Genomic DNA, 144179 nt, shown 5'->3' with positions numbered 1-144179 from the left:
ACGAGGATATATTTATTAATACATAGAATATGCATATAAACCTAACAGATCTTATCGAGAGGGTTATCAGAATACAAAAGATATATATTCATTCAGTTACAAAGTGTTACACATATCAAGAGGACATACGTTCAGTATATCATTCATTAAGACCGTTTCGTAACAACTTCTACACCGTTGGTTACAACTTCTACATTAGATACTCAAAACAAGTACATAACTCTTAGGAATTAAATTGATATCAACTGGTTGGGATAACAATTGAATTCTCGAGCTGTAATGCAGTGAAGTTGAATACTCATCCAATTTCTGGGGATTCAGATCTCCTGCGGGCTCAAAGAAACAGTTGCAGGCTGTTGCTGTCCAATCCGCGCTCTCTGGCTGTGCTGTGCGGTTTGCGACGGTGCGCTGCTGATGCTCACTGTTGGCTTTAACTAGCAAAGTTTGTGCACAGGAGAAAAGATGACTGTGGGTCCCAGCAAGTCAGGAAGAGGACCGGTTCGTTCCTGATGAAGAGCTAGTTCTGAATAGTGGTTCAGCTGTCCACAGTTCCGACCTGTTCACGAGGCCTGCTGCTGGTTACCCTCTGGCAACCTCCACTCTAGACTCTTAGAACAAAGGAAAGTTCTGGCACTCGGACACACTGGCCGTTCCGTGGTTGTCCGGGCTGAGTCTCAGGATGGTCAGGAGGCGCGCTGCGAGAATGTCCTGCCCTTGGGAGCCTTCTGCTCCTGGGCTGTCCTGCCCTGGAATTCTCCTTTGAATTCCCTTTAGAAAAGTCCACAGAAGTCTCACTGAATCTCTTCTGAATCTCCAGGCCTGTGTTGCCTGTTTTTACCTGGAGGAACTTCAGCTCGTTGATTGGCTGAAAGTTCCATGGGCATCAGAGTCCCACATGGGTTACTCAGCCCTACCAGTCCCTGATTGGTTGATCAAGGTGAGATATGAGTCACTTAGTCCTGACACTTAGTAATGCAGTCCAGATGTCCATCTGGCACTCCCTAGACAGATAGGCGCCAATGGATGACCATTGATCATGATAGCCAGACTTAGCTAAGTGCTTCCCCCTTTGGGAGCTGTCCTAGGAAACCTTAAATCACCCTGCACTAATGGTCTCTCTGTGGCTGCACCACAGAGATGAACAGAGAAATGGGGCCTCATTTGGGAAGCTCAGAAACACTTAATTCTGCCTTATTATTAAGCCTCGCCGCTACAAAATGTTTAGGAAGAAAGTGAAATACTGGTGTGTATTTTTTTTAAACTACCAATACCAGCCATATACAGTTTACATAATATGTTTATCTTTCTAAATTAATATTGTTTATGACCTTCAGACATCTTATGCTCCTCTTCTTTTTATGCTCAGTTACTAAAATTTCCCTTTAGCTGTAAAATTCCATATAAATATTAAATACTAAGCGGATTAAAACATGCACAGTAAAGAGATTAAATGATTAAATCATTTTGCTAACAACCAATGCACTACGAGTGCCCCTGCCAGTCATTTTGGCCAGCCAAATCAGTAACTAACTGATGATGGTGAACTGTGGGTAATTTTGCATGGTACGGGGTTGTAACATGCATTTTGAATGGCTACATCTGTAGGTAATTATGTAATTTAACCTGTGAAATATCAAGTCTTGTGAAAACCAATAAAAAAACAAGACATGAACCAATATGTCCTATTTTTCAAAAGGACAAAGTCTTCATGCCACAGGCAGATTGGAGCAGCACCAAAAGTGGTCTCTGCAGCAGTGGGAGCAAGTCCTCTTTAGAGATGAGATTGTGTTTAAATCCAAGTGTGACAGTCTGTGACAGTCTGAGAAGAAATGTCAAATTGCTAAAGAGACCCACTTGAATTGATTGATGGATACTTGACTGCATGTTGTTGCAATGATCAAACTCTTCATAACTTGTATAAGTGCAGTATATGGTGACTATGGACTGCTTCATCAAAAAAATAATCCAACATAATTTAAGATCTAGACCCTTCCTTCTTGAAATCTAGTGTTAGCAAATTTTGTCCTTATGAATGGTAACATATAAAAGTAAGCAAAGATCCAGGCACCAAAATGTAATCTTACTGTATATATACTGTACTTTACTCTAAGGTATCTTGAACATCTGTCAATGAAACACATTTGAGAAAAACAGTGGCAAACAGCGTTTTGGTTATCATCGTATGATAGTATAGGGCCCTGCCAGTGCTGATTGCTTAGCTTCATTAAGCATCTGAGAGATAAATATTTTAACTATATTTTTCATTTCTACAAACACAATTAGATGATGCATTCAAATATAATGAGTTCATAGAAAATATACTGTTTATTAACATTTATAAACTGATATGATTTATGCAAACTTCAAATGCTACTGAATGAATAGTGATTGTAAATATTATTTGACGTAAATATAGTTTGTTTTCATCTCATCATTATGAAGACTACTCATGTGGCTGAAAATTACAATTATTTCATTTTATTTTCTTTTTGCTTAACTTGTTATATCCTTAATTACATGTGCTTAGGGTGATTAATTTCCTCAAAAGGCCCCTTAACTAAGAAGTAGTGGCCTGTTCTAGCTATGTACTACCATCATCAATTAAAAAATTAATCAGACTTTTAATTTATAAGTATATTTGTGGCTCCCATTACAAGGCAACTGTAAATTAATGAATAACCTTGTCTACAATAGTTTGCAACCTGGTTTGAAATATACAGACATGTCTATCCACTGTTATGTATAGATGTTCCAAGTCTGTAGGAGTAAGAGGGCAAGGGTACAAGGTGCAGGAGTCAAGGCACGAATTTCTGACAACTTTTCTTAAGGCATTATAGTGTAATAACAACATTATTGCCTGTATCATAATCATATTTAATTTTTTTTTTTTTTTTCAAATGATAGTGTGCATACACAATCTCAGATGATAGAGCAACAGGGAGCTCTGAAGAAGTCAAATACAGTATATTAAAGTACGTTTTGTACATGTAACAAAGTCAGGATGTCACAGTCGTCATCCCTCCTCAAGAGGGTGCTCCGACCATTTTGTATTTTAGTTTCATCATTACGTGCACCTGTTTCCTATTTTCCTCCTCACTACTTAAGTTTGGCGTCTCTGGGCTTCAGGGCTCGGTATTGGAAGATGGACACCACAAGGCTTGCCTATCCCACGGGCTTGCGGGTCGCCCGAGGGCAGGTCTTATTCCCCGGCGTCTTGACCATCTGGGTCTGGGGCTCGGAGCACCCAGCTCCATTATGATTTTACTTCTGTGTTCCTGATTCCTCATCCCTGTTCCTGTGTCTTTGTTTATATGGATCTCCCGGCAACGGACTTTTGGACTGCTACCTGGTTTCCCGTTCTGGATTGCTTTGGACTTGTTTGTGACACGGATGTCGGAAGGGACGAACCATAGAATGGCAGGAGAGCGGAAAAAGACCCAATGTGTAGCAACGGGATGGGGTTTAGCCCGGGCTCAGCTGTTCAGGAAATGCCATATAGAAACCAATGCCCTCAGGCCACAGACGTGGGGCGACCTGGTGCTTGGTGGGTCTCAGGACATCCGAACCTCAATGCTGAGCGAAGAGAAAAGCGTGACCCGGAAATATATAGCCCCAGGCAGAGACACACCGGAAGGACAAGTAAAGCACAGGAAACTAGGGACAGGACAGAGGAGGAGCACCCTCTAGCTGTAGAGGGCGTGACAGTTTGCCTGCACCATGCCCCCCGAGCACCAGAACACTGCCATCACGCCCCCCTGTCAGTCATCCTGTCCTGATCCTGTCGTGTTTCCCTGTTGCCGTTCTCCAGTCTCTTCCAGATTTTGCCATCTGCATAGGGTCCTAAATACGCACTACACGGGAGTCAGAACTGGCTCCCGTTACACAGGACATGTTTACTGTAAGTACTCCATTGGTTAAGGAAAAGGGGGAAATGGAATTGCTTAGAAACTAAAATGAAATACCATTTTCATTTACCATACCAAAAGAAATAAGCAATTCACCATTGAAAATCTATCTAATTTTCTGTGACAAAATACCCTTAGAGAACATCTAAGTATTTTAACAATTTTATCTACAAAATACAAAGAATTTCCATTATGTTCTCTGAAATGGAAATGATGAACAAAAATGAACAAAAGTGGGATCTGCATAAAATAACAAGGTGTTTTTCTCTAGTAGAAAATCAAACCTGATTGCTTTGTTGTCAAAACATACATTACATTTACAAGCTGTGAATCAGAATTCCAGATGCATTTTTGATGTTTAGTAGGCACACTGCACATATAAATATTTAGCCCAAGGAAGAAAGTTATTTTCATCATCAGAAACCAGAGCTTATAGCCTATTTGTGTTGTAACATTTCTATTGCTTTGTTCTTTTATAGTTACTTTTTCACTATGCACCATTATGTAGACGTTTGTGAAGCATATCCTGCCATGAAGATTGTGGATTCTGAGCTCATCCTTAATGAATTTAAGCTGCTGATGGTAAAAAGAAGACAAAAACGTGAAAAAACTCCATACAAAAAAGACACAAATCTTCCTGTTCATGCTTAAATTTAGAAAGTGCTATTTTAACTGGATAAAACTTATGAACAATTATCTTTAACCATCTCTTTAACCTTATTTGTAATAAACAAAATCAAATCAAATCAAAGTTTATTTATCAAATGCACAACAATACAGCATGCAGCAGTAGTTGCTGGCAATGAAATGTCTTTTCTGCAAGCTCACAAAAATCACAAGCATCACAAAAATCACAAAAATTAAGGTTACGAAAATAAGGTTACATGATAATAGATAATAATGTAATAGAAATTGAATAAAACTCATTTTGAATAGAGCTGCTATGTGTCCATGGTGTATGCAATATATTATGTCCAAGTAAGCTAAGCAGGTGTGAGCCTGGTCAGTACCTGGATGGGAGACCTCCTGGAAAAAACTAAGGTTGCTGCTGGAAGAGGTGTTAGTGGGGCCAGCAGGGGGCGCTTACCCTGCGGTCCAGGTGGGTCCTAATGCCCCAGTATAGTGACGGGGACACTATACTGTAAACAGGTGCCATCCTTCAGATGAGACATAAAACCGAGGTCCTGACTCTCTGTGGTCATTAAAAATCCCAGGGCATTTCTTGAAAAGAGTAGGGGTGTAATCCCGGCATCCTGGCCAAAATTCCCATTGGCCCTTCCCAATCATGGCCTCCTAATAATCCCCATCTATGAATTGGCTTCATTACGCTGCTCTCCTCCCCGCTGATAGCTGGTGTGTGGTGGGTCGTTCTAGCGCACTATGGCTGCTGTCACATCATCCAGGTGGATGCTGCACATTGGTAATGGTGGACGGGAGTCCCCATTACCTGTAAAGCACTTTGAGTGGAATATCCAGAAAAGTGCTATATAAGTGTGAGCAATTATTATTATCATTATAATTAAGTAGTGCAGTATGCTGAATACAATGGAAACTGTATGTCCATGTAGCCATTACGGGTGATTTGCTAAAGGAGCTGCAGGTTGGCTTTTTAGCAGTCTTATTGCCTGGAGGTAGAAGCTGTTCTGTAATCTGTTGGACTTTGACTGAATGCTTCGGTACCGTTTACCAGACGGTAGGAGAAAAAACAGTTTGTGATTGGGATGACTGGGGTCCTTGTGAATGGACCTGGCCTTCTTAAGACATCTAGCTGAGTAGATATCCTGGATGTTTGGTAGCTCACAGCCGGTAATGAGCTGCGCTGACTTCACCACCCTCTGCAGTACTTTGCGATCCCAGGTGGAGCAGCTCCAATACCAGGCAGTGATGCAACCAGACAGGATGCTCTCAATAGTGCACCTATAGAAGTTGGTCTGGATATGTGACGGCATGCCAAACGTCTTTAGCCTACGGAGAAATAATAGGCACTGCCGTGCTGTTTTGACCACGGTGTTGGTGTGGTGGGTCCAGGTTAAGTCCTCTGAGATGTTAACTCCCAGGAACTTAAAACTGCTGACCTTCTCCACTGCAGTCTCATTGATATAGATAGGTGTGTGATCTTCTCCCTGGTGTTTCCTATAGTCCACAATCATCTCCTTAGTCTTACTGATGTTCAGAGAGAGGTTGTTCTCCTGGCACCATGCTGCCAGGGTTTCAACCTCCTCCCTGTATTCAGTCTCTTCACCATCTGTGATCAGGCCGATGACTGTTGTATCGTCCGCAAACTTAATGATGGAGTTTGAGTTATGCCTGGCGACACAATCATGGGTAAATAAGGAGTAGAGGACAGGGCTAAGCACACAGCCTTGGGGGGCTCCAGTGTTTAGAGTCAGGGTAGAGGATATGTTGGTGCCCACCCTCACCACCTGTGGACGTTCCGTCAAGAAGTCCAGGATCCAATTACAGAGGGAGGTGTTCAGTCCCAGGTCCTGGAGCTTGATGACAAGTTTTGAAGGCACTATGGCTGAGCTGTAATCAACAAACAGCATTCTCACATATGTTCATTTCTTATCCAGGTGTGAGAGGGCAGTATGGAGGGCAGTGGCAATAGCATCTTCTGTTGACCTGTTCTGGCAATACTCAAATTGCAGTGGGTCTAGGGTGTCAGGCAGTGAGGAGGTGATTTATGCATTGACCAACCGCTCAAAGCACTTCATGATACCTGATGTGAGTGCAACAGGGTGGTAGTCATTCAGGCAGCTGACTCTGGGTTTCTTAGGAACAGGGACAATGGTGGTTTTCTTAAAGCAGGAAGGAACTATAGACTGAGCTAGAGAGAGATTGAATATGTCCGAGAAGACGTCTGCCAGATGGTCTGCGCATGCCTTCAGAACACGGCCAGGGATAGCATCAGGGCCAGGAGCCTTGCATGGATTGGTCTTTTAATAAACTTACACAAATCCGCTCTGGATATGATCAGTGGGTTTCCATCTTGGATTTCTGGAATCTTCCTGACTGGATCTGCGTTACCGACCTCAAACCGAGCATAGAATGAATTTAGCTCATCAGGAAGAGAATACAACATCTATCAGGAGTTGTCCAAACTAATTTCCAAATTATTTTTTTAAATATTGCATTCCAAGAAGATAAACAATTCCTTATGTGTGGGTTTTCTTTCTTATCCTCTTCCACACCATCCAAGAATAAATAAATTATAAAATCATAAAGGAAATCAGTCCTCCTGTATAAAATAAAAATCAGCACTCATTTTTCACAAAACCAAAAAATCACTTTTTACAACACTTCAAATACCTCTGGTATTAATAGAAAAAATAAAAAAAGACATACACAAAAGCAAATAACTCTAAGATTATCTAATTTAATGAGCTTTTCAAGAACCTGTACTACAGCATTCCAAACCAACACTAAATAAACACTTGCATTTGCTGCTATAATAAATATAATCAAACATAATCATTAACTGAGCAGTCACTGGGAGCGAATCACCTTCCCATCTACAAAGGCCCTCGCTCCCACAAAGTAGGCTGCCGCGGCACAATTGTACATTATTTGTACATTAAAAGAGGTGACGTCACTTATGCACTATGTTCGATATACCGAACATAGTTACATATACAGTACAGTATATATCGTATGTCAAGTACATATATATTTGACGTATATGCGTGAGATTTCAATATTTGTGATTTTGAGTTTAGGATTAGCCCCTAATGCGTGAGGAGTTTTGGGTATAGGTTTTGCAACCCAGTACTGACCACGAGCCTTGCTAAGTCCCACTTGATTAAATATTGATCTATCCACTGGAATATATAATAGTAGTAACAACTATTCGGTTCAGCGCTTTGTAAGAAGATCTCAGAAACTAATATTGTATTCCTTTCACAATATTGTAATATTGTGTACAGAACACAAACGCAGCAGATAATATTTCACACCAGACACCATTTAATGTAACACCAGTTCGTCGTCCACCGACAGTGACGTAGTGTTACAGGAAGAAGATTTCGCCAGCAGGCTTTTTGATATTTTTAATTATGGAGAAACCACGTGTGTCAGCCTTTGCAGTTTATCGTACTGTAAGTACAGAGACTGCGTCGAAGAAACGGGTATGTGATATATTTTATTCCACGGCTTAAAAGATAAAAATATTTTTAAATGTAAGTTTTTCTAGGTTGTTGCTGCAACAAAGTAGTGATTTCCGGAAGCATGCTTTCTGAACTTTAATCGAACTTCGTTATTTTCAGTGGGTGTTTTTTAGAATATTTTTTAAACAGTGTTGTTAAATTTAAGAATTTCAATTTTGCCTTTGCAAAATGAGTAACTTCTATCAGATCCTTTCAGAACATATTTGGTTTGCAGTAATGCAGTTGTTCTCCCCCCAAAAAAGAAATACGTGACTTCAAAAGCTCTTTGTCCGCTATTTATATTGTTCTGCATTTGCCAACTGAAAGTGCAAAGAAAAAAATATAAACAGAGCTTCCGCATATACGCTACGAACTGCTGTATTTATACATTATAAATTATATGCATTAAATATAATATTTATGAAAAGTGAATTTATTTTTTCTTCGATGCTCGATTCAGAGCAGTCTAAGTCAGACATGTGAAAAAGAGGTAGGAGACTATAATGGAAAACATCTAAAACTCGGGCACGTCTTCCTAACAATATAGTGATCATAATGCAACCATTCACTATTGTCACAACACGTTATGTCCAACAGTTAAAGTTTACAGTACAAATGAATGTGTTTAAATGCCTTTGGAGAAATGATTGTACTGTTTGCTCTGTTACTATATTTTTGTTGCCTTTATATTCCCCATCTTATCAAAATGAGGACATTGATGCGTCTCCTAAATCCCTTTCATAAACTGCTGCTGATCCGTTTCTTTCGTCTTGTAATTGTGTGCATTGTTGCTACCTTAAAGTAATACGTTTACCCTTGTTTAAAAAGGGTGTCACAAACACTGTATAAGCAATAAAGGAGATAAAAGAAAACAATAAATTATTCAAAACTGCATTGCAACCTGACAACGTTATATAGGACACTGAAAAGTAATACATTTACTTTTACATAGGCACTTGTGTAGAAAATTGCAGGAAGTTGAGGTTGCCTTTTTGCAGAAAGTATATTGCTGGCCGTGGAAGAGTTTTGGAAAAAGATATAGTTAATCTTCTGAATTTATACAGTGTCATACAGTGACAGGTTTGTACCTAGATATGAGACTTTGTTTACAGATTAATGGCAAATTCTCCGACCCAAAAAAAATCTTCACCTGTTTTCTAATACTATTTATATACAGATTTTGCTTTTTGAGACATGTGAATGCAACATACTGGGGTTGGAAACCATGGAGCTGGGATATATTAGGATGACTTCTTGAGTGGCTCAATGGGTAAAGGGATTTGCCCAAGCACATATTGGCATGGAAGTAAGGAATTTGCTTCTCCTTCAGTGGGTGCTGAAAGTCAGTTAGGGGGCTGTGTATGGCTTAATGTTGTGTGGGTCAGAGGAAGCTGCTTACATTTGCCCTTTCTCCCCTGTGAACAGTCCTGTGGTATATAATAACTGCAAACTAAGATGTGAAAAACACTCAAAGCTGTTCCAAATTAAGTGGGCATAAGAGGGCTTCAGTGACTGTCAGACTTTCTTTCTTCTATAGAACATTCAATTTATGGGTGGTATTTTCAGACATCAAAATATAACTTTGATTTAGAATTTGAGTCAGAATTTATCACCATCTCGTCCTTTTCTGTTTACAAATGTGGCATTTTCTGATTGATACCTGTTTAAGTAGGGAGTCTGGGTTGACGGCCATCTTCATCACTTCTGCCACTTCCCAGTGTAATAGGCACACCTTGTGAAAAATTTTTTAGGCATCTAAAGGTCTCCTCTCATTCATTGCCTTTCATACGATCTTATTATCAAGCTTTTTATTATGGGTGGTGCACCAGATATGCTCATGTGTTTTGGCTTCTATGACAATGTTATAAAATAGTAGGTAACCAATGGTCATTATAAAACAGGATAGTCAGGCTGTGGATTATTCCATAGTTTGAAAAGTTTAGCTGCTCTAAAGCTCACTTTCCTTTAATGGTCTGTGTTTTCAGGTCAAAGAAAAGAAGAAAGAAAATGGAATCCATCGTTTTAAAAAGAGCAAGAAATCAAAGGGGAAGCAGAGCAGCTTGAACTTAAATGGAAGGCTTTTGAAGGAATGTTTGATCAGACCAGGGCTTGTACAGTACAAAGCAAAGTTTGGAAATCATGGAGAAGCCAAGCAAGAGTGTACCAGTGGCATTCAGCAGGGGTCAGAAGGCTGCATGGAAGGGGAAAGTTTGAAGATAGCTAAGGATAAGCAGGCTGTAGTGTCTGAACAAGTAAGTACTAAGTTGTTGGCCACGTACTGCAAAAATCCATGTTAGATTGAATAATTGTTTGTTATAGTGGAAATTGGGGCTGCAAAAATATTGCGCCCAACCCTCTTCCCATTTCCTCCTATCCCTGAAGCATGGATTATTCCTTTCCCATTCTTGCATGGAGAGCATAATCTTTGTATCCACTTTCTCCCACCCATGCCAAAGATTTGGAACACAAACTTGGTATACGTTTGTAGCCTTGAAGCTTGGGTATATGTTCCAAGACTTTACTGACATCTGTCTTGCCTCTGCTGTGGATTTCACCCCCATCCCAGTGGAAAGCTTTAATGAACCATGAACTGCTATGCAAATATCTTTTTTGGTGTTTTTAGATGGAGTGTACAAACCAGAGGACTTTGGTGGGCCCTTTGCTTGAGACTTTATTGGCAGAACTGGGAAAGATTCGTAACAGCAGGGAGAGAGCTGGCAAACTCTTTGAGTGGCTTGTGCATCCCATTTCACCTAAAAAATTCTTCAGGTACACAATCGTTTGAACAGTGACTTCTGTTGTTTTAGTTCACACTAAAATCATTACAGTATTTTCCATTAAACTGGTGCAGTAATAACAATAAGAATAAGAAGAAGTATAAGAATAATAATGTGTATGTGGGCATAATGCTTTAGACAAGCCCTTAAATATCTGGCTATGCATGTTTTTTGTCAGGCATCCATTAGTACATCATATTGAGCATCTGTAAATCCCACTGTGTCCCATTACTTATGACATGATTTATTTTTCTTTGCCTTAGCGAAATCTGGGAAAAGAAGCCAGCAGTAATCAGGAGACACAACCCAGACTACTATAAGGGATTGTTTTCTACACTAGAGTTTGACAGGATTTTGAGAGATGTAAGTTGTTAACTATAAATATTTACTACTGAATGATGAGTCTTTTTGAATCTTATTAAATAGGACCAAGCAAAAAAACTTTGATTTACTGGTTGGCCAAATGAATATGTTCAAAGCAGTATTAGATGGTTATTTTTTTGTGTTAGCACTGCCTATCACAATCACTGTTGTTCTTGTGTAGTAGACATTATAGTATTTATTTAACAATGAAGTCTGTACTGAGTTTGCCAGAAATTCTGTAAAATTTGAAGTTGTTTAAATAATTTATTCCATGTATTCGTACTATAAATATGCATTCTTACTCTTTGATTAGTTTATTTTAAATTTATTTTAAATCCTACCACTTGCTTGAATGATGAAATGATCATTAAAAGTAAGGGGGTGTGGTATCAGAAGTATTGTTTACTGACCCGTATGTCTGAGGGCTATGGCATGATATTCATGGCATGACTTTAGATATCATTTATAATACTTCAGATGTTTTTAAAGATTTAAAATGTTGGATGTTTCGGGATCTGCAGTGAGTTAATTTGGAAGTGTTGGCTATGTATCATATTAATGTGAGTGAACATTTTTTCATTATTTGTGGTTGAGCAGGATAATGTCCAGTTTGGTGAGAACCTAGATGTCACAAGCTACAGAAATGGAAAAAGAGAGACCCACAATCCACAAGGGAGGGCACTGCCTTTCGCTGTTTGGGACTTCTACAAGGTATAGACTTTGATTCTTTTTATATATGCTTTATGTTTATATATGCATAACTTCATAACTGGGAAATAAAACCTTATCAGCAAAATTTACTCACATTATCATCACACTCATCTTCAGGCTGCATTTGCATAAGGTAATATTGCCATTTGGGGTTGTAGTTTTGGCTGTGACAGTATTCTGTTTGCATTTTAATGCCCAGTGTGTAAGAAAATCTTAAGCTGGTCACAGAGAGCTTTGTATTCTGTCTTTCAGTTCTGTAAATCAGCAATATTTACTTCTGGTTCTGGATGGCTGCAGTACCATAATCCAAACTGACATTATAGATAAATTAAGTGAACAGTTGATTCAAATAAAATCATTAGGAGTCCAAAGTGGAATAAAAAAACAGAAAATATGGTGGCCGTCCAGGACCAAGAATGCACATCATTGATTTAAATAATCTTAAACACAGATTATTGTTATGTATTTGATTTACTGAAAATGCTGTTTTAACTGTTTGAAGACTATAAAGACTTCTCACACATAAGGAATTTTATCAGAGAAGCTAACAGTTGAGGTTTGCAGCCCTGCAGTTGTTTTCTTGATGCCTGTAACCCTCTTCCCAAATCTGAAATGTCATGCTTTTGAAACTAGAAAAATAGTTTATTTACTATAATATAGGTCTATTAAAGTGCCTCTCTATGAACCATTCTAAGTGATAGTCATCTAACATTATGAACCAGTGTGGGAGATCCTTGCTTGTTGCAGCAAAGCTCACATACATAAATTCACATATTAATAATAATAATAAGGAAATTCTACAGAAAATTTTTAGAATGGTGAATACGAACTAACACTATGCCTTCATACAGATCTGGGATGAAAAGGTAGTGATTTATCTGAATTTCAAAGATGTCATGACTGTGACAATGAAGATAATAATTCCTTACACTTATGTAGCTCTTTTCTGAACACTCCACTCAAAGCACTTTACAGGTAATGGGGACTCCACCACCACCAATGTGCAGCATCCACCTGGATAATGTGACAGCAGCCGTAGTGCACACAGTACACTCACCATAAATCAGCTATCAGTGAGAAGGAGAACAGAGTGATGAAGCCAATTCATAGATGGGGATTATTAGGAAGCCGTGATTGGTAAAAGCCAGTGCCTGGGTAATCCCCTACCCTTTTTCAGAAATGCCCTGGGATTTTCAATGACCACAGAGAGTCAGGACCTCGGTTTTAAGTCCCATCCAAATGACGGTGCCTTTTTACAGTATAGTGTCCCCATCACTATACTGGGGCATTAGGATCCCAAAAAATTGTAGGGTGAGCGCCCCATTCTGGCCCCACTAACACCAGCAACCTTAGTTTTTCCAGAGGTCTCCCATCTAGGTACTGACCAGGCACACCTGCTTAGCTTCAGTGGTTTATTAGTTGTGAGTTGCAGGGTGATATGGGTGCTGGACAAATAACTTCAAACCTTTACATAAATAACTCCAAACTCTGTTTGAAACTAATGTCATAATGTTTTCTGGCTTTATTTTCATTTTTTAACACAAAACAATAAAACAAAACAAATCTCAATAATAACATTTTCTTTAAATAATAAAAACAATAAAGCTTCAAAGCATATGGCTTCTATCACTGCTCCACTACTCTGACAACTAAACTGATTACTTCTATAAACTTGTTCCCCAGGTTCTTTCTTTATTTTTTTTCTGTTCTTCACCACATATTCTAGCTGATTAGTGTTGAGATTCTCACTAGCTGCCTTGATGTAGCAGATCTGCTCTTTATAATGAATATGTTGTCCTGTTTTACAGCTGCAATAAATTATTCATTGCTAAATTAAAACTTCCAATATGAAAATTTAGTTCTGTTACCCTACAATTACTGAAAATCAGGTTAGTGCCACCTCTGAGGCTCTGACAAATGAGGTAGCACTACTTTTTTCTTAGCTTCATATAGCTGATATGCTTCACAATATGTTACAGTATGTTACCAACGTAACTACTGTACTGTATAAATGAGCTACCACAGATATTGTCCAGTGTGATTTGCTAGCTATTTTTGGAAAACATTGAAAATGTAAATTCAATTTTTGAACACTCGTTTTGTTATGCTTTACTATAATGTTAAAAATGAGGGGCTAAGAAAATGGTGAAAATCAGAAATTGACCAAGCAGTTTAGTCAATAAGTAAAATAATTAATCATCACTCCCAACTTGTAAGTGATTTCTCTAGAACAGTGGTTCTCAAACTTTTTGGACCAAGTACCACCCCTGATCAAACCAAAGCATCCAAGTACCACCTACAAGTCATCTTCTCATAGGAACCCCAGAAATTCTCATTGACGAACATGAGCGCGCGTGAGCGCACACACTCACATACACTAATAATAAATATTATAATAAACTTTATTTGATATAGCGCCTTTAAAGGTGGCTTCTTAAGGCGCTTTACAGAAAAAAACAGGAACAACAACAATAAAAAATAAACAATAAAAAAGCACAATTTCAGTGAGAGGGGTGAGCCTGTTTAGTTGAGCAAAGCAGATGTGAATTCATTTTTTGAGCATTGATACAATTCACAACAGAGTCTTAACAGATTTTAAATCGTCAGGCATTTTCTTGACGGCAAAGGTCTCGCGGTGGATCATTGCTCTAGCACCGTCTGTACAAACTCCAACGCATTTTATTCAGTCGATGCCATTCTCTTCGATAAATTCATTCAGAAGCTGAAATATGTGCTCTCCTGTAGTTCCTGTTGGTAGCAGCTTACAGAACAGAAAGCTTGCATTTTTCCCCGTTTCCGTTTCAGGAGTCCGTCTCAGAAGTTAAAAGACTTTTTTATTTCATGCACATGGGAGCGAAACACAGAGACACTCCTTGTATTTTTCTCAAATTAACCTAGAACAGTTCTTAAATATTTTTCTGTCATCTATCACGCTTTCCTGTGCTCACAAGATTGCCAGCTTTTCTAGCACACATTTCTATGCATTCCTGTGCTTACAACATTGGCATTGTTCCAAAATCATGCACATTCTCCTACCTCCCTATTTGCTGGAGATAACTTTTTTAAATACAATTAGTCACGCATTCTTATACAATGGTATAGAATTACATTGTAGCTCTTGTGTCCACTAAAATATTAGCGCGCGCTAATCATAGTACGTAGGCTGCGTATTCGACACATATTAAAATAGAAATTTATGAAAACCCATCCTGATTTTTCAGTGCACACAACAAAGTTCCAGGATCATATGGCGTACCAGCTGGTGGTGGTACGCGAATCATAGTTTGTGAACCACTGCTCTAGAATATACCGAGAGGCTGGTATAATTAGAGGCACATGAATTCTTTATTCTGTGGCACAACTGTGGTGAAAAAAGTAATAATCCAGGCACACTACGTTAAACAAATATTATTATTATTATTATTTGTTTAATTGCTGATGATGGCAATACAAACACTACAATACACACAACAAAACATACCACACACAAGTTATTCAATGTATTTACAGACAAGGCATTTCATAGGCCTAACATTCTAATCACTCCAAAAAAAAAACAGACTTCTACTAAGATTAAACTTTAAAATATTGCAAGTAAAAGATAAGCTGCCTTCTATATAAATGCAATCAGTTAAATCTCTCTTTCTGCACCCCGGATGCCACAAAATAAATGGGAGCCTTTCCCCCTATCCTACCCTAAGCAGGAAAGACATCTCTGAGGTTTCTTTTATCCAGGTCCCTAAAAACACAGTATAGCAAACTCTCTCTAACAAGGTTAATTACTTAGCTAGTCAGGTTTGTTTGAATGATCATGAAGTAGGGGCTCTCGCCTGGTGCAAGCTTCAAGTTCCAACTCCTCCAGACTCCTCTCTTCACTCTGCCAGGTATCACAAACTTTATCTAAACTGTAAGAGATACTTCCTAGTCACATAAAGCTGTAACAATATATACAGGCTGATTACATGCAAGCTGTCTAGCTTACCTGAATTAACATTAGGTAGGCCAAGATTAGTGCTAATCAGGGCCTGTGAAACTACTGCATAGGGTCCAATTTAGTTTCTTTAATTCACATATTCTCATCCATGACTGAAAAGTCAATATCAGCCTGCACTGTCTGGTCTGTTTATGCCCAGATGCCTACATAGACATTAAGATCAAATTAAACTTTTGCAGTGGTAATAGAGCACAAAATACAGTCTGGAGTACAAGTCTGTTTTTCAAGGTTTGTGTTTTGGCAGAACTCTCTTGCAATCTTACTGAAGAAGTTCTTTATATTCACAAAGCTTTTAATAGAGCTTTCTGGATAACGAATGGAGAAGGTTCCTTGTTACAAAATAAATTGGTCTTGGCAGCTGCCCCATACTTAACATGGAAAAAAATGCTTACAGTTCTGTAATGTCTGTGAAATCATGCCTGTAGTGCCTTTGGCCTCTTGTGCTAGTATTATATTTGCCTATCACATTTCTTAAAAGCACACCCTCTGATATCAGAACCATAATAGTTGTCGTACATTTTTGGTGTTGATTTCTAACCTGGCCACTTGTTTTTTAAGCTATTTTAATCAGCTTTATTTCAAACCCAAGGCACACATAATGTAATGGCAGGACAAGATCAAGTGTTTTACTATTAAGCATTCTTTAATCAAAGGTGATTGAATTTTTTTTAATTTATTTATACTTAAATTAAATGGGCCCCTTAAGACTAAGACATTTTTTTGAAGATGTGCTTGACAAGTGCATTAATTAATAAAGATGAAACTTGAAGGGTAATGGCTTCTATTTTAAAATATTATACAAAGTAATTAACTTGCAATATTTTTGTGCACTGACGGTATTAGGCTCTTATGTGTCAATAAATAAAAAGAGTCCATTTAATCTAGGATGTAACAGGATTGCTGCAGTTCTGTTCTTCTCTTGTTACAGAATGGCTGCTCTCTGCGCATGTTGAACCCACAGGCCTTTTCTGCCACCATGTGGAATGTGCTGTCCATTCTCCAGGAACAGTTTGGGAGCATGGCTGGAGCCAATGTGTATGTGTGTAACTCGCTTAAGTACAGTAAGAATACTTTGATTTTAAAAATGCCCATATCTACAGCTTGTGGCGCTCATTGGAGGTTCAAAAGAGTTCCAAAGTGTCCTGAAAAACATGCAATACAGGGAAAAAAGCAATGGTCTGTTAATGTATGCAGTACTATAACAGCAAGTGAAAGAAGTCGATGCCTGTATTGTAATGCTAGCTTACTGAAACAACTTATACCAACTCTATTATAATATTATGAGAGGGTCTTCTGCACAGCAGTATCTATGGCAGCTGGGACAAATGTGATTTGTCAGTGGGTTGCAGGACTGCAGTGCACTTGTACATCTTTATAGATTGTAAATTTATTTAAACAACTGCATATACAAATTCCTTTTTATGCATGGTATGAGTCTAATTGGAAATGACCAATGTGATCATTATTGTTTTGCTTTGGTAATGCGTATTTTCCCATGCGTGCTTGTATTTATATGTTTAGATACTTGACTCCTGCGGGCACCCAGGGATTTGCCCCTCACTATGATGACATTGAGGCCTTTGTGGTTCAGCTAGAAGGGAAGAAGCACTGGAGGGTTTATAATCCAAGGTGAGAGAGGCCACACACAACTTTTTAATTAAAGGAATGCCATGAAGTCGTGTCTGGATTCCCAAGTGGCTTTCTGCAGACTTTCCGACCCTGCAGACCCTGAGGCAATGATCAAAAACATTTTTGCATGCAAATCTGTACTGTGTGAGCAGAGGTTTTCTGTGGGTATTACAATTAATGTATTTTTTTTAGAATTGAGTCTCTTAAGGGCTAGTTATTGCAGTTTTTTGCTTGGCATAACAAATTGGGGAAAACAATATAGATCCTTGAGACAGATTGGCAAATGGCATGTTATGGATGATGAGCATATTTAATGAGTTGTTACTGATTTTCTGCTTGAGACAGACTTCTTCAAATCAATATGCATAACACTGAAGATGTTATAATGGATTTTTTAAAACTTTTTTTCTCATCTGGTTTACTGAGTGATCAGTAAATACATGTATTAACTGAAGACAGTCCTTAGATACAGCTATCAAAACTTTTCTAGAGAAGTTTTCCATCACAGAATCTACTTAAATATTTTCTCTTATGCAGTGCATTTTCACATTAAATGCTTCAGCAAACCCCTGTAAAATAATATATAATATTTTAATTATTTTAACACAATGTCTCTAATTTTGTTTGTAAGAAATAATAGAGTGGTTTATAAAGGTAATAGTCTCTTGTGTCATCAGAAACACCCTTTATGTTTCAGTCCTCAAAGAGCTGGCAGAATTGTGAATTGGGGATCTTCAGACTGCATTGTCACTTAAGCCAGCTGTCTGTGTGCCCTCATTTTTAACCGATGTTACCTAAATGTTACTGATAAATGACAGTCATACTCCATTTTGAAATAGCTAGTATACCCACTGGCACACAGCAGTACATTTAATAATATAACATATATAATACAAATTTTAACACATATAATTTCATATATGTTATATATAAATATATAGTTATATTTATATATAACTATAATTAATAGAAATTGCTATATTTAAAGATATTTGGCATTATATTGAAGCATTTTTAGCATGAGTATATTAATGAGTTTTTTATCTTGAAAGCTTCACAGAAATTGTGATTTTAGTATTACTGTAATGATATTGAAGTCACAGTACAAAAAGTCATGAAAATTGCATCTTTATATCTAAACATTGGATAGCATTGTTTCACATATTATTTCCATAGCCAATAACTATAATTGCTTGTTAATTTTGTTACATACTGTACCTTCTCCTTATGCTTTTGGGTACATCCAAGTTTGTAATTAGTTTTTTGTTTTCACCATAAATTTTAATTTGAGATTAATTTTTGGAAAAAATTAACAAGGGCTTTAAATTAATAAAATCTCTATCCATTGTATAACTAATATATGCATTGATTTGTAATAATGTAGGTTAATAATTACAAACTGAGATAAATTGGTTTCTTTAATCAAGAGTCTTTCATTGAGAATTTTAAAACATAACTCCATAAAGGGTTTGTTTAATTAAAGGTGAACTGCAATGCAATTTTATATATCTGGGATAGAAAGAATCAGCATTGATGAGTGCATTTCGAATCACTATAAAAGTAAAATGTACATAGTAACCTGTAAAACCTCCGATTTACATCACAAAATAGATTAAACTTTCAGGTATGCTCCACGCCATATTCTGCGTTTTAGAATGAGGCAACAAAACTTTTGGTGACGCAATGCGGCATTATTAAATCTAAAGAAACACTCTTGTGAATACATCTCTTTTAATCCAATAAAAATAGTGCTCTTTTTTATAAAAAATAGTGATTTTGAGACAGATTTGCCAACAAATACTACTTGTTAACTCTGCATGCAGACCATTTTGGAACATACTGTATCTGTGGTGAAATGTCTGCTGCACAACCTGTATTTATTCAATCGTACATCTCATTAAATTAGTCATGACAGTGACTAGTGAGCAGGAAGGGGCCACATCACATCGCAGTTCATGCGAACTCTCACTCTCACCCATGGTGAGACCAGGCTTTTACGACAACATGGTGACTTACATTACTTTCACAAAGTTCACAATTTTGTGCTTAATTTATTTTGTTACCGAGATTGAATACTGTAACTGGTCTGTGAAATTGGGACTGCAGTTCCCTTTTAAAGATGCTTTATATGACAAAACCTTTAATATTTCCTGTTGAAATATAATATAATTGCTATAAATGGCACAGATAGATAAATAAACCATCTTTGATGATTTTTAAAAGATAACTTACTAATGTACTAACAGTAATGAAACAGCCCAGTTACTTTAAACCACTACCACAATATTTCAACATACAGGTTCAGATCTACAGATGCAGCTATTCAAAATGCACGGTACAAACCCGCGGTATGGTAAACTACCCACAAGCCACCGCAGGGCACCGCGGTAAGTGATTGGCTGGCCAAAATGACCGACAGGGGCACTATTGGTGCATTGGTTGGTAGTGAAAAGATTTAATCATTTAATCTCTTTACTGTGCACATTTTAATCCGCTTAGTATTGAATATTTATAGGGAATTTTATCACTAAAGGGAAATTTTAGTAGCTGAGCATAAAAAGAAGAGGAGCATAACGCATCTGAAGGTCATAAATGATATTAATTTAGGAACATAAACATTACTGTATGTAAACTGTACTGTGTATGGCTGGTCTTGGTAGTTTAAAGAAAAAATACACACCAGTCTTCCATTTCTCCCTAAACATTTTAAGCATGAAAGTTTTATGAAACGGTACCCAAATATGCGATTGCTGTATAGAATTAATTTTAATTTAAAAAAATTATTTAACACGAAAATTAAGATGTTTACATCTTCCGCCTGAGAACAGTCACCCGTTGCTACCCAACGCAGAAACACAGCCACTAACCAGCAAAGAGAGGACATTAGCTAGCCAATATAATAAAGAAATAAATGATTATTTTGTTTATTTCTTTTGCACATTTATTTGAACATTTCCATCGATTGTACAAGCACTTGGAAACTGTCCAATCCCTAGTTCATCAGGTGTTTTCTTTTACGCTGCGGGCATTCTCCCGGTCTGGCGCCGGTCTGTGTCTTCTAGGATATAATGCCAGAGATTTTTTGTTAAATTTGGGTTTCCAATAACGCCGCAGCAAACTCTTGTTTTTATGTCCACTATAACAGACAATCTCCTTTGCTTTTAACCGAGCGTTTAATAATTTCCTAAAATGAAAATGATTTACTTTATTTCCTTCACGGGATCAATAAAAGTATCTATCATCTATCTAAACTATGGGACAGAATTCTGGGGTCTCCCTATACCAGAGATTACGGTAGGGCTTCAGAATGGTGATTGGCTGACACCATCTGACACCCCTCTGATTAGAGAAAAAAGACATGCTGGTCTGCTATACATAGTATACCAGGAAGAGGATTTCTTTCTATTCGAAACGTATATTTTAAAACTTTAATTAAGAAGTAAAAACCTTACAGCGTACACAGATTTCTTAACTGATCAGGAGGAAGAAAAATCACCCGTGTTTCGTGCATAAAAAGTGGTTATTAACTATCGAAACCTGTTTTATTTATTTTATTTTTATTTAGATTAAGAGTTCCCGTCACCCCCATTCCCATTTAAATCACAAACCCGTGTTTAATTAAATGTCTTTTAACGTAAATCGTTATCTTTGTCTTATGCATAATAATGTTCACCACTCTGTCCAGCAAATTAATAATAAACTTTATTTTATATAGCGTTTTAAATGAATAAGTAATTAGATTGCTCATAAACCTAATCACTTATTCTACATAAACACAGCATAATTGCTCTCTGAAAATGCTTTTTCTTTTTATTTAGGCTCAGATTTCAACTATAGATCGTATTATTAATAACCATAATAACGACCAACCAACAAAAACAACCATATAAACATAATACCAACTAAAAACATAGATAACAACCACAATACAAAATCAAATATATCAAACCATTAAACTCTCTCAAATTCCTCCAATTATCATAATCCCGCCCCTTATGCAAAACCAAACCCTCCTCCCATCCCAGTTTATCCTCTTTATCATAAACAAAATCCACCTCAATTTTCAACATAAAGCATTACACAAAATCAATACCTCAACACTCCATACTCAACAATGATAATTCACAAACAGCCAGAACATGTAACTCCACATTCCCAAATAGACCTCATTTCAATGCCCCGCCCCTTATGCAAAACCAACATCCCTCCCCTGTTCTCTCTCTCCGCTGGCGTTTGTAATCGTTTTTATTTTTAAATAAATTTTAGCAAAGTCATGTATTTTAAAAATCTTAAGATTTCTATATTTATGTCTTTATTTAGTGGTTTCATTAGTGACAAAGGCTAAACTTTCTTGGAAAAATGTCTTTTATGTAAACCATGTTTGCTATTAATTCATTTAGGGCTAGAATATGTTCACTGTCTTCCAATGAAAGAAGGGTTCCTTTCGCCGTAGTCGGGTTGACATTAGAAGCTTGCCACGCCCGGACTGTTACACCAACGCATTAGCATGTTAAAGCGATTTCATCGAGGAACCTAGCTTTCTTAACTAGTAAGTACTGTACTTACTGGGTTTTTGAGGGGGGGAGGTGTCTTTCGCTGGAAATCTCGCCCCCTTCCACTTTGAAAATACCTGTGAAACCGGTTTAATTCGTCACAGCCAGCACTCCCGCAGAGAGGGGGGTTGTACTTGCAGTGTATCGGTATACAGTAGATGGGAAGCCAGAGCCGACCGCTACGCCGCCCACGTGTTATGCTCTTCGTTAATGTCTAAGCCGGAACACATCATTTTGTATTTCTTAAAAAAAAATCGTTTGCCCAGCCTAACAGTATTGTTGTTATTGTTTTTATCTGGTAAAGCACTTTGAGGAGCCACCTTTAAAGGCGCCATATACAATAAAGTTCATTATTATTACTATTGTTAATTTGCTGGACAGAGAGGTGAACATTATTATGCAGAAGACAAAGATAGCGATTTATGTTGCATTGTGCATTGTGCTGCTGTAATACAGTTTTAAATAATTAAAAGTCTAAACAGTATCAGCTTTATTTATGGGTTTTAAATAAAGGCGATTTAAACGCGATTTAAATCAATATAAATGTTTATATTTTAACTCATAGGTGACTATTCATTGTTATTAAAATGACTTAAATTCAATCATGTTGTGATATTTAGAAATATTAATTTGTTTGGTGTGAGTGAAGTTTTATTTAATCTCTGAGCAAGGGAAACGTTTTATTTTTTCAAAGAACTGTTTGTTAAAAAAAAAGTCATGGCTCCAGCTGGTTTCGAACACGCAACGTGTGATGTAGGAGTCAGGAACCTAACCCACAGCGCCACTGGCAAGGTCACGTGAGGAGTGTTGAAAAAGCCCTACAAACATTATCAACAGACATCGTACAGCGTGTACTATTCTTGTGTTGCGGTACATGAATATAATTATATCGTTATTAATTTCTTTAGATACGCGATTCCATATTATATTTCCTTTTAATCAAATTCTAAAAGTATGCTTGTTGACTCCGGTATCACGTTAGTTAAAGACTTCGATGCTTAAAATGTTTAGGGAGAAATGGAATACTGGTGTGTATTTTTTCTTTAAAGTACCGAGACCAGCCATATACTGTATGTTTATGTTCCAAAATGAATATCGTTTATGGCCTTCACACGCGTTACAGTATGCTCCTATTCTTTTTATGCTCAGCTACTAAGATTTCCCTTCAGTGGTAAAATTCCATATAAATATTCAATACTTAAACGGGCACAGTTAAGACATTAAATATACATATACATACTGTATACAGTACAGTTTGCATACAGTAATATGTTTATGTTCCTAAATCAATATATTTTATGAGCATGTGAAAGGCATGGTGAATCGGAGATTCTCAAAAATTACTGTACTTTGCATGATTGGAAACAAATGCGTGATTGCGAAATGCTGTGGTGTTACTTTTACAAAGACGGTCAATGAAAAAAAGAATGTGGACCAGGGCAATACTTTGAGTTTACAGCTTGTCCAAGGTCATTCATTATTAATACTATTAGTAATATCTTCGTTAAAGACTTTGATGGCGACAGCTCAAACATGAGAGGTTGAGCTTTATTAGCTCCACCTTGCGGAAATTCCGGATACTATTATTTTGCTTGCGGTACTATAGGAGAATTTACGGTAACTCGCGGTACACTGCGTAAAGCGCACCGCAAAATAATGCAGTATCGCCCGCTTGTTTTGAATGGCTGCATCTGTAAGTAGAAGACTTACAACATAAGAATGGTTCGCCATGAGAGAAGGCTCATTTGAAGTTGTGTTCATCTGCATCTTAAAGTATACCAGAGTATGAGCCTTAACTGCTGTTCTCTTTAAAAACTACAATAAGAAAAAAAATCTTTCTGAAAAAGATTAACCAGCATCACTCGGAAGCAGTCTACTCCTGCTGTTACCATGAGCTCCATTTGCAACCATGTTAACCATAGTTACACCCATACCTCTTTTTACAAATGTAATTTGTTCCCAGAGACCCTTTTGTATAGAAGCCTTATTCATAAATAGAAAATAACTATTTCCATTATTTGTCATGGGGAAAAATTATGATATGTTCCTGATCCCAAAAATGTCACCCCTACTTTTACTTTTTTCACAAGAAACAATAATAACTAACATTCATGTTGTTTTTTAGTAATAAAAAAAAAATAAAAAATACCTAGTTAGACATCAGTAACAGTAACCACTTCATTTGCTTTTTGTGTAATTAGACACACTTCATTTTCTTAACACCTTTGGGTTTTATGAGAACTTAGGGCGCACACAGCAAACGCATGAAGCAAAATGCAGTGAATTGTATCGCTGTCCCCTGCTCCCGCCTCTAATCCCTCCTCCCTCCCAGCCTTTGTTCTCCCACTACATTACCTTTGCCTACTGCCTTGTCTCTCTCACACCTGAAGAAGGCTCTACAGCCGAAACGTTGTGTTTTCTCTCTTCTTTTTTTCAGCATGGAATAAACCTATTACTTGTTCCATTAAATTTTAATTTGTCAAGTATATGCCATTGAAAAGAAAACAGAAAGCCTAAAATGGAGTACTGTGGTATGCCACTGCTTACATCAGCACAGTCATAGAAACAGTCAGAGGTTATGTTTCTCGATATGCTATCTCTTGTATGTTTGCTTTCTTTAGATTGTCTACCAATTTGATGACTAACTCTGAGGAAGTGGAAAACAAGCAAAAATAATACATGGAAGAATAAAACTAAAAAATGTAGCTATTGATTCTAATATTGTTGTTTTCTAATATTATTGCAGCAGCAGGTTTTGTCATTGCTTTCCGTTCCATTTTTCCTATAGTATTTCGCCTTAAGTGGCTATGTTGTTAACTTGTCAAACATAATTTCCCAGTCCAAAGTTCCAAGTGCTGGAATGTAGCAGCACTAAGTGATATGAGAATGTGCCACCTTTTTTGTAGCACCCCTTTGTGATTGTTTTCCCACCATCTTTCTAGACCTTTTTATTTAAATACAAACGAAAAGATAATAACTGTAATAATTATTACCACAAACATGCAATAGAGTAACTTATTTCTGATGTTAATTATGTCTGTGCACCGTTTTGGGAGGTGCCCAAAATTGTCTTAATGGGGTCATGCTAAGGAAGAGGCTGGAAGGCTCTATAAAGTTTGATGCTAGTTAGATTTTCTTATACTTAGTTTTTTTCTCAGCCTTCAATGCATCTAATACTTTCTTTCCTATAATTTAGAAACCATGAACTGAATGTTTTTTTTTACTTATAGGCAGTAGATGTACTGCCTGGCAATACTGCATAGTGTGAAGCCACTGGGCTTGACCACTTTAGAGCAAGTAACAGTTGTGTCTGTGACACCTGATGCACCCTTCACAGTCTGTTGGAGGAACTTTCTCTTTTAACCAAACTTACACGCACTCTCCTCCAACAGTGGTGCTGTTATATGGCCTCCTCGTCGGGGTAACTAGAACATGAGGCATCCCTTACTGTTTTCTGAGCTTTTGGCTCGTAGACTCTCATGCTCAAGAGTCTCTTTCTCATACACACCTCAGTCCTTTCAATTCATTTCAATTTCAAGCTTTATTGTCCCCTAGGGGAAACACAATGACATTACACATTATCAAAAGGAAAGAGAATACAGCGGTGTTACAGGAGAAAGAAACAATAGACAAGGTGGTTACTTTGCATTGTTTAAGAGTGTGATTGCAGTGGGGATGAAATATTTCCTGAGTCTGTTGGTTTTACACCTGGGGGCAGAGAGACGTCTCCCAGATGGGAGAAGTGTGAATTCACAATGGAGGGGGTGAGACACACACTCCCTGATGCTTTTGGCTTTCTTAGTCACCTTCTGTTTGTAAAGGATGCTTAAGTTGATTTGATTATTCCCGATTATTTTGCCACTTATATTTATTAATTTACCCAGCCTATTACAGTTACAGGTACTTATGTTGCCAAACCAACAAGTGAAGCAGTATGTTAAGACACTTTCAATAAATGATTTGTAGAAATGGAAAGAATAGTTTAATCCACCTTAAAGTACCTGAGTTTTCTAAGAAAGAAGAGTCTGTTGGCCTTTTTTATAGATCGTGTCACAACATTTGTCCCATTTTAGGTTATTGTCAATGACCAGTCCCAAGTACTTATAGTCGTCGACAATTTCAACAGGCTGACTATCAATTATAGTGGGTTGAGGGGGTGTGGTATTTTTCCTAAAATCAATAACCAGTTCCTTTGTTTTTGAAACATTTAACTTTAGGGACAACTTGTTGCACCAGTTAGTAAAATCATTTAGAATGGGCCCATGATGGTATTCTGTGTTCTTTAATAAACTGACCACAGCTGTGTCATCAGCAAACTTAATGAGGTGTATATCGGTGTGTTTGCTTATGCAATCATTGGTGTACAAAATGTACAGCAGAGGGGACAAGACACAGGCCTGTGGTGATCCAGTTGAAGTATAGCCTTTTAGTTAGGAAGTCCAGCACCCATCTTATCAAGTTCTCATTCAGATTGAAGCTGTTAAGGCCACAAGGCTTGGCAGTTTTAGGTACAGGAATAATGATAGATTTCTTCCACAGAGAGGGAATGATCTGTGAGTTTAAGGACATCTGGAAGAGAATACTAAAAATATTACAAAGCTGATCTGCACAAGATTGTAGGACCCTACCACCCACATTGTCTGGACTTGCACTTTGCCTAATATTGATTTTCCTAAAAAGTCTACATACCTCTGCGGTGTCAATATTAAAGAAAACCTCTCCAGATACAGGGTGAAAAGCACTATGAGCTGAGGTGGTTGTAGATTTTAACTCAAAGCAGGTATAAAACACATTCAGATCATTGGCCAGCTGTTGTCCATCCATACCATTTAACAGAGTTATAGTGCTGCCACTACGCTTCTGAGGGATATTGGCCATGCTTTTAATGCCCTGCCATGCCATCCTGGTGTCACCTGTTGTCATGGTGTTCTCTGTTTTTACCCTGTACTGATCCTTAGCTTTCCTGATCTCCCCTTTCACCTCTCTCTGCACTTCCTTCCTGAGCTGGGTGTCCTCTTGAGAAAAAGCTTGTTTCTTTTTTAGGAGGACATGATTAAGGCTTTTTGTTACCCAGAGTTTGTTATTGGGAAAAGCCTTAAAGCTTTTGGTAGGGATGGTAGAGTCGACGCAGAAAGAAATATAATCTGATACCACAACAGAAAGTTTGTGAATGTCCGCTGATGTGTTTTTAAACACTTCCCATTGTGTGCAGTCAAAACAATCCCGAAGCCGTTCAGTGCTCTCTGCCTTTTATTGTTTTTGTCTCCGGTTTGATCCTCTTGAACAGCGCCTGGTAGATCGGCCTGAGAAGCACAGTGTTGCCCAGTGGAGGTCTTGTGAGGGACAAGTAGGCATTAGGGACTGTCCCATAACAACGATCGATTATTTTATTCAACCGCGTGGGGCAGGTCACGTATTGGTAATACGTTGAAAGACTGTTATTTAGTGTGCAGCTGTTAAAGTCTCCTAAAATAAATTTAGGAGCATCTGGGGATATAGTGTCCAGTTTCTGGGTAGCATCGAAAATTATATTGGAAGCCTCTACCGCATTTGCTTTAGGGTGGATATAGACGAGGTTATAAAAAGCTGCGGAAATTCTCGAGGGAGATAGAAGGGGAGCAGAGAAACACTGAGCAGTTCAATGTCAGGCGTGCACACACTCTCACGGACAGTGATTTTCTTACACCAGCGGTTGTTTATCATAAGCAGACCCTTCCGCCGTAATGTTTACCTGTGCTTTCAGGATCTCTGTCCAGCCGGTGTAGAGAAAACCCCTCGGGCTTCACAACATCGTCTTCCACGGTCTCATCCAGCCAAGTTTCCATAAAAGCTAGAATAGAGGCATCCCGAAACTCGTGCAGGAACTGCACGCTGGCATGCAGTTCATCTAGGTTGCTCCTCAGTGAACGCACGTTCGACAGAATGATGGTGGGCAGCGGGAGCTTATTCCTCCTCCGCCAGAGCCTCTGTCGCAGTCCTCCCCTCCTGCCGTGCTTGTTCTTAGTTTTCTGATTAAAGTTAGTGTTTTTTGTAGAACACAGAATGTCTTGCGGAAGATTGGCAAACAATGTGTCCGAGAATTGGAAATCTTTGTAACTTAAAGTTAAAAGGAATTCTCGGCTATATTTCAATGATGCCAGCATCACGCCCGCCCCAGCCATGGACAGGTAGAGCCAGGTAATCTGTAGAAAACAGCACCAGCAAAGCAAATACCTTCATGAGTTTCATCATATCGGTCCTGATCATCCAGAACATAAACGGTTGTCGGCGAGAAAAGATGTAAGTAATAAAACATAGAAACATGAAAATAAAATAAGAAAAAAAAGTAGAACATAAAAATTCAAACTAATAAAATGCTAAAAAGTCAGGAAAAGCAGGAGAGGACAAAGACGCCAGTCGCTACAGAGCAGCGCCCATTTCATGACCTCTTCTGAGAGCATCTCAAGGTTAATTCAGATCGCTGAGGCTTACACTTGTGGATAACTGGGCTCAAGGAACCTCACTTTTCATTCAAATATGCTAGGCCCTTTCAGGAAGTAGCAGGGAAGACCCTCTACTTGGTTATTCCTGTTTGGCCGGAACCGCTCTGCTGCCTTCATTAACTTACAAGCAGGCTGACATGGCAGTGACCAAGGCTGCAACTCATTGTATGTCTTCCCTGAACCTCCATGTCTCTATCTCAGTCTAGGATCAGTCTATACTTGTTATACCACCCACCCCTACTTGGAAGAGTAAACTGAACCTCTATAAACCTTGATAGTAACCATTGTAAAGTTTACCTTGGTGTATATATATATGTATGTTGTGGGTTAATTATTGTCAGTCAGCAGTACAGAAACCCACCATATAAGATCACTTTAAGAGCACAGAGAGAAAAACAAAAAGAATAGAGAGAAGAGAGGAACTGGAAGTTACTCATGATCATCCAAATAAAACCTGACTGAGCTAAGTATCTGAACCTTGCTAGGGAGAGCTTTCTGTTCTGTTTTTAGGGAAATTGGGTTTCCTAGGTAAAAGATACCTCGGTTAGAAATGTCTTTCCTACTTGTGGGTGCATTTCTAGAATAGCGAGAAAGGCTCCCATTTATTTTGTGGCATCTGGGGTGCAGAAAGAGATATTTAACTGCAGGTTGCATTGCATTTAATTAGAAGACAGCTTATCTATTATTTAGCCTCTGTAGGCATTAAGAGTTAGTAAAGTACCTTGCTCAAGGTAAAACAGCAGTGTCTGTGCCCAGTTATGAGGCCAGAGACCCATCCACTTTGCTACTCTACTTGGCAGCATCCAAGATGGGGGCTTTCAAAAATATGACCCTGATCTTTTTTAAAGAAAATCTGAGATTGTGAAGCATGGGACTGCTGAAGTATTAGTCCAGCTGTGAATGAATGATACATAAGTGAAAATCTCATATCCAAATTTTCTCTCTTTTTACAGGACTGAAAATGAAGTCCTTCCTCAAGTCTCCAGTCGTAAGTATGAATTTAAGAATGTTATTTTGTATAAAAGCATCTTTATAGTTTCCTTTTATGTGATGGGGGTCATGAGAAGATAATGTAAAGATTCTGATTTATCTGCAGAAGAATGTTATGAATTCAGTCATACACTGTAGCTTGGACTAAGAAACATCTACTGTGTGAGCTTGTTAGCCTGATGTGTATGCAGTTACCATTATACTGTTCGGAACTCAGTCTACCAAAGATTAAGATTTTATTTTTTGAAGTATTGTAGAATCTGTAAAAGATGTGGCAATGCTTGTCCATTAATGGATATATCCATACAAGAAATATGACATGTAAGTAAAAGCTGTAGTTGTTTTGTGATACACACGAATCTACTGAGCATTGCCCTTTTCCTGTGCAAATTCATTTTTCTTTTTAGAACTGGATATAAGACCACACAATACACTTTGAAACATGATGGCTTTCTTGACAAAGTTAATTTCAAAATATTGTTGTGGCTTATTGTTGTACAGCTTCAAATTTTCGATGGCATCCTAACAAATTTGGTTCAGATGTCATTCAAGGTTCAGATGGTTCAGATGTCATTCCAAGGACGATTCTTCAATTAAATAAAATTTCATCTATCCCTATGGTTTTTAACCGTGGAGTCAGAGTCCCAATTATGAGGTTCTCAGAAACAGTTATGAAGGATAGAAAAAAATAAGAATAATTTCTGTACTTTGTTCACCTTGAAAACAAAATACAGAAAATGTGATGTTGAAAAATGCTATATATTATGACTATAATGGCGTAGTTTCCATATATAATCAAAATTTACTTTTTATTGTGAATAATTTAAATTATTTAATTTGAATTGTAACTACTGTGAAAAATCTCAATACTTATGACTGTTATTCTTTTAAGCCAACTTTAGTCAGAATGAAATTGGTAAGCCAATCTTGGAAGTGGTGCTAGAGGCAGGGGACTTGCTCTATTTCCCCCGAGGGTTCATTCATCAAGGGGACTGCCTGCCCAGTGCTCACTCCCTCCATATCACTATATCCTCCTACCAGAGAAGCAGCTGGGGAGACCTCATGGAGAAGGCAAGTTTACTTTTCCTTCTGTCCATTTTCAGTAACTACTGCATCCATGTTTATTGTTCTGGAAACCATACCCTGGCAGGCTCCAGAACTACACTGCAGGATGTCATCCTGCATTATCAGTCCATTGCAGGGCACATACATGCTTGCATATAGTGGGAAGATGTCAGTTAACCTAGAGTACATGCTTTTGGGTGGTGGAAGGAAATTGGACCACTTAGTAAAACATCATGCAAACATCATGTTGGAGATGTCCCAGAACTAGGTAAAAAACAGGGTCAAGTGTTCTAAGGCATTTTTCAGTTTGAAAGACAATTTTAACTTCATTATAAAATGCATTCCATGAATAACTGATCTTTTTCATCCTATTGTCAAGTCAGTTCTTTTTATTTTTTATTTTATACTTTTAGGTACTTTTAGTCAATTTAGGTATGGGTGAGTGTGGGAGATCTTAACTAGGGAGGTGATTACAGCAAATTGTAATTTATTGAGACAAATTTCTAACTAGCAAGGTTTATTCAGGCTGATTTTTTGTTTTTTTGTTTATTTCTTGTATGTTTTTGTTTAAGCTATCTGCATCATATCTGTGTCCATTAACATCAAAAACAATTTAAAAAGTATGAAGTAGTTTTGCAATGTTGCTTTAAAAATCTGCTTTTACCCTTTTTTGTTTTAAACTTATAATGTACTTTAGAACATGTAGTGGTTGCCTGATGTTGAAAGTGTAAAAATAATTGAAACAAAGGTGTTCCAAAAAACTTTGTTTTAAAAAGACACAGTTATTCTGTTAACACCTCAATTAAGTGGATTTACCCCTAAAGTGGCTTCTGAGCTGGCTTAGTTGTTCAGATTAATCATAATTAATAATGGTGTCTTAGGTCTTAAGAAACCACAGCAGTAAATAATTTTTTAAAGGGGAGGTAGATAACCAAAATAGTGGCCCTAGATGTATGTAATCATGATCTTTTACTTGACATGGGAATCCTGAACCACCCAGTCTTCGTGAAACATTGGATTTAGATGTGTTCTCCTAATGCTGTTTCAATTTTTGCTCATGTAATATATCAAAGGCGATAACTGTAGGGTTATAACATTTGCACGGGTTGGGTGTTTAAAACACTTGTGAAAGCTGAAGTTCACAAATAACCCCAGAGTATATCATTATTTAATATTTATTCTTTTGAATTTTATTTACATTTTTAAAATGTATTTTTTTTTCCCCAGTAAGGCATTAACTAAAAAAGGCGGCAAATGCCATTAAACGTAACACTTTCAATTATATGTCATTACACTTTTGTTATAAAGGATAAAAATAAATGTAATTTAAAGGAGTGCTCTTCCCTCCACAACTTTGAGTTAATAAGGGAGGAGTTATCGACTGATCATGTGGCCACAGAAGTGCTTCCTGAAAAGTTGAAGAAGCTTGTCAACGAGAAGGGATATAGACTAAAACATGTCTTCAACACAGATAAAACAGACTCATGCTGGAAAACATATATCTTTCAGACATTGTGAAGGCGAGGAGATTTATGATCTCAAGATTTAAAGACAGAGTGAGTGGTGTGACTTCTGTGCGGTCAATTGGCCAGTCACATGATAAAGCCAGGCTTGCTGTCCCTTTTTACAAAACCCAGGGCATTATGCAGCCAGAATAACAACCTCTTACCCATTTATTGGTAGTCATATAAAAAGGCTTGGGAATCTTTCTGCACTGGTTGATAAGACCTTTGTGCCTATGGTAGATTGAGAGTCACTCGCTAGAACGAAGACTGGGATGTTACCTAGCACTTGAGATTTGAAATTCAAATTCTGCACCCAGTTGCCAACAATAACAGCGGATACAGTTAACATTAATTGAGTTGTTGAATTGTTATTGTTATTATTTTATTTTTATTTTATGATTAGCTTCTTCCAGCTGCCTTGCAGTTGGCCGTTGAGGACGATGTGGAGTTCAGACAAGGACTTCCTTTGGACTATCTCAGTTACATGGGAGTGCAGCACTCTGAGAAGGTAAACGTTTTCATAGTACATAGTAAATACAGGATTAAGGGTAGAAAGTATTTGAACTGTATAAAAAACTAAAATCAGTTAAAATGCTGGTGAGGTACTTTTCATATCGCCGTAGCTGATACGTCTTATCAGATATGTCTTAGTCTTATCAGTCTCACAGGCATAAAAGGTGATAGTAATCACAGAGCAGCATTCACTTGCATTTAAATCGTATAGTTTATCAACTGGTCCACATATACAGTGGTGTGAAAAAGTGTTTGCCCCCTTCCTGATTTCTTTTTTTTTTTGCATGTTTGTCACACTGAAATGTTTCAGATCATCAAACAGATTGAAATATTAGACAAAGATAACACAAGTAAACACAAAATGCAGTTTTTAAATGAAGGTTTTTATTATTAAGGGAAAAAAAATCCAAACCTACATGGCCCTGTGTGAAAAAGTGATTGCCCCCTTAACCTAATAACTGGTTGGGCCACCCTTAGCAGCAACAACTGCAATCAAGCGTTTGCGATAACTGGCAATGAGTCTTTTACAGCGCTGTGGAGGAATTTTGGCCCACTCATCTTTGCAGAATTGTTGTAATTCAGCCACATTGGAGGGTTTTCGAGCCTTAACCGCTTTTTTAAGGTCATGCCACAACATCTCAATCGGATTCAGGTCAGGACTTTGACTAGGCCACTCCAAAGTCTTCATTTTGTTTTTCTTAAGCCATTCAGAGGTGGACTTGCTGGTGTGCTTTGGATCATTGTCCTGCTGCAGAACCCAAGTGCGCTTCAGCTTGAGGTCACGAACAGATGGCCGGACATTCGCCTTCAGGATTTTTTGGTAGACAGCAGAATTCATGGTTCCATTTACCACAGCAAGTCTTCCAGGTCCTGAAGCAGCAAAACAGCCCCAGACCATCACACTACCACCACCATATTTTACTGTTGGTATGATGTTCCTTTTCTGAAATGCTGTGTTACTTTTACGCCAGATGTAATGGGACACACACCTTCCAAAAAGTTCAACTTTTGTCTCGTCAGTCCACAGAGTATTTTCCCAAAAGTTTTGGGGATCATCAAGATGTTTTCTGGCAAAACTGAGATGAGCCTTTATGTTCTTTTTGCTCAGCAGTGGTTTTCGTCTTGGAACTCTGCCGTGCAGGCCATTTTTGCCCAGTCTCTTTCTTATGGTGGAGTCATGAACACTGACCTTAACTGAGGCAAGTGAAGCCTGCAGTTCTTTGGATGTTGTTGTGGGGTTTTTTGTGACCTCTTGGATGAGTCGTCGCTGCGCTCTTGGGGTAATTTTGGTCGGCCGGCCACTCCTGGGAAGGTTCACCACTGTTCCATGTTTTCGCCATTTGTGGATAATGGCTCTCACTGTGGTTCGCTGGAGTCCCAAAGCTTTAGAAATGGCTTTATAACCTTTTCCAGACTGATAATTTTCAATTACTCTGTTTCTCATTTGTTCCTGAATTTGTTTGGATCGCAGCATGATGTCTAGCTTTTGAGGATCTTTTGGTCTACTCCACTTTGTCAGGCAGGTCCTATTTAAGTGATTTCTTGATTGAGAACAGGTGTGGCAGTAATCAGGCCTGGGTGTGGCTAGAGAAATTGAACTCAGCTTTCCAAAGATGTGATAAACCACAGTTGATTTATGTTTTAACAGGGGGGGCAATCACTTTTTCACACAGGGCCATGTAGGTTTGGATTTTTTTTTCCCTTAATAATAAAAACCTTCATTTAAAAACTGCATTTTGTGTTTACTTGTGTTATCTTTGCCTAACAATATTTAGGGGGCAAACACTTTTTCACACCACTGTAGAAGCAGATTTAAAATGATCATAAGTATGATATTTTAAATTCTGTTTAATAATGTTTAAACCATTCCATATTCTAAATTTGTTTTGCTAATAACGTGCATGACAACAGGTATTTCATCCCTCTTTAATATTTTATCTGAGGTTTGGTTTTATTCAAATACTGTATATTTTCAAATATAATATACATGATGTCGTTACAAATAGGGGGTGGCGAAAATAGTGAAAATCAGGAACTGACCAAGCAGATTAATAAATAAGTAAATTAAATATTCATAACCTCCAACTTGTAAGGATTTTGCTAAGCATATACCGAGTGTTTGGTATGATTAGAGACACATGAATTCTTTGTTCTCTAGCACGGCTTTGGCAAAAAGGGTATTCAGCCACAGTGGGTTAAACAAATATTTATTAAAAATTACAACACAAAACATACAACATAATAATCACTCTATTTACAAGTTTACAGCCAAGGTGTTTCAGAGAGATGCAGCTTTGTTTAGATAATTGATTTTTCTCCAAAGATAATAATTGGAAACACCCTATAGAAATGATTTCAACATATAATAAATTGGGTTATATAAACGTGACAAAATTTTATCTCCCAAAACATTAAAATGAATTCAGTTCCAAAAACCCAATTTAACGATCCGTCTAAAGATGTGTGCTCTTACTGTTGTAATCGATTAATTATCAGAAAGCCCCATATTCATAGCAAGGATTGCTGCAATTCTGTCCCAGGTGCATAGACTGAAAGATGGTACTAGTGTACCGTTCTGAAACAGTAAATATTTTTTCTCTGGTGAGATTGATTTTTATTTGAAGATTAGTTGACTTTCATGACGCATTGTACTGTAAGGCACTATGAAACTAGAAATGTGTAAAATGATATGTAGCTTTGTGGGTGGCTTGTTGCAGAAATGTTCATGTGTCTCTTGGTCATCTGAATGGTATTAGAGTTGTTAACAGAGAGCTGAGTTTCAAAACAATTGGAAGAAACTGGTTGATTACAGAGTGAAAAAATGGCAATTTCATTTGTTTTCAAAAGTAAGAGAAAAAGATCAAGGTACAGACTATTAAAGTTTGTGCTTAGTGAGGAGGCTAGTTTGTCTTTTTTGGCAGTTGTTTTGCATGTATTAGTTGACATGCATTTTGTCAACAGGCAGACGTACGCAGGAAAGAGTTCATAGATAAAGTGAAAGGCCTAATGAGGAAACTGGTAGATTTTGCACCAGTGGATGCAGCAGTGGATCAGAAAGCCAAAGATTTCCTGCATGACTGCCTTCCTCCTCTGCTTACCAAAGGTACTGGTTATGTGTGTAAGAAGGAACAGGCCTGTGTACCGGTCACTGGATGCCTTGTATGGACAATTCACTTCATTTATTTGCTTTGCAATGACAAAAGAAACCTTGAATGTTAAGTTTACTATACTTTTCTGATAGCATTTCTATTAAGCATTTCATAAGATATCCAAAATGAATTACTTTTGTTTAAAAAAAATCCAAAATGTGATTTTTTCTTATATGTTCATAGGACTTTTTGGTGCAAAACCTTCAGCATTGTAGATTAGATTGTGATTCAGTACCAAGTGATTTAACCATAAAGATAGATAGATCTCATGAGTTAACTCATTAGTTTAGAGATGAATCCTGTAATTCAAACTTCTGTTTAAGCTTGGGTTGTGTCATTATATGATTGTGGTAAATTCCCCATTGGCCACACAGTCATTGCTTCTGTAATTGTTTCTTGTAGCATGTCTGACGATGAATGGTTTAGATAGACATGTCGCAGGAAAGCATGCATAAGTTCTCATACTTCCCACTCAGTGTTAGGATTCTAACATTAAGATGATTAACACCATAATTCCAAATTAAGTGGGAACAAAAATAGAAAATGGTGATTATTTAAAAAAAAAAAGACAGAAAGAATTGATTCGGACTGCATTCGTTGATGGGATTGTATACTGATATTTCATTTTTAAAATTTAGAATGTTATTTTTTGCTCCAAGCTAATGATCAGTTACTAACTCGTATACTAATTTTAATCCTGTTTCACCAGTGCTGTTATTTGTTTCTTTACTGTTTCTCTAAAGTCTTTAATAATAGAAATACAACAAATCAATAGATTATACTTGCACTGTTTATTTTTATCTATGGTGTATCTGTCATGGGTTGTCTTATAAATAATCTATGGATTATCCTTGCAGAGGAAAAATCAACCAGTGTTTATGGTGCTCCAACAAGGTGGGAGAATGGAAACATTAGAGATCTGAAGCTGCACTTTATGGGAAAAACTAAAATCCGATTACTTCGGCAAGGTATTGTCAGGTATGTTTCATATGTCATTACCAACTACTATAGAAAAGGTAGGTGGAAATAGGTGTTAAACAAACATCATCCAGGTGGATGCTGCACATTGGTGGGTGTGGAGGGGATCCCTATTACCTGTAAAGTGCTTTGAGTGGAGTGTCCAGAAAAGCGCTATATAAGTGTAAGCAATTATTATTAATTATTATGTATCATTTTTGAAGCTATACTTTATTTCACACCCAGTTTTCCCTGTGATGTACGTATTTGTGATAATTTTAGAGACTAATTTACCATGTTTAGATATATATATCGATTTTAAATAGTGGAATATCAATTGCTTATCATATGTGAAGTAGGTTATCACATGTATTGATAAATGACATCTGATTTTTAAAATTGATACACAACCCAGTTTTTAATTGTTAATTCCGTACAACCAAGAGCTTTCAAGACATGTAAAAATGATCAGTACTTTGTTTTCATGTAAATAGACCTTGTTTTTTATAATGTTATAATTATGCACCATGACTTTTTTACTAAAAGCAAAACTGGGTACTATTGTTGAATTATTGTCATTGCAGACTATGCAGTGAGGGAGAAGGTGTCATTCTTTATCACACAGTGCATAATTCCAGAGTATACCACAAAGAGGAGCCAAAGAGCTTCGAAATAGAATCTGAGGTAAGCCTGTACAATTTGTTTTACAGAAGCTTTTTAAGAAAAGAGCTTATCAATTCAGAATCTCTTTACATCATACCTGCATATGCAATAAATGTATTTTTTTTCATCAGCATATTCCAAATTGTTCATTTTGATTCACTCGGTTTCTGTAATATGGTATCATTTTTTTCTTTGAGCTTTAAATTGCCTGTTTTTATATTGTTTTTCATTTTAAATTTTGACTATGAACTCCAAATACTGAATTTAAAATAAGACAAATTATTAGGATTTTAATATCTCTTTCTGGGTGTCTAATTACCCAACAAAGAAAACATGACACCTGTTCATGGTTCAATTATTAATGCTTATTAATTTTATTTTTTAAAGTCATATATATTTAATCACAAATCAGGTTCAAAAAGAACAACAAGAATGATTCCTTAATGTGTTTAGTAGACCTAAAGTAGTAAAACTGAATTAACATAAAAATAAAATTATTGTCCCAGATGTATTTTGCTTAATACTTGGTTCTTTTTCTGTTGTAGTGCTGAAACATTATCATATTTATTTTAGCCTCCACTAATTGGAGGCTTAATTGGTATTACTATCTGATTGTAACACTTCTGGAATTATGTGTATTAAATATCATCCAACAGATATTTTTGGAGTATTAGATTCCATCTGATTTTTTTTCAGTTTGCTTTGCAGCTTCTACAATGTTTGCTAAAACTCTAATTTGACATCTGTAAAGTTGGATTATATACTTAACTATACCAAAATCTAGATCATTAATACAATTTAAGAAGATCTGTGATTCTAATGCAGATCTGTCATACATTACTCATTATATCACCCCACATTGAGCAATATTTTCTGGTTGGTGGATTACCTTTCAGTAAAGACCCTGTTTTAAAGATAAAATCAAGATGATGTCTCTAGTTATTCAGTGCTACTAATTATAAATTTTAAAAAAATGCATATCAAAGGAACTACCATAAGTACACTTAGACCAGATTCACTGTGTATTTACACAATACAAAAGTTATGGTGAAAAGTTTCCCTTTGTTTCTGAGGACCACCTGGGCAATCTTTGAGGACCCTTGGCTAAAACCTCCTAGTTTACAAACACTAAAGAAGTACCACAGCAAGCACAGGAACCTCCTGCTAACAAATCATTTACCTTAAGCACTGGAACACATGATATTTTGTTGTCAACCATTTGTACTATGATTTAACACTTGTAAATATTTTTGTAAACACTTGTTAATGGCTTCAGCATTAGAGTGTCTTCAGCATTGTTTCCTGTAAAATGTTTGTAGTTCTGGCCTGTGTGTAGTGCAGGGAACAGTCCCTTGTAGCAGGACATTATTAAGGAAATTGTTGTAGGGAAAAGGTGTCCCCTATCTTTTTCGTTGTGTGTCAATGTCATTGTGTGTGGTTTTTTTACAGCAAGCAGATGCCGTTGAGTTCCTCATCCATTCGTATCCCAAATTTGTCACTGTGGACAGCTTACCCTGTGACGTTTTGGATGACAGGGTATGGTTTTTGTCTTTTATCTTTTGCACACATAACTTTAATAGCACATCAGCTTTCAGTAATTGCTGTATCCTTAGATGATCTTGGTAAAATGGCTCTTAATCCAGCTTTGACAAGGGGTGCCAAGGGTGTGTGCATATGCCACAGGACACATACACACACACACACACCCCCACACAAGTAAAAATACATACGTTCTTTTCTAACTCCTGACTATCATGTCATGCACATGTATATGCAAGCATATAAAGAGTCATATAACATTGGTAGGGTTTGTTCTGCTGCTTTTTTAATTTAATTTTGCACATTATAAATGATAAAAGTCTGAAATGGTTCTTTGGAAGATGAAGTTGGCTGAATCCGTAGACCTTTGCTATTGTAGCCACAAAAGTCTATGATGCTAATATTTTCCTTTTTTTACATTTCAGGTTGCCATAGCCAAGTTGTTGTTTGAAGAGGGACTAATTCAAACAAAAGAGCCCCTGCAGTCTTCTTGATGAATAACCAGATAGAGAACACCTTGACTAAGTACTTCCTAGAAGAAAAGCAGATCATTTCACTCTTAATTTACTCTGATGAGGAACTTGAAGGGCTTGGTGCTGCTTTTTCAGTTTATTTTTGTTCATATAATATGTGACAGAGATACCACCTGGCACATCTTTTACATAACTTTCATAATGTGTTTCATAATAAGTCCAATAAAACATTCGTCCACTCTTCTGTGTTTTTATTGGGTTTATGTACAGTTAAGTTTACAAAACTGGAATAGTCTCCATCCATTTTTATCCACTTTATCCAGGTAAGGTTCACAGCAGAGCCGGAGCCCAACTTGGCCAGCAGTGGGTGCAAGGGAGGGGTACTCCCTGGACAGGGCGCCAGTCTATCACAGGGCACACACAGACACGCACAACAGGGCCAATTTTCCCAGAAGCCAAATAACCTACCAGTATGTCTTTGGACTATGGGAGGAAACAGAGCACTCAGAAACATAGTGAAAACCTGGAGGAATTCCGTGCAAATACGGGGCCAACATACGAACTTCACGCATATAGAACCCCAGGTCTGGAATTTTACTCGGGGCCCAACAGTGCCACAGTGCGACTCTGGAATAATATGGTCTTACTAAAAATAATGTTTGCATTGTTAAGTAAATGTGTTGTTCAGTTTTGTTTTTATTTAGCTGTTTTATTATTTTGTAGTTCTGTGTATGTGTACATACTCAGGGTATGACACATAGCCATCTGCGTCCACATCCAGGTCTCGGAGTGTGCCATCCACTAGTTCTATGAATTTGGGGGGGGAAAAAATCACATATCAGATTTTGTTACTAGATATAAAATGCCTTCCAGAAAAAAAACAAACATCATATAACAAATATTTACTGACAAGGTAATGTCTAGCTTTAAAATATCTGTAAATGTACTGTTAACAGCATTGCACAAGGCAAACCAACATACTTTTCATTCTTGAAGTAGAAACACAATTTTGTGGTGATCTAGTGAACTTTTTGCCATTTTCAGTAATAAAAAAAAACATCTGTTTTTGTAGTACAAGAAGTAGCCTTTTCCCTCCATGGACATACACAGGTCAAAAAATGATATTGATGATGAGTCAGCCTGGTAACAAATGTGATGTTAGCTAAACACTATATTGGCTGCTAATGTATTGTTCATCTTGATTTGTTATCATCAAGTTCTGATCAATGTGAATTTAAGTCTTCTAAGCTTGGTATCATCACACCCAGTCTTTCAATAGAACAGCTCATAAAAAATAGTCCAGTGCGATCACATCCTTTAAAGTTATCAGTTCTATTTAGTGAATCTATACAGTAGCTAAAAATCTGTCCTGTTTTGTCATCATAAGATGTCCATAATTTAGTCAGCAACTGGGCATTATTAGTGCAAATAATGCTTTTGGAGGTACTTGGAAAGGCCACAAAAAAGTAACTACTCCACTAAATTAATTGGTGTTGTTATTGTAAAACAATCTGAAACATTTCATGTATATCATGTGTAATACATTAAAAATACTCCATTATTAAATGGATAATTGCACCATTTTTTTCTTAATCGACTATATTAGCAGGGACTCGCATCAAAGTTCTGAATTTGAAACTTTACAGTTTAGGTTCTATTTTCTGTTTATGTTTATTTTCTGACATTTTTAAAGTCTATTAGTCTGATCTACATTTACCCTATAACAGTGTCCATCTACAGGGTCCTTAACATTTTAACATTTGCTATCATATTGTATAGTAACTGAAAAGTATTCATAACCTTACAGAGGTTTCACATTATGTTGCTTTCAAGTGTGCAGTGATGACTATACTTTAGTAATTTATGTTACAGAGACACACCTACATCACCCATTCAAAACTAAACAATAAAATGAAATGATTGCGCAATTATTCAATTACTTTGTATTCATAACCAAACATAATTTGGGTGCATTATGTAATTTTAACTTAAAAAAAATAATGTAATTAAAAGTTTTTAATTTGTTATGTAATAATTTTTAAATGTAATTTTATTTAGGTGCATAAAATTACATTAAGGAGTCACATAATTGAGTGACCTCGGTAATAATGAGTGGTTCCGATGATTTCGGAATAAAAATATCTGTTCCTAAGTCAGTTTATAACAAGGCATCTGAGTGATTCTGCAACAATGTGGCAAAAGGTCACGATGAGACCAAACTATCTAAATTTTCCGTCTAAATGCCAACATTTGGTGCAGTTTCAGCATAGCACATCTCCCAGTCAAAAACACCCCAACAATCAAATATGGCAGCATGCTATGGTGAAGCTTCACCTCAGTTAGGTCTGAAGGAAAAATGAATAGACCAAAATACAGGCAATAATAAAAAATAGAGGAAAACCTGTTCCAGTCTGCTTAAGGTTTTGCCCTTTTAGCAGGGCAATGAACTAAATCACAAGGCCAAACCTACACTGGAGTGACTTAAGAAAAAAGTAATTTCCTTCAGTTAACCAACTTGAAACTTATTGAGAATCTGTGGGAAAAAAACTGAAGACTGCAGTCCATAAGTGATGCTCATGCAACTGAAAGAGCTTGAGCAAGTCTGTCAAGAAATGCTTGATTGACATTAATTTACATTTTTAGGATTGAATGATTTAAATTCTTGGTGACAATGTTCTTTATAGCTAAATCCTTCTGGCATTTGTTGTGTAGAAACTTTAAATGCAAAGTAACACCAGTATAACAGAGTATATGACAACTGAAGCATCCAGTTTGACACAAGTTCTTGGAGTGGAAGTTGCACATATGAAAAATGTCTCAACATATAATATAATTTTATAAAAATCCAATATATAAATATTTTAGAGATAAATATTAAGATATTACATCTACTAAAAGTAAGATGCAAATTAAAATGAGAACTTTCATCTCTATTACTTAAATTTTTGTAAATATTGATGCAAACAGGAAAAATATATATACATTAAATTGCATAATAAATAAATTAGTAGCTGGTGTAAAAATATAGTGATACCTACTACAATATTATTAGTGATGTGCTACAATCACCACCTCACTGTCAGGTAACCCATCAGAAAATGTTACATAACATATGGCCTGAGTGATTTTTAGTAACATCTACGGACAGCACTGCCATGCTGATTTTTAAAATTGCAGTCAGTTGGTACTGTTGATAATAAGCGGTCAAGAAAGAATATATCAAATTTGGATAGTTTGGCTTTAGTTTCTTAGAGTAAATTCTCTGCTTAAGGTGATCTTAAGTGCGGGCATTAACTTTTTTTCAAGGGGAGTAAGATGCAAACAGGATAAAATAATTTAAACAGACATGTACTGCAGCTGCTCAGAAGCCCAAAACAGGAAACAAAAGATGTTTTGAGCAGTTACACACCTATTTAAACCATTTGGTTCTAATGTGCATCTTGCTTGCAAATGGCTGCAATATGTTGATACTGTAGGTGTGCCTTCATTATCTAGAACTCCAATTATATTTTTAATCTGCTTTTCAGGGGCCATTGTATTTGCAGCACATACATCATTTGGTTATAATTTCATAATTGTGAAATGTGGGTATATCTGATTGATAACTGGTAATTATCAGATTGCCACACCCAAATTACTGTTAATGTGTAATTTACTGTACCTGTGTAACCTTCCAGAATTTGCTCTTGTTTGAAGGACCCTTCCTCTTTGAGATCAGGAAGGGCATCCTGCAGTGCTGCCAATATTTCAAGACCATCAAGCTTCCTGTTGCGATCAAAATCATGAAGCCTTAAAAGAGAATAAGATTTTTTTTCCTCCAAAACATTTTTAAGTGAAAAAATAAATCTGCTTTCTATACATAACATTGTTTCTTTCTAGATTTGTACATTTAAACTCTTGAAGCTGTTTTTAGAAACTTGTGAATAAATGATGATCTGGAGGAAGACACTTGAAAATAAACTTTTTACACTGAAGATGGCAACAACAGTGGATATGCTGAAAACCAAAGTTTTTATTTGCTAAGATAACACTCAGCTACAAAAAAATACTTAAACAGATATGTTTAAAACATAACGTTCATCAAGGTTATGTACAGTATTTAATCACAAATCGGGTACAGAAAGAACAGCATTGAATGATTCCTCTGATTTCACTAGACACACTATATACAATATGTTTTATGTCATTTTATGTACTACAAAGTCTGCCAATTAATATTTTAGAAGCCAAAATAATTTATTCTCAACTAATTTAATTTAGGAATGTTAAATAGATAGTTCAAAATATTTCAGTATTTAAAATCAATATTTCACTTTTTCTTCAAGTAAAAGAAACAATCTATATGGGAATCTATATGAGATTTGGATTATTGGATTTTATAATTAAATGGATTTCAGCACAATTTTTTAGTTATAACACTTCCTCAAATTTTGTTACAAAAATCTGTCATTTTCTTCAACATAAAAAATTAATCTCTTGCAAGAAATGAAATCTCAGTTCATACTAACAGTTGTAAGTAAAATAAAACTTACCAAAAGAATTTAAACTGAAGTTCCTCATCTGTGTTTCCAGGTTAACAGGACCTATATGGTCTCTGAGTTCTCCTCCCAGATGTCTGGCAAATTTAATAAAGCTGCCTGTAATTTCTGCCAGATGTTTGCTTGTATTTGTCTTTTACATTCATGAAAAACTTTATGTGTGGACATGGCTTAAATTCCTGTGAAGCAGGGAGTGTTGCGCAGATTTAGTGATCTCAATCACTCTCATTTTATCTGTAAACATACAGGGCAGTGCATTAAAAACTGAACAGGTGGCACTTTTGTACTTCTTTATGAGTATAATACATGCTACCCAGCCATGTCGTAGAAACTTATCTTCTGGCTTTTAAGAAGCAAGCTGAATGAGATTTGATTCTAAAACAAGCTAGATGTGTCAAAGATCTTCCTCTCCTTTGTAAACATTCTTGAATAACAGAATTCCTTTAAGCAAAACAATAAATCCTGTGAACAATGAATGACTGCACGTCCCTCACATACACTTGCCCACAATTTATCTCAACATAAATATTCTCTAACCTAGGTAGGTCACAGAGAATATGCCATATAGACCAGTTGTTTCCCTTTGACCTACTGACAAATGAAGTACTTACCGATGGTTAGTAAAGATGGATTTATTGGAAAAGGCATGTCCTGGGAAAATAGTACGCTCGTCTGTTCTTTCATATGAATTCCCAAAGGTGTCAAGCAGACCCAGTGTTAGACATAGGAGAAACACAGTCTTTATAATTTTGCTCATGACTCTTCTTGGATTTACTTATACGTTTCTTTTTTGAAGGATGTCTAATCCCTCTAACTCAAATGCTGTCTGGTTTGGAAGATCTCTTAACGCTTCTTATTTGCATTTACAATAATAACAGTACATACCTACAGTATTAGGTGATCAGAGGCAGACTGAAACAACCTGTTCTACTCTTTGCCAAAGGTCATATTAGTAGGAGGAGTTTTTTATATCGGCCAAGAAATGTTTTTCTTTCCATCACAACTCATCTTGACTTATTTGAATGAATTATTCACTTCATTTGATCAAATAATCAGCCTCAACATTATTTAGTACTTGGCATTTTAAATATCCTACATAACAGTTTTTTAGATTTTAGTGGCACTGGCATCTTCACATACGTAGTAAATTAAGTGTCCATATTAAATTGTTATTTTTCTTATTCTAAAATTTATTGTGTAGTCATGGTTGCTTTTAGTGAAATGCAAAGCAACTTTTCAAATGATAGAGCAGCACTAAAAAACCTTATATAATAAATATATACCTTATATGTATAAGGTATATATGTATATATACCTTATATGTCCTTATATGTGCCTTTAAGACCTTTCTTTACAGAAATAATATAGTAAGTACTATGTTAATCTAAGCTGTAGAGTAAAAACGCAGAGGAATGTTGTTGAAGACAAAAGTGAGTTAAATCAAACATTCTGGGTTTACGCAAACTGTGTGATAAATTTATAGGGCAACTTTGTACCATGTACGTGTTAGTGAATGTTCCTTTGCAGGCTACACATGCTGACGCAGCTATCTACTTGAACTTCATGTGATAAAACCCACTTATGAAGTAATCAGCAAGTAATCCCCATCCACACTTGTGAAAATACCTTTATAGATGGTAAGATTCTTTGCTCACATGATTAGACATACCTCCCTAAAGCATACTGTAGCTTACGGCTTTTAGTGCTCTGAATATGACTGTATCAGCTTTGGGTGTGTCAGCATGGTCTTTTGTACAGTATCAGCTTACAATAAGTAACTTGAAGAGAACACTTGTCTTTCACAAATTAAAAAAAGGCAAGGATATATGCACAGCAACAGTGCATCTTAACTCCATCGTGCTAATTATCTTTAGCATTGGTATACTGTATATCAAAGCCTGGGTTAAATGTACGCAAAAACCTTTTAGTATAATAAAATAGAGCATCACATTCCACTGCAGTAACTAGGAGACGTTTAGCATGTGTATCCCATTCCTTTGCCTCATGCTTCAAATTTTAAGTCACTATGCATAGAGCATGGCCTCAATGAGGCTAGTTACTAGTGTATCTCTGTTGCAGTCCCCTATAATACTTTTACACATGTATAGTATACATCTATACATTTAGCACTATATCCCATTTCTTTGCCTCATGCTTCAAATTTGATGTATGTATATTATACGTCTATATTTACAGACCATTACCGTGAATCTTAAAAATAGTCACTTAGCACAGGTGTGCAAATAATCCTTAACTTTATCAGTGCTCTATTTCACTGTCACACTCTCTTATGTACAATATATTGTAGCAGCAGCACTATTATTATAATTAAAATTAAGTGTTCAGAAAAGGTTTAATAGTTTTCCTCTTGTCTTCAACAAAAAAAACCATCCTAGCACAACTTAACTCCTTTGACTCAACTTTTTAGGAATGCAGCTATGATGAAAAACTGATAATAAAGATGGACTAACAATCAGAACTATCTGTAATTGTTTAAGTATTTTTCAATTTATCACTACAACATACATTTTTAAAGGTACAATATTAGGTTATATTATGTAATATGAAACAAGAATGGCTAAATACTGCCAGGCACTTAATGGAGAGAAAGACGTTTACTAATAAAGTCTAAATTTAGATTGTTACAGTACATGCCTCTAAGTCTCAGAATGAAAAGCCATCCTCAAAATTACTTAAAAATTTCTCAAGAGGATTTACTCTGTGCTGGAATGTTTCTCTGGTAAATGTTTTTCTTGAACACTGGAGAATTTCTTCATTTTTCTGTTTGGTCTCACTGTCCTATAAACTCAGGTTTCAATCTGAAGCAGTCAATCCCTGCCATGGAGGGAACCTAGGCACTGAATTTTGTCACTGCAGGAGCAATCATGGCTACTGATCCTGTATTTTTCTTAGCACTCTGAGGGTGCTCAGATCATTGAGTGATCTATACTCCCTCGTGGCAACCATAGTAGTTGTATAAGTGATAGTTCCCTGCATTGTAATCCTAGTTTGAATTTGAGTCACGACAGGGAATTTTGTGACATAGCTTCTCTCTGTTTGCTGTGGTGCTATGACCATAAAATAGACTTCAAAGCTTCAAAATTCTCTTGATTTGTCCAGGTTAAAACTATATGTCCTGTGTGAATGTTAAAACAATAAAGTACATACATGTTTAAATCTTTATACTTAAGGAAAAACTACCAAAATCAAAACTTTAATATCCAACATTTTGGTACTAAACTTGGGTCTTTAGGAAAAGTAACTAGTCAACATTGTTCTTGTTTTTTAGTGAATGGGCACTGCTTTTTGACTGGCTTGTCCTGTGTGAGGTACAGTGCCTTGTAAAAGTATTCACCCAACTTGGACCTTTTCACATATTATGTTACAGCATAGAACCATGATGTATTTAACTAAAAATTGTTGCCACTCATCAATGCAAAGTACTCTATAATGTCAAAGTGAAAAACAAATCCACACACTTCACTAAATAAAAAATAAAAAACAGAATATGCATTTACCCCCCCCCACAGAGTTAATACTTGGTAGGACCACCTATGGCAGCAGTAACAGCTGTGAGTCTCTTTTGGTAAGTCTCTATCAGCGTTGCACATCTTTACACTGGAAATTTTGCCCATTTTTCTTGGCAAAATTGGTCAAGTTCCATCAAGTCGGATGGAGAACCATTTGTTAACAGCAATTTTTAAGTCATTCCACAGATGCTCAATTGGACTCCGGTGTGGCCCGGTGTGTATGTTTTGGGTCATTGTCCTGTTGGAAGTTGAATTGTCTTCCAAGTCCCAGTGCTCTTGCGGATTGCAGCATGTTTTCCTCCAGAATTTTTCTGTACTTAGCTCCATCCATTTTCCTTCTATCTTTATGGGTTTTACAGTTCCTGCCACAGAGAAGCATCCCCCAGAAATGATGCTGCCACCACCATGCTTTACTGTAGGGATGGTGTTCTCAGTGTGATGTGCTGTGTTAAGTTAAACATATCACTTAGCATTGAGGCACAAAAGTTCAATTTTGGTCTCATCAGACCATAGAATCTTCTTCCAAATTGTTGAGTCTTACATGCCTTTGGGCAAACTCCTGCTGAGTTGTCCAGTTGTCTCATGCAGTGTGTCCCATCTTTGTCATGGAGGACTGTAACTCCTATAGAGTTGCCATAGGCCTCTTGGTGGCCTTCCTTACTACAGCTCTTCTTGCCTGGACACTCAGTTTTGAACGACGGCAATTTCTGGGCAGATTCACAGTTGTTCAATATTTTCTCACCTTTTTATTGATGGACTTCACTGTGCTACAAGGTATATTTAATGCCTTGGAAGTTTTCTTATATCCTTGCCCTGACTGGTATTTTTCAAGAACCTTGTCTTGGATCTGCTTGGAATGTTCCTTGGTCTTCATGGTGTGTCTGGGAAAGTGGGGAAGCTCCTAGACACAGGTGCATTTATTCTGAAATCATGTGAAACACCTCAACTGCACATACAGATGCAGCTATTCAAAGTGCGCGGCACAGACATGTACCGTGGGTAATTGGCTACGTCGTCGCGCGTCATACTGCGGTACGTGATTGGGTGACCGACAGGGGCACTCGTGGTGCATTGGTCGGTCGTAGAAAGATTTAGATGTCTTTACTGTGCCTGTTTTAGTATTGAATATTTATATGGAATTTTACCACTGAAGGGAAATCTTAGTAGCTGAGCATAAAAAGAATAGGAGCATAATGCATGTGAAGGCCATAAACAATATTAATTTTGGAACATAAACATACAGTATTACAGTATATGGCTGGTCTCGGTACTTTAAAGAAAAAATACACACCAGTATTCCATTTCTCCCTAAACATTTTAAGCATCAAAGTCTTAAACTAACATGAAATAACGTGTATAAAAAGTGGTAGTTTTAAGCTTTTCTGCGAATACGCACAATACCGGAGTCAACAAGCATACTTTTAGAATTTGATTAATAGGGAATATAATATGGAATTGCGTATCTAAAGAAATTAATAACGATATAATTATATTCATGTACTGCAACACAAGAATAGTATACGCTGTACAATGTCTGTTGATGCTGTTTGTGTAGGGCTGTTTCACCACTCCTCATGCGACCTTGCGGGTGGTACTGTCGTCTAGGTGCCCGACTTGTAAACCACAGGTTGCTGTGACTTTTATTTTAACAAACATTTCTTTGAAAAAATAGAATAGCAATATTATGGACAATTAATTGACAATAAATATAGAAAAGCACATATTAAATTTGGGTAATTTGGTTTCTGTCAAAGCGATCTGTCAAAGCGCAATGAAACCTATTACTTGATTCTTATGGATGCCCGGTCCCGTCAGGGATTAAAAAAAAACATGCAATTGCGTATCTAAAGAAATAACATTATAACTATGTTCATGCACAAACAGTAGCATGTTTCATTATTAGTTTGGGTGTCTCCTCTTGCCAGAAAGCTCTAAATTGCATTTTGAGTTCGGTTTTTGACTTTTTTAAAATTACAACCCATAAATAAAGCTGATACTGTTTAGACTTTTAATTATTTTAAACTGTATTACAGCAGCACAATGCACAATGCAACGTAAATCGCTACCTTTGTCTTCTGCGTAATAATGTTCACCTCTCTGTCCAGCAAATTAACAATAGTAATAATAATGAACTTTATTGTATATAGCGCCTTTAAAGGTGGCTCCTCAAAGCGCTTTACAGAATAAAAACAATAACAACAATACTGTTAGGCTGGGCAAACAATTTTAAATTTAAAAAAAAAAAAGAAATAAAAAATTAGATATAATGATGTGTTCCGGCTTAGACATTGCATGACTTTAAAACCTATAAAAACAGATTTCGAGAGTTAATAACCACTTTTAATGTGCAAAAAATGGGTGATCTTTTGCAGCTGTTTCACTGTTTTAAACGAATAAGAAATTAGATTGCTCCTAAATCTAATCACTTATTCAACATAAACACAGCATAATTGCTCTCTGAAAATGCTCTTTTTCTTGTTCGTTATGGAGACCTTGATCAAAACTGATTTGAGATGTCAGAACGGATTTATTTTCTGTGTATTTCTGTGTGCGCATTTCCTACATTGCTTCGTTTGTCGAGATTTTAACTTCATATTTAGGCTCAGGATTTCAACTATAAATCATACACTAATTACTAGCAGTAAATACTGATGTTTTGCTCCCTCTTACCACAAAAATATATATGTACTGTAGCTGGAATTAACTTTTTTTCATATGTGTCTCTACCTACTGCGATTCGAACACGGAATGGTTAAAGATGGCGACAAGTCAGGCACCCAGAGGTGCGGGGTGCGTCTTTCCGCCTCCATAGCTAAAATGCCAGCGCGGTTTTCATCACTCTCTGAGGGAGTGCTGGCTGTGACAAATTAAACCAGTTTCACAGGTATTTTCAAAGTAGAAGGGGTCGAGTCTTCCAGCGAAAGACACCTCTCCCCCCTCCAAAACCCCCTTTTTTTTTGCTTACAGTAGTAAGTAGTAGGTTTCGTGAAAAAGCTACAGGTGTGCCAATTGTAATCGTTTTTATTTTTAAATACATTTAAGCAAAGTCATGTACCATAAAAGTATGGTAATTAAAAACCATTAATACTTTCGCTTGGGTTTAAATAAAGTAGATGTTTTCTCTTTTGGCTAGACTTGACTATTTAGCCATGAGATATACAATAGATTGTCATTAAACAACCTTATGTTTATTAATCTTCCTTGTTATGCACAGTGGGAATGATAATGTAATGAGAATTAATTATATCACAGAGTGCTCATAAGCTGATACCCTGGATTCTCTCCAGACACAGCTGTATGAGCTCCACCAGTCAGGACAGGAGGCTCTACTGTACACAGAGAGGGGCGGGAGGGGGGAACAAGCTGCCCAGCCATGTGGTTGAAGCTGATAGCCTGGATTCTCCCCAGACACAGCTGTTTGAGCTCCACCAGTCAGGACAGGAGGCTCTACTGTACACAGAGAGGGGCGGGAGGGGGGGGGAACAAGCTGCCCAGCCGTGTGGTTGAAGCTGATATCCTGGATTCTCTCCTGACACAGCTGTATGAGCTCCACCAGCCAGGACAGGAGACTCTACTGTACACAGAGAGGGGCGGGAGGGGGGAACAAGCTGCCCAGCTGTGTGGAATGCTACAGAACCCTAAACAGACAATACACACTAGCAAAATATTTGACCAAGATATCCAGACACAGCTGGATGAGCTCCACCAGTCAGGACAGGCAAATAAGATACATTCTACAGACATTCACAACAGTGACATATCATAAAACATTTGCACATATTGTTAAATTATTACTTGTTTTTCAGGAAGTTAAAAAAACACTTGAATTATTTATCCAGTCTCTCTAAATAAAATTATTTTTCAAGCAATGTAACTAACGTCTGGCAATGTGTTGTTTTTTTAATCTAACATTGACAGCCACATCTTAAATCTTGTCATTCAGCTCTTTTTTCTCTATTTGAATTGTGGTGATTCAAATAACTTGGGATAACAAGTGGTCTCAAAGTCACCGAGCTCACAGAGCTTCAACAACAGATGACAACTTCCTCAGTCCTTCCTTAGTCTTCCTAAAATTGTTAGACATGGTGGGGGGCACTCGGGAATGTGAGTTATGCGAGTTAGATTATGAATTAAAAACACGTTTGCGTTTGTTTGGGAGCTATATTATGTATTTTTCATATATAAGATATAATGATGTGTTCCTGCTTACACATTGCACAACTTTAAAAGCTATAAAAACAGGTTTTGATTCGTGTCTTTTTCACATTATCTGGCGAGCCTTGTTTTGTCAAAAAGCCAGAGATCATCTCGCTTTCAAAGGACAGCACAGACTTTCAAAAGGCTGCAAATGTATTAGCAAGGGTTAATTGCACTATGAACCGCACAAAGAAATGTAAAATAGTATTCTTTAGGTGTGAGGGCAGGAGTGGATCGCAGCAGGCATACACAGCAAATAACAGGAAAACAAAGAACAGGGCAGGTGAGACGAGTATCCAAACAGTGAGTGATCAGAAAAAGGAAACAATTGTTACGCCCGGCTTTTCGACGCAATTTTGTTTTAACTTGCTAATGCATCAGACACATTTCCTGGCGTATTGTGTTTTAAATAAGATAGGAGTGTCTTTCCCTGGTATTAGCTCATCAGTATGGTGCAAGTTTATCTGTACCATTTTGTATACAGGTACAGACTTCAAGCTGCACCACTGTATTGCTTTGGTAAGGACACTGACTATGGCCAAAATCACGAAGACTTTCTCACACCAAATAATGAAGATGAAAAGAAACGGGAAGTCAACACGAGACATTTTACAGCATTTGGCTTCCATGGATAACTTCGTTTGTGAATGCACAGTGAGACGACATTATAAAGGGGAGATGAGGCAAAGAGAATCTTTGCCGGGAGACCATTTGTAGCACGGGGAATCGGAGATTCTCAACACTGTGCGACTGGAAAAGAATTCGTGATCGGATCAACGAAATGCTTCGAAGAAGGAGGCGCTCTTTTCCTCTAGTTTAACAGTCTGTCCAGAAACAAAACATTCCTGTTAAACAAGAGTACAAAAGTAAAAAAAAACAATTACTTTTTGACAATGAAAACCTTGTGTGTCTCTCTCTCTCTGCTGGCGCGCTGGCGCGGTGGGGTGCTTATCATTCTCACAGTGCATAACAAGGGAGATTAATAAACATAAACATAATCTCATGGCTAAATAGTCAAGTCTAGCCAAAAAAGAAAACATCAACTTTATCTAAACTCCAACGTAAGTATTAATGGTTTTTAATTACCGTACTCTTATGGAACATGACTTTGCTAAAATGTATTTAAAAATAAAATCGATTACAATTGGCACGCCTGCAGCTTGTTCACGAAACCTCCTCGAGAGAAACCTCCTTTTTCACGAAACCTCCAACAGAGCTGTTCAACAGGTTTTTATCAGGCACCTCTTATGTCAGGCATAAGCAATAAATATATTTAGTTGAAAAGCTGTACAACGGAAGACATTTCGTTACTCTAGGAGGTTTCGTGAAAAAGCACATTGTGCTGCTGTAATACAGTTTAAAATAATTAAAAGTCTAAGCAGTATCAGCTTTATGGGTTGTAATTTAAAAAAAGTCAAAAGCTGCACTCAAAATGCAATTTAGCGCTTTCTGGCAAGAGGAGACACCCAAATTAATAATGTAACATGCTACTGTTTGTGCATGAACATAGTTATACTGTTATTTCTTTAGATACGCAATTGCATGTTTTTTTTTAATCCCTGGCGGGACTGAGCATCCATAAGAATCAAGTAATAGGTTTATTCCATGCTGTAAAAAAGAAGAAAGAAAACACATTCCATAAGAAAGCACCTTTATATAGCGCCTTTAAAGGTGGCTTCTCAAAGCGGTTTACGGGATAAAAACAACATTAACAAACAACAACAATATTGTATTTCATTGCACTTTGACAGATCGTCTTTAAATCAATTGTTGATTTAAAGTTTGACAGTAAATATTTATATTGTAACGCATACTGTACAGCCTCCATTTCTCTATAAAAATATAAATAATAGTTTGCGCAGCCTAAGAGGGGGGGGGGGGTTTGCTCTCAGTGACAGCTGACAATCCTCCATACACTCAAGTGTAAAATTAATAACGCCAATGTAAACGTCGTATTTACAATTTACAACTATTCATTGTTATTAAAAATGACTTAAATTCGAACATGTTGTGATATTTAGAAATATAAAAAGTCAATTAATTGTCCATAATATTGCTATTTTATTAAGAAATGTTTGTTAAAAGAAAAGTCATGGTGCCGGCTGGATCTGAACAACCAACCTGTCACTTACAAGTCAGGTACGTAGACCACAGTACCACCCGCAAGGTCACATGAGAAGTGGTGAAACAGCCCTACACATACAGTATCAACAGACAGTGAACAGCGTATACTATTCTTGTGTTGCAGTACATGAACATAATTATATCGTTATTAATTTCTTTAGATATGCGATTCCATATTATATTACCTATTAATCAAATTCTAAAAGTATGCTTGTTGACTCCAGTATCGAGCGTATTCGCAGAAAAGCTTAAAACTACCACTTTTTATACACGTTATTTCATGTTAGTTAAAGACTTAAATACTTAAAATGTTTAGGGAGAAATGGAATACTGGTGTGTATTTTTTCTTTAAAGTACCGAGACCAGCCATATACTGTAATACTGTATGTTTATGTTCCAAAATTAATATCGTTTATGGTCTTCACACGCGTTATGCTCCTATTCTTTTTATGGTCAGCTACTAAGATTTCCCTTCAGTGGTAAAATTCCATATAAATATTCAATACTTAAACGGGCACAGTAAAGACATTAAATATACATAGTAATAGGTTTATTCCATGCTGAAAAAAAGAAGAAAGAGAACACAACGTTTCGGCTGTGGAGCCTTCTTCAGGTGTGAGAGAGACAGGGCAGTAGGCAAAGGTAAAGTAGCGGGAGAACAAAGGTTGGGAGGGAGGAGGAGTGAGAGGCGGGAGCAGGGGACAGAAAGAGAGGCCAATCAAGAGGTGTGAAGTCAGAATGGGTGCAGAGAGGTGTGAAATGAAACTTCCAATGAATGGAGAAAATTTAAAAGAACAGTAGTCTGTCGTTAAGGGAAGGGAGAAGGTGTGATCCTAGCTGCAGAATAATTTTAGTTTCGGTGGTCTTTCTGATGTATGAGTTTGGAAAACCGTCTTTGAGAACACAGACGGAGAGATTAGAGTGGTCGTGGCCGTCAGAGGTGAAATGAGAAACAATGGGCTTGGAGAGATCTTTAATCTTTACAGCCCTGACGTGTTCTCTGAAACGGTCAAATATACATATACATACTGTATACAGTACAGTTTTGCATACAGTAATATGTTTATGTTCCTAAATCAATATATTTTATGAGCATGTGAAAGGCATGGTGAATCTGAGATTCTCAAAAATTACTGTACTTTGCATGATTGGAAACAAATGCGTGATTGCGAAATGCTGTGGTGTTACTTTTACAAAGACGGTCAATGAAAAAAATAATGTGGACCAGGGCAATACTTTGAGTTTACAGCTTGTCCAAGGTCATTCATTATTAATACTATTAGTAATATCTTCGGTAAAGACTTTGATGGCAACAGCTCAAACATGAGAGGTTGAGCTTTATTAGCTCCACCTTGCGGAAATTCCGGATACTATTATTTTACTTGCGGTATCATGCAGTGCTATACGAGAACATAACTCGTAACTTGCATTACACTGCGAGAAGCGCACCGCAAAATAATGCGGTATCGCCCACTTGTTTTGAATGGCTGCATCTGTAGGTGGACTCCAGTCAAGTGATTTGGAGAAAAGAGTTGATTACTTCAGAGATAATTTATATGGGTCAAAGTAAGGGGCTGAATACTTATGCATTCAATTATTTTCTGTTTTTTATTTTTAATTAATTTAGTTAACTTCATTTTTTTCACTTTGACATGATAGAGTACTTGCTGTCATGAGTGGCAAAAATTCTCAGCTAAATACACAATAAAATGTGAAAAAGTCCAAAGGGAGTGAATACTTTTGCAAGGCACTGTAGCTTAGATTCACCCTAACCAAAGCAAGGGTAATTCTTGTGTGTATATTATTGTTGACTTGCTTAACAGATCCCTGCTTACTGACTTACAATATAAAAAATACATTCATTGTAAGTACAAGGAGTATTATGCAACTAAAGCAAAATTTATTGAAAAGGCTATTTCACTTCCAGAGCCCAATCATTATCCAGCTTTGCTCCTTAGTGATTGAATGAACTACACAAAAAAATTGTAACTACGTAGTCCCTGATCGGCTTTCTGTTTCTCCTCAAAACTTATCCATTTAGAGAGCATTTGTGATCACAAAATTCTCAATTATATCCTTCAGTAACCTTTGCTTGTATTTCACTGGTAGACCGTTTTTTATGACGCTTTCTTTATTGCAAAAGGAGGACAAAGTTAATAGCTTACCCTCGTCTCTCGCTCACTTTTCTAAGGGCAGCAACAGGCTTTTATTCTTGAAGATCAGCAGAATCTCATATACAAAAACATACATTTTTATTATTGGTCAGTCTCTTTCCTAGCGTTAATCCCGCATCAGCAGGGTCTGCTTGTTGGCACACCAGTCTCCATTTGGTGGTTTGAACCAAATCTTTGAGCTGACATTGCCATTAACTGCGACCAAGAAATACTCCAACCAGCATGTCGCTCTGCCTGCCGTCGGAGTGGGAGAGGGGGAGGAGGAGAGAACAAAGTAATGTAGCTCAATTCATAGAGTGGGATTATTAGGAGGCATGGGAGGCATTTGGCCAGGACGCCAGGGTTACACCCCTACTCTTTTCAAGAAACACCCTGGGATTTTTAATGACCACAGAGAGTCAGGACCTCGGTTTTACATCTCACCCAAAGGACAGCACTTATTTACAGTATAGTGTCCCCATCATTATACTGGGGCATTAGGACCCACCTGGACTGCAGGGTAAGCGCCCCCTGCTGGCCCCACTAACACCTCTTCCAGCAGCAACCTTAAGTTTTTGGTTGCTGCTGGAAGGTCTCCCATCCAGGTACTGACCAGGTACTGACCAGGCTCACACCTGCTTAGCTTCAGTGGGTTGCCAGTTGTGAGTTGCAGAGTGATATGGCTGCTGGCATTTTTATTATTGGTCAGTAACAGTTTGATACAAGATGTAAACAAGGTTAGAAACCTAGGCAGTTAGGTCAGCCTTAAGAATTAACCTAAGACCCCTGTTCCATTTCATGTTGCCAAATGAGCGTAGGGTACATGAGCTACACCTCCAATCGAAAGATCTTGGAGAAACATAGGCCAGCTGGGAATGCACAAAATAATAAAACTGTCCTTGAGGGCTTAATTCTTAACTCATAACAGGCATAGGTACCCTAAGCACTAATGTGTTTAATTTTCACAGTGGAAATATAATTTGCTAATTGCACTTCACTGTAAGCAAAAAACCAATAAAACAGAAGTTGGGGGTTGAGCTTGATCTCAGAAGCTAAGCAAAGTTTGTCAAAATATATCAGTTCTTGGATGGGAAACATCTGAAAAAAATAATGTTACTGCAGTAAGAAGTTTTGGTGGTTCAGTAGGTGGCCCTTTTCCCTCCTGACTGGTATTTCCAAAAACCTATGTCGCGGTGTGGCCTATGCCCTATGCCAGTGTGCAAAGCAGTTATCTTTTATCAGAGAATCGAAGTCCTGAAATCATTCCTTACATCTCCACCTTATCTGCTGTACAGTGTGGCTGGTGCAATATTCAGGTGGGTCTCACATTTCATTGGTGGATGAAGTAGGTACACCCATGTACTGTATGTGAAGTGGATCGGAATCCTTAGGGATGAAAGGTACTATATAAAATCATTTATAGTATATACAAAGAAATACATTTTATATATAAATAGGGAGTTTACATTATTGTTGTGTCACAGATGCAAGTACTCCTAATTCTTTGATTAATTTTATTTTTATGGCAATAACAATTTTATACTTAGATGCAGCTCCTGTTTAAACAAAATGTAAAGCTGAAACTTTTACAGTAAGGCAGATGATGACTTTTAAGTAGCTTGCTGTTTCTTCCAACCTCACAAGCCTGGGTGAAGACACGAAGCTAAATAAAACAAATCGTAAAGAGAATATTCCAAGAAAGAAAATTATCTATTTCTCCTTTTTATTCTCCATTAGACTCTGGTAAGAAAGACACTGTGTACTCCAGACAATCAAGGTTACAAAACGGAAACATTTACAGAATAAATTAATAGACAAATTAGGCTAAAAACAAGAACAAAGAAGTCATGTTGCATTAAAAATAATGTGTAAGTTCTATTTACATACGTTCAAGCATTGACAAAGGCAGCCCTAATACAGTTCTTGTCTGCAATCCCTAGCATCAATGTCTGGCAAAGGAGGCTGATATGTCTTGGTGAACTGCTGAAAAATTCAACATGCAGATCAAACTTACTGTAAGTGTGATTTGTCTTGGCCACTTCTTAAAAACTGTTTAAAGATTTAAAAAAAAATGTTTCCAAAGCACAATAGAAACCTACTTTTTGAGGTCTAGGCTTTAAGAAATACTGCTATGGCTGAAATATCCCTTTCATAATTTCTGAACAATAAAAACATGCAGCAGATACCAGCAACAAGGGTAGAGCTTTCAAAGCTTGCAATAGAAGAAAATTAAATATCATATTTAATGTAATAAATTTTCATTTTAATTTAGAAGATGAACATGAATCATTCTCTATTTTATATCTGACACAGACACAACAGATTTAATAGATGACACAGAGGGACGTATTTAAAAAGAACATAAATGAAGAAATTATATTTGGGCAGACCTGCAAATGTCAACCTTAGTATAAAGAAACAGTTACGCACTGAAAAACAATACTTATAGATTCCTTACTAATGACTAACAATATAGCAATGATTACAACTCGCTATATATTAAGTTAAACCAGGTCACTTATCTGGCATCCAAGGAGACCTTCAATCACACATGACACAATTTAATTGTGTACACAAGTAATGTTATGGTTTCTAAGAGTGCAGTTCCATCTCCAAAGACTCTTGCCACTTAGACAATGTTTGAGGATCAACAAACATGAATGTATATGCTTTCTTTTAGTATGAGTATGATTAAATTTTATATCTCTGAAAACTGTCAGGCTTCAGGCAGTTATTTCTATATCATAACAATCATCATTCAGGAGGTTATAAGGAATGCTGGTGGACCTGGAGCTTGAATAAACAAAACATTTATTGCACATGACTCTCAACAGCCAAGGATGGAGTGGCAGCATCTCAGTGATAAACTTCTTTCAGGCAAAGCCCAGTGGTGTTCAGGAATAAAAATAAACAAAAAATTGGAAAAAACCCTGTTAAAGGCAAATCCGAAACACTGCTTAAGAAAATAAAGCCGGCTACCACATTACACGAAGTTGAGTCATCAATGGTAGTACAACTTACAACTTAACTGTCCACACATGGCCTACATGTTCAGGAAATACTTTACAATTTAATACACAAGCTTGAAACTAAAATGGAGCACTGGCTACAGTTTCACGAGCTATGGCTTAGCCTTATGATGACTTGTACTGTGTACGTACTTTGGATTCAAATTATGAGAATTATTAGCCAAGGGTATTAACAATGCACAGTAATATGTATTAAGGATACATTTCCAGTTTTTATTCTTTGGCCTTTGTCACTTGTTCTTGTGCATTAATTCACATCACTCAAATGTTGTATGATAACACAAATGCAACTTGTGGAAGAAGGCCCTGAGTCAAATAAATTGATGTCAGCTCCAAAAGTGATGAGACTTCAAATCCTAGCACAACCACTGCTTTGAAATGCTACTGTTATTAATCTCACAACATGGTCTTGTTAAATAAAAAAGAACTACATTTTATGGGGAAAATTCTTCAAAAACACAAGCATTAAAATTCCTTGAGTACATGGATTTCTAAAATTCATGTACTAGATCTATATCTAAAAAAGTGCAACCAAATAAAATTTTATTAGAATTAGGCAGCGAGTTATGAATTTTCTATAATGTGCAGGGAGAATAAAGTAGGCAAAAAAATAATGAACATATTACTATTCTCTACACACGAGAGTTAGCACCTTAGTAGTATTATACCACTGCCCCTCCTAAACGTATCCAATGGACTGATTGTTTGAGTCTGCCATGCAACAGCAATACCTCATTTCCATATCTTACCTACAACGTTGGGTTTGATTTTTTTTAATCATCAATAATATATTTGCCAGCTCATGCTTTATAAGCAGCATATTTAAAGCTACTCTTGAGTAGTTTGAGATCTGGACCAAGCATCAGTTGATTCTTCTTCACATTGACCACTGTATTGAAAAGCCTATCAAATATAGTAGGTGAATTCATATTCAAACCAACAGTAGATACGCCTGACATACGAACCCTTCAGATTAGACAGTTAAACCAATGTATATTCAAGTTGAGGCCCATTAGCAACTCTAGGAAATTAAGAACAACACCCCTCAAAGCTTAAAAGATTAAATTCTCTGCATTTTGGGTTTAAGATAAGAAAAAATAGTCAAATATAACCATAACAAAGCTTGTTAAGACACTATTACTATAGAAAGTGCTTGCATAGCAGGTGTACCAATAATTATTGAAACTAAGATTAAAGACGTTTTAGTGTACCTAAAATTTCATGTATCATGTATTTTGTATTTTCTATTACTAAAGCATGCTGATCAGTTAACTAAGTAATTTTATGTATGTACTTGATTATAGATTACAGTTTTGTCTTCTTTCATCATATTGCTAAGATCCACCTTTTTGGCAGTGGAAGCATGTATTCTTTTTCACAACTGGAGCACAAACTATCTATAGCCACTTGCATACTGTGCATCAGTAACACCAGGGATGTCATGTCCCTGTGTCACAGTGAGACTGAAACGTTCTGAGCCTGTTGGTCTTTTTGAATTAAATTCACAATTTTGATAGTCAAATTTATACAGTCATAGAAGACATGGTACTGAATTCAATTAGAATAGCTAGGTTACACAATACACAGTGCCAAGCAACTTTGTTAAAACAGATTAGTGCATTACAATCCTTGTTTTAAAATTTTAAAATAAATATTTGTAGTGTCTATATGTATCTGTGTGAATGTTTGACATAGTGCTTTCAGTACTGAGAAATACCCTAGATCCATGAGTGTATGTTCCTTTTTTCAGTAACAAAGTGGCAACAACTTCAATGTAACTTTACATTTTAGAGCCATTTGAAAAAGCTAGGTGTGTTAATAATACCCGACTGTTTATATATTATATCAACACTACTTGGCAGTCAGGTATTACAATATCAACATGCCTAACTTTGCCCTAAAATGAAAATGTATATGATTATATGATTACAGATTATAGTTTTGTTTTCTTTCATGATGAAGTCTACACTACCTTTGTAATTTATTTTGATAGAACAGATAAAAGGTTTGATATAGAACTAAAGTTTCTGTTATTATGTTTACAATGACACCATCTGAATACACACTACATGCATGCCAGTGGTTGTTATATATTGAAAGACAGCTGAAGCATTTCACCATTGAAAAGTAAAGTAGAGATCACAAGTCTGGTGCAGGGCCAAACTGAAGGGAGCTTTGAAGCACTGGACAACTGCTGAACATTTGTTCATGCAAAGAATATACCACTAACATTCATTCACGGCACAACTTTAAAGATCATTCACTCACTTTAAGCAGTGGACTTAGGTCTCTGATGGCCACAAGTTTTTTACGGTTTTCATTCCACTGGAATTATTTTTACCTATCTGAACTATTTCTTTAAAAAAAAAACTAATACTGTCCTCTTTTCAGATCTTGAATTATTACTTCCTTATTACTTAAATAAGGAAGAATATACATTGGATTTTAGCCCCTGATGATTTCTGTTGTGGGACTTTAACCTAACTGAAGCTTGCTCATGAAATCCTGAAATCACAGTTTGAAGCTGAGCTGAAGATATTTCTTCAGGGTGTTTCTTGAATCATTCCAGTATGAATAATGCTTACAATGTTAGAATTTGGACACTGTAGTAAAACATTCAGACATTACCTCTTTGTAGAAGCTAATAGCTATAAGATCCCTTTTTAAATGTTTAAGTTTTAATTGATTTAACCCACCAACGTGGACTAATTCTATTAAACCCAGGAGTTGGTGGGGTCACCAAATGCTAAAATTACACACAACAGTTTACAGTTCCCCTTTCCGCAAAAGGGAAAGGGAACAAATGATTTCTATCTTCTACACATTGTAAAAATAGTTGAAACACTTCTTAAAACAACACTCCTTGTTAAAACTGTACAACTGTTCTTTTTGTGTTCTCTATGTTCTTTGTTGATCCCCACAGAGGATGTTGAAATCTACAGAATGGCAGCTACCTCTACTGCTTTCTAATTCGTCTGATGGAATAACATGGAGGATGTTTCAGCTATAGGCTAAAATAAAAATAATCTACACAGTTACTATGAATGGAAAGCGAGAAATGCTAGGCAACGTGAAGGTTCCAATGGGGGAATAAAGTCGCTAAAATGAGTCCATCTCATGTCATGGAAACAAAATAATTCCATCCTTAGAGCCCCAGAATCTCTGCCTCCACCTGGAAGTTGCGTCTTTCCTTTATGTAGGACACAGAACTGCAAACAAAAAGAAAAATGTCAATGCTGGAAAACAAAGAAAAGTGAATCATAGACATTTAACACAGCAATGTGCTTGTCACAGATCCTGTGTGCCTTTAAATCTTCTTTCCTAGATTTATATGAGACATAGGGTGTCCTATTATTTTATAGTTGTTTTAAAAAAATTCTAAAAAATAATTTCATCCAAAGACCAATTATGAAGCAAAACATCAGCACAAAACAGTGTCCTAGCTCAGTGTGCTCAGACGCAAAGACTCTTGTGCAATGTGAATAGCAACTTTGGACTTTGGAAAGTTTAGTGACATCACAGTGATAATGTGAAAAGGGTGAAAAAGAATGGGAATCCCCACCATTTTGTATACAAGGAATTACTGTTATTATATGTTCTCTGCATTGTCCTTTTATCTTTGTAACAGTCCCACATCCTGTTAATAAGGTTCCATAATTCTGTAATATTTCATCAATTATAAAGGCAGAGAGCAAATTTTTTAATTAACATTCCAACTTATTTAAAAGTCAAGGCTCTACTTAAAGCCAATAATATACGTAAAAACAAATATTTTTCATTTTTTTTCAAGCAAATTATATTTTTGGCAGTCTAATGACAATCTAATAACAGTCTAATGACTTACATATTAATTGTCACAAATAAAACGTTTCATACAAAACTGAAAGTTTTCTGCAATTACAAACTTAGTTCAGCTTTTCAATTGTCTTTCACATAAAATGCCTTGTGAGAGTATTCTAACCCAGTTTTATTTTGTTGCTTTAAATCTTGCAGTCACAACACTCTGATCAATCAATCAGTATTTGGTATAAGCCAAATCCATACATTCAAAGATTAAAGGAAACTGGAAAAGTCATGATTGCAGAAGTATTCAAACCCCTTGCGGTGGCAAACCTAAATTAATTTTGGTGTGCACAATTACCTGAAATTGCCATTTCTGAGTCTCTTTGTATTTAGCGGAGTCTGTGTACAATAATAGTGGTTCACATGATTTCAGAATAAATGCATCAATCTTTGTAACATCCCTCAGTCAGGTACTGAATTGCAAGCTGAGCTTTAACCATGACAACCATGGAGCCTTCAAAACTACTCAGGCATAAAGGTGTGTAAAGGCACAGAACAGAAGAAGAGAATAAAACATTTCAAAGACCCTTTACTAACTCTTTGAAAATTGTGAAGCTGAACATTAAGAAGCAGAAAGAACTCAGACATGGGAAGGGAGAAACTGGTTAGGGATGCATTTGTCAGTGACTAGTCATAGTCCTTACTTGAAACCTGTGGAAAATCAATGGAAAGAAATGAAAACTGCTGTCCATATGTGATCGCCAAGCAACATGAGAGAGCTAAAGCAAATTTACCAAGAGAAATGGGCAAACATTTGCACCACAACAGTGTCAAAGACTGAGACTTTAATATAGATTTAACAAAAAAATCTTGCAGCTTGTAATTGCTGCCAAAGCTGTTTCCAAATATTGAATACTTATGCAATCAGCATATTTCTGTTTTTTCAATTTAGTTTTTGCTAACATTGATTGTTATTGTACTATTAGTAGTCCTCAGTTTGAACATTTAGGTTTTTACTAAAACATTAAGTTTAAAAATATATGCATGCATCATTTTGTGATTTAAAAATGTGGGTCAATCATAGGAAGAGTCTGAATATGTTTGCAAGGCACTGTGTAACTGCCTAAACTAACCTAACTAAAGCTCAGGAATAACATTGGCTGCTGATGAATATTCACTTATACACTCAATCTTTAACTTTCAATTTTGTTATCTCTAGATATAATTTCCACTAATATTTTCCAATAATATAATTTCCAATAATATTGATATGTTTTTAACCCAAAACATTACACCTGTGCAAATATCAGTAAACATCCCACAAAAATCTGTTGATTAAATAGCATGGTGCTTGGATGCAGCCTTTTGTAAAGCACATGTAGAACTCAGGCACCTGCGTGTGTCAGTCTAAGTTTCTTTTACGGACTAGACACTGTGCGTTTCCAGTATTGTAAGTGAAAGTTGTGTTGGTCCTGAAGGCTGACTTTTGAGTTTTAGCATTGGGCTCACAGTGCAAAAAAAAAACAGATGATGATGGTGTGCACTTCAGAGGGTATGTGTAGAGTGTATATTTTCCCTTTTATGAGGGATTGTAGTGGTAGGCCAAGTTCAATAACTGTGATTCCAGAGCTGGGGTTTATAAAGAGAATAAAAAAATACAATTTTTGGTATCTTGGTTACTAAAGTAAAAAAATATCTTCATAGCTGAAGAGTGGGAGTGGGAAGAGTGGGAGTGGGAGTGGGTAAGTTCAGAAAAGGGCACAGTTCTCACCAGTCTTTACTACCACCTCTGCTTGAAGGCAAGTGGGTTCCTACATTGCTACACCTACCACCTCAAGGTCTTACTTTTAGCACAAATAATATTGAGACATTTATCCAAACCTATTTTATTCAAACAGGGTGGCAAAAAAGTATCAATATAAATACAGTCATCTATCTACATGTAACGTGTTAAGACATTCATTAACCATCATTTTTCCAAGTTATTTATTGCAAATAAAAATCCTTCTAGGGTTCCCCATCAGAAAATACATTTTGAAAGCAGTTCAGATCACATATTAAGTTAACTACAGTCAGGATGAAATTTCATGATTCATATTTGTCAGTTAGGGATAAGTTTAGATGTATATCATTTTTCTGCTTACAAACAAAGTAAGGCCCTAAAGAAAAAATATTAATAGAGTGATAAGTACCCAGAGGATAGTTTCTGTTAAGTCACTTATTTTATTTGTTTTATTAAATATATACATATTTTGTGGAAGTACTGTAAGTGTTACAGTTGAATTTAGTAGTTTGTTACTGAAAGGTGAACTGTGCACAAAGCTAAGGTTTAAAAAGCAAAAGGGTAGTTGCAGTGAAGGTAGAGGATCTAGTGGCTAGCAACACAGTGACGAACAGCAAAGAAACAAGTATCTACCAGCACTATGACAGTCTGTACACTACTCAGAAATGAGAGGCTCTCCACAGAAGCTCCTCATTCATGGGCTGCAAGCAATGCACACAAACCTCTGTCCAGATTGTCACACGAATGCTAGCAAGAACGACAAAGCAAATAAAATAAACATGAAAGATCAGGAGCTATAGTACAGAAAAATGAAACTATTATTATGAAAATATAAGATTTTATTAAGAAGTAAGAAATTAAAATCAACAACAAAAAAAAAAATTCACTGTTTACAGCTTGTGTTACATCCTCAAATTAACACAAGTCTTCTGATAATCTCTGCAGCCAAATAATGATGCTCTAAGCACCACTGTCATTGGTGTACCTAATTTTGTCATATCATCGTGAAATATTGGCAGTCAGCAAAGTCAAAGTCACCCACAGGAACATTTCTTGGCATGTACATTACAATACTGTGAGGCTACAGTCATTAATAAAAATAATGTTTTGGATTTTTCTAACATTTTTATTTAATATTCTCTAAGAAATGGTGTGGAGTGGGGGATCTTTCTGAACTGATTAAAAATAATTAGCTAAACATCCCTGACATAAACTGGGTTATGAATGTGCTGTTCATACCTACCACAACGATTTCTACATTAAAGATCTTTAGATACTGTACTTCAGAAAACTATTTCAAGTGTAAATTTTGGAAAGCATGAAAAGATTGTTCATCAAAGGGCTATTTGACCTCATCACTGTGCGATCAGCCTTCTCGAGTTACAAAGTTCAGAACATAAGTAATAAAATAACGGTACTTTCTGTTAATACTACTCCGAATAATAATAGTCCTTAGAGAAAACAATTTTGGCTAAAAACAAGAAATAAATTGTGGACTGTTATGAAAAGTAAATTATCTCCAAGTATTCTCCAAATATATATGTGCTCCAGAGAAGCAAGGGACTCTGTTGATCAAAATCAGGTTCTAAATTAAACTATGTAGTTCTTAAGAACAAATCTTTCATTTCATAAACTTATCCTCTGAGGTACTGAATCTGTACCTCATTTAATATTACTAAGCACAAAAAACTGGCTGAATTAGTAAACTGTTTTAGAACAGTATGATTTTTCCAAATGCCAAATGTTTTGTGCATTTATGACTACAGTATGACTGAGAAACATCAGATATGTAACAAGTAAAAACTGAAAGACATACAGGATTTCCCCCTATATTTAATTCCACAAAAAACTAAGGGAGCTTTGCCATGTGTATCCATTGTTTTACCCAACAGCTGCACTTTATAAGAGTTGCACTTAAAGGAGGAATGTAATATATAGTAAATAAACAGAAGCAAAAATAATTCCTGGCTCCACAGACTGGACAAGCAATAACTATTTATTTCTTCATTTTACCCGTGCATTATGCTCAAGGAGTAAATTAGGCAAGTTCGAAGAGGGTTCATTAACTAGGCCTTAACCCATATTATTTATAAACTGAACATAAATATTGGACAGGACAAAAAAATACAACCTGGGGTTGTATGGTTGCTGTTTGGTATGGCCATAAACTCTTGAATATGTCATTTTCCACTGACTCACAGCTCACCTGGTTTTCCTTATGAATATATTTGAACCTAAGGAGATAGCCAAATATATATTACCTCATGAAAAATGAATGTGGAACCTTCCTAGTTATCATTTATAAAAATGAGTGTCTTCTTTTCATTTCAATACTTTCTCACCCAAAATGGCAAAAGAGAGTGTCAGAGAGAACTTTACATACCTTTTAGGATGTAGTCTGTCAGTAAACTTGGCACTTTCTCACTGTCCTCCCTCATGGCATGAAGAACTGGAGCAGGAAACAAAATAGTTTAGGATTTAGGACAATCCTAAGAAAATAACTACGCTTTTTGCTCACCCACTGTTCCAACTGTTTGTTTTTTAAGGCAGAATATCCTCATTCATGAGAATGAATATCATTTAAAATGAGAAAGAAAATTCACTTATGACCAATAATATCAAAGCTAAAGGGACCCAGTATTTGAAGAATATCAAAACCACATTCTCCATTCACAATGTGATCAGAAACCACATTATTTCAGATTGGACTTGGACAGACTGGACAGCTGGGCTGACTATTTACTAAAGTGGTGATGGTATATATACAGATGCAGCCATTCAAAATGCGCGGGCGATACCGCATTATTTTGCGGTGCGCTTTACGCGGTCTACCGCGAGTTACCGTAAATTCTCCTATAATACCGCAATTAAAATAATAGTATCCGGAATTTCCGCAAGGTGGAGCTAATAAAGCTCAACCTCTCATGTTTGAGCTGTCGCCATCAAAGTCTTTAACGAAGATATTACTAATAGTATTAATAATGAATGACCTTGGACAAGCTGTAAACTCAAAGTATTGCCCTGGTCCACATTCTTTTTTTCATTGACCGTCTTTGTAAAAGTAACACCACAGCATTTCGCAATCACGCATTTGTTTCCAATCATGCAAAGCACAGTAATTTTTGAGAATCGATTCACCATGCCTTTCACATGCTCATAAAAGAGATTGATTTAGGAACATAAACATATTACCGTATGCAAACTGTACTGTATACAGTATGTATATGTATATTTAATGTCTTAACTGTGCCCGTTTAAGTATTGAATATTTATATGGAATTTTACCACTGAAGGGAAATCTTAGTGCCTGAGCATAAAAAGAATAGGAGCATACTGCAACGCGTGTGAAGGCCATAAACGATATTAATTTTGGAACATAAACATACAGTATATGGCTGGTCTCGGTACTTTAAAGAAAACATACACGAAACATGGTTTCATTATGACCAGAATCGGTCTTGAGATATTTTTAACTTGATTTACAGTATTTGAGAGGTATGTCTTGACACCGATACTACGTAAATACTGCTCACGTACTGTATATGTTTCTAGGTTTATATTATGCATTTCATACGGTCAAATTACTTTTGAGCAACTGATAAGAAGCGCGAAACGGTATGCCCAGGGCGTTTTAGTTTCGTTTTGTGTGGGGACTGCTTTAACTATATCGCCGTGGATTGATTAGAGATATCAAGTACATACAAGTCATTTTTTAAATGTTGTAGTTTGTCTTGTAAAAATGTTACGAGAACATCATCTGTCAACAATTACACAGGTTCTGTTTCCATATTGCGGATTTTGGTTACGTAATATTATTTTCTAATTTCACGTTGTGAATATATGATTTGGGCAAACAGAGCCGCAAAGAAGTACATTATGGGTTGTTGTTTTTTTTTTGCAGTTTTATCTAGAACAAGTGATGCTTAAACCTTTGTCTGATTCTTGTGAAACTATCCACAAGACAGTTACCTACAGTAGGAGTTGACTTCAGTGATGTCACTGATGGGATGTTTCTAAAAATCCATCCTCTGTAAAACGTCTTCTCTAGTTGTCCTGCATATGTATTCACTAATGAAGCTGTGTGTTCTGAGCCTGGATCTCTACATTTCTGTATGAACCAGCTTAGAGGGCTAAAGACAGCTTGTGTTTAAATTGAGTGTAAGGTAATTTATGCTTCTAAAGTCATGGTCAGCATTTATTATTGTACTGTGCTGTAAACTTGCTCTGTGCCTAGTCACATTATTTTATAGCGTTTTTATAGCGTTATCAAATCTGGTGGCGCTGTGTGCTAGTTTCCTGACTCCCATGTCACATGGTCTGTGATTGAATCCCATGGAACTACTGTATGACTTTATTTTTTAACAAACATTTCTTTGAAAAAATGAAATGTTTCCCTTGGTCAGAGATTAAATAAAACCTCACTCGCACCAAACAAATGTATATTTCTGAATATCACAACATGATCGAATTTAAGTCTTTTTAATAACAATAAATAGTCACCTATGCATTACAAAATAAACATTTATATTGATTTGAATCGCGTTTTGATTTAAATCGTAAACGCGTGTTTAAATATATGTGTTTAAAGGCAATATACTGTATAAAAGCGCTGATTCTAATGGAGTGTGTTCCGCCGGGGATTCAAAAAATTTATTTTTTTTAATCGCGTATCTAAGGAAAATTGCAGTATAACTTTGTTCATGCACAAACAGTGGCATGTTACATTATAATTTGGGTGTCTCCTCTTGCCAGAAAGCTCTAAATTGCATTTTGAGTGCGGTTTTTGACTTTTTCTAAATTGCAACCCATAAATAAAGCTGATAAAGCTTAGACTAACTGTATTCTAAACTGTATTATAACGTAAATTGCAAAAATGCACTTGGAATCTGTCCAAGCCCTCCTATGAAAATTATCTAAACTGCGACACTGATCATTCATCTCTAAATAAACTTTATTTTATATAGCGTTTTAGGCGAATAGGTAATTAGATTGCTCATAAACCTAATCGCTTTTTCTACATAAACACAGCGTGATTGCTCTCTGAAAATGCTTTTCCTTATATTTAGGTTCAGATTTCAACTATAGATCGCATTATTATAAACTTTCTTGGAAAAATGTGTTTTATGTAAACCATGTTTGCTATTAATTCATTTAGGGCTAAAATACATTCATTGTCTTCCAATCGAGTCGAGTTGACATTAGAAGCTTGCCACTCCCGGACTGTTACACCAACGCATTAGCATGTTAAAGCGATTCCATTGAGGAGCCCAGCTACCAGTTAACACTGTACTTCCTACTTTGAAAATACCTGTGAAACCGGTTTAATTCGTCACAGCCAGCACTCCTGCAGAGAGGGGGTTGTACTCGTAAAGTAGAAGCAGGCGAGATTTCCAGCAAAAGACACCCCCCTCCCCTCAAAAACCCAGTAAGCAGTAATGCTTTATGTTGAAAATTGAGGTGGATTTTGTTTATGATAAAGAGGATAAATTGGGATGGGAGGAGGGTTTGGTTTTGCATAAGGGGCGGGATTATGATAATTGGAGGAATTTGCGAGAGTATAATGGTTTGATATATTTGATTTTGTATTGTGGTCGTTATCTATGTTTTTGGTTGGTATTATGTTTATATGGTTGTTTTTGTTGGTTGGTTGTTATTATGGTTATTAATAATACGATCTATAGTTGAAATCTGAGCCTAAATAAAAAGAAAAAGCAAGTGATTAGGTTTATGAGCAATCTAATAACTTATTCGTTTAAAACGCTATATAAAATAAAGTTTATTATTAATTTGCTGGACAGAGCGGTGAACATTATTATGCATAAGACAAAGATAACGATCCTGATCAGTTTAGAAATCTGTGTACGCTGTAAGGTTTTTACTTCTTAAACTTTTAAAATACACATTTCGAATAGAAAGAAATCCTCTTCCTGGTACAGTCGCATGAAGAGAGAGGCGAAACAGCCCTACACAGCCCTGTCGCAGTACACGAATATAATCATATCGTTATTAAATTCTTTAGATACGCGATTCCATATTATATTAGCAGAAAAGCTTAAACTACCACTTTTTCACACGCTATTTCACATGTTAGTTAAATTTAATTTATTTATATATTATATATTTATATCTCTGACCAAGGGAAACGTCTCATTTTTTCAAAGAAATGTTTGTTCACAACGGCGACTGTCAGAAGATAGGACACAGCGGCTCAGGCACCCGCTGAATGGAAAAGGGGCACTTTAAGGTTCTGCATGGCTAATACTAAAGCCAATACTAATATTCAATACTTTAATATCCTTTTCTGTATGTTTAACAATAGTGGGTACTGGCCTAATTCGTCCCTGCTCCCGTTGTTAGGTGTTAATGTGTTGTTAAGTGTGAATTTGTACCTGTTTCCCTGAGGTCTGGCTTTTTTTCTGGAAAACCATAACTGGTCTTGTCCAGATTGACTGTCGGCGCCCAGGTCTGACAGTGCTGCTCCAGCAGTGCCAGGTTCTGGCGCAGCCTCTGTTCTGTGGGCGACAGCGGGACCAGGTCGTCTGCACAGAGCAGGAACTCGATTTCCATAATTAATGCAGATCAGTAAATCAAGGGACAAAACAATTATTGCGCCTGGGTCCTCAATGGGCTTTGACGTGCTAATGCGTTGGTTTAACAGTCTGGGTGTGGCAAGCCTCTAATGTCTCCCGACTTTGAAAACCAAGTAATAACTTAACTATATGTGCAAACGTTTCATATGTTGCTGTTGTGGATGCCTGTGGAGTGTATCTTATTTGCCGCGTGCCCTCCCCCCCTCTTTCCCTCAATTCAATTCAATTCAATTCAAGGTGTTTTATTAGCATGGCAGATGGGTTCAATCACTGTTGGGTATTTACTTTGCTTTGAGATTCCACTTTTAAAGGTGATATATAAATCTTTGACTAAAATAAATTGATATCTTTGTCTTCTAAGCTCTCTGTGTACAGTGGAGCCTCCTGTCCAGCCAGCACATGTCCACAGACATTCACAACAGCGACATATCATAAAACGTTTGCACATATAGTGTGCAAAAATGCACTTTATTTACTAAAAATAAGACAGAGATACTGTATCAATTTATGTTGCATTAGCCTGATTATGATTAAAAAAACACATATAATTAAACACGCGTTTGCGATTTAAATCAAAACACGATTTAAATCAATATAAATGTTTATATTGTATCGCATACTGTCCAGCCTCCATTTCTCTATAAACATTTACTCTATTACACACACACACACACAATAGAAGCAGGAAGCAGAAGCAGGGACCGTTGTCAGAAGGGAAGAAGGTGACTATTCATTGTTATCAAAAATGACTTAGAATCGATCATGTTGTGATATTTTGAAATATAAAAGTCAATTGATTGTCCATAATATCGCTATTCTATTTTTTCGAAGAAATGTTTGTTAAAAGAAAAGTCCAGCACCAGCTGGATTTGAACACACAACCCGTGAGTTGGTAAGCGGGCACGTAGACCAGTAGGCTACAGGGGAAGTCGCATGAAGAGGGAGGTGAAACAGCCCTACACAGCCCTGTCGCAGTACACGAATATAATCATATCGTTATTAAATTCTTTAGATACGCGATTCCATATTATATTCCCTATTAATCAAATTCTAAAAGTATGCTTGTTTAATTTAATTAATAATGATATAATTATAATCATGTACCGCAACACAAGAATAGTACACGCTGTACATTATATGTTGATAATGTTTCTGTAGTGCTTTTTCAGCACTCTGCATGTGACCTTGCCGGTGGCGCTGTGGGTTAGGTTCCTGACTCCCACGTCACACGGTCTGTGATCGAATCCCACTGGAGCAATGAATTTTTTTTAACAAACATTTCTTTGAAAAAATGAAACGTTTCCTGAGTCAGAGATTAAATAAAACCTCACTCGCACCAAACAAATTTATATTTCTAAATATCACAACATGATCGAATTTAAGTCATTTTAATAACAATGAATAGTCACCTAGGCGTTACAATATAAACATTTATATTGATTTAAATCGCGTTTTGATTTAAATCGCAAACGCAGGTTTAAATATATGTTTTTTGATTCACAATCAGACAAATGCAACATAAATTGATATCTTTGTCTTCTAAGTATCTTAATAAACTTTCAGCATAGCTTTCTCCCCGTTTAGATTTATTTTTCTTGGATCTTGGGATCAAACATGGAAAGATTAGATTGTAATCGTTTTTGTTTTTTAAATACATTTTAGAAAAGTGTAATCTATACTAAAAAGCTGTACACCACCTGCTATAAAGATACATATTGTGATACTTTCAGGTTCGGATAGGACAGACACAAGAACTCAGACTTGCGTAGTTAAAGCAAGTTAAAGCCTTGATTTTATATATCACCTTAAAAAGTGGCATCTCAAAGCAAAGTAAATACCAACACTGATTGTACCCATCTGTCATGCTAATAAAGCACCTTGAATTGAATTGAGAGGGGGGGGGAGGGCGAGCGAGAGAGCCAGGACAGACAGGCAAATAAGATACACTCCACAGACATTCACAACAGCGACATATCATAAAACGTTTGCACATATGGTTAAGTTATTACTATGTTTTCAAAGTGCAATGAAATACAATATTGTTGTTGTTGCTGTTATTGTTGTTTTTATCCTGTAAAGCGTTTTGAGAAGCCATCGTTAAAGGCGATATATAAAAACGCTGATTCTTATGGAATGTGTTCTGCCGGAGATTCAAAAATTTTTTTATTTTTTTTAATCGCGTATCTAAGGAAATAGCAGTATAACCTTGTTCACGCACAAACAGTGGCATGTTACATTATTAATTTGGGTGTCTCCTCTTGCCAGAAAGTTCTAAATTGCATTTTGAGTGTGGTTTTTGACTTTTTTTAAATTGCAACCCATAAATAAAGCTGATACTAGGATATATTATATTATATTAGGATTTAGACTTTTAGGATTATATACTTTGTGAAAAGTGATAGTCTTTTAACCTTTTCTGTGAATTCGCTTGTTATCTAACAAATGCATACTTTTAGAGTTTGATTAACAGGGAATATAATATGGAATTGCGTATCTAAACAAATTAATAACGATATAATTATATTCATGTACTGTCTGGCGGAATAAACTGAAGGGGTTAGTTAATGCGACACGGAATTATTAAGAATTATCACCTCTTTTTACAATTTAGAACAAATGAGAACATCCCACTCAGTGGTCGGTGCATTGTTATCTCAATCACGTGCTAATTCGTTTTACACCACTGGACGACAGGAGAATGTGACTGTACTGTATCTATACAGAATGTGTGTTTCAATCAATACAGTAATTGATTAAAATCGCAATCGCGTGTTTAATTAAATGCCCTTTTTGATTCACAATCTGAAAAAGAAAACCGCGGTAAAGTCACCTTGAATTTAAAAAAACGATTTTGGCACGCCTGTAGCATTTTCACGAAACCTCCTAGAGTTGTGAGAACACTTGCTTTGTGTATAAAGTACATTGTGAATGTTTTCACAGCCTTCACTTTGTCGTTTTTATGCCATTTTTTTGACCACGCACGAATATTCCTATGTCCGTATCTTTGCAAGGGAATCAGTGCGAATTTTAATACTAAGGCACTTTCCACCCCCTCTACATTCTCAGAGTAGAACAGACTAACCTTCTCATGAAAGACGGTCCACCCCCCGCCCCCCACGGACAGGAAAAGTGCCCACAGGCACTTAAACTTAATATGGTCAGTAACAGTAAACAGTGGTCAGAAGGAGCACGTACAAAGTTTCCAAAATAACCACATGTAAGACTCTGATGCTTAAAATGTTTAGGGAGAAAGTGGAATACTGGTGTGTATTTTTTCTTTAAACTACCAATACCAGCCATATACAGTCTGTAACGTAGGGATTTCTATATGTCTTTATTTAGTGGTTACATTAGTGACAAAGGCTACACTTTTAGCTTCAGTAACGCGTACGCCGTATGGCACACATGTTTGTTTTGGGTTTTGCTTGTTCACATATCTCCCCCTTTTATAAAACGACATGGTTGAAAACTGTTCCAGAGCCACTGTTGTTTCATCAGTGAAAAGTACATCATGAAATGCCTCTCCCTGTTCAATCCACTGGAAAAAAGAAAAGGAGCATAAAGCGTCTGATGGTCATAAACGATATTCATTTAGGAACAGCATCAGAGATATGTTTTTAACTGCACTGCATCGGAGAGAATACCATAGTGTGTTTTTTTTTTACTCTCTGGCGGAAACTGGCTTCCATAAGAATCAGTATGGCTCAGAGATTAAATAAAACTTCACTCGCACCAAACAAATGTATATTTCTAAATATCACAACATGATCGAATTTAAGTCATTTTAATAACAATGAACAGTCACCTATGCGTTACAATATATACATTTATATTGATTTAAATCGCGTTTAAATCGCCTTTATTTAGAACCCATAAATAAAGCTGATACTGTTTAGATTTTTAATTATTTAAAACTGTATTACAGCAGCACAATGCACAATGCAACGTAAATTGCTATCTTTGTCTTCTGCATAATAATGTTCACCTCTCTGTCCAGCAAATTAACAATAGTAATAATAATGAACTTTATTGTATATGGCGCCTTTAAAGGTGGCTCCTCAAAGCGCTTTACAGGTTAAAAACAATAACAACAATACTGTTAGGCTGGGCAAACGATTTTTTTTTAAGAAATACAAAATGAGATATAATGATGTGTTCCGGCTTAGACATTAACTAAGAGCATAACACGTGGGCGGCGTAGAGATCGGCTCTGGCTTTCCCATCTACTGTATACCGATACACTGCAAGTACAACCCCCCTCTCTGCGGGAGTGCTGGCTGTGACGAATTAAACCGGTTTCACAGGTATTTTCAAAGTAGAAGGGGGCGAGATTTCCAGCGAAAGACACCTCCCCCCCTCAAAAACCCAGTAAGTACAGTACTTACTAGTTAAGAAAGCTAGGCTCCTCAATGAAATCGCTTTAACATGCTAATGTGTTGGTGTAACAGTCCGGGCGTGGCAAGCTTCTAATGTCAACCTGACTACGGCGAAAGGAACCCTTCTTTCATTGGAAGACAATGAACATATTTTAGCCCTGAATGAATTAATAGCAAACATGGTTTACATAAAAGACATTTTTCCAAGAAAGTTTAGCCTTTGTCACTAATGAAACCACTAAATAAAGACATAAATATAGAAATCTTAAGATTTTTAAAATACATGACTTTGCTAAAATTTATTTGAAAATAAAAACGATTACAAACGCCAGGGGAGAGAGAGAACAGGGGAGGGATGTTGGTTTTGCATAAGGGTCGGGACTATGGAAATGAGGTCTGTTTGGGAATGTGGAGTTACATGTACTGGCTGTTTGTGAATTATCGTTGTTGAGTATGGAGTGTTGAGGTATTGATTTTGTGTAATGCTTTATGTTGAAAATTGATGTTGACAAAACAAAATTTTGTTTATGATAAAGAGGATAAACTGGGACGGGAGGAGGGTTTGGTTTTGCATAAGGGGCAGGATTATGATAATTGGAGGAATTTGCGAGAGTATAATGGTTTGATATATTTGATTTTGTATTGTGGTTGTTATCTATGTTTTTGGTTGGTATTATGTTTATATGGTTGTTTTTGTTGGTTGGTTGTTATTATGGTTATTAATAATACGATCTATAGTTGAAATCTGAGCCTAAATAAAAAGAAAAAGCATTTTCAGAGAGCAATTACGCTGTGTTTATGTAGAATAAGTGATTAGGTTTATGAGCAATCTAATTACTTATTCGTTTAAAACGCTATATAAAATAAAGTTTATTATTAATTTGCTGGACAGAGCGGTGAACATTATTTTGCATAAGACAAAGATAACGATCCTGATCAGTTTAGAAATCTGTGTACGCTGTAAGGTTTTTACTTCTTAAACTTTTAAAATACACGTTTCGAATAGAAAGAAATCCTCTTCCTGGTACAGTACTGTATGTATAGCAAACCAGCACGTCTTTTTTCTCCAATCAGAGGGGTGTCAGATGGTGTCAGCCAATCACCATTCTGAAGCCCTACCATAATCTCTGGTATGGGGAGACCCCAGAATTCTGTCCCATAGTTTAGATAGATGATAGATACTTTTATTGATCCCGTGAGGGAAATAAAGTAAATCATTTTCATTTTAGGAAATTATTAAACGCTCGGTTAACAGCAAAGGAGATTGTCTGTTATAGTGGACATAAAAACAAGAGTTCGCTGGCATTATTTCCTAAAAGACACAGACCGGCGCCAGACCGGGAGAATGCCCCCAGCGTAAAAGAAAATGCCTGATGAACTAGGAATTGGACAGTTTCCAAGTGCTTGTACAATCGATGGAAATGTTCAAATAAATGTGCAAAAGAAATAAACAAAATAATCATTTATTTCTTTATCATATTGGCTAGCTAATGTCCTCTCTTTGCTAGTTAGTGGCTGTGTTTCTGCATTGGGTAGCAACGGGTGACTGTTCTCAGGCGGAAGATGTAAACAGCTTAATTTTCGTGTTAAATAATTTTTTAAAATTAAAATTAATTCTATACAGAAATCGCATATTTGGGTACCGTTTCATAAAACTTTCATGCTTAAAATGTTTAGGGAGAAATGGAAGACTGGTGTGTATTTTTTCTTTAAACTACCAAGACCAGCCATACACAGTACAGTTTACGTACATACAGTAATGTTTATGTTCCTAAATTAATATCGTTTATGACCTTCAGATGCGTTATGCTCCTCTTCTTTTTATGCTCAGCTACTAAAATTTCCCTTTAGTGGTAAAATTCCATATAAATATTTAAAACTAAGCGGATTAAAATGTGCACAGTAAAGACATTAAATGATTAAATCTTTATCCAACCAATGCACCACGAGTGCCCCTGTCGGTCATTTTGGCCAGCCAATCACTTACCGCGGTGCCCTGCGGTGGCTTGTGGGTAGGTTACCGTACCGCGGGTTTGTACCGTGCATTTTGAATGGGTGCATCTGTAGGTATGACAGGTATCATCTACCTCTGGATATTGTCTTTATCAAAGATAAGAGGTTGTACCCTTCAGAATGTTGTATAATGCGTTCCAATTAAGCTCTAAAGGTTTTGCTTTTGATGTGATTATAGCGATTAGAGCTGTTGTTTTCATGTCCTCCCATAAAGTTAATAATACTACTTATTGCAGTGATTTTATGTGTTCATTACTTTAGCCATTTTGTGGAGGTTTCCTTCAAAGTTTCCTCAAAAGGTAATTATTTTTTTTCCTTAATTGTTTAACAACTTAAAATGCAAGACAAACTTTTTTATATGGTTATCCTATTCAGAAAAGTAATTGCAGTTTTAGCTACTTGTAGTAGTATTTCATTCTGGAGACAGAAAAGGAGCAACCTCGTATATTTAACAAGTTATCGATAAGTTTACACTGTCAATAAGGAGAAAAAGGAACACCGTACTGGGCCATTACTGCAATCGCAACACTCTAAAGTCTGCTCATACTGTGTGCCACTTAGCCCAATTGATAAGGTTTTCCATTATAGAACATCTCAGTCCCTGAAAACTTACAAAAGGAGAGTAGGTAGAAGAAGGTACAAGACTTTTTTTTCACTCAACTGCCACCACTTGGATACTCTCCAGCAGGTTCATAATTGACAAATACAAAGGAGAAATAAGTCGTCACATCGAAATTTGAATGGCAATGAAATTAAAAGAAGTGCAAGGTTTTCCCTTTTCTAAGACAACAAAAGATGTAAAGGCACACTGTGCTGGTGAAAGAGAGCTGACATTAATCAAAATAATAACATACAACAAATAAAACAAGAACGTAAATGGGTATTTCCCAAAGGAAATTAGTATTAAGTCGGTCGAGAGCTTCAAAGTCTACAGAAACACTTCTGTCTAAGATGACAGAAAAATATTTTGTCCTCATTTTTTTCATTCTTTACCCCACCCCTCTAACATGTCAATGAGAACATTTTGGAAGGATACAGAAACAGTCAAGCCACACTTCTTTTTAAAAGTAGTTAAAACCCAGAAAAAAATATCAACCAATAACAAAATTCCCAAGATAAGAGTTCTTAAATTTTCCTTGTATCCCAAACTGCAGACTTGTATTATATATTACTGAACACTGTTGTCCTAAGTGAGTAGGAAACACATTACTTTTAAATAGATTTTCACATTACTTTTAAAGTGAAAAATTACGGTGAGGGAATAACAGATGTACAACATCGCAAAGCTCTGAGTTATAGTCTATACTGCAGCAAGGCAGTCCATTTTTATACTTTCAGTGATATCCTTTTACAGAATTACAGGAGAATTATTAGAATTCATTTCAGAGTGTTTGCTTCAATAAAGCATCCACAGGTTTAGCATGTAGTAAGATATATAAAGCATGGTGTTAAAACTAAATGTATCCATTGCCATTTGGAAATGTACACAGCTTTCAATACATACAATTTGTTTGAATACAGTACTTTAAAATGTTTTAAGGTTTTATCAATCAATCAGTCTGGGTCCCTCTGCATCAGACTATTTCCCACTGCAACATGCTGCAATTAAAGCATGCAATACTATAGGCTGCGCAATGCTTTCTGAAGTAAACAATCTGAGTTTGATGGGAATAAAGAGGAGCCAGATAGACTGTTTAAAAAGTGACTGCATTCATTCCTGCTGTGTAATGGTAAAACTTCAGAAAACAGAAGCAATGATGCAATCCCACCAAATTGATAAGCCTATTAACATGCTGCTAAAAGGGGGGTTACGTATCAAGCACTACAACAGCACAGTTGTTATAATATCCCAGTATAAGTTCTCATAGAGCACATGGAAGGTTAGTAAATGGGTAAATGGCTGAGGATAATAGTCCCAGAACCAGGGCTTAAACTTGAATTCTTCTATCAACATGCCTTAAATACTGACTTCAAACCCGGAATTAAACCTTTATAAATCAATGTGAGATTACGAACAAGTCATGCTTGGAAAGAAGTCTAGGATGACACTTGTTACTGGTGACTGGGATCTCCCAGAAGAAATTTAAAATCAGCTTTGCCTTTCACAGTAAGGTGCTGATGACGGTACTAGTGACAAAAAAGGTTAGCAAAAAAGCTAATAGCATATATCTTCAGACAAGAATGCCTAAGACCTCTGGGACATCGTACTACATCCATCCAAAGAGTATTCTCTCAATCTTAACACACTCAAGGGTTACAGAGCACAATTCATCACTGTAGGTACAGTGTGAAGCTTATGGCGACAGGATATCAGGGTTCAAAATGACCTTATTAACCATTCTACTGAAGTAGAATTCCTTTTGTTTATGAAGTGTAAAACCTTGGCTTCAAGCAACAAAGTTAATGTTTTACATTAATGCTGTGTTACACTGGTGTTTTGAACTATCTTTCATATAATGAGTGTTGATATTCTTCCTGAAAGGCTAATAATTAGGGACAAATTAGTAACTTTTTTTATCAAAATGAGGCCTCTCTTCCTGGCTAAACTTACTTTTGGTGAGGATCTGAAGGTCTTCAACTGATGGAGGTCCACCCTTTTTCTCATAAGGAATGACTGTGGTCAAATACTGCAAGAAAGAGAAAAAGTGTTACTGACAGGAGATGGTTCCTTCCTGATAACCTGTAATTAAGGGGTTAAGTACAGGTGAAAACCCAGGAAGACAAAAAGAAAGGCAGATTATAGGAGTATTCTACTTTTTAAATATTGAAAGGAATAAGAATCAACCAATGTACGTCCGTGGATGGAGGGTGCACACAGATTTTAATAAAAAAGGATTAAAAAATGTGATACATATTTCAGTATAAAGGCAACTCAGATTGGCCTTGAGTTTATGAGGAAAGAAGGACTTTATTAATAAATGTATATAGACTGCATGTATTTATATTTAAAAATATAAATATTAATAAAACAAACTAAACCTAATTCCTAATAAAATTAAGGTCATTTTAATTTTTAAAACCATGTTGTTAAATTGTTGGTACTGCAGACATTTGAACAAAATCATGAATAATTCAGGGATTAAAGGGGAGTATAATCTATGAGTTGGCAGTTCAAAACATTAATAAAAGTATTCACATTTCTCAAAAAATAAATGGAAAAATTGGTCTTTAGTAGGCTGATCTTGGTTAATGGCCAAGAGGATCCCAGATTTTCAGGACTATAACTACATAAGAGTTAAGGGAGAGATTAAGAGAAATATGACTGCAAGCACTATAAGTATTAAAAGCAAGAATCGTACATCTCCACACTGAGCTATAACTACAGCAAAGCACAACTGAAGAGAAATCAACATGGCAATGGACACCAACGTTATTGTTAGACACAGATCCAAATTGGACACATGTCCAAGAGCAAAGTTTCTGACCAACTTCCCAATCTAATTTCAGTGTCAACTATTGAATGAATAAATTAATTTAATAATAATGTGATTATTCAGGTATTTCTATGCAAGTCAAAGAAGCCCCATGGTGAATTAGACAAATAAAAGATGCTTGGTGCACACTGTCATCATGCTACTGTACAGATTAGTGCTTGGTGTTGTGTCACATACATCTTACCTGCATTAGGATGCTCATGCTGATATGGCAAGAGTTTGTACAATATACCCAACACAGCTTTGGCAGATAAATGAAAGGAGATTAAGCTAAGACTAGTCTTGTAGCCCAAACAAAATAAAACCCAATCCTGCAGTTTTCTTAGCAGGGAAATCTGTTAATGTAACAATTCTCTTGTAACTGGCTATCTTTCAAAGTTCTTTCCATGAGACATTCTTCATCTCTGAAAACAACCCATTTCACCTTTCTTGATGTTGAAAAGCCAAAACTAATAAGACTCTGGGTCCTCTTCGGAAGAAAGGCAGCATCCGCAAAAAACAAAATACTGTCAGCCTCATGATGCAACCCTTAGCAGTGATTAGCATGATATTTTTAATATCTCCAAATATATATTAAACATGCAGATCTAAATGTTAATATATATAAGTAAGAAGGCAGTTTGTAAGCATACACCTTTTACCATATTTCTTATTAAGTACTTAATTTAACAAAACTTGTTTATTCACTATCAGAAAGCCACTTAACCCTGGGAAAGGTCCCAGCAACCTGGAGCCTATCCCAGATGATTCAAGAATATATAAAAAACCTATTTCATTCCTCTGGCTGGAGCGGTCTGTGGCCTGAACAGCAACTCACACAGAGAATATAAATGAACAATTAGTACAGAACCCATTACGCAAAGCATGTTTTTCAGATTCTGTTTTGTGTAATCTATGCAGTGTTATTTTAATTGTGCAAGTCTGCCAATTTGAATGACTTTTTAAATGTCTGAACTTAAATTAATATAGTAATTAATCACATACTGTTTTAAAAGCTATTCACAGTGGGTGTGAAAGAAAGTGTATTGTAATGATCATGTATATATACACAGCATATTTAAAACATTTTAGCAAGTGCTAAAAATAAATCTAACCCATCTACTTCGATCAACACAGAATGAACTTTGAATTTGTAAATTCCATAGGAATACTGCACAAGCTATGAAAAATCAAGCATTAAATAAGCATTAAATGATCAACAGTAAATAAGACAACCATTATAAGAAATATTTTGCATCCAATACATCTGAAGTGTCCAAATAACACATTTCGCATTAAAAACTGAAATACCTGTCGTCTTTTTGGAAAAAGACATGCAATGAAAGCAAACCATTAAGCACTACAAAACAGTTGTAATTGATTTGACATTTTAACTGTTAACGTGAACAGCTGAAACTCTCACAGTGCTATAATTTCAAGGATTCTTCTGGAGCACCAATAATGAATAGCTTTGAAAACAGTAGATTTAACTATGAAAAAGAAAGTCTGGCGCCCTCTACAGTAATATAGGCAAAGATAACAACAAAGCAGTTATAGACCACACTACTGAAATCGTAAAATAAGTATGTTTCCATTTTGCTGTTTGAATATAAAAGTTATTGTTCACTTTGCTTACTAAATAACAAAACACCCTTTTACAATAAATATTTTGGCCCGTGGACTAATTGCAATTCAAACATCCAGACTATCTTAGAGAACCTGGAACTGAGGTGTTGAAAATAGCACAAAACCATGGAACAGAAAAGGGACAGAAATAAGCTGCTCTGCTGTGTGATCCATTTGGAGCTTAAACAGCAGCAGGGTTTGAAGGAGGCCAAATGTCCATTGAGAAGTGTGGAACAGCTCAGAAGGTAAAGGGAAACTGTTTCCCACCCCTGGAGATTAATAGTGACAGGGAAAGAGAGGCACCTGTTTCTCTCCACCTGAGTTCCCAAACGTTTGGCGGAAGCCATTCTGAATGACAGTAGAGATTCCCTCCATGCTGAAGCGCTGGAAGCAGTAGAAAGCAAGATAAGAGAGGACAGAGAAATGAGGGAAGAGACAGGAAGAAAGACACATGAAATTTTAAAAAGCAACTACGAGACACGGACACACAAGAAAAGGTGGAAAGGGGTTTGAATATACAAAACATGCTATACATTACATTGACAATGCAAAATCATAACTGCATGCAGTACCACATACTGTAAGCACAAAAATTCTACTAAGCAAAGCAGCATATGCCATTATCAGCAGGCCCTTCACCAAGCACTCAAGAGGCATCCAAAAGTACCTCAACTGGAGGCTGTCTTTCTCCTGTTTCACCATACCACAAATTATATGACAAGCATTACACAAAATTTGATTTTAAATAAACTGATGTTCCCTGTAATTAAATGATTAAAAAAAACAGATAAACTATTTAATAAAGAAATACAGTAAGGCTTAAAGAAGATGCTGATTCACTATGTTCCCTCAAATCCTTAAAAATGCTTGGTTTCTGGATCATTGAGTTATGAGTTACCTAAAGAGCAGACAGACTGAATTGCCTAATTTTGGTATGGTAACCTTCTCAGCTAGAAATATATAGAAATAAAATTTTTCCACCTTAGGTTTTTCTGTACAACTGATAATGGTAATTTGCAATATTAATAAGAAAGAAATAACTTTTCACTTTCAATTAAGAAAAAACATATTTGGACACTAGCCTTTTGCTTTCCTCTGAAATAAAAACATACAACAGTGTTGCCAAAAAATATAAGAAAATTAATTCAACAAAAATAAATTCATCTAATACCAGATCTGTGCTGTTCCCAGTTATGTTTAAAGTATAATTTAGGAATGTTTATGTCATGTAGAAGGCGGACCTCTCTTAAAAAGGCTCCAGAACTAGCGGAACAGAGAACAGATGTGTAGGATGTCAATGCAGACTCTTAGAGCAGATGTGGAAAAATCAAACTTAATTTCAAGTCTTTCATTTGATGACAAATATATACTGATGGAAAAAACAAATGCAACATTTTCTGGTATGAGAATACTATAGTTATATAGCTTATGCACTTTCACAAAAAGTTGTCAATTTATTTTAAGCCCACTGACCACCAATACAGGTTGTGCAGTGAGGCACTGCAACTTGCCAATCACATGAAAGCTCATTAGGTGCACTTTTACCCAACAAGGTCCAGGTGGAACAATGCCTGATCACGTCATCTTTAAAAAGGCCTTAATTCAAAGCTTAGGTCACTGCAAGAAAAAGGCTACACTTAGTCAGTTTTCTGTGCATTCCATAATGCCTCAAATGTCACCAGAAGCAAGGGAGATGGCCATTGACATGCTGCAGGAATAAGCCGCTCTACAGTGTCCCGACTACAGAGAAGGTTTCAGCAGACCGACAGGACAGATGACCATCCAAGATCCGGTTGCCCTCGAGTGATCATACCAGAGCAGGACCGACACATCAGACTGGTCCATCTGAGATATCGTTTCAGATCTGCCACCCATACTGCTGCTGAAACTGCCGACAGACACAATGCCTTCATCGGTGACAGGACAGTGAGGCTGCATACTGCTGACTTTAGAGCAAGGCAACCTATCAGAGGCCCTTAGCTCACACCTCCTAGACATCAATCCTAACTGGCTTGGGCCATACAGAAGCTGTATTGGACTCATCAGCAGTGGCATCAGGTCCTCTTCACAGATGAGTCACTCTTCAGCCTGTTCCACGCAGATGGGAGGGCCAGAGTGTGGAGGAGGAGGTGTTGCATTTCTTTTTTCCCCATCAGTATATTAATGCTCAATATTCAAATACAAAATGCATGAAAATGTCATAAACACTAAATCAACTGCAATACTTTAACATTGAAGTATTTTGTAGATCTGTTATGTACCTTTCACAGCTCTTAAGCTTCTGCTTAGTGCAGCTGATAAATACTTTTTTCCCCAAGGTTATAAGGCAAAGCTCATGAGTTTGATAATAAATCAAAGGCATATAGTAGCTTCAGTCTTTGGCAGGTCTGTATCCTGAGACCTGGAACAGCCAGGTGTTTAAAAGGTGATGCCCCACCTAGCTGAGTAAGGAAATGAATTAGAGTTTTATCATCAGAACTTGTCCCTCATGACTGAAGAAACAAAATGCAAACACTATTAAAAACACTTTTAATACCAACACTGGTGCAGGCCACAAACTTCAGTCAATATAACTCCTGTAATTTTACAATGGTATTCTGCAAAGGTAATTTTTTAATCTCAAGCTCCGAGTTAACACTATGGGAGCATGGTTAGGTTTGTACTGTATTAAACAAAAACTTCTCTGAAAGCATCTTCTTGGTGCTTCTGTATAAGGACCAAACTAATTACAGTCATGGAGTGAAGGTTATACAGTACAGAATATTGATCTGTCCATAAAATGTAAAGTATCTTTACTTATTTGATATACAACATTCATCTCTTACTCTTATACATTATCATTATCATACAGACATTCACATAGAGGTAAGTCCTATAACAGAAATACTGTAGCTACACTTCAGTGACTGCATTAGGGAATTTTTGCACTAATCCAATATAAAATATATTTCAATTTAATTTTATATGAATATTTTCCATTAAGTTAGCCTTTGCCCCTTTTTTACCTAACATTCAGCTATCTTCTTGATTGTTCTACAACAAAATCCAAAACTTCAGTCAAAATGTATTCAGGCAATTAAAGAAAAGTTTCTTAATGTTAAGAAAGTTTACATTATGTAATCAGTACGTCCTGCATCCATGCTGCCTACGTAATAAAATGACAAGACTTAGATTTTCCTACTTGGGTTTAGTCTAGTATCCGTCTTTTCTTATTGTCCCTTATACAAAACTTTTATAATTGTTATAAAATTATAACTAATATTTACTAAATATAAATATAAACAACATTTCATACTAGTTAACTTTTAACTTTTCAATTTTTATGACAAACACTTATTTAACAATAATGAGGTAAATAATACAGACAGGTTGTGCAAGTGAAAAACTTTTTTAAAGATTTGTAGACATCTTACCTTTGCAGCCTCTCTGTTTAGAAAATCTTGATATTTAGATATAGTCTGGGACTCCAGTCAACAAGGACCATAGGATTTTTTTTTTTCTCCATTTTTGCATCTTGGCATATTTATGAAGTATCTAGTTCAGCAACCAATGCACTTATATTGAGTTAATTAAGGTGGTCATGATTTTTATGTATTTGGTTAATTTGATTTCTTTCTTCTTCAAAAAGACTAGACAGATCCATTGTTTTCTGAAAGCCCTGGCTCAAGGTACTGTATTTCACATACCTCTCTTACGTACCTAAAACGTGTAAACAGAAGCTGATCAAATACAATTCTGTTTCTGTTCTGTTTCGCCTCCTACAGCCTGCAAGTAATAGCCAATAAAATGTTAAGCAATTTTTATGAATTTTGAAAGTATTTTGGTTGTCTTCTCTGGCTGTATTACATAATGTGTATTATTTTTTTGTATATACTCTGAATTGTAAAAGTATAACTGTATAAATTAAATTTCATATTAGTTTAATAGAATGAAGTCCCATATAAATAAAGCTCTCCCATATAAATAAAGTAAAACTCTCCCCAAGTCAATGGTATACAATTACATAAAGAACATGTATTTATAAAGTTTAATGCAGGAAGTTTTTAAAGGATTAGACAGTACATACAGGGACCAAGTTATAGGAATGAAACCTTTATCAACATGGGCCCTTGAAGACCAGAAATATCTAAGACTCCAATACCCCAAACCAATTAAGCAGAATCTGGTTGTTAAGACAGCATTGTTATATTTCTGATTAACATGCATGTCATGCACACTCAGTAAATCATGCAGGACATAGCCCATGCATATACAAAACTAGAGAAAACCCTACACTTCAGAGCCAAAGCGTACAAGACCCCATAAATAGTCCTTTGCAACTCTTTAGTAAGGCTCATAACATAGAGCTTTCTAATATTTTGTAATCACAAGTTTTTAGTTGCTCACAATTCTACAGCCTCATCTAAAAAAGTAGTTTATCTGGAATTCGTCAGGTGAATTACATTTTTTTCCCCAATTTTTATGAGATACATTGATTTCATTAGAATTAGGTAAATAATAGATAATTCAACAGATCCAAGTCATTTACATATAATAATGAGAACATTTAAAATTTTAGAATCATGGTGCAATTCATTTAAACTTTTCATATTCAAACAAAAAAAGTGGTTGATACTCTTAAGTCAAATATTTTCTGAGAAGACAAAGGTAAAATCACATCTTGAAAATATCTTACCTAAGCAGGTACACACAATTTTTTTAAACTGCCTCAGGGAATCTTTTGAATGAAAATGTTGTAGAGACATTTTTCTAAAAAAACACTACAACCAAAATCTCCAGTAGTTCTGTGATTAGGAAACTAACTGCAATCGCAAACTGTGTAACGCTGGCTAGCTCATTATTTAAGCCTTATTGTGCATCACATAGGAAAACAACTGTTTTCTGGCTTTTTGTAAAATCAAAATTAAGGATGGAGTCCTAAATACAATCATTTTATCAAGAAAAAGCTGAAGCAAGTTCTAAAAATTGCTTGCCAGTACACTAATCCTCAGCAAGGATTTAAGGAACAAAAGTAAAAAAAGACAGCAACAAGGTTAATTACATTATGGGATGTCAGAGCTGGCTTTTGATCTCAAAAGCTGCAGTGATGCGAGATGCTGCTCAGTAAACCAACACTTCCCAGATGAGTCAGTACTGCAGGACCCTGGGGGATGTTCTGCTCACTGGAGCTTTGTGCTGAGAGGAAGGCTTCCACAACCTTGCTCATTATCTCCAAGGCTCTCAAATATACATCACCCCATGACTGGTACCTCTGGATCTGCCAGGGTGTCCTTGGGGCCCTCTATTCCTAACAGCAAAGTATGGAGGAAAATGATGGGGGTCACATATACAAACTAAGAACAGGCTGTAGAAAAAAATGTTCTGCATTCTACAGTTCTACAAACTACAAGCCTGAATCGCTACCTTTTATTAATAAAAACAAAATCTTATGTTAGAATGTTTAATCACTTCTTGTTATGTGGAGCCATAATAAAATATCAGAACTGCATCTACTTGTGTCTTTAGATTGAACAAGGCCGAACTAAGCAGATACGACTGTAGCGGTGTCTGTTCCTTTAGTGTGCTCAGAAACAATATCAGAGGTGTCAGTTTTACCAGGGTTGGTCTGACATTGGGCCCGGCTCATGGGGTTTATGTGCATAGGTCTTTTGACACCACGCGACTGGCTAAAAAGGATCTGCCATATGTAGCCATCTATTTTTCAGCAACCACTTTAACTTTAGAGTCTTGGGCAGTGCCTAATATGTCAATCACTGGAAATTAGACATTCATTAGACTTAGGCAATTAGATCAATTAATCGCTGGGTGTGGACACACACGGTGTACACAGACACCAGTTAACCTGTACTGATGATCTTTGGATTACAGGATAAAACCAAATCACCTGGAAAAAACCCTGGAAAACACAGGGAGAATATGTAAACTCCACTCAGACGGCGCCCCAGCCTGGAATCGAACTTATGTCCCTAGAGCTGACGGTACCACAAACCACCATACCATAGTGTTGTCTGAGCTTGCTGCATAGTAACAAAAATTAGTATTAAATTAGTATATTTTTTGATACATTAATTTGAAGGTTGTTAAACAACAAACAAAATCCACAGGATTATTATAATATACTGAGATATTATATAATGGATCTAAACATGAGTATCCTGTTTTCAGCTATGTATCAGTGGGTCCCAAGATACAAAATCATTAGAGTTCTAAGCCTAAATCTGAATATCATTTGGATTCCCTCTGGCAGTTTATTCCTATTATGGAGTCGAACTGTGACTGTTATACATTAAGGGAGATAACAGAACTAACAAAAACAAGAAAGAAAATGCAAAGACTGTCTGAGGAGTGACTCACTGTTCCAGGCATGTGGCTCCGTTCTGATTTGCCATTCTGGGAAGCGGTACTCTTCAGTTTCTTCTTCTTCTTGAGCAGCTCACGGTGCTCCTTCTGCTTGTTCTGCACTTCGATAAGCACAGAAATGAAGCTGTTCTTGACCTCCTTCTCAAACTCCAGCTCATCACGCAACGCCAGCTGTTGGATCAGCTCCTCAGAATAGTCCTTAATGGCTGTCTCCACTTCTTCCAGCAATTCATTCAGCTCTGCAACCGAAAGTCGCTTCACCCCTGAGGAAAATGAGACTGCAGTCAGGAAAGACCTTTTCGTACCTTCCACAGACAACACTCCTGGGTCATCTTGTAGCTATTCTTTCTGAAATAATTAATTAGAACAAACATTGGAGAATAAATTAAAGGCTGATGCAGGTCAGTTTAATGTAGTTTTGGAGGAAGAAGGGGGCAACTTGGTATAATGTTATTAATTATTTTGTCACTGTTCTGATGTTCTTAGAAACCAAAAAATCTTGATCTAATAAATAGTTATCTAGGGAGTACTGACCAACTTTATTTCATTATTTTCAATCTTAATCACCCGTTGCTGCTTTCTTCTGTACCCACTCTTGATCCACCTATCAATGGTACTCTTCTGCAGTCTAAAACACTGCACTATCAAATTTGTAGTGGAAATTATTTGGATTTTAACTGTGAAATGTGTCTTTTATTGGCACTTCATTTAAACTAATATTTAGTTAAATTATTTAAAGTTAAATTATCACATTTGCTCTCATTAGAAACTACTTGATGTGAAGAGATAAAATTTAATGATGCTTATTTTTTTCTGCAAGTTATTTTGAAGCTATAATTTTGCGTGTAATCTTCTCATTTTAGATAGGATTTCTAAGTTGCTAAGAGGCCTCTGTTCATGAAATATTTTGGGAAATAAACCAAACCAAACAATTAATGTTAAGGCTTCAGTAAAAACTGTCCCTGGAGCTGTATTGAGATCTCTGGACTGAGATGTATAATTTGCTGCTTGTATTACCTCTACAACTTTGTCCTTTATGAGTTAAAGTTACTGCAAGCTTTGGGCCATATTCATACTGCATTAGTGTCTTGGTGAATGACATAGCTGAACATTTTTACCGGCTTCCTAATAATGCATCAGAACAGGGCTACAGAAACATTATTACTCAAGTCCTAATACTATACAAAATACCCCCCAATGTTTTAGAGAAAGCATATAAAGTTATACATTTTGGGTGCCTAGAGTTACAAAAAAATTGAATGCATTTGGTTATTCTAAACTTATTTAGAATTACGTTCAAGAGATGTATTAGGCAAATTAGAGAGATGTATAAGACATATAGCTATTTATTTTCTAGTTTACTGTTTAAAAAAATAGTGGTCAATTCTCAATAAAAAAGGAACGTTTATGGGAATCACACCATTTTAAACTCAGAGTTTTTTTAAAACAAATGTCTACTAAAGATCTTCTGCTAAGCATTAAATCATTGCATTTTAATTTCTTCCATTCATTAATAACTAGGAACCAGCAGTGAAACACAAACAAAAAGACAACTACAAACTATGGGGAAGCATATTAGAAACTGAGGACATGAGGTATTTCTGACATGAAGGAAGTGTGGAACAATCTACACAGAATTCTTTTTTGAATAAAATATCTGGGTTCTTTCAAGAATGGATGAAATTATAAGATCAATGACTGAAGGGAAAGAGTATAGTACTGCATATCAAAATAAGATAAAAAAAACATGCAATTGAAAAATAACAGCCACATCCTACAATACTTTAAGGATGAGTTCTAATTTATTTCTAGATTTCAATGTAAAAAAATCATGACTGCTGTGATATACTCATAACCTTATTTATTATCATAATGCTTACATCTTAAGGACCTGAGAGTTATAATAGTAGTCTTGTTGCCTTTTGTTTATTAACCACAAAAGGGGAAACCCTCTGTGTGAAACCACCCAGTTACTCACGTTCCTCGTAGCTGTTGTTAGTGCTAGATCTCTTCAGAGTGTGAATCTCTTGCGAAAGCAGGGAAAGACGATCAGACTGAGAGGGAGTCTCATCTTCTTCAGGATCAGGAGACTCCTGCATCATTTCCTCGATCTCCTCAATTACCTGAAAATTCCAAAGAAGCAAAGGTAATCACTGGGTATCAGGTGAAAGATGGCACGTATGTGCAAAGTGTGGTTGAAATAAAGGAACATACACTATCATCAAGCAAACCCATCCTACTGGATTTTGTGAACATTGTTTTTTCTCACAAATGTATTTTCTTTGCTGAAAAACACACCTTCGTCTGAGTCAAATTCAGAGCACACCTAAAAGGTATATGAGTGCACTCCCACTACAAAACAGCAATAGGAACATGTTCACACTACAAAGCAGTAGGGTGTTTAGACTAGTCTATCATGTGTTTAATGGATGCAACTTACTTAACCAAGATAGTTAACTACTTACAATTTCTTTCAAGAAAATAAATTAAATATTTCATTCGAAATTATTCAAGTTGGTTTTAAGTTATGAACAAAAACACTTATAAAACTGTCACTGTCTATAGATGTTAAAAATAATCAACACAACCAGGAAAAAATAACTGTAGATTGTAAAAGAGGCCTGGCAGTCCTGTTGTAAACCTTAAGCTGCAAGAGTTCTGGTGGGTAGCTGTGTCAGAATGCGTAGGCTGCAAAGGAACAAGCAATAGGTTTATTCCATGCTGAAAAGAGAAGAAAGAAAACACGTTTCGGCGGTGGAGCCTTCTTCAGGTGTTGATCAGGAGGATTCACACAAGAATAAGGCTCCACCGCCAAAACATTGTGTTATCTTTCTTCTCTTTTCAGCATGGAATAAACATATTACTTGTTCCTTTAAGCTAGAGCTGGGCGATAATTCGATAACGATAACTATCGCTATATAATTTTCCTCTATATAATTTTAACAAAAGTTCGATAAATGTTCAATATATATGTTTATGCTTTGCGCATGATATGCGCATGCGCATAAAATACTGCGCAAGTGCGCATGCATGTTGCAGACCGAGCAGCTAACAGATTTGTTTAATGTTTCTGCTGTTTGGCAAGTGTTTGTTGTGTTCTTAAAATAAAAAGTTGTTTAATTTACCAATTAACTGCCTGGTTTCTTCAACTTTTACTCAGGAGAAAAAATCTGCCTTTAAACTTGAAAGAAATAATGATTTGACATTGATCGTGATAATTATCGATATCGACCGATATGACAATTTTTATCGTGATAATGTTTTTGGCCATATCGCCCAGCCCTACTTTAAGCTGCAAGAGCCTTAGAAAAGACAGGAAACTGGAATAGAAGGGAACAGGATGAGGGTACACTGAAACATTCCCAGGAGGAAATACAACCTTGTTTTCTTGCAATACACCAGAACTGGCAGGATTAATGACCATCAATGTACCATCAATCATTTGGAGTTTCTAACATGCAAGACCATGTTCCATATTTCTCATATAATAAATAATGCAATTATTAAAATAGACACAAATATGAGAAGATAGTAAATTATGTGTTTAATGTTGATGTATTCAATCAATTAATTGACACATAAGGAATCACATTTGGCTAATTATCTCACACTGTGTTCTGACTAGGAACAGATTTTGCTCATTACCTTATCACTTTTTTATCAAGAAAATTTAAGAAGGCTGCCCAAAATAAGCACTTTGTAAAGCCATTTAATGGCTTATTTAATTAAATCTTATACTGTTCACCTCTTCAAAACAAAAAAGGTTTGATTTAGCAAAGTTAAGTAAATAATTAGTTCATATTACTATTTAAGAGCTCATGCAGAATCAGACCTGGAGCCCTACTGACTCCTGAAGAGATCTAAGTGGTTTCTGATGAAGTTTCTGATGAATAATAGACAATTTCCATTATTTACTGCTGACAAAATCTGAAAAGCATTGTCCCCTCACTGAAACAAATGCATCATAAGTCATAAGCCGAACCCTATATTTTGGATGGTTTTGTAACCTATATATTTATTGTTATTGTGCCTGTAACCACTCAGGATAAACCAATGTATTTATTATGTAATGAACACAGAAGCGGGCCTCAATACCTTCAATAACTAAATAGTAATTATGATGAATACTTGTGGTCATTCAATATGTTAATGTGTTGAAAGAAAAGTTTAGAAATAAAATGAATGTACAGTACCAACTGCACCAAAAAACACTTCACTGAGTCAAATATATCCACTCGGCCTACTATGTATAGATGGATATAACTTTTGCACAATCTCCAATTTGTGCCCACACAAAAACATCAAACTAAAATACAAAGGGGTTCTCTGCAATGTTTGGAAGAATAATAAAATTAAGAAAAGACCAGAAACTTGAATTATCTGAGGGGCTTTCCCACAACACATTCTAGAATGTTTTCTTCTTTTTTATTTTCAAGTGAATCCTTAGGAAAGGTTATATTCTCTAGAATCTCATACAGCACTCAGTGCTTGCTGTTCACAAGCACCTTGTATTTTCAAATACAGTAGATTGTCAGTTTTTTTAACTCAATGCATAGGGCAAGGCTGAACCAATACTTGCAATAAGCATTATTTTCAAAGGGTAGCAGTGCACTTAAATAAATCCTGTTCTTTAAATCAAACACAGAAAACAAACCAATTTAGCCTTTAGTTCATGCTCATTACTATGAAAAAGAAGACTAAACTGATAACATTTCCCGTAGGGCCTTAGCTGAAAAAAAACGTACATAACGTGGATCAGACCAAAATCCCACAGCATGGCCTACACTTAGTCATTGAAGGTATTTGAAATCATAATTGTACTACAATTGCTGTCCCCTTAAAAACTCTGATATCTGTTACTGATGTATAGAACTCTTGATGACTATTTTTGTACACAAAGAATAAACAGGCCATGTAATGCAAGTGCCAGGTAATAAAATTCCAGTCTCTCAGTCATCAATGCACAGTTAACAATAATAATAATAATTGCTTACACTTATATAGCGCTTTTCTGGACACTCCACTCAAAGCGCTTTACAGGTAATGGGGACTCCCCTCCACCACCACCAATGTGCAGCATCCACCTGGATGATGCGACAGCAGCCATAGTGCACCAGAACGCTTACCACACATCAGCTATCAGTGGGGAGGAGAGCAGAGTAATGTAGCCAATTCATAGAGGGGGATTATTAGGAGGCCATGATTGGTAAGGGCCAATGGGAAATTTGGCCAGGACACCGGGGTTATACCCCTACTCTTTTCGAGAAACGCCCTGGGATTTTTAATGACCACAGAGAGTCAGGACCTCGGTCCTTTACGTCTCATCCGAAGGACGGCGCCTGTTTACAGTATAGTGTCCCCATCACTATACTGGGGCATTAGGACCCACATGGACCACAGGGTGAGTGCTCCCTGCTGGCCCCACTAACACCTCTTCCAGCAGCAACCTTAGTTTTTCCCAGGAGGTCTCCCATCCAGGTACTGACAAGGCTCACACCCGCTTATCTCCAGTAATCTATTGATCTATTCTGATCTATTCAGTTGATCTATTCTGACAAATTAATATTAGCACTTCATAAGGGCTTGTGTAGTTGACCAACCTCTGAACTCCTTTCAAATAATATTTTTTTCAGCAAGTCTGATCTATTCTGTAAGAATTCTATTCTAAGAAATGTCCAAGGTAAAATAATGAAATTGTGCAGGTGTTCATTTACTTTGAGATTTTAGGCATTAACTAAATTATTTAAACAAAGAGGAAATCTTCACAAATAGACACAGAAATTTGTTTCAAAACTACAGCAACTATATTAAGGATAAGGAAAGTAACAGGGGCTGATGAATGCAGAGTTAAGAGTAATGGGAAGCCCACAACTTTTACAACATTCCTCAATGGTCAGATCCTTGTCTAGTTCAGAACTGCAAGTCAAACCAGAAGAAATTATATAGAATGTATTGGACTTAAAGCACCAAATACTACAGGTAAAATAAAAACAACTTTTCGCTGATGGTGTTCCATTTCATCAAAACAAGACAATATATAAATGAGTTAATACTGTGCTTAAATGAGGTAATGCAGAATAACACAATTATTTACTGCATTTAAACAAGATAATGATAATTAAAGAAGAGTAAACAAAACTGTCTAATGTAGTAATATATTGCTTCTTATCAATAGAACCCTTGTATCATGTCTTTCCATTCTTTGTGTTTATATCATCTTCATCTAGTGATTTCAGTGTTATTTTTGTTAACCTATTTATTATTCTGTGTATTGTGCGTCAAAAACACATTGCAAATGATTCTGGCATTAGTGAAACCAAGAAAGTAAGACCATTTACCAAGGCAAAAAAACTTGACATTAAAAAAAACTGAATATTAAAAAGACATTTATCCTGCCATTAATTTACCATTAACACATTCCCAAAAAGATCATCTTAAGGAAGTTGCAGAAACATGTTGGTGGAGTAAAATTGGAATGCAAATTTAAAAAATGTGACCTAATACAAAAACCTAAAATGTTATTAGATAATGTGAATTTAATTCTCATTAAATCGTGCTTATAAGTTTATTTTTCTGAATTGAGCTTGTTTAGTGAGGGACAAACATACTTGTGTTTCACATAAAATAACCATTAATTGACATTAATTGACAAAAATAACAGTCAATAACACAAACATTTAACTGAAAGGTATTAAAGTGGTGGCGTCTAAGTGAAAGCTGAGCAGGTACCTGTTCTGCAGTGAAGAGTGGTTCATCATTTATGCAGGACACAATAATAGAGTGCATATCCAGCTGCTCCCTAAGTTCCTCGTCATCTGACAGATCCAGATTTACATTGTCCACTTTCTGCCAAAGACACCAGAAGAAAACCATCAGCAACTTCAAAATACCTATTCGTAACAAAGCAGACAGAATAAACTATTGGAAGAACTGAAGTCTTTTTGAGATTTCTTTTTTAAAATATATTCTTAAAAATATCCTTTACAAAACCACATTTAGAATTCATAAATAAAATCTTTATGGCTCATTTTGAAGATTTTGTTTTAGAATTACAGTAAAACTGACGAAAAGGTTCACTGCTCAGAACTTCTGAGTGCCTAGTTTTAGGAGAATGGTACATTTTACTGCTTTCACTGCAAAGCACAATAATGAGTTAACTTGGCTTCAGCCTTCTTAGACCCAGAGTCAGGTTTGTTAAATTACAGTGAAACCAGTCAGGGATTGTGGCATTTCCTTTGCTTCTTTGTTTTTTACCAGCAGAAAAGTACAAGCTCTGTATTATGTACATCCACAATTTGAAGGTTATTCTGAGAGCAAGACAGGGAAATAGAAAATACAAACAAAATGTTAAGTTACAATGAAATCAGTCAGGAATTGTGGCATTTCTATTCTACATGTCCCCAAAAAACAGTTGTGCTATTCTGTTACATGTACAGTTTATTCAAATTGAATTAGCATTTGCTTCACTGATGAGTTTATTACCAACACAAAAGGTACAAGCTCAGTATTATGAACATCCACATTTAAAGACTTTTCTGGCTGAGAACAGCATAGGCAAATAGCAAATCCAAAAATGAGATATATATATATAATGTAAAGAAGAAGGAGGACAGGGGAGGTTTAGTCTCATTTTGTGTTAAATTAAACATTCATTCTCTGACCAACAGCCATGTCACCCTGCAACTCACAACTGGCAACCCACTGAAGCTAAGCAGGTATGAGCCTGATCAGTACCTGGATGAAGAGACTTCCTGGAAAAACTAAAGTTGCTCCTGGAAGAGGTGTTAGTGGGGCCAGCAGGGGGTGTTCACCCCACTGTCTGTGTGGGTCCTAATGCCCCATGATGGGGACACTATACTGTAAAACACTGTATTTCAGATGAGATGCAAAACCAAGGTCCTACTCTCTGTGGTCATTAAAAATTTCAGTGTTTTTCTTGAAAAAAGTAGGTGTGTTACACTGGCATCCTAGCCAAATTTCCCATTGGCCTTTACCAATCATGGCCTCCTAATAATCCAGATCTATAAATTTACTTTGTCACTCCGTTCTCCTCCTCACTGTTAGCTGATGTGTGGTGAGAGTACTGGCGCACTATGGCTGCTGTCGCATCATCCAGATGGATACTGCACACTGGTGGTGGTGGGGGGGAGTACCCATTACCTGTAAAGCGCTTGAGTGGAGTGTCCAGAAAAGCACTCTGTAAGTGTAAGGACTTATTATTAACCTTTTCACTTCCTCACTTTCCCATATTCAGAAATGGAACCAAATACACTTCATCCCTATTCATACTACTGATCTGTCATCTCAAGATCTAAAAGGAACTGTTCTGCACATTTTACAAAAAAATACTGATATTTGCTAACTTGATAACTTTAATATATTTTGGACAAAGAAACTTTGACATGATTTGGGCATCCCAGTGAATGTTAACATGTTTATCACGAAAACAACTTCGAAACCACAGCACTGAAACTGCATTTACAAGAGTTGTAAATGATATTCTGTTAGCAATTCACGCAGGGAATGTTTGTGCTCCTAAATCACAAGAGATGAGAGATGATGGAACAAAAGCATATTAAAAGTATGCTTGAAAGAGAAACAAGAACATAAATACCCCTACAAATACTAATTCACAAACATTATACAATTTGGCTTTAGAGAGATGTTACAGATATAGCCATTCAAAATGCATGGTACAACCTCGTACCGTGTGAAATTACCCACAGTTCACCGCGTTGTACCACAGTACCAAAATGGCCAAAATGACCGACAGGGGCACTTGTGGTGCACTGGTTGTTAGTGAAACGATTAAATAATTTAATCTCTTTACTGTTTATGTTTTAATCCACTTGATATTGAATATTTATGTGGAATTTTGTAACTAAAGGGAAAGACACAGAGGAAGGCCCATCTACAAGCAAAGAAACCGCTTCAGTGTCTCATACCGATAACCCAAAATCCAAACCCAAACTAAAAAAACTCTTGAAACTCTTGGTAAAGCAGTGACTATTTTTAACGTCCAAAGTAAAATAGAAGCGACAATAAAAAAACTGGAAATGTGAGCCAAATGTATCGACCAGTCAAACTACGACTTGTTTGAAAATTTGTCAGATTTTCACAAAATCTTGATTGATTGAAAATCCTTTTGTAAACCTATGCAAAGAGGGCCTCGCAAGTTTGAGCGCAAAGGAAACAAGACAGCCTTGTAGACCTATCCTGTGACAGTGCTTTAAAACAGATTTTTTCAAAGAAATTCTTAACAAATTTTTGGCTTCATGTTTCTTCGGAGTATCCTGATCTTTCGGACAAAGCGGTGAGATTTGTGATGCAGTTTCCAACAACATATCTTTGTGAAACTGGATTTTCTGCGCTGCTAAAGAGTAAAAACAGGAGTAAGCTTCATGTTGAGCCTGACTTCGGCTTGCAGCTTTCCTTTCTGTAGCCCGACATCCACCATTTGGTATCTGTCAAACAGAACCAGCCCTCTCACTAAGTGAGCAGAAAGAAGGTGTACATGTTTACTGTCAGGCTAGTTGTAGGCTATGGAGTGACTGTGCATTCATGCGTCCATTGGAAAATCTACATGTTGAATATAATGTAATGGATGAGGAGTTAATATCTACTTACGTTTTATAATTGTCCTGATAGTTATTGTGCATATTTTTGTTTCTCAACGTCTTCATAAGTTCATTGGCAAGTTCATAAGAAGGCTACCCCGCACTTCTGGAAAAATTTTCAGTTCATTTTGATTCTGCTCGTTCAGTGTTGTTTTTGACAAGGCTAGCATTAAGTATGTGAGATATCATAATAAAGAAAGAGCTGTACTGGTGCCTTCGTTTTTACAATATTTTTTATTTTAACTTAATTTATTATTTTTTTGTGAGGTGCTGGCTTGGCTCCTTCAGTAATCAATAAAAGGTCTTTGTAAAGCCATGTTTGTAGCTTGTATATGCATATTTTCTCTGATTACCGGTGTCGATTAGACTACTGCTGAGGTATAGCGCTAGCCCCTTTCAAAACGGTGATGACAGCCTGGTCCTTGTATGGGTCACGGACGTTTTTATAGTCGGTCATGTGGGCTGCAAGCTGTAATAGGTTGGGAACCTCTGGTCTAGCTCATAGGTTCTATCACTCTCTTATAACTAAATCACATTTATATTCTCAGACACAAGCAAATATACATTTACTATCGTGAACTAAACATCAAACATGCATTTGTAATAACAGCTCTCTCAAGAATTATAATTCTTGAAAGAGAATGAAATTTGATACTCAAAGATCCATTATCCAAACGTCCTTGATGAGTTGAAATTTTGCACTGGGCTGAGTTTCTGTAGTAGCTTAAGGTGGGGTTCAGGTAGCTCTGCCAAAAGTAGTGTCTTGTTGACTTTGATCTTTAACACTGTGCACAGTTGTCTTTCTGAGGTCCACAAGGTAGACAAATTCTGGATGTCGACAGAAAGAGCCCAACTGTCTAATTTAATTGATCAGGCGAAAATAATAGTGGGTTCATAAACACAAAATTTCTTGTTTCAGGAAGAATATTTTGGACAGAATTCTGCACTTTACTGACTCACTCTCTCAGCTTGACATCTTGGAGACAAGTTTTTTTTCTGACTTGGACTGCTTACAGTTATGTGGTAGTTAAAGTCAGTTTGCCAGTTTAGATAGACAGATTACAAGTCAGTGGCTAACCAGTGAACCATGTGTTATGCTAAAGGTTTAATGAGGCAACATCACCAGTTGGCAACTGGCTTAGAGGCCATCAGGATTGGTACTGATACCCACCCTATAGATCCCCAATTGGTGGATCTTCTTTTGGGTGACTGACCATGCCCTGTAACTTTAAAATCAGGTCCAGATGTGTCTATGGATCTCTGCTAAACATCCAGGCACCAGCAGTTGACATCCGTCACAGGAGTTTAGATAGTGTTCTGGGGAAGATCATTATCCAAAAGACAAACTTACCTTACTTTCCCCACATGCAAAGACCATTAAGTAATTCTGTGGCTGAGATCAAAGAAAGGGTCTCTTTAGCTACATTCCTGCACATACAGAGATGCACCTGGCTGCTTGGTCAGCACACACAAGGATTATTAGAAATCATTAACAACACTTAATTCGAAGTGAAATAATAGGCCTTGCTACTACACACCTGAAACTAGAACTTACCCTTTTCTCCATCAAATTGAGTGTGGGTAGGTGAAGAGAACGTGTATGGGATGTCTTCCAGTCAACCGGCATCACATTGCCATAATTATCTGTCAGGGCATTCCAGATTCTACAAAAACAGAAGGATAAATACCCATCAGCTTCATCGACACAATAAAACACTGGTAAATGTTCTAAAACATAGAAAATCAATAAATTAACACATTTGACATATTTTACTTTACTTAAAGAATTAACCCAATGCAGTTTAAACTAGTAATAGTTTTCAAAAATAAAAATACTGTCTGTGCAAATACACAGGGTTAGGTCTATTGTATAATTAAATTTAAGAGACACTGACAACTACTTGTTGAGGCTTTAGAATCCAATAATCTAAGAAATAATTAGAATGGTTAATCTGGCAGTTGTCTTAACCATAAGAGTGAAAGTCTTTCTGACATTTAAAGCTATATCACCCTGCAACTTACAACCAGCAACCCACTGAAGCTAAGCAGGTGTGAGCCTGGCCAGTACCTGGACGGGAGACCTCTGAAACGCCTTGTTTGTAAATACCGAACATAAAGTAATGTGTGTGTTGTATATAGCATAGTGTCTGTCTTGTCATTTTTAATAAACATTTGTTTAACCAAGTGTGCATGGATTATGACTCCTTTCACTAAAGCTGTGCCAGAGAACAAAGAATTCACATGCCTCTAATTATACCAGCCACTCAGGTATATTCTAGAGAAATCACTTACAAGTTGGGACTTATGAATATTTATTTTACTTATTGACTAAACCACACAGTTAATTTCTGAATTTTACCATTTTCACAACCATCTGTAAAAATATTATTAATTTTGCATACCCATGATATGCTAATTTTGTTTTAAAAGCACAAAAATCTTGATTCCACTTTCTTCCAACATCACATTTTGAGACTTTTTTCTTGGGTTATTATAAATACTGAAATTTAAGAATATAGAAAATCTCCTAGGAGTCTGTTTTTTTCTCCAATAACTAGGCTCTGAATACTTGCTCAATACAAAACCACAAACATTATATGAAAAGAAAAATTACAAACTCCACTTTAGAACAGAATTTGATCTGAAAAGATCGGCTATAGAAAAAGCTTATCTAAAAGGTAGAAATAGCTGTCATTCAGCCCATTCTGACTATTCAGAGACATAGAGAAGAGGGTTTACAGGGTTCATGCATGTTAGCTTTTAGATTTTTTTTTTGTTTCTCATAAGTAAACACCTATGGGAGCTTATTAGCACCACTGAGATTCACACAAGATAGGACAGTGTTTATATACAGTGTTTCCAATGTATGTTATTCTTGATGTGAAATGGTAGAAACATGTACTGTACATAGGTTTTTGCCTACTCTTTAAACACTGAACAGAATACATTTACAATGACATGACAGACTTAAACCTACAATTGGCTTACTGGTACTATTATTGTTGGTCACAGTAAATGGCAAGCCAACACTGTACAAACTGTATGAAGGTTGTGTGCCGTACTGGAATTGTTTTTCTTTTAGTTTGGCATTCCCCTATCTCTTTACACTCATGTCTGTGCAAACAAATAGAGAAATACCATTTCTTCCTCACTCAAATTACACCTTTTCTGCATTTTGCTGTGAAATTTCAAATTCAAATATCTTTGATGTCACCATACTGTAGTCTAAAAGCTTTTGAGATTTTTCTACTTAAAAACTTAATGAGTGACCAACAGTAACAGGTTAACACACACCAAAAGTTTAACAATAACAAATTTTTGGACAGCTGAGAAAACCACTCCAGATCGTCTCTTTATAAAAATTCATTCAGAATTTCTCTGTATTTGTTCAATCACTTTTATTCATGGAAACAGACATATAAGACAACTTCTGGAAAGAGAAAATTGTGAAAATAGTGTGTATAGAAACTGACTTTTGAAGAAAGACAATAAAATACATTTTTGTTTTAGTTCTGGATATTTCATTCTAATGTGTGTACTGAGTAAGACATACAAAATAATTGAAAGTTCAGACTGGATGTACAAGGGTTATCCTTTCATTCAAGACCCTAACCAGGCCTGTACTCAATTATCTTTCCAAGATAATTAAAGATCATTAAGATCATTCCAAGCACTGGGTCCATTGGGGGGATAGGGTGTATACGTACACCTACTGTTAGACAGCAGTAAACAAGCCTGGTAGGAAGTTTTTGCACAGCTTCCTGACAAATGCAACAAAACACGTGACTTCTCATAGTTTGAGCTCTAACACAGAAGTGATAAAGAAAAAAATGAGAAATTACTGCTGAGGATAATGAAGGACAGCCTTTAATTTTTAATTTAAATTTGGAAAAAGTTATGACAGCCAGGGATAAAGTGTATCATGCAGACAGCCATTTCACAGTACAAATAATAATACTTTAATTACAGACACCCTGGCACCTATGTGGTCATTATATACCAATTATTTAAAAAAAACATTTACTTTTATCATTGACTAAATGGAGAGAAATACAGAAAAATTCAGTGATGTAAAGGCCACCGCAAATTGTACAATTCATTTCCTAAGAATAAATCCCACAGTCAAATAGAGAACCTCTTCATCCATCACTGAAGTGCAACACCCACCAGCTTGATGCATAGTAGCATTTGTTTGTTTTTTTAGCTCTGGATATTTAATTCTAATGTGTCTACTGAGTTCAAGTGCTTCACTTTTACTTTTACATCCAACTCAGCTAAATCAACTAGTTCTGCTAGAATGGGAAAACGTCACTCAGTAGAAATAACACATAAAAGTCCAACCGAGTTACCAGAGGAAAGGGGATCAAAATGTTGATGGGCTATGAAGTGAAAGCTAGATTTCGGACTGCTTGAAATTAAATTACCACAAGTGTGTCAAGTCCAATAGCGGTAATATCTTGCATAGTTCAAGTTCAAGTTTATTGTCATTATACTCATATACAGGTATACAGTATAACGAAATGCTATTTAGCTAGCTCTCAGATGATAAGTAGTACAAAAAACAACAATACAATTGTATAATAAAAGAAAGAGAGAGGCAGTGTGCAAAAACAACAAAAAGGTAACAGATAATGTGCAAAACAACATCAGATGTGCAAAAACATGCATCAACAGAATTAATTAAAAGGATAGAAATTATGGGGAGTGAGCTTTTTGACATGTAAGGTAGAGGTAGATTTCAATGTGTGTTTGAGTTTTTGGTAAGAAAGAAGGCACTGTGAGGTTCAGATCATAGGTGAGAGGTGAGGTGAGAGTGAGAGAGGCTGGGAGTTTAATAGTTTGATAGTGCGGGGGTAAAAACTGTCTCTGAGTCCGGTAGTCCGGGCCCGAATGCTCTGGTACCGTTTTCCAGATGGTAGAGGGTCATACAGTCTGTAGCTGGGGTGTGTGGGGTCTTTGATGATGCTTAGAGCTTTCCTCAAGCACTGTCTGTCATAAATGTCCTGTATAGATGGGAGGGTAGCCCCAGTGATGGACTGGGCAGTTTTCACCACCCGGTGTAGGGCTTTGCGGTCAGCAATACTGCAGTTGCCATACCACACTGTGATGCAACCTGTCAGTGTGCTTTCTGTAGTGCATCTGTAAAACTTAGTGAGGATCTGGGGACATATCTTAGCCTTCTTCAACCATCTTATGAAGTACAGGCGCTGTTGCGCTTTCTTGATCAGACAGGTGGCGTTGAGAGACCATGTGAGGTCCTCGGTGATATGGACGCCAAGGAATTTGAAGTTACTGACCCTTTCCACTTCAGTCCCGTTGATGTGGATAGGGGCATGTCCGTTTTGCAGTTTCCTGAAATCAACAATCAGCTCCTTGGTTTTGCTGACGTTGAGGGTGAGGCTGTTGTCTTCACACCATGTTGTAAGGAGATTGACCTCCTCCCTGTAGGCCCTCTCATCATTGTCCGTGATCAGACCTACAACTGTGGTATCATCAGCAAACTTGATGATGGGGTTGGTGTTGTGTTTGGCCTTACAGCAGTGGGTGTAGAGGGAGTAGAGTAATGGACTAAGCACACACCCCTGGGGGACCCCAGTGTTCAGAGTTAGTGTGCCGCAGGTGTGGTTTCCAAGCCTGACAGCCTGAGGTCTGCCTGTCAGAAAGTCCCGAATCCAGTTGCAGAGGGTGGTATTGAGACCCAGTGCACTGAGTTTCTTGACTAGTTTCTCTGGAATGATAGTGTTAAAAGCTGAGCTGAAGTCGATGAATAGTAGTCTTGCGTATGTGTTCTTTTTATCCAGATGGGATAGGGCAGTGTGTATGGCAATGGAGACTGCATCATCTGTGGATCTGTTGATCTGTGGATCTGCATAGTAATGTCTATTGGGGGTCATAAAGTGGCGCAGTGGTAAGCATTGCTGTCCCGCAGTTCTGGGGCCCTGGGTTCATTTCTGGACCTGGACTGCTATCTGCATGGAGTATCCATGTTCTTGCAGTGTTTACATGGGTTCATAGTGGGTTCTACAGTGTAAATACATACTTGTAAGTTAACTGGTTTCTGGGAAAATAGGTCCTTGTGTGAGTGTGTGTACCATCCAGGGTCTTGTGCCTGTTGCTTGCTGAGACAGGCTCCAGCTCCCCTGTTACCCTGTGTTGGATGAAGTTGCTAGAAAATTGATGGATGAATGGAGTAATAACCTGGAGTAATCTCTAATCCATTTAGACAGCAGGTGAATATTCCTGACAACACACGAGGGGAAGGAAACACTCAAGAACTAATGTAGCTATGTGACATATGAACATAGAACGTTTACTGTACAAACCTAATACAAGGTACAGTACAAATTAAGTAATGCAACATCTGGATTCAATGTAACCGGGATAAAACCATGAATAATTCATTCAGCAATCAGAGCTCATCATTTGTATGTACACAAAAGGATTCTATCAAAACATCAAGCTTGATTTAAATGGTAATCCTAAAGGCAATCTGATTCTAGTAAGCTATACCTGAAAGTCCTATGTACTGATGATTCCTCAAACAGCAAGAAAAATACATGAGCAGGGGAAATAACATTTAATAAAAACAAGCGCCAGCAAAAGCTGCCCTTAACTAATTGTTAAACAATTCTTAAAATCTTTGGTGTAGAAGATTTCCTTCAATCTTAAAACTGATCTTAATTCAGACTGCACTTACCCAGTTTATATATTAGAACAATTAATAAAACAATTACTGTATCTGTGTCTTCTGAAAGAGGTAAGGTCATTATAAATGATCAATCTAGGTGAAAAAAAAGTTAGACAAGAATAAAAAAATAAATATTTCACAAATGTGTGTTATGTTATGGTTGTCGACAAACACTAAAACTCTTAAAAAAATTAGTTGATGGCATAATCAGGAATTTCTGGTATCTTATATACACAGGAAAATAAATGCATAAATGTGTCCTCATTCATTGATATTTCAGCACCACTTCACATCAATTTGATTCAAATTTTAGGGATGCTAAAATCCCTTGCATTCCTTTCCCTTTATAATCATTCATTTAAAAAAATCTAAAAAAAATTAAAAACAAATCAGAAGGCAACTGGAAAAAAATATATTTTATTCAAGCAACAAAAGTCCAGTTACCAAAAATTCCATTTATACAAATATTCAAAATCCTGAAAGGAATATAACTCCAACAAACTACTTCCATTTCAACACCGAAACAAAAGTTGTATTGGGCTGAGGACTAGGAACAGAAAACAATTCTTAACACTAAGTATAGGGTGTGTAAAACAAGTTGCCCAGTAAAGCTGTTAAAGTTGATTTTATCATGTATTTCAAGAAATAGTTGGATGAGATCCTCAGATCAATAGAAGATGAATAACCTTGCGAAGCAAGACATATCAAATCCTTCAATTTGTAACTTGTATCTTATGCCAACTGTTAATTACTGATGAAATCACATCCATATTTTCAGACATGCTGATCTCAGTTCCTCAAAAAAGGCAAAGGAAAATGAATTAAATTACACATTACAATTTTTTTGCTTCTGGGAATCTGAGTGTGTTGTACTGATTATAAATAGAAAATCTCCACAGTACTCATTCAAACTGATTCATTTTAAGGAAAATTGTTTTTCAATTTATAGCATAACTCACTAGCTAGTTTTTACCCTCTCTCATTTGTTTGCTAGGCAGAATGGCACAGAAAACAAATCTACAGTAACAGCACAATGAGCATCGGAATATCCTCATTCCAAGCAGTACAATTAATCGACTTTGGCACTGATGAGGAAGAAGAATATAACCATTTTTGTAATGTTTTTTCTAATTATGGACACATTGGGGAAAACTGTTACTTGTTACTTACAAGCCAGAGGGTTATTCCTATTATCCCTGCCCACTCCCAAAAGACATCATTACTATAAAAAACACTTATCAGTTGCCACTATTCACTCACCCCTGGTTCCTGCTAAGATTTTCAGCCTACACAAAAATGCCAAACAAACCGTCGAGTAATCTTTTAATTGTCTCTTATACTGGGAAAATAGTAAAAACGTAATAATAGTTAATTTGATTTATTTATGCCAACACCAGGCATTGTAGTCAGGTAGTAAAAACAGAAACTAAACTTCTACCCACGTCTAATGCAGCTAGTCTGATACATACTTAAGTCACATACAGACGCAGCCATTCAAAATGCACGGCACAAACCCATACCACACGCAACTATGCCGCGCCGTACCGCGGTACGCGATTGGCTGGTCAAAATAACCGACAGGGGCACTCATGGTGCATTGGTCTTTACTGTGCACATTTTAATCCGCTTAGTATTGAATATTTATATGGAATTTTACAACTAAAGGGAAATTTTAGAAGCTAAGCATAAAAAGAATAGAAGTATAACGCATCAGAAGGTCATAAACGATATTATTTTAGGAACATAAACATATTATGTAAACTGTACTGTATATGGCTGGTCTTGGTAGTTTAAAGACAAAATACACACAAGTATTCCATTTATCCCTAAACATTTTAAGCATCAAAGTCTTACATGTGGTTATTTCAGAAATGTTTTTACGTGCTCCTTCTGACCATATTACTGTACGTTTATATACTTTGTGAAAATTGATCGTTTTAACCTTTTCTGCGAATACGCTCATTATCGGAGTAAACAAAAGCATACTTTTAGAACTGGATTAATAGGGAATATAATATGGAATCGCGTATCTAAATAAATTAATAACGATATAACTATATTCATGTACTGTTGCACAAACAGTAGTATAAGACTTTCCACTGATATGTGTATTGCTGTTTCAGTGCTTGTCACATGACTGCATTGGTGGCGTGATAGCTTAAGTGACTAACTTATAACCCTGAGGTCGGGTGTTCAAATCCAGCTGTCGCCATGAGTTTTCTTTTAACAAATAAACATTTCTTTGAAAAACTAAAAGAGCAAATATTATGGGCACTATATTGAATTTTTTTATATTTCTAAATATCACAACATGTTCGAAGCTAAGTCATTTATTGATAACAACGAATAATTTCAAACTGCTACTGATATTATTACTGACAATAAATAATATCAACAATATATTGAATTTGTTGGTCTTTCTAAATATCACAAAACATTCAATGTTAAGTGATTACCATTTTACAGGAATACTTGCGCTCGTTATCACAGTAAAAGAAACTCATACTTTTCAGAATTTAATTATTATTTTGGAAAATTTTTTACGTGCTCCTTCTGACCATATTGTTTATATACTTTGTGAGAAAAGTGATATTTTAACCTTTTCTGCAAATATGCTCGTTATCGGAGTAAACAAAAGCATACTTTTAGAATTTGATTAATAGGGAATATAAAATGGAATCGCGTTATCTAAAGAGCATGTTTGCCAGCGCGGTGATGTTACAGCATTTCCCTCTGAATAGCTACTCAATAGGCAGTGAAAACATTTGTCTGTCTGTCTGTCCGTGGGGGGAATGGGGACTGTCTTTCATTGGAAGGTACGCCTAGTCTACTCTGAGAATGTAGGGGGGAGGTATTTTCACTGTAAACTTAGTTTTAACAAAAACTAAAGTATGCTTAAGAGTTGTTAAACTGGTTTTTATTTAATTTTTGGCACAGCCAGCCGGCTATGCCTGCTAGAGCACCACAATTCACACTCAACCACATCACAGATCACAGATCAGTCCCAGTGTGTGAGATATTGCTGTTTGATGTGCGTGATCTTTGATCTGAGCTTTAATAGAGAGCTTATATCTATTAATATAACTATCGAGTGGTATTAAATGCAACTTTTTTGTATAGATGACACTTTTCTAAAATGTATTAAAAATAAAAACGATTACGATTGGCACGCCTGTAGCTTTTTCACAAAACCTCCTAGAGTTACGAAAAAACTTGCTGTGTGTACAAAGTACATGTGACTGTTTTCACAGCCTTCACTATGTCGTTATAAGCCATTTTTTTTTACCATGCTCGAATATTCTTCTGTCCATATCATTGGAAGGGAAACACAGAAAGCCTTCAAACCAAATGCATTTTAAAGACCACGACTTGTGAAAATCTTCACAGCCTCCACATAAAACTATCATTGAGCTAATTCTCTTTTTTTAAACCTCCAGTTTTTTAACGATGTGTAATTACGCACTAACCGGAACCCAGGGGGAGCCGCTGTATACATACGTTCATAATGCGAGAAATACTGCTCAATAAGGCTTCGTGCGAAAAACCCGTATATCACCACAGGAAGCAGAACAGCGCAGCCTGTTCCTATTTAACTTAGAAATTGAATGACTTTAAAAGCAATAAAAACAGGTTTCGATAGTTAATAACTACTTTTTGTGCACAAAAAACGGGTGATTTTTCTTCCTCATAATCAGATCTTTCTTGGAAAAATGTATTTTATGTGTCGCAAAAAACTGACTTGCTTGAACAAAATATAGTTATAGAGTAACAATAAGAGAGTCCCCATTAGCCCCATTTTAAATTAAAACATAAACGCATGTTTAATTAAATGCCTTTATTGATTCACAGTCTGACAATGCAACATAAATCGTTATCTTTGTCTTCTAAGTATCTTAATCAACTTTCAGCACAGCTTTCTCTCCATTTAGATTTATTTTTCATACCATCGCTAAACAAAGCAGGAGCGTATTGTGATTCCTCTTGGGATTAAACGTGGAAAGATTAGATTGTAGTCGTTTTTATTTTTTAAATAAATTTTTAGAAAAGTGTCATCTATACTAAAAAGCTGTATTTATTTAATACCACTTGATAGTTATATTAATAGAGATAAAAATTCAAGTTGATACTGTTTAGACTTTTAATCATTTTAAACTGTATTACAGCATCTTACACATCAAACATGAAAAAGTCGGTATATTTTATAAAAGCAAGATTGCTCAGTTGGACAGTATAAAGCAAGTTTTTTTTTAATGTTTGTAATCGCTATTCTTGCAAGTACAAACATAGCATTAAATGAAATGCTACAGAACCCTGAACAGACAATACACACCAGCCAAATATACAGTAGCTGTGTCAGTCTTCTGTATAAAGAAATCACGGACATCATGATTTGAACATCATTGGGTACTGTTTTTAAAAAGCTGTTGAGTAAAGAATATGAATTTTTATATGTGTACGCTCTAAGTTTCACTTTGTTTCTTTCTCACCCGCTGTGATTCGGGCACAAAAGGGTTAAAAAGAAAGTCAGACAGGCAGAGGGAAGGGTGAGTTGTGAAACTGTTACCTGTCCTGGATAAAGCAGTTAGAAAACAGGATTTACACCTGTGAAAAGCGTTCCAATTTTAATGCGATACGGAAGACATTATTCATAAAAAATGATCTTGTACGGTTTGTAAACTGAAAATTTATGAAAGAGACATGTTGATTATCGCCTCTTTTTACACTTAGAAGAACATTCCAATGTTAATGCGACACTGAAGATATTATTAATAACCTTTTAAATCTGAAGGGAGATCTAAAGGGATCCACACGGCACAGGTCCCTGCTAGCTATTCAGAGGGAAAGACGGTGACGTCACCGTACAGGCGAGCAGACACACCCTCTAATGTCAGGCATATGCGTTAAATATATTTAGATCTTTGAATTAATATCGTTATTGATTTCTTTAGCCTCACAACATTGTCCAATAATACTCTTCTTGTGTCTAATTTTTAGTTAAGCTTCAGACCATAAAAAACAGGATTCACTTTTTTCACATATTGATGATAATGATATCAGTAGCAGTTTGAAACTATTCGTTGTTATTAATAAATGACTTGGATTCGAACATGTTGCGATATTTAGAAATATAAAAAAGTCAATAGAGTGTCCATAATATTGCTATTGCTATTTTAGTTTTTCAAAGAAATGTTTATTTGTTAAAAGAAAACTCATGGCGATAACTGGATTTGGACACCCGACCTCAGGGTTATAAGTCAGTCACTTAAGCTATCACGCCACTGACGCAGTCACATGACAAGCACTGAAACAGCCATACACATATCAATAGAAAGTCTTATACTACTGTTTGTGCTACAGTACATGAATATAATTATATTGTTATTAATTTCTTCAGATACGCAATTCCATATCATATTCCCTATTAATCAAATTCTAAAAGTATGCTTTTGTTTACTCCGATATCGAGCGTATTCGCAGAAAAGCTTAAAACTATCACTTTTCTCAAAAAGTACTGTATATAAACATACAGTAACATGGTCAGAAGGAGCACATAAAAACGTTTCTGAAATAACCACATGTAAGACTTTAATGCTTAAAATGTTTAGGGATAAATGGAATACTTGTGTGTATTTTTTTTCTTTAAACTACCAATACCAGCAATATACAGTTTATATAATATGTTTATGTTCCTAAATTAATATCGTTTAAGAGCATGTGAAAGGCATGGTGAATCTGAGATTCTCAAAACTTACCTTGTATGATTGAAAACGAATACGTGATCGTATCAACGAAATGCTGTGGTGTTACTTTTTGTCAATTAAAAAAATAAAGTATTTTCGTTTACAAAGACGGTTACAAAAAATGTGGACCAGGGTAATACGATGAGTTTACAGCTTTTCCAAGGTCATTAATTATTAATACTATTAGTAATATCTTTGGTAAAGACTTTGATGCTTAAATTATTTCTACATAATTAAATATTTATGATAAAGGTTGTGTACTTTTGTCCAACTGAGCAATCTTGCTTTCATAAAATATACCAATTTTGTAATGTATAATGATTAACATGCTGTAATACACAGTTTAAATTTAAAAGTCTAAAGAGTATACAACTTAAATTCTTAATTGAATAAAGATGCTGGAGACGGACACTTTCCAGACACTCACAAGTATCAAGTTCATAGTCACAGCAGTGATCGGGATTCGAAACTGGGTGTTTTCTGGTGACAGCTCAAATGCTATACAGGAGAGGTTAAGCTTTATTAGCTCCACCTGCCGGTTTTACAAGGTGATTCCGGATACTATTAACATAATCTAATTTGCATATGGTATATTGCGACACGCCCACCGCGTTCTACCACAGTATACCCCACTCATTTTGAATGGCTGCATCTGTAAAGCAAGCCCTAGCAAACACAGACCCAACCTGAGTCACATCATTGCTCGCTCTTGCAGAAAGGCCTTGCTTGCAGCAGTCACGTGGATCTGCTGCAAGACTGTCTGATTCATTTAAATCAAGAAGGAAGAAGCAAGCTCATGATATGACAGGCATTAAAATGTAAATCCTCTTAACCAAAATAGTTTCATTTTATAGAAATTGTAGTAGTTGCATTCATCTTTAATCCAATAACGTCTTTTAGACCTAATTCAATAATTTCAAGTTTATTTTAAGGTGCAAAAAAAGTATTCAGATCTTGCTGCATGTTTGGAATATATTAAAAAATTATGCAACATGAGGTTAATTTTCACACATATCTGAAAGAAGCAAAATCAGTTATTCCTTGTGGACACTGCAGGTAATAAAAATAAACAACACCCTTTGCAACTGAGATAGTAACTCTTATTTGCCATTAAATTAACTGGTTTGGCAGAATCTGTGTCACCAAAAGTAAAATATGACAAAAGGAGCTTGTGTTTTCTTATATTAGATTTTTTTCAGTGCTGACCAGGATCCCTCTTCTTAGTAAATCTACAGTTCTGATTTCATTTACTTGAAAATCACACTAATTACAGTAGATACTAAAATGCACAATCACAAGATGTTGGAATAAATACCTGAAGAGGCAGAGAAAGGCTCAGCACAGCTATGGGAAACAACATAAATTCCTTAATTGTTTGCTTCTGTAATGTTAAGTGGTCATCTTCAATAACAGGATTTGGAAAGTGGAAATTTGACTCCTGTTTATTTCAATGCCTTTCAAACAGTGAAAGGCCATGCTATTAGCTCCACAGAAGCCCCAATTAGTGGAGCAGATAAGTAGTGCTAAATCTCCAGGTGCCCTACAAGTTTCACTGCGTGGTGTTTCAATTAAAAGAAATGTATTTACATCAGATGATCTCTCACGCACAGATGCATTTTCATATCCCTCTGGGCATCCTCAGAAATGCTGGAAATAGCTCTACTCAGATCTAACATGCCAGGCACATTCTGAAGCAGACTTTCATTAAAATCAATAGCACATTTAGTTTTGGAAACAGTTTTTGCACTCTCTTTAGGGACCTAATCACAAAAACAGAGCTGATGTCTGCAGAAGTGGACATTTAATTAAACCGTAAAGCATTTTAAAAATTATATTATAATATTTATGTATTTAAAAAGATAATATTAATATCAAATACATTTTGATTCACACTATGATTAAACTCTAAGAATTAATATATACTGATGGAAAAAAGAAACGCAACATTTTCTGGAAACATGCGTTTCAGGGTATTATAGAGAGGTACTGTATGGAACATGACCCCATAAAACAACATCTATAACTTGGTACAAAGCAGGCATTGCCGATGTTGTTAGCATTGCTTCCAGATAATATTGCTGTCCAAACATGCAACTAGCACACCTCATAGTAGAGCTTGTTTTGATTCACCTTAATTGTCAATTAATGTCAACAAATGTCAATTAGCACAAAATACCTACGTCATGTTTGCTCAGTAACTCTTTAGAACTTTATTATATATACTATATACTGAGAATCAAAAGAAACCCATCACAGATAAAACAAAATCTCACTACACCACGACTAAACCCTTGACATACTAGGGAATGTGTAACAGTGGGGAAAAAAGAGAAAATAATGAACGGAAAGAATTTCTTTATCCAACTTTGAGAGAAGAGGAAAAGAATTAGGTTTATATGAAACCATTCAATATGGTAACTAAGGCAAAATAATGGGACTACAAAACACTGCACAGTAAAGTTTAGGTGTTATTTATCATTTTCTTGTTATTGTTAAGAGATTTAGTAATATTCATACCTTTATAACACATTACTGTATGTTAAAAGGTTATGTAAAAAGTAGGGAACAAAGCTATCAATGGTTTGGTAAATACAAGGAAAAATTAAATTGTTACTATAGAGTAAATGAGGTAGTAAAAATAAAAGCATCCACTGCTTTGTTAATCATAGCATCCAGTATCCAGTGAGAGTAAATATAAATAGCAGAGGAACCATCCGGATTGTCAAGTGCACCCCTTGGGGATCACAGCAGAAGTCTTTGATATCCCTACAGAAGAAGGAAATCAGGCCTACAAACTGTACTTTGAGCTCCCAGTGTGCTTGACAACACTATGTGCACTGGTTTAACAAGCATATGACAAAGAGACTTTGTACCTACAGTATCACAAATTGGCTGCAGAACCAGTACAAGTCATTGGTAATTTCCTGACATTATAATGGTAATGACATGTTCCTAGGAATATGTTATACTATATATGATATGACATATATATGACTATATATATACAGTGGTGTGAAAAAGTGTTTGCCCCCTTCCTGATTTCTTATTTTTTTGCATGTTTGTCACACTGAAATGTTTCAGATCATCAAACAAATTGAAATATTAGACAAAGATAACACAAGCAAACACAAAATGCAGTTTTTAAATGAAGGTTTTTATTATTAAGGGAAAAAAAAATCCAAACCTACATGGCCCTGTGTGAAAAAGTGATTGCCCCCCCTGTTAAAACATAAATCAACTGTGGTTTATCACATCTTTGGAAAGCTGAGTTCAATTTCTCTAGCCACACCCAGGCCTGATTACTGTCACACCTGTTCTCAATCAAGAAATCACTTAAATAGGACCTGCCTGACAAAGTGAAGTAGACCAAAAGATCCTCAAAAGCTAGACATCATGCTGCGATCCAAAGAAATTCAGGAACAAATGAGAAACAGAGTAATTGAGATTTATCAGTCTGGAAAAGGTTATAAAGCCATTTCTAAAGCTTTGGGACTCCAGCGAACCACAGTGAGAGCCATTATCCACAAATGGTGAAAACATGGAACAGTGGTGAACCTTCCCAGGAGTGGCCGGCCGACCAAAATTACCCCAAGAGCGCAGCGACGACTCATCCAAGAGGTCACAAAAAACCCCACAACAACATCCAAAGAACTGCAGGCTTCACTTGCCTCAGTTAAGGTCAGTGTTCATGACTCCACCATAAGAAAGAGACTGGGCAAAAATGGCCTGCATGGCAGAGTTCTAAGACGAAAACCACTGCTGAGCAAGAAGAACATAAAGGCTCGTCTCAGTTTTGCCAGAAAACATCTTGATGATCCCCAAGACTTTTGGGAAAATACTCTGTGGACTGACGTGACAAAAGTTGAACTTTTTGGAAGGTGTGTGTCCCATTACATCTGGCGTAAAAGTAACACAGCGTTTCAGAAAAGGAACATCATACCAACAGTAAAATATGGTGGTGGTAGTGTGATGGTCTGGGGCTGTTTTGCTGCTTCAGGACCTGGAAGACTTGCTGTGGTAAATGGAACCATGAATTCTGCTGTCTACCAAAAAATCCTGAAGGAGAATGTCCGGCCATCTGTTCGTGACCTCAAGCTGAAGCGCACTTGGGTTCTGCAGCAGGACAATGATCCAAAGCACACCAGCAAGTCCACCTCTGAATGGCTTAAGAAAAACAAAATGAAGACTTTGGAGTGGCCTAGTCAAAGTCCTGACCTGAATCCGATTGAGATGTTGTGGCATGACCTTAAAAAAGCAGTTAAGGCTCGAAAATCCTCCAATGTGGCTCAATTACAACAATTCTGCAAAGATGAGTGGGCCAAAATTCCTCCACAGCGCTGTAAAAGACTCATTGCCAGTTATCGCAAACGTTTGATTGCAGTTGTTGCTGCTAAGGGTGGCCCAACCAGTTATTAGGTTTAGGGGGCAATCACTTTTTCACACAGGGCCATGTAGGTTTGGATTTTTTTTTCCCTTAACTATAAAAACCTTCATTTAAAAACTGCATTTTGTGTTTACTTGTGTTATCTTTGTCTAATATTTCAATTTGTTTGATGATCTGAAACATTTCAGTGTGACAAACATGCAAAAAAAATAAGAAATCAGGAAGGGGGCAAACACTTTTTCACACCACTGTATATGAAGGCTGCAGCACATTGTAAAATCATGTATGCCAGCTCAAAGAAGATCCTTTCTGCATAACAGCACCTTTGCTTATCCTTGCTCGCCAGGATGCCCCCCTGCACATGGTGCAGGTATTTGCAGTTATTTACTCTGTTCAACCATTGGCAATGTACAGTGACTCTCACAACACTGAAATGTTAGTACACATAGTGTATTTTAATGTGATTAAAAGCAAAAATGACACTGTCCGCACAAACAGCAAGCTTGCAGTTTCCTATCTGCAGGAATTTATTCATCATTTATTTAAGCTTATTTCTCCAAATGGTAATTTGTCCACTAATTCATTTTTACACTTAACACCCAATGAGGATCCGGTACAGGAAGACTATCTTTCAGGGGGCATTACCACTATCTAATTATGAAAGCATGCATACTTACTGATTTAAACTTACACTGATTTTTAAAAAATAGGTAAAAAAAGTGATGTCAACCTTTGACAAAATGTTAAACAGGTCATTAGGTAATTTATTTCAAATAAATTATAATTTATAACATGAAGGTTATACATATTTTATAAATATATATATATATCACATGAACAAAATAATAATGTGAAGGCTGGAACTTCTCATAACTGCCTGTCTGGAGCCTTCATTGATATACTGTACTTATTAATGGTCACATTAGTCACAGCCTAACAAAAATACTCATTATTGGCGTCTTTCTGGCCTAAATGTACATGATCAGGTTTGGAGAGATTACTTGTCTGAATAGAAGGTTACAATAGAGTCTGCTATTACACCTACGTCTCTCACATCTTTGAAAATTACCATAACAACCCCAGTCATCTTTTCTTAACAGCTTAAACAGCTTGCTAAAGCGAATCTGCCCCAGCACATTACCCGCCTCATCGCAACTTTGCAACACATTCTTAGATTTCTTTAGCTCAAAGATCGACAATATCCGCCATCACATTCTCTCCACTATGCATATCATTTCCATTCCTCCTCCCTCCTTATCCAACATTTCTTGTTCCCTTCTCTCCAACCTCTCTCTTCTTGACTCAGCATCCCTCAATAAACTAGTTACACACATGAAACCCACCACATCTATTTTAGATCCCAGTCCCACCACTTTATTTCAGTCCTGTTTCTCTTCTCTCTGTCCCATTGTCCTCAACATTATAAATAAGTCCTTGAGCACTGGTGTTGTACCAACAGCCCTCAAAACTGCTGCCATTACCCCCATGCCAAAAAAGCCTAACATAGCTCTCGACAATCTTAACAATTTTCGCCCCATCTCCAACTTACCCTTTCTTGGAATAAATCTATAACGAAATGTCACATTTCAGTTACATAACCACCTCATGACAAATAACCTTTTCAAACCCCTCCAATCTGGCTTCCGTGAACTTCACAGCACAGAAACTGCCCTGGTCAAAGTCACTAACGATCTTCAAATAGCTGATTCTGGTTCTCTTTCTATACTCATCCTTCTTGATCTCAGTGCTGATTTTGATACTGTTGACCATGACATCTTACTTTCTCGTCTTGAGACTGTGTTTGGAGTTTCTGACACTGCTCTCAAATGGTTCAAGTCTTACCTCACTGATCGTTGTCACTTTGTCTCTCTTAATGGGTACAGGTCTGAAATTTGGTCTTGTGAAGTCTGGTGTTCCTCAGGGCTCAATACTGGGCCCCTTGCTCTTCAGCATTTACATGTTTTCACATGGTCAGCTTTTAAGATCACATGGCCTCAGTTATCATTTCTATGCTGATGATACTCAAATATACATCCATACCAAACCTGACACTGATGTGGCTGTCTCTATTCTATCTAATTGCATCTCTGACATAGAAACTTGGATGACTCAAAATTTCCTTCATTTTAAGTGTGACAAGACTGAAGTCATGCTTATTGGCACCCCCCATCAACTTCGTAAAGCCAGTCCTGTAACCCGATCTGTAGATGGTTCTGTGCTTGAGCTTCAATCTAAATTGAAAAACCTTGGTGTGATATTCGATTCTGGCTTAACATTCGACCCACATGTGCAGCATACTGTCAAAACATATTTTTTTCACCTCAGAAATATGGCTGAAAAGCTGATCAACACATTTGTGTTCTCTCGAATTGACTACTATAATGCTCTACTCGCTGGGGTATCTAAATCTACTTTGAACAAACTGCAGTATGTCCAAAATTCGGCAGCCAGAATCCTGACCAGGTCTAGTGCAAATGATCACATTACTCCTATCCTGGAGTCCTTGCACTGGCTTCCTATCAAATTCCATGTGGACTTTAAAATCCTCATGCTCACCTATAAGGCCCTGCATGGCTTGGCACCTCAGTACCTGTCTAAACTATTATCATCCTACTCCCCACCTTGCAACCTTCGTTCTTCTAATTCTGATCTCCTAACTGTCCCCCAAGCCCGTCTACATTGTATGGGTGACAGGGCCTTCTCCTGTTATGCCCCCAAGATCTGGAACTCTCTGTCCAGGGATATCAGAGAGTCACCTTCTCTAAACTTCTTCAAATCCAGACTTAAACCTTCTTCTTTAGAAGAGCCTTTACTTAACTGGTTCCATTCTTTACCCCTCTACTTCTACTTTTCTTAGTACCACCATCCACGGTCTCCTCTGTATATTGTAATTGTGTTTTATCTTGTGTATTCTTTTTATTTTATTGTTGTTGTCATTCTGTAAAGCGCTTTGGGAAGCCAACTTTAAAGGCACTATATAAAATAAAGTTTTCATTATTATTATTATGATCATTACCTGCACTTGAAATAATGTTTAACTTAAATTCCCTAGACATCTGCAATTAACAGACTTCCAGTTTTCCAAAGCAGTTCCAGTAACAGTTTCCAATTAAGCTGCAGATAACTTTATTTCTTTTACCTAAAAAGTACACTGACAAAAAGTAAACTCTATTTAAAGAAACACTTAGGTACATCACTGGTGGTTGAGTGCTGTTGAGTCGGTATCAACTCATGCCGACTCTATGGACAGTTCCATCGTCACTATCCATAGAGTTTTCATGGCAAGATATGGAAGTAGATTGCCAGGCCTTTCTTTCATGCAGATAGTGTGAGAGTTGTTGCCATTGTCACAGATATGTGATCCTCCGCTGCCAACACCGCCCCATACTGCGGCTGCCCAGTCTGGGTTATTAGAGAACCTTGCACCCGACATGGGACATGAAACCACTACCCTGAGAGTATGAGTATCATGCTCTACCAACTGAGCTATTCGGGGCCAGGTACATCATTAAATTCATATTTAAGTTAAGAGTCACATCCAAGTATTCTTAATTTGAAAATGATGACCTACATGACACAAAAAGGCATAGTTACATTCACTTAGGGTTTCCCGAAGTTGTAGAAAGAATTAAACGGGTGGACAAGCCGGCAACCTGTCCAAACAAATGCATGAATGCTGACAAAATATACACAATAATCCATATTAAAGTACTGTTTCATAGTAATACAACACAAGAACATAAAATTTTGAAATCATTGATTTTGACCAGAACACCAGGGTACACCCCTACACTTTTTTGAGAAATGCCCTGAGAGGTAGAAAAAAATGCAGGGTTTCCTTGAAGCTTGATCAATGTGTCAAAAACAAATACTGTACTCTGTCCCTTTGTCACTTGTGAAAAGGGAGACATACTTTTTGAAGAATAATCAGGGTGTGGAAGCCTAATTTTCAAATTGAAAAAATATTTCCTGCTTCAAAGAGCACAACATAATGAACAGCACCTCAACAGCAAAAAGAATACAATGATGACTTGATGTACACAAAAATGGCAAATAGCAACATCTTTCAAGTACAAAGCTCTTCCTCAGGCAGCATAATCGGTAGTTACATATCTGATAAGACCTATATCATGAGATTAGTTGTTGTGGTCAAATAATGCCTTGTTCAGGATAATATCGTGTGGTTACAATAATGGGATAGCTAGTCAGTTCACAAGCTAGTGTGGTAATCTAGCTGTTAGTTAGAAATGGTGCAGGGGTGGGATGGAGGTTTCCACCTAGCCTAAGCTTTTTCCTACTGGAAACCCTGGTTCCCTGGCACCCAGCTTTCATTCGAATTTATACTTGCCTGCTCTAAAGTATGTACACTACTTGTGAAAGACATCACCTTAATAAAAAAGATAAACAACATCAGATCCACAAATTCTAAGTACAATATCTCAGTTTAACACTTATTCAATTCAGGATCAATCCACATACTTTTAAAGGAAGATAAAAAAAGACATCTGAAATTAATTTAGAGCTTAATTTATTGCACAATTCCTGTAATTTATATTCAATTTTACTGTTGAAATTACTTTATTGGAAACCTCTTTTTTATTTTCTTTCCTAGGACAGGGTATCGAAATGGATTTTACTGTCAAACTGCTGTCATTAGTTTGGCTAGTTTACTCTATTTCCCCATTTCCTGTGCCGCATCACCAGGAATGAGGCCCATGTAAAATGGTTGTTCACAGGTGTGAAGTGAAGCCGCTTTTCTACAATCTGTGCAATGATTCTCAGAGAGGAAGAACAGATGCAGTGGGTTCTTCAAGAGAAGCCACAGCTGAACTGTAACATAAGGTTATTCACAAAGCCCCCTGATACTGAGCATTTCTTAAAAGCACATATAAAAACAGACAGCTTGCATGTCAGCGACATAGCACAGGATGAGGACGTCCCACACTAACGCCACTTTTAAGGTATGCACTCATTGTACTATTCAGATCTAGCCCCCTTTCCCTATCCTGATACCAATAATATCACAGAGTTTGCATCCAACCTATTTGGCAACCCTAGAGAGCGATACACTTGCAGATCAATTATATGATCAAATCTGGAAAAATGCATTAATCAGACCCCTGGGGAAAGGTGAAAGACTTCACTGCCAGGTCAGCTATGCATCAAATTATCTACAGAAAAACTACAGCCTTTTAATTATATTTACATTTCACTGTACTTTATATTGTTTAATTTCAACTCCTGTATGACTTTTGATTTAATTTCGATTACTGTATGAATTACATACATCTATGCTTAAAGTACTGGAGTGAGTTTTAACTGCTCATAACAAACCAAGCACAGAAAAAATCATGTTAAACAGTTTTATAGTACTTATTCTGTAAAGAACAGCCAAATACAGACTTTGAGACAAAAACATTTTTTTTCTGGGTCTGATATGTAGTTTTACAAGCCCTTTAAATCTTCAAAAAGAAAAGTCTGAAATGTTTCTGCATGAAATTTGGAATGGATTATTAAATTCCAAACACTTCATATTGGGGTTTTAAGTACTGTTTGAAGTATAGCGTTCTTAATGTAAAACATTTTTGCATCACCATGTACAGTTTTATACATCGTGAACTACGAAAAAAAGAAGAACACTTTATACAATATCTGCAGTGCCTTGCTGGCTCAGAAACTGGGAAGATTGTCAATATTAAGGGGAAAATGGACAGAGTAAAGTACAGGCAAATCTTAAAGGGAAAATAAAGCACTGGAGTGCTTAACAAGAAGTAAATATCCTTGATTGGTCCAAAGATCTGACTTGAATCTGATAAAATCTGATCTGTGGTAAGACTTGAAAATTGTTTGTCAGTGGTTCCCAGACAATTTAACAGAACTTGAGAAAAATTGCAAAGAAAAATGGGTGAACATTTCTCCATCATTGAGTGTACATTTGGCAGAGATCTAAAAAGAAGTCTGCCAAGTCAGCCAAAGGTGATTCGAACACTTACTGTCTCAGGTGAATACTTATAGTCTTATAAGTAATAAAATAAATAAAATACTCAGGACTCAAGGACAGAATACTTGATTACAGTCAACATAATGTTCATTCATTTTGATCATCATTGATCATTTTGTAGTTTATATTTTTCTTTGCATTTTTGCTGACATTAAGACATATTTGACCTATAAACGTTTAGTCTAAGCATTCACATTTTGATTAAAAACATTCACTTTAAAAATCATGTATAAATAATTTGTAATACAACAAAATGGGACACCTGTGGAAGAGGGCCAAAACAGCTGCAGCAGTTAGAAAAGAGACAAAAAGAAACACAGGCTCAAACACAGGAAATATATGATGTTAGAGGAAGCATATATAGCTTACTCTCCCAAAGTTTTTAAATTTTAAAATAATTTATCAAAAAGGGGATGGAAATGGAATGAGTCTCAGAAGGCCTCAAAGAAATTCCTGTTCTAATGAGTGAACACAAAATTAGTCTGTTTCACAGGACCAGAGATCTGAATCTGAATTTGTACACCTATGGAATAAACCAGATAACATAAAAAAAAACTGATACCTCTTAGGACAACAGAATGTTTTTGATGTTATCTTTAAGACCCAATCCCCTAAGTTTGGTACAAAATACCTCTAAAAAAACTGAGATATTGTTAATGACACAGCTTGTAATAAACTGTTTTAAATATCAATATATCACTGCTCTCTTGGTAGTGAAGTAATGCACAAGATGTAAAAAGGGTTAACTTAAGTCAGTTCTGCCTGAAAATCAGACTTCTAAGCAACAGGGGTTTATGTCAGGAAAGGGGGTTAACTGATAAGTATTCCAGATGCGAGCTAGGAACCCCCTGGGGGCATAATCTTAAACTGACCATTTGGCCAGGGTCTCTTAACTGGCCAAATACCACGACCCCCCTCTTTACCATAACACTGAATGACATCCGAAGCAGCAAGGAAGGACTATATAACCTAAAAGTTTGTACCGGCACATTGAACAATACTTCGGTTTTGTTGTTTTTTGCGGGAAAGAAGACTTCGGCTTTATTGTTCCTTGCATGCAATAAACTCATCTGTTTAACTTCATCTCGGGATCCAGAACCTTATTCTTTCTGTTACAACAGTAGTATACATATATTGTACTGTCTCCTCTAACTGTGTATTGTCCTCATGCATATCTTGTGTATTTTTTTATTGTTGTTGTCATTCTGTAAAGCGCTTTGAAAAGCCATCTTTAAAGGTGCTATATAAAGTTTATTATTATTAAATCTATCCCCAAGGATATCAGAGGGTCACCTTCTCTAAACACCTTCAAATCCAGACTCCTTCTGTTCTTTCCCCCTCTGCTCCTACTGTATTCAGTACCGCCATCTACTGTCTCCTCTAACTGTGTATTCTCATCGTGCTGCCATTCTGTAAAGCACTTTGAGAAGCCACCTTTAAAGGCACTATACAAAATAAAGTTTGAGCATGTGTGAACCTTTCAGCTAGTCTTAATTCCCTCACAGGAAAGGGCAGACAGACACTAAAGACAGCCTAACTAGTTACCTTAATTATCGGCTAAAAAGTTTTTCATACAGATGCAGCCATTCAAAGTGCGCGTTACAGACACGTACCGCAGGTGGCGTCGCGCAGTGTGACGCAAGATGACGCGCGGCACCGCAGTACGTGATTGGTTGACCGACAGGGGCACTCGTGGTCCGTTGGTCTGTCGTAGAAAGACTTACAGTAAACGTCTTTGCTGTGCCCGTTGTAGATATTGAATTTTACCACTGAAGGGAAATCTTAGTAGCTGAGCATAAAAAGAATAGGAGCATACGGTAACGCGTGTGAAGGCCATAAATGATATTAATTTTGGAACATAAACATACAGTATATGGCTGGTCTTGGTACTTTAAAGAAAAAATACACACCAGTATTCCATTTATCCCTAAACATTTTAAAGACACTTAAAGACATTTTAAGACATAGTTAAAGACACAAGTCTTTAACTAAAGAGATACCGGAGTCAACAGGCATACTTTTAGAATTTGATTAAAAGGGAATATAATATTGAATCGCGTATATATTTTATGAAAGCAAGATTGCTCAGCTGGACAAAAGAACACAACCTACCTTTATCAGAAATATTTATGCATCAAAGCCTTTTCCGAAAATATTACTAATAGTATTAATAATGAATGACTTTGGACAAGCTGTATACTCAAAGTATAATTTCTTTAGCACATTTGTACAAGCACTTGGAATCTGTCCAAGCCATACTTTGTCAGGCATTTTGTTTTACTTCAACAGGCATAAAAACTCCCTTGCTTTTAACAGGGCGTTTCATAATTTCTAACTACGAAAATGATTTAAAATGCGACACTAATCATTCAACTAGAGCTCAAAATATCACAAGGATCCTCAAGAGCACAGCAAAGACTGTATTAAAAGATACGTGTATGAGATACATGAGAATCCAGGCTTTTTTTATCAATGCTTTCTTTTCCGTTTACCAGATTTTATGGAACCACTTCAGAAGGGTGTCAGCCAGTCAGATTCCAGGAATCGGTACTTTAAAGGAAAAATACACACCGGTATTCCATTTCTCCCTAAACATTTCAAGCATCGAAGTATTTAACTAGCATGTGAAATAGCGTGTGAAAAAGTGGTAGTTTTAAGCTTTTCTGCTAATATAATATGGAATCGCGTATCTAAAGAATTTAATAACGTTATGATTATATTCGTGTACTGCGACACGAACGGTCCCTGCTTCTGCTTCCTGCTTCTATTGTGTGTGTGTGTAATAGAGTAAATTTTTATAGAGAAATGGATGCTGGACAGTATGCGATACAATATAAACATTTATATTGATTTAAATCGTGTTTTGACTTAAATCGCAAACGCGTGTTTAATTATATGTGTTTTTTTTAATCATAATCAGGCTAATGCAACATAAATTGATACAGTATCTCTGTCTTATTTTTAGTAAATAAAGTGCATTTTTGCACACTATATGTGCAAACGTTTTATGATATGTCGCTGTTGTGAATGTCTGTGGACATGTGCTGGCTGGACAGGAGGCTCCACTGTACACAGAGAGCTTAGAAGACAAAGATATCAATTTATTTTAGTCAAAGATTTATATATCACCTTTAAAAGTGGAATCTCAAAGCAAAGTAAATACCCAACAGTGATTGAACCCATCTGCCATGCTAATAAAACACCTTGAATTGAATTGAATTGAATTGAGGGAAAGAGGGGGGGAGGGCACGCGGCAAATAAGATACACTCCACAGGCATCCACAACAGCAACATATGAAACGTTTGCACATATAGTTAAGTTATTACTTGGTTTTCAAAGTCGGGAGACATTAGAGGCTTGCCACACCCGGACTGTTAAACCAACGCATTAGCACGTCAAAGCCCATTGAGGACCCGGGCACAATAATTGTTTTGTCCCTTGATTTACTGATCTGCATTAATTATGGAAATCGAGTTCCTGCTCTGTGCAGACGACCTGGTCCCGCTGTCGCCCACAGAACAGAGGCTGCGCCAGAACCTGGCACTGCTGGAGCAGCACTGTCAGACCTGGGCGCCGACAGTCAATCTGGACAAGACCAGTTATGGTTTTCCAGAAAAAAAGCCAGACCTCAGGGAAACAGGTACAAATTCACACTTAACAACACATTAACACCTAACAACGGGAGCAGGGACGAATTAGGCCAGTACCCACTATTGTTAAACATACAGAAAAGGATATTAAAGTATTGAATATTAGTATTGGCTTTAGTATTAGCCATACAGAACATTAAAGTGCCCCTTTTCCATTCAGCGGGTGCCTGAGCCGCTGTGTCCTATCTTCTGACAGTCGCCGTTGTGAACAAACATTTCTTTGAAAAAATGAGATGTTTCCCTTGGTCAGAGATATAAATATATAATATATAAATAAATTAAATTTAGCGTGTGAAATAGCGTGTGAAAAAGTGGTAGTTTAAGCTTTTCTGCTAATATAATATGGAATCACGTATCTAAAGAATTTAATAACGATATGATTATATTCGTGTACTGCGACAGGGCTGTGTAGGGCTGTTTCGCCTCTCTCTTCATGCGACTGTACCAGGAAGAGGATTTCTTTCTATTCGAAACATGTATTTTAAAAGTTTAAGAAGTAAAAACCTTACAGCGTACACAGATTTCTAAACTGATCAGGATCGTTATCTTTGTCTTAGGCATAATAATGTTCACTGCTCTGTCCAGCAAATTAATAATAAACTTTATTTTATATAGCGTTTTAAACGAATAAGTAATTAGATTGCTCATAAACCTAATCACTTGCTTTTTCTTTTTATTTAGGCTCAGATTTCAACTATAGATCGTATTATTAATAACCATAATAACAACCAACCAACAAAAACAACCATATAAACATAATACCAACCAAAAACATAGATAACGACCACAATACAAAATCAAATATATCAAACCATTATACTCTCGCAAATTCATCCAATTATCATAATCCCGCCCCTTATGCAAAACCAAACCCTCCTCCCATCCCAGTTTCTCCTCTTTATCATAAACAAAATCCACCTCAATTTTCAACATAAAGCCTTACTGCTTACTGGGTTTTTGAGGGGGGGGGGGAGGTGTCTTTCGCTGGAAATCTCGCCTGCTTCTACTTTACGAGTACAACCCCCTCTCTGCAGGAGTGCTGGCTGTGACGAATTAAACCGGTTTCACAGGTATTTTTAAAGTAGGAAGTACAGTGTTAACTGGTAGCTGGGCACCTCAATTAAGTCGCTTTAACATGCTAATGCGTTGGTGTAACAGTCCGGGAGTGGCAAGCTTCTAATGTCAACTCGACTCGACTGGAAGACAATTAACGTATTTTAGCCCTAAATGAATTAATAGCAAACATGGTTTACATAAAATACATTTTTCCAAGAAAGTTTATAATAATGCGATCTATAGTTGAAATCTGAGCCTAAATATAAAGGAAAAGCATTTTCAGAGAGCAATCACGCTGTGTTTATGTAGAAAAAGCGATTAGGTTTATGAGCAATCTAATTACCTATTCGCCTAAAACGCTATATAATATAAAGTTTATTTAGAGATGAATGATCAGTGTCGCAGTTTAAATAATTTTCGTAGGAGGGCTTGGACAGATTCCAAGTGCATTTTTGCAATTTACGTTGTAATACAGTTTAGAATACAGTTAGTCTAAGCTTTATCAGCTTTATTTATGGGTTGCAATTTAGAAAAAGTCAAAAACCGCACTCAAAATGCAATTTAGAGCTTTCTGGCAAGGGGAGACACCCAAATTATAATGTAACATGCCACTGTTTGTGCATGAACAAAGTTATACTGCAATTTTCCTTAGATACGCGATTAAAAAAAATAAATTTTTTGAATCCCCGGCGGAACACACTCCATAAGAATCAGCGCTTTTATACAGTATATCGCCTTTAAACACATATATTTAAACACGCGTTTACGATTTAAATCAAAACGCGATTCAAATCAATATAAATGTTTATTTTGTAACGCATAGGTGACTATTCATTGCTATTAAAAAGACTTAAATTCGATCATGTTGTGATATTTAGAAATATAAATTTGTTTGGTGCGAGTGAGGTTTAATTTAATCTCTGACCAAGGGAAACGCTTCATTTTTTCAAAGAAATGTTTGTTAAAATATAAAGTCATACTGTAGTTCCATGGGATTCAATCACAGACCATGTGACATGGGAGTCAGGAAACTAACACACAGCGCCACCAGATTTGATAACGCTATAAAAACGCTATAAAATAATGTGACTAGGCACAGAACAAGTTTACAGCACAGTACAATAATAAATGCTGACCATGACTTTAGAAGCATAAATTACCTTACACTCAATTTAAACACAAGCTGTCTTTAGCCCTCTAAGCTGGTTCATACAGAAATGTAGAGATCCAGGCTCAGAACACACAGCTTCATTAGCGAATACATATGCAGGACAACTAGAGAAGACGTTTTACAGAGGATGGATTTTTAGAAACATCCCATCAGTGACATCACTGAAGTCAACTCCTACTGTAGGTAACTGTCGTGTGGATAGTTTCACAAGAATCAGACAAAGGTTTAAGCATCGCTTGTTCTAGATAAAACTGCAAAAAAAAAACAACAACCCATAATGTACTTCTTTGCGGCTCTGTTTGCCCAAATCATATATTCACAACGTGAAATTAGAAAATAATATTACGTAACCAAAATCCGCAATATGGAAACAGAACCTGTGTAATTGTTGACAGATGATGTTCTCGTAACATTTTTACAAGACAAACTACAACATTTAAAAAATGACTTGTATGTACTTGATATCTCTAATCAATCCACGGCGATATAGTTAAAGCAGTCCCCGCACAAAACGAAACTAAAACGCCCTGGGCATACCGTTTCGCACTTCTTATCAGTTGCTCAAAAGTAATTTGACCGTATGAAATGCATAATATAAACCTAGAAACATATACAGTACGTGAGCAGTACTTACGTAGTATCGGTGTCAAGACATACCTCTCAAATACTGTAAATCAAGTTAAAAATATCTCAAGACCGATTCTGGTCATAATGAAACCATGTTTCGTGTATGTTTTCTTTAAAGTACCGAGACCAGCCATATACTGTATGTTTATGTTCCAAAATTAATATCGTTTATGGCCTTCACACGCGTTGCAGTATGCTCCTATTCTTTTTATGCTCAGGCACTAAGATTTCCCTTCAGTGGTAAAATTCCATATAAATATTCAATACATAAACGGGCACAGTTAAGACATTAAATATACATATACATACTGTATACAGTACAGTTTGCATACGGTAATATGTTTATGTTCCTAAATCAATCTCTTTTATGAGCATGTGTAAGGCATGGTGAATCGATTCTCAAAAATTACTGTACTTTGCATGATTGGAAAAAAATGCGTGATTGCGAAATGCTGTGGTGTTACTTTTACAAAGACGGTCAATGAAAAAAAGAATGTGGACCAGGGCAATACTTTGAGTTTACAGCTTGTCCAAGGTCATTTATTATTAATACTATTAGTAATATCTTCGTTAAAGACTTTGATGGCTACAGCTCAAACATGAGAGGTTGAGCTTTATTAGCTCCACCTTGCGGAAATTCCGGATACTATTATTTTGCTAGCGGTATTTACCGGTAACTTGCGGTATTTACCGGTAACTTGCGGTAGACTGCGTACAGCGTACCGGAAAATAATGCGGTATCGCCCGCGCATTTTGAATGGCTGCATCTGTATTTAAGGACCTGCATACTAGATTACTACAAGAAAGTTTTTTGATGTAAAAGAGACAATCTGCTTTGCACTACAGTACTTGAATAACTCCTCAATCAGTGCAGCTTTCGCTCAGCTGAATGACTAAAATGTACTGACATAAATATACCAAAATGGTAAAAAGTTTTACTTCAAAATTAGAAAATGCTCCATATAACTGTAGTGTCAAACAAATGACAAAGTTCAGGTGTCTGTGAAGCAGAAGTCCCTTTATTCATATGCATATGGAAGTCTGGCTTGCAACCACCAGACTTAAAAAATAAGTAGCTGAAGCTGGTCCTTTATACCTTAAAACACAAAGAGTTACTATGACATATCCTAAACAAATGATAAAACAGCAACACCTGCCAATTAATTATATCTAAGTTGCAGACTAGTTAGCAGTTAGTTCTTTTCATGTTCTGGGCGTATAGCCAGCTTACCAAATACATGCCCCTTATCTTACTGACCAAGGACAGGCAACATCTTTATATATATTTGAGCACAAAGCCTACTTCAAGCCACTAGACTGCATAGTTTGCAAAAAACATACAAAAACATGAAAATGATATTATTATCTCACTTTGGGGCATCTCTCTTATCTCTTCATTCTTCATAACCTATAAAATAACTTTTCTTTATAGTCAAAATTACTTCTAGTACTTTTATTTTTAATTAAATCTTAATTTCCAGATGTGATTTTGTAACATTAGTATAACAGAATGGATAAAAATATTAGGAACTTGATCACTATCTACACCGCAGTGTTCTGTAAACTTATAAAATGAAATATATATAAATTCATAGGCTCAGATATATGGAGGAAAACTGAAATCCAGATGCTTACACTAAATTAAATTCAGAAGAAATAACACCTAACAATTAGAATTTTAGAATGTTTATTGAATATTTATGTACATTATAGTGAAATTTGGCTTAGCCCACCAGGCTAAGGGTCAGCCCCTGGCCATAAAATGAACAGGCTTAGGGCCCCATGCAGCCTTAACCAACAGTTAACCAACAATCTAGAAGAACGGGAATTTGCTTACATTTCCTTGAACTTTTTTCACATTCTGCTTTGTCAGTGCTTCAGATTTTAATGTATTTAAATGAGTAGTTTATTCATCTTACCTAAACACCATACTTCACACTAGGGCTGGGCGATATGGTCAAAAACATTATCACGATAAAAAATTTTATATCAGTCGATATCGATAATTATCACACTAAATGTCAAATCATTATTTCTTTCAAGTTTAAAGGCAGATTTTTTCTCCTGAGTGAAAGTTGAAGAAACCAGACAGTTAATTGGTAAATTAAACAACTCTATTTTAAGAACACAACAAACACTTGCCAAACAGCAGAAACATTAAACAAATCTGAGGTAGAGAGTATTCAAGTCTTTTTTTATGTCAAAATATGCATGAGTAAAATTTACAAAATAAATATCTTAATAGAAAAATTAAATACTGCAGTATGATAAAACACACATAGAAGATGGCTGAGACAGACTGCAAAGTTTAAAGTGCTCTGTTTAATGTCTGATCGTAAAAAGCCAAAATATCTCCAAATTACCGAAGTTGAATGACCTTTTCTGTCGACGATGTCATCGTCCTTCGAGCTGGTCATTGGCAGCACTACATTTGCTTCAGTGTCGCTCATTTCTCCAAAACGTGATCAATGTGTTTGAAGTTGGATTTTTTTTTTTTTATGTGATTGTAAAAAATTTGTGTGGTGTGAACAAGGTCTAAACTGTGGAATATAAAAATTACATCTATTATTTTGTTATTTATAACAAAATAACAATCCTGTCAGCCACCACCGTGTGGGTAAACAACACCACGTTAGCTGCCCAGTCTGTGACACGCACTCGCACTCGCACAGTATTTTGTGCGCATGCGCAAAGCATAAACATATATATCGAACATTTATCGAACTTTTGTTAAAATTATATCGAGGAAAATTATATCGCGATAATTATCATTATCGAATTATCGCCCAGCACTACTTCACACTTAAGTGGAAAATGTTTTTATTGGGAAAATAAAAAACTGAAATATCATAATTGGATACGTTTCCACCCCCTTGAGTTAATATCTGGTGGAAGCAATTACAGCTGTGAGTCTGTTGGGAACTTTGCACACCCAGATGTGGCAATATCTAATCATTCTTCTTTATAAATTTGTTGAAGCTCACTCAAGACCCTTTTGAAGAGTCAAAAGTTTTCAAGTCATGCCGCAGATTTTTCAGTAGATTAAGGTTAGGGATCTACAGTAACTGGGTCACTCAGGGACATTTACCTTTTGTTCCCTAGTCACTCCAAAGTAGCTCTGGCTGTGTGCTTCACGTTGTTGTCATGTTGAACTTCCATCCCAATTTCAGCTGAGAGGAGCAGGGATTCCTCAAGGAATTTTCTATACTTTGTTCATTCATTTTCCCTTCTACTCTCACATTTTCTTGCAATAAAACATGTAATGCTGCCACCACCATGCTTCACAGCAGAAACGTTTTTCTTCAGGTAATGTCCTGTGTTGCGTTTGTGCCGAATGCTTTGCATTTAAGCCAAAAAGTTCCATTTTTGTTTCCTCAGACAAGAAATCATTTTGCTACATGTTTGCAATATTGCATAAATGCTTTGGGGTTTTTTTCCAGTAACAGGGCAAAGAACAAAGGTAATTCACATTCTGCATGTCAGGGTATCATGTCATGTCATATTGGGAATGTACAAAAAGAGGAGCAGGAACACACAGGAAGAAAATCAGATGTTGATTTTGCTTATGAACTGAGTCAATTATATTTTTGGTTTGATGTACATGATTTGACTAGCTCAATGTTTCTAGAGGCAGGAATGTGCTATTAACATTAATGTTTTTAAAGTTTGCTAATTGTTCGGTTGTGTTAAGAAGAAGAGTCCAGGTCCTGATTCTATTAGGGGTAAAGAAATGAAAAGATGTGTTCAACAGCTGTGTGGCATTTCTTTGTTTTATTTTTCATTGTCGTTAAACCAGCAAAAGGTTTCTAGGATCTGGAAACAATCAGTTATGGTCCCAGTGGCAAAAGTCAAATCTCCTAGTTCATTCAATGATATGAGGTCAATAGTCTCAACCTCACTGGTTAAAAAAAAAATTAAAAATCGAGATTGTGACACAGGTACAGGATCAATTAGACCCATTTCAGTTTTCTTACAGGACAGGTACAGATAATGCTACAATATGCCTTCATAATCTTGTTCTCCCACATCTTGAGGAATATAAGAATATAAGATGCTATTTGTAGATTTCTCCTTAGCATTTAATTGTATTCATCTGCATTTATTGGCAACTACGTCTAACTCTAGTCTTGACCAGTCTTACTTTGGTCTTGATCTTAATCTTGTGAGCTGAATTACCGATTTCCTTATAGAGAGGACTCAGAGGATAAGAGCTAATAATGCATTGTCTTACAAAACTGTATTCTTCCACCGGCTCCCTTCAGGCATGTGTACTGTCTTCTTACTCTTTGTCCTGTATACAAATAACTGAAGAGTTATCACCACTCAAGACATGTAATTCAATTTGCAGAAGACTTTGTAAGTGTGCTGCAAGTAGATGAGGGAGGCCATGAGCCAGTTGTTGATAGGTTTTGCCATTTGGTGTGACTGACTAAATGTCTCCAAAACCAAAGACTTGGTACAGTAATTGATTTCAGGAAGATCCTCAGACCCCACTACAATCTGCATAAGGGGACAATCAGTTGAGAGGGTAGGTAAAAATAATTATTTAGAGGTTAAATTTTGATACAAATATCGAGTCTATTTTCCAAAAAAGGGCAACAGCCCCCTTTTCAACAATTTTTCTTAAGAAAGCTTGAGCATTTTAAGGTTGATTATTCATTACTGATAATGTTTCATCATTCTTTTACTGAATCTGCTTTAACTTGTGGCCTGAATTGTTGGTTTGGGAATCTGAATCTGAGGAGTATTGTCAAACTGTCAGAAAGTCTTTGATGCTGATCTTTCGACCCTACCCCAATGTACCAGTCTTGTCTTGTGTAAAGCATATTCCATCCTCGATGACTCTTCACACCATTAGTTTAATGAATTCCAACTAAACCCCTCAGAACGCAGATACAGATTTCCCAATTTAAAAACAAACTGTTACAAGTTCTCATCTATACCTATGGCCATAACCTTGTTCAGCAGTTGATTTTCTTGCTCATATTTATGTGTACTGTTTGTTTGTGTGTTTTTTTATATTGTTTGCTGCTGTAAAATAAATCACCCTTTGGGTATAATAAAGACACTCTTTCTCTACCCATGTTGCCATACAGGCCTGCTTGGGATATTGTTGTTATACACACAGTCTTGAACATAAAAGCCTGTAGTTGTTTAAAAGTTGCCACTGTCTTCTTGGTAGCCTCTCAAATCAGTTTCCTTTTCACTTGATCATCCAGTTTTAAAGAGACGGCCTGATCTAGGCAGGGTCTTGGTGGTGCCATACACCTCCCACTTCATAACAATCATCTTGAACATGCTCCAGGGGACATTCAAGACTTTTGAATATTTTTACACCCATCCCTTGATAGGTGCCGTTCTACAACTTTGTCCTGTATTTCTTTTGAAAGCTCCTTGACACTCATATTTAAGTTTTTGCTTTGAAATGCACATTTGAAAGGAATTGCTGAATATATCCAAAATCATGTAAATCACTACAATTTAAAATAGGTGAAGCCAAATAGGTGAAACTTTGAAACCAGGTGTACAGTTTCTACAAGCACATGTCTATAGAACATCTGAGTTGAAATGTTTGGTTGTCATTCCTCCCAAACTTTGGTTAAAAAACTTTTATTTAATCTAGTTTACTAGATTAATTTACTATTGTGGGTAGTTTTACTATTGTGGTACAAAATGCTTTGAAAAGTTGGAACTACACCATATTTCTTAATATAATAACACATATGACAGGATCATTATCACCCTACTGATTGCAATGTTCACATTATTTAATTCAAGTCACTGAATTCATTAACATAATAATAAAGATAAAAAACAGTTATGGCCAAGCACTTACAGTACCAATTGCGTGTCCAACTGGCATTCAAGCTGTCCATATTCAGCTCCAGAATGCAAAAAGAAGCAAGTGGCTTCATCTATGTTCTGCTAATTGTCTTCTCTAAATACATTACTGTTGTGAAGAGGATTTCTAAAATTGGACTCTTCAGTAATTTATCTTTTATTGTAAAACTATCAAATTCAAAGTAATTTTTAAAAATAAATATTTTTCTAAAAATGTCAACAGGAGAGATATAATAAATAACATTATTCAATGTCCCCTCTAAGAACGAATTTGGCACCACAAACCACTTTACTCTTCTAAGAGAAAAGACAGAATACAAACATGCTTCCCCTTTGCCAATCTGCACAAATAATTAAATTCTGTAATTTTTCAGTTATAATCCAGTCATAAAGAATTTATTGTGAGCACAAAAATCTCTAATACAAATGTGCAAAATCTGTCTTTTCACCTTTGGTATTCATCTTTGAAAATAGTTTTATACTTCTGAAAAACACTATGAATCTGCTCCACTGCTGTACCAAAGGATTTGCTTTCCAACAAACCTGCTGTCTTTCCTATTATTTTTCTAAGAAATTATGATGTTGAGTGTTTTAAAAGCCTACAGACAGAAAGATAAGTTCAGAGTTCACAATCCATTGTTTTGCTCATCAGGAACCTAGTTGTTTTACCTTTAACAATATACTTTCAAAGTGATAGATCTAACCTTTGAACATCTCTAAAACATATAATGATTTGTAAACGTGCAAAATTAATACACCATATTTTTATAATACAAAGTTTTTTGTTTATGAAATCCCACACTGGGGCAAGAAGAATGATCATTTGCTGAATTTTAAATGTATAAGCTCTGTTTACAATTACAATTGTTGTTTGTTGATTACAGTCAATTTATAATTACATTTGCTAAAAAGAACAGAAAGATCACCTCCAGAAATAGTATATTTCAATTCTTTAACATGACTTGTGCAGTGAGCTCCAACTCATTTTGGCATTTTAGAAGGACAGTCAGATGTAAACCAAATGGAACTTCACACTGTAGCACAGTGTTTCTTTGTTGAAGTCATTGGGGCCATTATCCTATGTTTTTGATCAAACCAGATTCAATGCTTTATTTAACATCATTTGTAAAACACATAAAATGTGTTAAATGTTAAGAAATACATAAGCGTTTTTAATTCATATAACCTATTGCATGATTAGGTACATACAACATTTTATTTTTTCAGACCCATGATCAATACAATTTTGATTAAGACTAAACATCATAAACATCTACAGTAACATGCAATCTTTACAAATATAATCTACTGAATAGTATTATGCATGATCAATACTTGAAAGTATTGACTTGGAAAATTCTGGTTTCACTGATTTAGAGAAATTTACCATAAAGGACTACATCTAATGTACAGTATATCTATCTCATAAATGCTGAACTTCAAGGATAAACTAGTACTTAGAGTTTCCAGCTTGTAATGTTCCTTACAGAGCCCTTTCTTAATTGGTTTTATATTATCTTATGGCCACCACCTTAAAATTGGTGTACTAAATTTAAGTCAGACGGTACCCAAATATATAAATATTTCCTTCTTTTTCAAAGGCTTTCCATGCAGTAGTTGGCCTACTTTTTAAGAACCACTGAGATTCAGTTTGATCAAAGTAAAAGCTCTCTCCCTGGGCCTCAAGATTAATGGACTGAACTCAGCCAGCAGGGTCTGTGGATGTTACAGTACCATGCATATGCATTTTATTCTTAGGTTTTACAACAAATTAATCATTTGACCATGGCTTAGCTTATCACAGTAATCTACATCATATTTGATCATATATCACCAACATATATCAAACTGCTTTTGTATTCCTATTGGCTGTTTTATCTTTTCTTGCTATTTAATAATCATAAAAACCACACAATCAGCAATTTTAAACATGCAATCTACTATTACCATTTTTACTCAAAAAGCAGCAAAAAGAAGCGTGTTTAAAAATCAGTAAACCCATCTGGTGATGACAAGGCTGCTGAAAATTCAGCTTCAAGTCTTACTATACACAACAGGAACATGTTATGCAGTACCTGCAAATGAAAATGGTGGAGCGGTGGCACTGTGGCTAAGGATCTGCGCCTGTGGCTAGAAGGTTGCCGATTCAAATCCTGTGGCTGGCAGAGGAATCCTACTCCATTGGGCCCCTGAGCAAGACCCTTAACCCCAGCTGCTCCAGGGGAACTGTATAAATGGCTGACCCTGCGCTCTGACCCCAAACTTCTCTCTCCCCATCTGTGTGCCTGTGTGTCTCATGGAGAGCAAGCTGGGGTATGCGAAAAGACAAATTCCTAATGCAAGAAATTGTATATGGCTAATAAAGTGATCTTATCTTAAAAGAACTGCAACTTCATAATCAATATTTAAATATAAAATATATATATATATAAATACTGTCATTATTAGAAATTGATTCCATCAATATTCCATCAAAAATGTCATTCTCTGGGTACTGGAATCTTTTTTACCAAAAGTTGAAGAGAGCTCTAATTAAACCTTTCTTACAGAAATATTACTCACTCTGCCTGTTTTTAAAGAACAAATGTTCAGTACAGGTTAATGCATAGCAAACATCTTTCAAACAATTCCCATTATCCTTGAAATTGTAGCAGCACAGGTCCCAGTCACCCCACTGCTCTAACTCACTGTAACAGGAACTCCAACAAGAAACATTCTGGTGCAGCAGGTCATGTGAGTTGTACGTTAATTAAGAGCAAGAGACGAATTAGTCACCTGTATCTACACAATCATACTGCAGTGTTTCTCAGAAACCACGATCAGCAAAGAATTTAAAATACAGCTTATAACTAATGAAACTAGTTAACAACTGATTTAATTAGTTAATATTCAACTTTTTTACAATGTAAAATGTAGCCTTTTTTCCTTTTCAGAGAAAAAATATTCTTCACTGGTTTTGGAAACATAAAACTGTCTACACCTGAAAAACAACACTGTTGTGGTACTAATTAATTTTTAAAAAGATGTACAGTAGATCATTCAAAGTTATTTTTAGCAAAATACCCAAAAAAACAACTGTGTATGTTTTCTTAAAGCTTTAAGATCTAGAGCTATTTTTGGATTTTACCCTTTGAACTTCCATGTTTTGGTCTGATTTCAAAACTAAACTCTGAGCAAAACAATGCAGCTATTTATGCTATTCTGAATTTTATGCAAAACAATATACAGATGCAGCCATTCAAAATGCACGGTACAACCCCATACAGCGCAAAATTACCCACAGTTCACTGCGGTGTACAGTGGTATGTGATTTGGCTGGCCAAAATGACTGACAGGGGCACTTATGGTGCATTGGTTGTTACTGAAACGATTTAAATCAGTAAATCTCTTTACTGTGCATGTTTTAATCTGCTTAGTTTTGAATATTTATATGGAATTTTACAACTAAAGGGCATACTTTTAAGAATTTGATTAATAGGGAATATAATATGGAATTGGGCATCTAAAGAAATTGATAACGATATAATTATATTAATATGTTGTAGCTCAAATTATCACAGTAGTATACTTTCTTTGTTCTTGTGTGGCGTAATGGGTTAGGCGTGTGCCTTGCGTGCAGGAAGGCAGGGGTTCGAACCCAGTTGTTACCATGAGTTTTCTTTTAACAAATAAAAAGTTCTATATTTACGTATTTATTTAGTGTTTTCATTAGTGACAAAGGCTAAACTTTCAGCTTCATATTTAAAATCCAATAGAGATGATTTGGCATTCCCTGAAAGTCTATATTCTGAAAACGGCAAAACCTAGCACAAAGCAAGAACTGATCAATGTGATTTACAAATTCTGGGAGGAAGGACAGACAGAACAAAGTTGCAACAATTTTATTAACAGGCTGTTTTGTGTTCTTCCTAAGATTGTTGAGCACAGTGGGGGACATTCAGGAATGTGATTTCACAGATGCTTTTGTTCTGTCATGCATTGTCAGATTGTGAATCAATAAAAGCATTTAATTAAACACACGTTTGCGATTTTAATCAAAATGGGGGTAATGGGGACTCTCTATTATAAACATAAATGTAAAGCCCAAAAATAAATAATACCAACAAATTCAATATAGTGTCAATAATATTGATTATCAGTAATAACGACAGTAGTGGCAGTACAGTAGCAGTTTGAAATTATTCTTCGTTATTAATAAATCACTTAACTTGGAAAATGTTGTTATATTTAGAAATATAAAAAATATCTATTTAATGTCCATAATTTTTGCTATTTTAGTTTTCCAAATAAATTTTTATTTGGTAAAAAAAAACACATGGTGACAGCTGGGTTCGAACCCCCGCATTCCAGCACACAAGGCACATGCCTAATTACGTCACACACATTATATTCCCTATTAATCAAATTCTAAAAAGTATGTGTTTTTATACTACGATAACGAGCGCAAGTTTAAAACATTATAACTTTTTACAAAGTATATAAACTTAATATTGTCAGAAGGAGAATGTAACAACGTTTACAAAATAACCACAGTATGTAACCGAATAAAAGACTTTGATGCTTCAAATATTTATGATTAAGAAAATTTTTTTTAATTAATTTAATTTATATTAAGAAAAAGGCGCTCCTTCCTTCCTCTGGACAGTCTGTGCAGCAACAAAACAATCCGTTTAAACAAGAGAGTGTGGTGTTACTTTTTATCAATGAAAAAATAAAGTATTTTTGTGTCGCAACAGTTAAACTGATGCTGACAGTTAAAAAGAAAGTGGACCACGGTAATACTTTGAGCTTACAGCCTGTCCACGGTCATTTATTATTGATACTATTAGTAATATTCTGCAAAGACTTTGATGCATAAAATATTTCTGCATAATTAAAATATTTATGATGAAGGTGGAAGGTTGTGTACTTTTGTCCAACTGAGCAATCTTGCTTTTATAAAATATACCAACTTTTTAATGTTTAATGATTAAAATGCTGTAATACACAGGTTAAAATTATTAAAAGACTAAAGAGTATACAACTTAAATTCTTAATTGGAAAAAGATTGTCCCTCAGCAGTGACCGGGATTCAAAACCAGGCGTTTTCTGGCGACAGCCCAAATGCTGTACATGGGACGTTAAGCTTTATTAGCTCCACCTGGCAGTTTTACAAGGTGCTTCCGGATACTATTATCATATTTCAATTTGCATGCTGTATAATGTGGTATGATGCGCCATGTCTACCGCGTTTTAACGCAGCGTATTTCGCAAATTTTGAATGGCTGGATCTGTAGGCATTTATAAATCCTCAGGTTAATGAATGAAAGATGGTGCTGTAGATTGTTCCTGCTTCTCCAACAATAGTGGTAAATGCTAATTTAATTTTATTAAATCTCCCCAGAGTATATATTTGTTAGCATCATCCTCCCCCCACAGGACATTAGTGTGCATGCCTAAATTTAAAGCAAATACAATCTGGCAGTCATGCCACAGAACATTTCCTTTAAGCATTGATGGACAATGCAGATCCTTAACACGCCTCAAAACAACCCAGACTGAAGACAGTAACACAGTCTGTTCTGTCCTCAGGAGACAATTACATGAACAAAATACTCATAAAACAAAATATGTAAACTAAAAATGTTATACATAAATAAACTATACCATCCAATAACATGTAAACTTCACCTGTAGAATTACAAACGCTAATCATCAACTTGAGATGTGGCCAAAATACAAGACTTAACTATCCATAGAGCAATTTCTTAAACCTTTTAACTAACATGTGCAATAATTTTAGAAACAGTTGAATCCTGTTAAGTATAAAACGTGCATGTACTTGCTCTTTGAGAAATATCAATCCCAAAGCCTAAGCCTTAAAGTACAACTTAAGTACAACTTAAAGACAGTACAAACATAAAAACAGCTTTTACTATTTTTAATGATAAGCAACATTAATGCAGTACTCTAAATTATATTGATATCTATGGCATTATGAACACAGAGATGTGAAACGTTATGGGTTGGTTTTATTTAGCTTTATTGTTGGAAAACAACACAACAGCTATATGAATGCCTACGCCTGTTTCTAAATTAAAAAAATAAATTCACTAACATTTGTGCCGACTGCATCAACAACATTAATTACTCACAGATCAAATTACATTCGCCTCGTTGAAGGACCCCTGCCTATTTTTTGTTCAGTAAAATTAATTCGGGGCGCACATTAGACGAGGGTCTGTTACAAATCGTATATACTGAACATTTATTTAGAAGTTAACTATTTCGCAGTAAACCTTACCAGAAATTTAAGATGTTTACTAGGAATGTTAACATCACTGTTTAACGTCAACAACTTGAAACCGTATATATGTAGACTGTAACAATAATCGACAGAATCATACACCTTCTCGAATTTTATATTGTGCTTGCAATAAAATCTAATGTCTAATCTAATAAAATATGTGTTGTGTGGAACAACCGACTCCAAATTTTAATATTTAATTTTAATAAACGCATCCGCAAACAGTGAAGGCATAGCTAACACTGGAAAGTCATTGGTATGGAACTGACATACCAGCGCTGTTAACAGCATTCGTTCTGAGCAAAGCTTTGTATCATTCTTTTACAGTACATCGACTGATGCGCAGATTCGGTGCGACTGAAGGGATGTTATGATATACTCACTCGTCGTCCTTCATGATGCTTTCCTCTGTAATAGGTTTCACTGGGGCTATGTTCTCGGTCTTGGTGTTGTAGTTTCGGAAACACACTGTCAGTTTCTCATCGAAGTCGTTCACCAAGTCCTCCATGGATTTGAAGCTGCCGATCTCTCCGGAGAAGCTATTGTCGAGCTCAGAAAAATCCTCCAGGAGCCCCGGGACTTCCCCAACATTGGAGTTCACTTGATCAAGACGGTTTTGCTTACCCGAGGCCGGTTTAAATTCATAAAAGTCCTGCCAGTCCTCATCGAACTGCGCTAACGGCGCCGCCATAACTGCAGCAGGAAAATGGGACGGTCACCGCTCTGCTGCTGCCTGGCTCTTTGCCCTCGCTACAGCTTAGCCTAGCTAAAAATGAGAGGGAGGGGCTATATGTGAAAGGTTCCTGACGCCAAACGCAGCCAACCATTTTCCCTCATTATGTTGCTTCTTCTTTCAATGCGCTACAGGCTAGGTTTCAATCACACAGGAATGTTTATGCATGTGTTCGGTGGCCAAAAACAGCGTATCAAGTACGCCCAGTTGGCGAGGAAGATTTACCCCTCACAGTGTACAGCCGTGGTGTATTTCTGTATATAGAACCCATGCAAAAAAGAGTGCTCGCCTCAGGCTCACTAATGTCATGTAATATAATGGATTCAAATCGGCTTGGTTCTGACCAGCACGTCAGGTTTTTTGGCTAGTAACACTCAATTCAGACTCAGACTCAAACGAGATTTATTCACATGATGTTATACAGTTATTTCCAAAGCAACTATAAAATATTGTAATAACTGTACAGCGCGAACGGTGTCCCCCTCTGCATTATAATAATAATAATAATAATAATAATAATAATTGCTTACACTTAAATGGCGCTTTTCTGGACACTCCAGTCAAAGCGTTTACACATTCCTTGCGTAGAAGCTGACTTATCAAGAAACTCTGCTACTCTTCTCTTGATTTTGTAGAATTCATATTGATGTTTCATGTCATTGAGGATCATATCTCTACATACAGTAGTTCAAGTAGGTAGCTGCATCAGCATGCATAGGCTGCAAAGGAACATGTAAAGGTTTATTCCATGCTGAAAAGAGAAGAAAAGAAACACAACATTTTGGCTGTGGAGCCTTCTTCAGGTGTATATCTCTACATAGTTTTCTGTGTTTGGCAAGAAAATAACTCTTTAGTCCATCAGAGAACTGCATTCCTTTGAGCCCTGGAATGTACAGTATACGGTCATCCTTCTGTAGTCTAATTACTAGCGGTATATGAGGAGTATGAATTGTTTTTTGATTCAAGATTTATTTTCGTGTATTTTAGGTAGGTTAGAGAGGTGTATTTCCATCACAGTCTGTCAAGGGTTATGGTGAGCATCACAGCCTTTCTGTTCCCATTTTTTGTGCCAGACAGTTTCCATGGTATGGCTATGTTTACTGAGCCTATATTTTATTTTTATGTTTTTGTCTAAATGTTTCATTTCTGGCCCTGTCAAGACATCCAGCTAGTATAAAATATATTTTCAAGGACTGATATCACTATTCCAGTATCAATTGTGCTGATCATTAAATACAGTTTGTTTTTTCAAATTATTGCTGCTGAAATGTTATTTTTGAGTGTACTATACAGCTCACTGGTCCTAATTTGATTCATTTTAGAGATGTTCCATTAATAGCCGGCTAAGGGAACTCCTGGCAACAGTGAGAAGTCCCTGAGTTTTTGAAGGGTTTGTGATGGTTATAAGGTGTGAAGGATGTACAGTAAATATCTGTTGGTAGAAAGAAGGCAATCTGATCTTCTCAAGATACTGGCTTTGCACTCAATGTCTATCAATTTTCTTAATATTGATTTTTAAATTTTTAATTATTTTTTTTAAATGTTTGTTTTTTAGAAATTTTTGTGAGGTGAGATTTTTTAAACACGGTCACGAGAATTGTGTTTAGGTATGTTGTGATAAGGGTGACAATGTCGTTCAGTAGTTAGCATTGCTACCTCACAGCACTGGAGCCCTGGCTTAAATTCCTGGGGTACTATCTGCATGGAAAGTTTACACTTTCCCTGTGTTTACGAGGGTTTTCATCAAGTGTTCCAGTTTCCTCCCACAGTCCTCAAAAGTACTGGTAGGTTAATTGGCTTCTAATAAAAGCTGGCCCTGGTGTGAATATATATTGTATGTGTCCGTCTGTGTGTGCCCTGTGATAAACTATCATCCCATCCAGAGTGTACCCTGACTAACATCCGTTGCTTGGTTGCTATACAGCAGCAATATCACCCTGCAACTCACAAGTGGCAACCCACTAAAGCTAAGGAAGTGTGAGCCTGCTCAATACTTGGATGGAGACCTCCTGCGAAAAACTAAGTTTGCTGTGTAAGATGACTGGGGAAGGGTCATCCAGGACAGGTATTTCAGGAACAACCTGCTCAATATATATTTTTTTATTAATATACAAAAATAACAAGTCACAACAAAATCAATCACATTACAGAACACAGTCCATCCTTATCCTAAATCAAAAAGTGTTTTCCACCGTTCCTTAGCAGCATGGTAGCCCCATTTGTTGTAGTCATATCTCTGCTGCCTGCGTAATTCATACCTTACACGCCCACTGATCCCTTGCACTCCCCCCTCACATCCATACTTCACCTTGTGGTTCCTACTGTCCCATAAAATCAGTTTGATTAAACACACAATGAACCACAACAGAAAATTGATCCTTTAATCGCCCTTAATCGTTTTCCAGCCCCATAAAACCACAGCCTCTGTTAGCTGGAAACTTGGCCATAACCCAGAAAATAAGACTCTTTGTTTCTCCCAGACTAACTGTGCCACCCTACAGCCCCAGAACACATGCACAATCGACTCTACCGCACCACATTCAGCCCTCGAACACACAGACGACTTCGTCAGCTTATGTTTATGCATAACTTCCCGCACCGAGAGCCTCCCCCACCCACACAACCAATTCAGGTCTTTCATCCTATTAGATAATCCTTTATAGTGCAGGAACCTCCAGCGATACTCTGGGACCACTATGCCTGGGTATTCTTTTTGCACGCACACCTCTCTCGCTCTTTCATACAAGGCTCTATGCCGCACACACTCCTCATCCAGCTTCCCATTTGAATACTTTGTCAACCACATTGTTGCTTGTTTATAAAACCACAGTGTCCTTACCGCTTTGGGCATGGTATTTGTCCACTTACACAAAGGCCGCAATGACCAGGAGAACCAAAGCCTTGCAAAATACTGGTACTCATGTCGTACCTCCTTATGCACAGCTTCACACACACCCGCAACAAATATGGCATTTAACTTTAAAGGTAGATCCGGTACATCCATCCCAACTTGATGACATCCTTTGTACATATCCACCCTTCTCACATACTCGTACTTTCCACACCAGATGAATTGAAACACCAACCTTGTCAACTTTTTTATGATTTTTATGTATGTGGGCACAGGAAAAACATTTGCCAAAAAACAAGCATAGGAAGTTTATCCATTTTGATAACTGTATCTTCCCAATATATGATAAACGTCTATTTCTCCACATGCCTAGCTTTCGGCTAACCCGGTTCAACTGTGTTTCCCAGTTGTGTAGCCCTAGCACCCCAGATCCAAATTCTACTCCTAGTATCTTTATTGGCCCAAGTTCTGCCCTCAGGGTCTCTGACATCTCGGCTTTGTTTCTCCACTTTCCAAAGATCTTTATCACACTTTTGTCCCTATTTACCTTAGAGCCTGTCGACTGACCAAACTTGTCCACAGTCTCCAGGGCATACTGCAGACTAAA

The 144179-nt window shown here is 36.4% G+C and overlaps 2 protein-coding genes across 7 annotated transcripts; one reads left to right on the top strand and one right to left on the bottom strand.

Moving 5' to 3' along the window:
* Nucleotides 1-7909: 7909 nt before the first annotated feature.
* Nucleotides 7910-39652, top strand: riox1 (ribosomal oxygenase 1). 2 transcript variants are annotated; one of them, XM_088927057.1, is made up of 16 exons: nucleotides 7963-8029; nucleotides 9225-9353; nucleotides 10033-10299; nucleotides 10671-10816; nucleotides 11088-11187; nucleotides 11785-11898; nucleotides 16821-16927; nucleotides 17414-17521; nucleotides 29510-29544; nucleotides 30439-30617; nucleotides 32520-32624; nucleotides 35591-35732; nucleotides 36636-36756; nucleotides 37320-37419; nucleotides 38848-38934; nucleotides 39363-39652. In XM_088927057.1, exons 2-16 carry the CDS (start codon nucleotides 9348-9350, stop codon nucleotides 39429-39431), a joined length of 1686 nt encoding a protein of 561 aa, XP_088783183.1. In that variant the 5' UTR covers nucleotides 7963-8029; nucleotides 9225-9347; the 3' UTR covers nucleotides 39432-39652. The 2 variants fall into 2 exon arrangements, with proteins under 2 accessions (XP_088783175.1, XP_088783183.1); XM_088927049.1 differs by lacking the exon at nucleotides 9225-9353 and having other exon boundaries at nucleotides 7910-8029.
* A 17800-nt stretch (nucleotides 39653-57452) lies between these two features.
* fez2b (fasciculation and elongation protein zeta 2b) lies at nucleotides 57453-140920 on the bottom strand. 5 transcript variants are annotated; one of them, XR_016093730.1, is made up of 9 exons: nucleotides 140372-140920; nucleotides 100098-100206; nucleotides 95655-95771; nucleotides 90904-91048; nucleotides 88920-89188; nucleotides 80078-80153; nucleotides 66931-66996; nucleotides 65181-65294; nucleotides 57453-62190 (listed from the first exon to the last, which is right to left on the bottom strand). XR_016093730.1 is itself a non-coding variant. In XM_088927026.1 (9 exons), exons 1-8 carry the CDS (start codon nucleotides 140677-140679, stop codon nucleotides 65284-65286), a joined length of 1101 nt encoding a protein of 366 aa, XP_088783152.1. In that variant the 5' UTR covers nucleotides 140680-140920; the 3' UTR covers nucleotides 57453-62190; nucleotides 65270-65283. The 5 variants fall into 5 exon arrangements, 4 of the variants coding, with proteins under 4 accessions (XP_088783152.1, XP_088783133.1, XP_088783142.1 ...); XM_088927026.1 differs by having other exon boundaries at nucleotides 65270-65294; XM_088927007.1 differs by lacking the exon at nucleotides 65181-65294.
* Between the last annotated feature and the right edge of the window lie 3259 nt (nucleotides 140921-144179).

This window comes from Atractosteus spatula, chromosome 2 (assembly GCF_055471065.1).
Source record: "Atractosteus spatula isolate fAtrSpa1 chromosome 2, fAtrSpa1.hap1, whole genome shotgun sequence".
Taxonomy (NCBI): Eukaryota; Metazoa; Chordata; class Actinopteri; order Semionotiformes; family Lepisosteidae; genus Atractosteus; species Atractosteus spatula.
This window is presented reverse-complemented; position numbering and strand designations above follow the sequence as displayed.

Bases quoted from the DNA above. Each gene is read 5' to 3' on its own strand.
- riox1 (XM_088927049.1), top strand. From the start codon at position 7,958: ATGGAGAAACCACGTGTGTCAGCCTTTGCAGTTTATCGTACTGTAAGT. The intron at 32,625-35,590 runs GTAAACGTTTTC...TTTTGTCAACAG, and splicing joins GAGTGCAGCACTCTGAGAAG to GCAGACGTACGCAGGAAAGA. The intron at 35,733-36,635 runs GTACTGGTTATG...TTATCCTTGCAG, and splicing joins TCCTCCTCTGCTTACCAAAG to AGGAAAAATCAACCAGTGTT.
- fez2b (XM_088927007.1), bottom strand. From the start codon at position 140,679: ATGGCGGCGCCGTTAGCGCAGTTCGATGAGGACTGGCAGGACTTTTAT. The intron at 95,772-100,097 runs GTAAGTTCTAGT...TGTCTTTGGCAG, and splicing joins TCAATTTGATGGAGAAAAGG to AAAGTGGACAATGTAAATCT. The intron at 66,997-80,077 runs GTAAGTTTAGCC...TTCCTGCTCCAG, and splicing joins CCTTCAGATCCTCACCAAAA to TTCTTCATGCCATGAGGGAG.